Source organism: Oenanthe melanoleuca, chromosome 5 (assembly GCF_029582105.1).
Source record: "Oenanthe melanoleuca isolate GR-GAL-2019-014 chromosome 5, OMel1.0, whole genome shotgun sequence".
NCBI lineage: Eukaryota > Metazoa > Chordata > Aves > Passeriformes > Muscicapidae > Oenanthe > Oenanthe melanoleuca.
This window is the reverse complement of record NC_079339.1, coordinates 16669522-16782218: the sequence shown is the minus strand read 5'-3', so window position 1 is coordinate 16782218 and position 112697 is coordinate 16669522. Positions and strand designations below refer to the sequence as shown.

At 39.5% G+C, this 112697-nt stretch overlaps 1 protein-coding gene and 1 long non-coding RNA gene across 2 annotated transcripts; one reads left to right on the top strand and one right to left on the bottom strand.

The window, feature by feature from the left end:
• The first annotated feature begins 2518 nt into the window (after window positions 1–2518).
• On the top strand, window positions 2519–45564 carry LOC130254300 (mucin-5B). The gene is made up of 47 exons (XM_056493685.1): window positions 2519–2711; window positions 4297–4552; window positions 5960–6074; window positions 7395–7482; window positions 8372–8505; window positions 8915–9140; window positions 9930–10055; window positions 10784–10901; window positions 12099–12237; window positions 12827–12928; window positions 13135–13204; window positions 13447–13584; window positions 14134–14298; window positions 15134–15228; window positions 16731–16857; window positions 19855–20107; window positions 21095–21147; window positions 21535–21635; window positions 21923–22074; window positions 23789–23927; window positions 24615–24725; window positions 25127–25306; window positions 25701–25937; window positions 26789–26945; window positions 27155–27283; window positions 27730–27814; window positions 28017–28054; window positions 29108–29263; window positions 30403–30495; window positions 31125–31366; window positions 31857–32034; window positions 32323–32573; window positions 32992–33175; window positions 33688–33880; window positions 34506–34684; window positions 36401–36470; window positions 36624–36745; window positions 37110–37141; window positions 37586–37763; window positions 38350–38454; window positions 39109–39149; window positions 39713–39835; window positions 40646–40741; window positions 41981–42109; window positions 42980–43019; window positions 43693–43816; window positions 44365–45564. The coding sequence occupies exons 1-47, from the start codon at window positions 2630–2632 to the stop codon at window positions 44537–44539; spliced, it is 6327 nt and encodes a 2108-aa protein (XP_056349660.1). The 5' UTR covers window positions 2519–2629; the 3' UTR covers window positions 44540–45564.
• Window positions 45565–63143: 17579 nt separating this feature from the next.
• Window positions 63144–105260, bottom strand: LOC130254301 (uncharacterized). The gene is made up of 7 exons (XR_008840670.1): window positions 104960–105260; window positions 101163–101218; window positions 96274–96340; window positions 94409–94544; window positions 75437–75552; window positions 68426–68487; window positions 63144–64532 (listed from the first exon to the last, which is right to left on the bottom strand). It is a non-coding gene; the product is annotated as an uncharacterized LOC130254301 (long non-coding RNA).
• Between the last annotated feature and the right edge of the window lie 7437 nt (window positions 105261–112697).

Below are 112697 nucleotides of genomic sequence, written 5' to 3'. Positions count from 1 at the left end.
TGACAAAGGAATGGCACAAATGACAGAGCAGGCAAGGAGAGGTAAGAAAATGGCTAGGTACTGAGCAAGAGGACTGGGTTTCCCATTTCTCTGAGTAGGGTTTTGCTCTTGCTTTACTCAGGGGAGGATCCCAGATGACTGCTACTACTGTCTCTGCTGAGTAGAGCATAAGTGGATGGTGGTTCAATGAATAATTTGTTTTATTCTGTCTTTTCCTTGAAAAGTTTTAACATGTGCTGTTCATGTTCTTCCAGGCCCCTAAGTGCTAAGTGGGGCTTACAGGGGGAAATCATGCCTTAGCTCATTCCTCCTGCCCATCCTCTCATTACCTTGAATCAACCGACATATAGAACACAAAGGGCTGGAAGTTGCCAACGTCAACCTCACTATGTCTTTGTTATTAAAGGACTACTCCAATCTGAAGGGTATCTTTGGCAAGTAGTTACTACATGGTTCCTGCTGCTTTGTGCAGTTCAGTAGGAATAAAGGTTTTTTTTTTTCCAGAGTCAGGAGTCATACCCCTAGAGTCTGATTCTTCCTTCTATTCTCATACCAAAATGAATGAAATATGGACTTTATCATGAAACATGGACTTTATCTCAGCAGAGTTCTGCTGAGATTTGGATTTTGACACTAGCATTAATTTTGGAAAATTCATATATTTCAGCTATCTGCCTTTACCCTCAACTAAGCTCTCTTAGTCTGTATCTGTGGTCTACTGACCTATATGCTTTTCCTCCTGAGCTTCACAGCCCTTGCCCACAACTGCCATTAGCCCTGTTCTGTGGCCTGAACAAAAGCTCAGTATGAAAATTACCAGGAGAATCTATTGAATTTGAGTGTTGATATTTCACTGTATTCAATTTCAGATCATCTTCATATCTCCAATATCATATTCTCATGGTTAATATATTCTTCTAAATAAGATATTCTCCTAGCTTACTTTGTACCTATTTGGACAGAGATCAGGAGGGAAGATGTTTTGTGATTAAAGTGAAATGCAGCAGCAGTCCATGACTTGCATCACCAGTGCCTTAAAGTCTGTTGGTTCTGTATTCCAGCCAAAATGGCAGGGCTTCAAGAGCTGCCTCCAGTAGTGCCCTGCATCAAGTGTGGCTGACAATGGAATTAATGGGGCAGGGACGGTGGCAAAGGGGTAACACGCACTCTTGTTTCACGTCCTGCACAATGCTCACGCACGCTGCTGCAGAGTTTTCTTTAGAGCAAGGGCAGCAGCAAATCTTCATCTGGCAGCTGCTGTCACTGCAATTGTGCAAAGCACCTTGTGCCTGTGTAGGGCAGCAGAAGGTGGGAGCAGTGGGCCAGCTTTGGGACACTCCACCTTGGCAATAGCACAAAGCCTGGTAAAGCAGTGAGCAAGATCCTCACTTCCCAAGGCCCAGATTGCTGCCCACAACCAGATAAAAGGCATTCTTGTTTGTATTCCCCAATGGGTGCATGGGCATGCTTGATCTGAGGCCTTGCAAGAAGGGGCAAAACTATGTCCACCTTAAACTGTATTTGTGCCCACTTAACTACTGGCAATCACTTTGGCTTTACTGTTGTCTCAAAGGGGATGGAGCAGCTGAAAGCATGGGAATGTCTGTTATCCATGTTTGATTTTCTGGGACTAGGTGAGAGGCTTCCTGTCTTGTCAGGAGCAGTTCCCCCATGGCACAGATGAGGAAAAGAAATGCAAGGTCAGTTTGTCTCAATAAAGCAAGGATTCTAAAATTACTGATAGCAAAATATCTGACAGGATGTACTACAAGGGGCTGTAGAGCTCATAACTGAGCTCATTGGATTTTTTATGCGTATGTGGTAGGTATTAAAGTACTTTGAGAGCACCAAGGGACCCTTTTGTAGCAGCATAATTTAGGTGGTGAAGGAATGAACTGTGTTCTACATTATGATAGGACTTGGGCACTGCTCTTTTATGATGTTTGGAGAATCCGCCACCTCTGTGTGCATAAAAAATAAATGAAAACCCTTTTGTGCAGTTGAGGTGAGAATTTTTGACCTTTTGGTTTTGTTTGTGGTCTATTGAAGTAGTAAGTCTGGCCTTTTTTGGTAAGATATTTTGGATACACTTTTTAAAGAACAATGCCCTCCTGCCAAAATATTTTGTTCTAAATAAACCATACATTATGCCTGACCTGATAATACTTTTTGCTCTGTTTATAAATAGTCATTAAAGCTGGTAGAGGCAACACATTTTCTTGTTCTGGGGGACTCCACTGATGTGCCAGACAGAGAAAAACTCTGAAAGAGGTCAGTGATTGCTTGAAATTAATCAAATGTTATAAAAAATTAAAACTATTGCTGCCAAAGAAATAACAACTGTAGCAGGAGGGTGAGGGGACCTATTTTCAAAAGAGGAAATTAGAAAGAGACAGCTCTCTGTTCACATAAAGCAAGAAAGAACTGGGTACCTCTTCTGTCCGAAAGAGAGGAGGTTTCTGGGTGCTAATAATGAATGACTGAAAGAAAATTTAATGAAGCTCCACCTTTCAGGGACCCTGCCATCAGTTTTGTTCTCATGCCAAACTCCTGGACTATAAAAATCTGCCTATAAGCCAAGAAAAAACACTTCCCTGAAAGGATTTTCAAGTTACGACTTCATGTCAAGATGGAAATAAAAAACGGAAGATCAGTTTGGATCTTCTGCCTAATTTGGAGTTTTTGCAAGGGCAAAGAACCAGTTCAGATAGGTAAGAAAAGAATCTAATTCTTGCATTACTTGCTGTCATATGGCTCTCCATAGGTGAGAAATAGAGTTGACAAATGAAAATGTGTAGCATATTCATGTAAGAGCTGTAGATACACCAGATAGTATTAAACATTCTACATTTTTATCCTCATTGTCAACCATTTAAGTATTTACTTCTTTCTTTTTATTACTAGGTAGTGTATCAACTGTTTTATGTCCTAAGTGACTAATCTTAAAGAGGAGACCCTCTGAATGCCATTTGCACCAAAAAACAAAGCAAAAAAATGGTGATACCCTTTTCAAGATATTTCACAATATTCTTCATAGAGGAAGTACTTGCCATATCACCAGCTAGGCTTGATTGACCAGTATGAAATGCTGCATTAGCAGGAATCACGTTTTTTGTGGTCTGCTGCACTGCTACCTCCTGGTTTGGTTTTTAATGTCTTACCCTTTTCCCAACTGCTTAATATACAGTTGATATACCAGTTATTACCACCTTAGTAATTCCAGTAATTTCACTTCCAGGATAGCCAAACTTTCTCACTTGCCCTTGCTACTGTATAAAAAAGTGGTAAATTGTCTTATTCCACTTCAGTGCTGCAACCACCTATGACAGTAGCAGTACCCTTAAAAGCTGTTTATGCAAGAACTTACTGGGCACTTGAGTTTGGGCTGCACATTTACAACATAAGGATCTGAATTTCTGAGTTCTTCCCTTCTGATTCTTAGGCAGGAATATTTAATAATATTTTAGAGTTAACTGAGTAAATGAGTAATTGTTTTTGATTTGATCTGTGGTGGATGTTGCTATTCCTAAATGTCCTACCTGAATCAACACAGAGAAATTTGCCCATTTCATTTGCCATTCTTTCAGAAGAAATGTTGAGAGTATTTTGTAGCAAGCATAAATAATTTAATTCAAGGTGATTCATGTTTTCTTTGTGAAGTTTACTGGTGTGAAAACTGCTTTCTGAAGTAATGTCTTATATACACTTAGAGTATGTATCTATACCTTTGACTGAGGTACAACTCAGAGGTCCAAAACCTGAGTTGAGAAGGAAAACTAAATATCTCTTATCCAACAGCTGAAGCTGGTAGCAGCCTCAACCACTGAGATCAGCAGCTGCCATTTTGCTGTAAATCCATGCCTCCTGGAAAACACTCAGTACAAAGTCTTGCCTGAGTTAAATGAGATTTAGACATTCAGAATGAAATTCTCCTCACTTCACTTTAAGTATCTACAGTGTAAATATTCTACAGCATATAGACAGCGTTTCTAGACAATGGAGAGATACATGTGGTTTTCAGTATCTTCTTGCTAGGCACATATATATGATGAGAAAGCTGAACCTCTTCTGCATCTCACTGTTAACTTCAAAGGAGACTGGGCTAATCTGCTCACGTTGCAGGTATCTCTGTACTTCAAAAGTCATGGACTTCAAAAGTTCAGTGAGATGAAACTGTTTCCCAAGGGCTTCTTTTTGCCTTTGAAAATCTGCCCCTTTAATGTTTTTCAGCAAAAAAAGGGCAAGAACCTCATATGGGGTGAATTTCTAAGTTCCCCTACTATGATTTTTCTTTAGTCCAGGTCTCTGCTGTCAGTAGGAGTGAATGTGCCACCTGGGGCAATTTCCACTTCCATACATTTGACCATGTAAAGTTTACTTTCCCTGGAACCTGCACTTATGTCTTCGCTTCGCACTGCAATGACAGCTACCAGGACTTCAACATTCAGATCAGGCGCAGTGTCAAGAACAGCTTCCTGATCTACTTCACTGCCACCATTGATGGAGTGGTCCTGGAGGTGAAGGAGACAGGAATCACTGTGAACGGGAAGAAGTGAGTAAAGCCCAAGCTGTTGTTTGGTGCTGCATTTTTATGGCTGTGTGTTAGGTGGTCTGACTGGAAAGCAGTGGTTGAGTATGAGATGTCCACAGCTTTTTGAACAGGGTATTGCAAAGAGACCCCCCAGTAGTGCTGAGAAAGGAAGAAGCATTTAAACTAAACCATACATCCCAGGGAACAACACCAACAAGTTAAGTAGAGAGCAGTGTATATATTATAAAAGCAGGTGTTTTAAGGTTTCCTTAATGTTGTTTTGATTTGAGAGGGAGGGATGGAGGAAAGTACATAAACTCTAACACTTTATTAATAAAAAGTTTAGATTTGTGGAAGCCCTGTGGTTTTTCTATTTGCTCAAAACATCATTTCTGTGGTACTAACCCTACTGTTTAATGCTGCTGTTCAGGAATAGATGGTTCTTTTAGGAATAATTTTCTGTTTCCAGGTAGATTAGTCTAGAAAATTGCACTGCTTTGCAGATCACAACTTGCCCAGGGATCTTCTTATAAGAAAAGATAGAATTTTTAGAAGTCAAAATCGATACCTTTATTTCCAATTCAACAACGAGCCACAAAGGAAACTGCAAAGAGATGGGTAAAAATATTCCATAAGTAAAAATCATATGCAACAATAGCTGAAAATCTGGCACAATGTTAAGGGCAGTCCTCATGAGAAGTGCAGAGTTCTCCTCCTAACATATAATTATGAAGGGCCTAGGCAACCTTTGACTCTGGGAAATCCCCTCACAGTCTTGTTGGAGAGAAAATTGCAAGCATATGGGCTGTCCTGACAGCCTTTTAGAAACAACCAAATACAGAATAGCACCATTCTGTTGTAATTATAGCACCAAAGCCCATATGTGTCTCCTAAACCAAAAGGGCAAGAAATCTCCTATTTTCTAGCCATTTTCTAAATTTCTAAGTTTTTAGGCTGTTGCAAAATGAATGTTAATTGTCTTTGTAAGATGGAAAAGTAATGTAGGTCTGAGTTACATCAGTACATGAGTAACAGAACAGAGTTGTGTGTGTGAATCCCAAATATCAAGGAAGTACTGGAAGGATGATAATAACCTGTAGTGTACTCATGTTGAGGGTCATTTTCCCAATATTATCATCTTGTTTTTATAAACTTTTGGGTTATATCCTTGGGTTTGGCTGCTTTCTGTCAGTTGAGTGGCTGATGTAGTATTGACAAGAGACCAAAATGCATTGAGTTGTGGATTAAGACTGGTAAAAGGACAGAGTAGACAATGTAATGCATTGTGTGGACAAAGACTAACCTTGCAAAGAGCGTTCCCATGTCATATTTACTTCCTTTTAACTCTGATTTTCTTTCCTATATGTCTGTGAGGATTTCATTAGTCTTTTTTTCACTGCAATCTGTTTTGCTCCCTCAAATTTCCAGGATCGCCATGCCTTTCAGCTTGAAGAGCATCCTGATTGAGGACACCTGTACATACTTCCAAGTCACTTCCAAGCTGGGCCTGACACTCAAGTGGAACTGGGCTGACACTCTCCTAGTATGAACAGTCAGTTAGTTGTTTTCCTCCTGGTGAACCTCATCAGTGATGAAAAGCAGGGCTGGGTGCAGGCACTGCGTTGATGTATGAAATCATGGGAGGGAGGTGTCACTGTATCCATAAGCTGATAGAGAAATACCAAGCTAGGTAATAGTTTCACAGTGCAGGAGCAGGGAGGCACAACCCTGTGGCATTTCCAGCTAATTTTATATAACAAAATGGTTAACCCTGGATATAACACATCTGTAGTTAGCTCGTGGCTCCATTGGGAACTGGCAGCCCTCCTCCTCTGCCTTGCTACTCTGGCTCAAGCACATCTTGTGTGGGGAAACTAATCTGTGTGACCCCTTCAGACCTGGGCCCCTTTCACTCCAAAGCCATGCTATGAGGGAATTCTCCTCTACACATCTACCCTGCAATGTCCTCTTCTGCAAGAGCGCATTTACATTTTTGTGTATGAACACTTGTCCTTCACAATCAGGACTGAGATTAACTAAATGGAACTAAATGACTTATGTGTCATGTTTTGCCATTCAGCAAGATAGGAAGAGAGTAAAATGTGAATAGAGAGAAACAACAACAGGAAGTAATCAACTGATATTGAAATTCTGATTTATTGAAGTATTTACTTTCTCCCTTCCCGTGTACTAATTAATACCTAAAGTGTTAAAGGCAGTACCTCTACATTACTGTAGAGTGGATGCAATAGTAGGAAAAGCACTGCCATTTTTTGGTGTACCTGAGTGGCACCACTACTGTTTCCCAAGCATGAAGGACTGAAAAGGTACAATGGTTTTATCCAGCAAGGCAGTAGTGTGCTAACCTAGCTGTTTATTTCCACTGAGCATGGGCAAAATCAGTAATGCTGGGCAGACTCACACCTAGAACTGCTATAAAATTTTTCATCATCCTATGGACTAGAAAACACATTATATATGGCTAAAAGTTAGCCAGAGGCTGCTTCTTTACAGCATCCAGCATTAGAGCACAGTTATCTGATGTGCCCAGAGAGGAGCTGTGGTACCCTGCAAGATACACCAAATGTTTGTATACCAGTGTCTCTATACTGGGAGACACTGGATTAATCCAGTATTCAACATGCATCAGTTACCTCTTCAGTGGGTAGCAATGACAATTGCTGGAGGATTCTCTTCCCATTTGAATTCAATCTGTCTGCAGATAAGTTTTATGAGGAAAGGAGATTACTACAAACTGGGAATGAGCATTTCTGCCACTGCAGTTTTCTGTTGTGAATAACTTTGCAACAAGTGCTGGTGATACAGGGAAAAGCCTTTAAACTCTGGGTTTCCTCTTTTGTAGCTGGACCTGGAAGAAACATATAAAGAGAAAATATGTGGTCTGTGTGGGAACTATGATGGCAATGGGAAGAATGATTTGATTTTGGATGGTAGGTTGTAAATACAGCATATTCTACCCTGAACAGACTTCCTCATACATGACATGAAACTTGGTATTTGTTTCCTCTGAGCAGGCTTTCAGATTTCCTAGCAGGCACATGAAATTTCCATAGACAGGAGATGTATTTTAAGAGGTTCTGAGATGATTTGGGATTTTCTGTTTTTTTCATATTTATAATGATGACTTGAGAGAGTCTCCAGCCTCTTTGACCAAAATTAATTGCTTGGTTATCATTCAGCGTCACTGACAATAACATACTTTAAGGAAATGCACGAGTGCATTTTCTGTTCTTCTATTTTAATCACTCTATGCATGATTATTTTTGCCTCTGTAATGAAATAAAAGCATCAGAGAAAACACAACATATCTTTGAAGAAGTGGTGCCATCCACTGACACCTTCAAATATTGCAAATAGCTGAGCCTATAATCTTGAAGCAGGTTGTATGGATGGAAAGAAACTTCATCCTGGGATATCAGCTGCAGGACTGAATCCAAAGTTATAACAACATTCCTTTATGTAATACCTGCATGACTGTTACACATGCCAAACAGAAAACTCTGTAAGATCAAACACATCCAAAACAGAGAAGTCTTTGGAATTTATCAGAAGTAACAGAAAGTTCAAGAGTCTCACATCATTTTAAATGCCTGAGCTGACAGCAGGCCTTGATACAAGTGTGCCAGATTCCTGACTGTTGCCCAACAGAAGGTTCTATCAGGCTGTCATCCTCTATAAAATATGGATGCTGGTTAAATTTGGGCATCTCATGAAGTGCATCCTGCCTTTGAGCCCAAAGAGTAAGTGCATTTTTATAGCCCATTAATTGACCTAAAGTATTGCAAGCAGTTACTGAAATGCATCTGGGGATTTTTGCAGGGTATAAAATGCATCCGAGGCAGTTTGGGAACTTCCACAAAGTAGAGGATCCATCACAAAAGTGTGCTGATGTGAGCCCAGATGACCACACTGGAAGACATCCCAGGAGGAAAGACAATAGATGCAGTACATATGTAAGTGTGTGGGACCAAGAAGAACAAACCATCCCAACCTAGAGTGTTGAAGAGACTGTTGAAACAAATCCTAATTACAGAGCAAGCACTCTTCTGAAAACCTGAATTTTTCAGAGCTCTACACATAAATTTGAGCAAAATTATGTTCTTACAGCTGAAAGAATGACCTATTATGTTGTTAAAGAAATAGATATTGGGAAAATGCCCAATTGAATGACAGCTTCCATTCCAAGGCAAAGGACCTTGTGGCAGAAAATCAGACTGGATAATCTCCTGAGATCCCTTCCAACTTGAATTATTCTGTGACCCTGGAATTGTGTCATCCAAACTTAGTGTATATATTCAAAAATCTAAAAGGTGCTTTTTTGCTTTTCTTACCTTTTTTTTTTTTTTTTTTTTTTTTTAATAGAAAAAAGGATGCAAGAAGCTTATGTCCCGTTTTGGAAACTGCCCCAGAGTGGTTGCCTTTGATGACTACATAGAGACCTGTGCTGAGGATATGTGCTACTGTGCAGTTAATTCTTCTCACTCTGATTTGGTTTCCAGCTGCATATGCAGCACTTTAAACCAGTATTCTCGAGACTGTGTCCTGAGGAAGGGAGACCCTGGGGAATGGAGGACCAAAGAACTCTGCTGTAAGTAGCTACTGCTCTGGAGATTTATTTCAGGTTACACATTTACACAAGTATTCTGATCCCAGCAGAGCAAAGCTAGGAGCTCTGGTAACTACCTTGAATCAGTCTACAAAAACATTGTTAATGGAAAAGCTTCTACAAATTTAACTTGATTTTGCTCCTTAAATTAGAACTATACCTTGATATTGCCCACCTCTTTCTTACAACTAGGTTTTCTCAATTTTTTTAAAAATTTTCCTAGGCATAGTTAACTCATAAAGAGCCTTATTTCAACATGGTGACAACTAGACAGAAGAAGTTACTGAGAAGAGCAATATGTTTGTACTTATCTTACCCTGTGTTTTCATACTCAGTAGTCCAGTTACTGAGTAAGAAATCTCTTTAAATCCAGGGGAAAGGCTACAGGTAGTTCATCCAAACTGCTGGTGGGGATTGGGATAGCAAATTAATGTCAGAAAAACTGATGCTTCAGGCAAAAATAAACTGTTATGACTTCCTAAATGAATCTGGTGTTCTTTGCTTGTATTGTGACTTCAGCCAACCTTGAGATAGTAATGTAATGTGAGATAGCTCATGTTTCCCAGCAGCACAGTTTTTGTCCAAAAGATAAAGTAAAAGTGGCCATAAAACATTCCTTTAAGAGGTTAAACAAACACAACATATCTGGATAGGAGGTCTTGCAAAAAAATATGGAGCAAAGGAGGAAGAAGGGGTTGGGTAGTGACACAACAATTTGAGAGATCTTATAAATACATCATTAACATAGTCCATTTTGGTTTGGTCTTGCAGATCAGGAATGCCCAAACAACATGGAATACATGGAATGTGGAAATTCCTGTGCTGACACATGTGCAGATCCAGAAAGGAGCAAGATTTGTAAAGCCCCATGTACGGATGGCTGTTTCTGTCCTCCTGGTAAGGCAGCTCACCTCTGCCAATGGTCACACACATCAAGGGACAAAAAGGGAGGTTGTTCCCTCTCTTTAGCATTTCAGACAACAAATAAACTGGCTCTTCTAGCATCATTTACCAGCTTTCTTATTGGAAGAAAGACTAAAGACTTGACATCCTGACACTGGAGAGGGGAGGCAAAGACTTCTAAGGACTAGACAGGGGAAAAATGGAGCAGATATGGAAAGAGAAGAGGTGCTCTCTAGACAGTAAGAATGCAGGTGAACATGTCTCGTGAGATGCCTCCCTGCTATGACACTAAATCTTGCTTTGGCTTAAGTGACACAAAACATAAATACAAATTAGATACATTTCCATTTGTGTGCATGTGTAAATTTGCACATGAAATAGTCTAAGATGAGGCTCTGATTTCTGTTAGATTCACTATTAGATAATGATGGAAACTGGCTCACAGCCTTGCAATCTGGCACTTGATAATCCTGCTCACTGTGAAAAATTTCATAACAGGAAATGTTCTTTGAGTTTGGCATTGCTTTCATTTGAGTTCTAGTAAGAAATATTTCCCATCCATTAACATCTGAAAGGGCCTGGTGTGGTGTTTTCCTTTAAAAGTATCCCATTCATTTTAAGAAATGCTGAATACTCCAGAGTTTTTTCCATACTCTAATCTTCCTTGATGGTGTTTCCCAGACTCACCAAAGGAGTATTAACTAGCCATTGTGTCTGAACAGGAACTATCCTTGATGACCTCAGCAGCAAGAAGTGCATCCCCAGAGACAGCTGCCCCTGTATGTTTCAAGGCAAAGTCTACTCATCTGGAGGAACTTACTCCACTCCCTGCCAGAATTGGTACTGTTGTCATCTTGATTGCACTAACAAAGCAGAAGTATTTATTTCATAACATTGACCAGTTGCATTCTGTACTTCCCCTGTTTTGTTGTTGTTGTTGGTGGTGGGTTTTTTGTCTTTTTTTTTTTTTTTTTTTTAATCTTTTCCTGTCATTTGTCTTAACAATTCAAAATCTTGTTTTCAGTTTCAACAGTGTGGGAAAACTTAGGGGTATTCCTCAACCACACATAATTATTCACCCTCACTTGAAACTGCTTGTGAAAACTGAGCTCAAGATTTCAGAATGGAGAAAAATGAGACTCTTTACTGTTTAGACAGAGTCTTTGGCCACTAGTCAGGTGAGAAGTGAGATGAGAAGTCATACCATGTTAATAAGTGGTACTTCCAACAACATCTGGCTCCCCACAAGGAGGTTTAAAGGCCAGATCTCAGAAGTCCTGAGAACGATTTGATTTAGAAAAAAAACTGGCAGCTTGAACCCATCTCCATTCTGCACTCATGAAAGGTGATAAGATCTGGGCTCCTGACACAACATCATTTTTTGACCATTGGTTAAAGGTTTACTATAGGGAGGAATGAAATGTGTTATGGTGCATGGCCGAGCATTCTGCAAGCCCCTTTGGAATTAATATATCCTGCATTTTGAGAAAATGCTCCTCAAATCCCAGAAATTCTGAGTAATTGAATTTAATGGGCTTTGGAGGGGGGTTCCCATCTTGCCACATCCTATTTACTCCTCTCAGAGCCCAAGCCTATGTGGCTGGACTGTTTTCTTCTTGTGTGCACAGGTGTGGGAATTGCTCATTAGCTCAGGTCCTCCACAATTAGCTTCTGAAACATCCCATCAGTGACTTGCTGAATAGTTGCAAGATCCTGCTTGAAGAGGTTCTTTCTTTCTTTAAAAAGTCAAGTAAACAATTTAGGCCCAGAAAAGCATTTCTTCCTTTCCCATCTCACTGTGACTCTGAGAGAGCCAGCCCAAAGCCCAGTGCAGTTAACTCCCACACTGAGAGGAATTCAACCCTCACACTTTAAGGGCTTAATATAAAGTCTTCCACCCACAGGGTTTTAATAAGAAACCAAGATAATGAGCTGAAAATATAAAGAGGCCACATCTGTGCAGATTCAAATGCTGTATCACCTTTGCTCACTTGAAGGTGTGTTTATTCTGATGGCTGCTTTTTGGGTTTTGCACAGCACTTGCAAAGGAGGCCACTGGAGCTGTATCTCTCTGCCCTGCTCTGGAAGTTGCCACATAGATGGAGGATTCCATATAACAACATTCGATAATAAGAGGTTCAATTTTCATGGCAACTGTCATTATGTCTTAGCTAAGGTATGAGCAATTTCTCTTTTCACTCCTAAATCTCCTGACTAGCACAAGGCATTAAACTGTACTGGAGCTTTATATGACTTAATTTAATTAAATGGCACCAATCCAGCAAAGCACTTCAACACATGCTCAGGCTTAAACCCCATAAATTCTTGAATTTGCAATGGATTGCAAGTCAATTGCTGATGCTTAACTTCAAAGTTTTGCAGCTTCAACATACTTGTACTATTTTTAAAATTAAATAAATTTCTTAATGGATGTATTAGTGTTGATTCAAGCATTTCTTTTGAAGTTCATGTGTGACTGTCAGAAAGAAGTGGATGAGCCAAAATTTCTGCAAAAAGTTTTAATTATCTATGAATGTTTGCAAATGAGATCCATACAGGCTGATAGCAAGGAAAAGGAGTGCAAAGGAAAGTTACTGAAATTATTGATTTTGGCAGTAAAATAAACAGTTTTCAGTTAGATATCAAATACCCCAATTCTTTCATTACTCCTTCTTAGCCTTTCAGTGACACCTTTTTCTCTTCAAGCTCCCAGCCTGTACTATGCTAAAAATGTCTGCACACACATTTTTCTCATGTCTTTTCAGAACACTGATGACACAGTTGTGGTGATTGGGGAGATCATTCAGTGTGGGACTTCAAGGACTATGACTTGCCTAAAGAATGTATTAGTCACACTAGGAAGAACTGTGAGTGACTGTCTATTTTTAGTGATACAAAGGAGGTCACTTCTATTTTCCTTACATTCTTGTGTGGTGTCTGGACACTGAGTTACCGGGGGTATGAGGTTTTGAAGACACTATTCCTCAATGCTTAATGAAGCTTGTCAGTTTGCTCTTGTCTGTCTCAGATCATATGCATTCACTACTGTGGGCTTTTTTTCTTCTCCCTGCAGACTATAAAAATATGTTCCTGTGGAAATATCTACATGAACAATTTCATTGTGAAACTGCCTGTAAGAAAAGGTAAATCCCCTTCTTCACACCTTCCACAGAATACCCTACGTCTATTTGCAGAGGGATTCCTGCTCCTTTCTCTGAGAAGAAGATGATCCTACTCAATGTTAGGTGGATACTAGGTCTGGGATTCTCTGGGAATTCCTGTGTTACCGCATGCACTGGCAAATGGAAAAAATCCTGTTTACTCAGCTTTGTAAAGATTTGCAAGTGCATACAACTTTTTTTTTCTTCTTCTCTTTATTGTTTAGATGGCATCACCATCTTCAGACAATCTACATTTTTTATCAAAATCTTGAGCTCAGCTGGAGTGCAGATCCGAGTGCAAATGAAACCTGTAATGCAGCTCTCCATTACAGTCGATCATTCTTTTCAGAATCGCACATCTGGTAGGACCCATAAGGCTAAACCCTTCAATGTGCTGAAGAAAATCTCTGTGGTGTTTAGTGTGTGCAAATCTTTTAGACTCCATCTGTATAAATAGGCCTTCATCAGAGACTTGTGAAGTGCAGACCGTGTTCTTGGTTTTGCCACCAGTCTCCTGTTTACACCATTGAAGATTTTTGTGCTTCTGTTTCCTGTCTGTGCAATGGGATTACACCCTGTCTCTCTGACCTGTTTTGTTTTTCTTTGGCCATTTCCTTTATTTATAAATCTTTGGGGAAGATATTCTCTGTCTGCCAGTGTTTACTGAAGCACATTTAAGCAGTTCCAATCCCTGTGCTATCATTAAGGGCTACTGTAATGCAGAAAAATAATAAATACCCTATAAACATCTGATTTATGAGAATATCAGGAAGTCTCTGAAGGAAAATGGGTTTCTCTCAGGCAAGGTCCATTACAGAGCTAAGAGTGTTCATCTAGAAGCCATCCCTTTTTTCATTCATCTAGTGATTTCTTCTTTTCTTTTGCCTTTTTTCTTTTGCCTCCCACACAAGGTCTTTGTGGCAACTTCAATAACATCCAGACTGATGACTTCAGAACAGCCACTGGAGCTGTGGAAGATTCAGCTTCTGCTTTTGGTAACTCATGGAAAACTAGAGCCAGCTGTTTTGATGTTGAGGACAGCTTTGAAGATCCTTGTTCAAACAGTGTGGATAAAGGTACCAGGCTTTTCATCCCTGGCTTATCAGTGTGAAATAATTTTCACATGATGGATAATCAAAAAAGCTTTAGAAATCTCATAAACATCAAAACCCTCCACCTTTGAGGCTATTACTAGAGGAAAAAAATACTATGTTTTGAAGGTCTTTAAGAGGATAGTTTTGTTGTCAGAATGAAAAAGTGGAGAAAGAGCCAACACATTAACTGATGACTTGAAAAGCACACACAGCATCAATGACAGCAATTTAGATTTAAGGAAGAGCACAGCTAGTTGCCAGTATTTGGGCAAGTTCTTCATCCAGTCTAGGTTGTTACAGCTGTGCTGAAATCCAGAGGAGGAAGTTATCAACAGTGCTGAGTTAAGCAAGCATTGCACTGTACTAGGTGTCCTGTCTGATTTTTCACTCTGACTAGATTTGGATATATTATTTGGACTGACCTCTTCTAGGTACTGCCACATGTAATTAAAGCTGCAGCTACTGATTATGACATGCTTGGTATTATTGCTTGACTATGAGGAATTACCTGGCTGTAAAGAATTAAGAAAATTTGATGAAAAATAATGAAAATGGTGAGGTTCTGTATATGTTCTGCAAATCCAGCTGCAGTAATGAAGTAGACAATACTTGGAAGGTGAAAGCTTTCTTTTAGGAAGGTGGCTGGTCATCCATCCATCCAACTATGCTTATCCCTTTGATAAGTTAATGACCTGTATTTCTATCCAACATTATCCAAACACTTCAGGACATTCTAGTTGATACCTGATAAGAGTATTGATTCAGACAGTAATGTGGTTTAAGTGACTATGGACAATGATATTTTTTCCCACTTCAGAAAAATTCGCCCAGCACTGGTGTGCTCTTCTGTCCAATACAAGCAGTGTGTTTGCTGCCTGCCATTCTGTTGTAGACCCTTCTGTGTACATCAAGGTAAGGCACTGCTCCAAATGGGTGGTTTAATCTAGCCCAGAAACTGATCCCACATGAAGGTGGTCCAGCCTAGGGGAATGAAATATGTTACAGTAGTGACTGGTCACAAAGAAGTTCACTGATGCTGATTAGAAAAATTATAAAATAAGAGTTTGTGCAAGATGGGCCTTTTTGGCTACAGCCCCATAAATAATTGATTGGCATCACTGGCTTATGTTGCATGACCCAAAAGCAAAATGAAAAAAATCAGTTCAAGATTTCAAAGTTTCAAAGAGTGAAAACTGTTCACTCTTTGACTAGCAGAATAAGTATTTCTGAATGGAATTGAATTTAGAGTTTTATCAGCCCCATGGATTCCCTCTAACTTGGTTCAAAATTTACATCTAGGGAGTGGATGTGTATTTACATTGTTTATGTCTCATTTATTACCATTGAATCTTGTTAGTCTCCTTGTGTTTTGAATGCATGAAACAGCCTATATGTTCTCTTGTGTAAACCTCTTTTAATAGTGCTGAGAAAGCTGTCTGAGCTAGAGAGTTGCCACATTCATGTGGATGGTAAAGAAGTTCCTGCAAAAACACAAAAAGTTTGTGCAGGGTGTGTGTGTGTGATACAACTTACTGAGAAAATACCTGAGCCTGAAATTTTGCCTAGAATATAATATGTCTTCAGGTACCTTTACAAATACGGCTTATGTATTACCTCTCCCAGAAGAAAATGTATTTACTTCAGAATTCATGTAAACTATAAATAAAATAGAATTTTGCAATTTTCACTTAAGGAGAAATAATAACCAGTTTCTTATAGATATGTCTGTTACTCCCGCTGATCTCATCAGATTTTAAATCAGGATTCGTGAAAGCCTTTTCCACAACATCAGTAATGTCAGGATAAGTCACTGTCTATCCAGTATGACCCTACTGCTCTAGAGTGACTAGCTGTATCTGTGTTCTTTTGTACAGCCCACACAGTCAAAAGAACTCAGGCTTTAAATTCCAGCTATTCTTACATAACTAGTTCTTAAAATGTCATTACATATGACTGACTCTATAAACCATCTTCTGTCATGCACCTGTCATGTCATTGGGTGCATCTCATCTGCTTACTAGATAGGTACACAGAGTGCCAGTGATCACTGTGTAATATTTTCAGATGATATATTTTGACAGGTCCTAGATTGTACATCCTCATGGGAGGCTGGTATAGACATTTCTTAGTGTTTTAATGAACTATAGGTGCCTCTATCTTTTTTATTATTCATCTGTTAATGAGTGCTAGACATAATGTAATTGCAGTTTCTGTAACTGATTTGCTAATTTCTCAGGTTTTCATTAGCATACATTTTCTCTTAGAGGTATTAATATTAATATTCTCTTAGAGATATTAATATTGGTAATAATACTTTTTTTAAGAGATATTGGTTGACTGCTTTTTGAATCACCACATGTTTTGCTGTTTCTGCTATGAGCTAGACATAGTAATATCCATGTCCTTTTCTTTAGAAATGCATGTATGACACCTGTAATGCTGAGAAGAGTGAAGTTGCACTGTGCAGCGTGCTCTCTACTTACTCCAGAGACTGTGCTTCAGTGGGCGTGTCCCTGCAGGGCTGGAGGCAGGGTGTCTGTGGTATGTGAGCTGAAATTCCTCGGGCAGGGATGTGGAGGAACAGCTTCAGAGCAGCCTTATTTGTGGCAGTCAGCGTCTTCTGTCTTTAGTCATCAAGTTAGAGAGCCTTTGAAAAACAGAATAAGCATTTGTTCTATAAAATTCAGTTTGTGACTGCTTCATGCTCTTACAATGCATGTTCCTTGTGTAAAATCTTGGATGAATTCAGTACTCAGAGAAGCAAAATAGTACAAGGCATATTATTCAAATCAAAACAGGAGTTTGGGTTAGTTTTAGTTTAGGTTTAGTTAGCAATTATTTTACTCTTGAACACATGAGCTTCTCCCATATTTTAATTCCAGTACCTTTCTTGCATTGCATTCAGTCCTCTTGTCCCAGATAATACAAATCACATCACTCTTATTTACCAGATTTTTCCATGTGACAGTAAAATAATACATAATAAATATAAAAATATAAATTAAAATAATAAATACAGTAAAAATAAATTATATTGGTGATATCTGAGAATGTGAAAATCTTTAAAGGCATTTTCAGCTCAGGATTACCTAAAAAAAGAACAAAAGTTTCTTGGACATACACATTGTCACCAAATCCTGAGTACAGAGTCCACATATGTATGTATTTTCCTTTGGCACTGTCAGAATTTATTATAAGATGGTGTAAGATCTGAGAATAAAACTCACAATCTTGGATTCTGAATTTTGCTTCAACATTCCCAGGTTGTCATTGATGGTCAGATAGTTCAAATGAGATTTGCCTCTGTTGACATGAAAATAGATGTATGAGTTTCTTGACTAATTGCACATCTGAACAGATAACATAACAATGATTTTGTTTTTGGAGCTTGATGCAGCTATGGTCTATTTAATTGCCTGACTAAGGGGCCAGCTGGGCTTCTTAATAGAGGCAAACAGTGTAACTGGTGTGATGCATTATCAGAGGCATTTAAGACTGAGTTAAGGACAATTTCACAAACCTGTGCTGAAATAATTCAAAGGAACACAGTGTAGTCCACAGCAAATCGTCCTAGAATCCTGCAGAGTTATGCACTAGACACCGACAATGTTTATTGAAAGCTTTGTTCCCAACATAGAATTACTGACATTTTTTATGGCAAATCAAGACTGGTTTGCAGGATGGGTTTGGCTGAAATCTGTGTTCTTAAGGCACAGTAGGTAATATTGACTCAAACAGTGCAGTAACCTTGAGGAAAAAAATGCTAATGGTTTAATCAGAACAATCATTTTAGGCCTTATTTAAGAAGAAATAATCTTTTGGGAACATGGCTGTGATAAGAGTAAGGTTGTTCATGACTCACTATTCGTGAGTGAAAGACTAAATGTGCCACAGCCTTCACTCTGTGTTCTGTCCCATTGGGGGGGTGAAAAACTGTCCCAGCTCCTGAAGCTCCATCCACTCTGCCAAACTGCAGGCAGCATCCAAGGCAGGTTGTATCCCAAGCAGATGTCTGCACTGCAGTCAGCAGAGTGTGTGAAACAAATAAATCCTGCTAGCTGAACCCTGTGCATGCCTGTTACACATTCTTTAGCAGAAGCATGAGCCATTTCTGCTGTTGCTGGTTGCCCAGCAGATCACTGGGGTGAGCAGTCTTGGCACTGCTTTTCTGGTGCTCCCTGTGCAAGCTGGATTGAAGGTATCTGGGTATGCTCATGTTCTCTGCACTCATGCCTCCAGATATGATTTGTCATCTTAGATGTGTGTCACTCCTGTGTCCATGAGCACATAATCAAATAACCTTTCTCTTACCAGTCTCACTTTATCAAAAGTCATCTTATTCCTTCATTAAAATTTAAAGGGAGAAAGGAAACACTTTATTTTATTATATTAATAGCTAATGATTGAGACAGATATAAATTAATATTCAACATCTTTATTAATATCTTTTTAATTTGGCCTATTTTGACTTACAAATACCACTTGCTGTATCTTCAAAGAATAAAAAGTAGGAGAATATGGCTTGCCTGACTTACATACGGGATTTTGCGTTTGCTTCAGCTAAGGACCAGAAAACCAACTGGTTTATGGTAGAGGTGCTGGTTTTGAATGTGTGCACAAGCCTAGCACACTAACTAATCTAAAAAAGTGTAACAGTCATGGACTGGAAAAACATACAGAGCTTTCTTTAAGCTTGGAACCTATTGTTGATAAGTTCTTAGCATTGCTGCAAAGCTGATTAGCACAGGTGCCCATGAACAACACCCCTGTTCCTTCAAGTGCATCTGTGTATCTGAAAAACTGCTGCAGGGTTAAATCTGCAGAATTAGAAAGAGGCCTGAGATGGCTATATCTTCAGTTCTCACTGAATTTCAAAGAAATCTGGATGCCAGACTTGCTTGAAAAATGCAGCCTTAATGTGGGTGATGTTTCCTGACAAAATTTAATGTCATCCTTATGAATCAGTACTGCAGATTTTATGGCAGAGCTGTGATAGTGGTATATACTGTCAGCCTGTGAAAATTCACCAGCTTTTTACTGTCTTACAGGGTTAGTTGAGCTCTTTAGATTCTGGCATTTCCCTGTTTGGTTTACCCAGAGATCTTAGAAACTATTGTTTCTCATTTCCCCAGAGGATGACAACAAGAGTTTTCCTCAAGACATCTGTGAGAACTGAAATGCCCTTTTCTTGGTAGCATCAATCGATTGGCAGAGTTCCTTGTCACTGCCATTTAATGTCAAAATTTGTCTCTTACAAAATATGGTCATTTCTTAAGTTCAAAGTTTCAAAGAAATAATTAGTAAAGGCCAGAAAAGAAAATTTTAACGAGTCAGAAGTTATTGGTTTCAGTTCTTGGCATAAGATAGAAATGTAAATTGTGGAAATTACAAAAATATTCTTCCAGAACCCAGGGAGTCAAGATCAGGTAGTTTGATAAAAGCACATTTATGGCTACCAGAGTTCAGAAAGGCATGCTAAAGTCATGAGGTTTGATTGCACAAAGAAGGCCATACATCCCTTTTATTTCTCTTGCAAAGATCCCTCTGAGGAGTGTCCTGAGACTATGGTTTATGACTATAGTGTGAAGTACTGCAACCAGTCGTGCCGCTCGCTGGACGAGCCCGACCCGCTGTGCAAGGTCCGGATCGCGCCCATGGAGGGCTGTGCTTGCCCCGAGGGCACCTACCTTAACGATGAGGAGGAATGTGTGCCTCCAGACGACTGCCCCTGCTACTACAAAGGCAAGATTGTTCAGCCTGGCAACTCCTTCCAGGAGGATAAACTCATGTGGTGAGTTGCTGGGATGATGCTCTGTGCCTGGGGACATCAGGGCTCATCCGCTCCAATCCGTGAATGGCATCATTTTACAGTTAGGAAAAATGGCAAATTTTTCCTAGATTGGTTCTTCCCCTGGCAGGAAGTGCAGCCACAGCAAATGTTAAGATCCCATATTCCTGCTAGCAAACAAGAACCTGAAAACATGTTAAATAGAAGAATATTTGTAATCTACCTCTTGCAGAGTTCATTGTGTAAAAAATATCCACAAACAGTGGGAGCAGGTTTTCTAGAAGACAGAAGGCTTGGAGGAGTTTCAGGCTTTGAAATGAAAGAGCAAAGTGAAAACCACCACACCATCCTGCAGACTATTTAAAAAATAAAAATTGTCCATGAATAAACCCACCCAATTCTCAGTTTTAAAACTGATTTTTTAAAAAAGAGAGAGAGAGAAAATGGGGGGGGGGGGGCATGGGGGGAGGATACTAAAAATAGTGTAATGCATTTGCATCTGCCTTAAGAAACTATTGTCATTATTTTCATTTTCAACTACCTTAGGGCAGCAATGGAAACATCTACCAGGCTAAGGCTTTTTTCTTATCTTTAGATGTTTATATGTTCTCTCTCTAGCTGTCTTCCTACTGAGGATTCTATACTATTTTGTAATCACATATTCATTTAGTAATTTAAGAGATCTCATATTTAAGAAAGTATTAGTCTTGTCTCATGGAGAGGAAAATGGATGCTTAGGAAAAACTTGATTTAGGGAAAACACACAATGAACCAGTGGCAGATGAAGGAAGAGTATTTTAAGAGCTGGGTCTTTTAATCTTCGTTCTGGGGATGGTAATTCATGTCTGTGAAACTGATAGCTGTAACAAATATTCATTTTGATAGGAATTTGTTATTCATGTGACAAGTGAAGCTTTGCAGTGCCTTTCTCCCTAGTGAGGGAGAAAAGTGCAAAGAGCTGATGTGTTTTGTTTTATGGAATCTCTTTAGCAAATGCATTCAAGGAAGATTAGACTGCATTGGAGAAACTGTCTTAGTAAAAGGTGAGATTTTGTTAAATAATGGCATTATGGTGTCAGCCAATATTTATAATGTTTTTCTGTGTTATCTCTCACTTTCTGTAACATTTTAGCATTCTGCACATTTTTCCATTCTCCCTGAAATGTGTTAGGTATTGATAACATTTGTCTGTGTAAAATGTCACTAGACTTGCTAGACTTTTTAGACGATGAGGATATTTCCCAAAGCTTACAAGTTATCTGCCTTCTTCTCCCTTCACTGTTATTGGGCAGAAGCAAAACTATTAGAAACTTTAAATGATAGACACCTGCTGCCCTCTGAAATCTTCTGGCTGTTTTTTTTTGCAATTGCTGACAGCATCTTATTGCTCTCTCTAAATTATCTTCCTGACATGTTTTCTCCTACTGCAGATTGCCCAGCTCCTATGTATTACTTCAACTGCAGCTCTGCAGGTCCTGGAGCAACTGGATCAGAGTGTCAGAAAAGCTGCAAGACACAGGACATGCACTGTGTAAGGAATTCACCCCCCAGCAGGGGCACAGCACAGCATGTAGGATTGTCCTTATCAAGCACTGATGGGAACAGGCTATGCTGGGCACACACTGTTTCACTGATAACACAGCAGCTGAAGCTAACAATGCACCTGTGATGTTTGTAGCATGATTTCCCCTATCTTACAATTAAGCTGTTGTTTTTTAAATCCAGAGCTTTGGCATCCAGAGCTAGCACACCTCTGCTGGTTCTCTGTTCTTTCTGTACACTAACAAATTGTCTTCTCTTGCATCTTCTAATGTGCAGTATGTCACAGAATGTGTTTCTGGCTGCATGTGTCCCGATGGACTGGTACTGGATGGCAGTGGAGGATGTATTCCCAAAGATCAATGTCCATGTGTTCACGGAGGACACTTCTATAAACCCGGGGAAACCATCAAGGTGGACTGCAACACATGGTACGTTATCCCAGAGAGTCTTGTTTTATAACAAAGTTTGTTAGGATTGTCAGTCCATAGTGCACCCACGGGGCAGGCTGTGCTTTCAAGCCTTCCTCTCCATCATGAGAGCCATTGAGCTGCTAGTAAAAATAAAAGAGGAAGTATTTCTCTGCATCATGCTGCATGAACCTGCGCTTGGGGAGAACAAGCACCAGTATCTTCTGTCAAATGATTTTCATCCTTTTCTGTTTCCCTAAAAGCTTCAGAAACACCAGCCTTACCCTGGTTGGTGTGTGGTTGCTCATTCAATAAGGGGGAATTGAGTCTGTGTGTGTTGGGCACAGCTGAACCCTGGATAATGACTGAATTTAGTCAAAGAGGAATTGCAATGGTCCTCCCTTGAGACTTGCAGTGCTTTCAGATGCACAGTTCTCCAGATAAATTAATACTCAAGTTGCTCAAATTTTTAGTGCCATAGACTCCACTGTTATTACTGATTATGGTGGGTAAAATGCTTTTAATCCTTATCCATTATTTAACAAAGATGAGACTGTATAGTTCTGCCAAGTGCATGCACAGAAAATAAGAGCTAGAAACACTTTGATCTAATCACCATTGGTACAGGCAGTTAAGTGTCGCTTGTGAAGTCAAAACCTGACAAACTGTTAAGAAGTTTTATTGCAATGAGGGCTTAGTTTTCTTATGAGAAGAGGACACACATGGGAAAGAAAAGGCAGGCTCTGTGTCAGGGCTATAAAACTAAATTTTCTGTCCTCCTGAACTAGAAGTGAGGTTTGTCAAGGTATGGTGGGTTGACTTTGGCTGGACATTAGGTGGCCACCTAGCTGCTCTACCACTACCCTCCTCAGCTAGACAGGATTGGGGAGAAAACAAGATGGAAAAAACTCATGGGTCAAAATAAAGATGGTTTAATAAAGCAAAAGCAAAAGCTGTATGCAGAAGAAAAGGAAAACAAAATATTTATCCCCTACTTCCCATCAGCAGGTGATGTCCAACCCACTTTCCAAGAAGTAGGGCCTCAGAAAGCAAACATCATAACATACATCACTCTGTTCCCACCCCATTCTCCTGTTCTCTTGGCTTTTATTGCTGAGCAGACATCACATGGTTTGGAATATCCATTTGGCCAGTTCAGGACAGCTGTCTCTGTCCCCTCCCAAAACCTCATCCATGCCCCAGCCTACTGGTGAGGGGGAGAATGCTGAGGAGACAGCACTGATGCTGTGGGAGTGCTGCTCAGCAGTAGCCAAAACACTGGGGTGTTACCACACCTTTGTAGCTGCCAATGCAAAGCACAGCACCATGAAGGCTGCTGAGAGGAAAAAATTCTCTCCATCTCAGCCAGACCCAAGGAAAGGCAGAGATAATATTTGTTCACACCACTGTAACAGAACTGCAACATGATCCCTCACAGATTAAAATTCAGAAATGGTTGAAATATTCAGTTCTTCACCTTGAATTTGTCTCCTAAACCCCCACCGTCTGCTGCCAAGACTCAATTATTTAAAATATACTTGAAGGAAATAATAGTATAAATGTGTCAGGGTAGTAACTGTGAACTTTCTGATTTATATGGCATTTCATGGCATGATCTTAGAACAGTTGAGAGGGCACTGCAAACAACAAACCTTTTAATTATTCTACCCGTTTTGGGTTAAGGAGAGCCCATGTTTCATGCAAATGTTGATATTCTTTGCATTTTCCCTCCCAGCACCTGCAACAAAAGGCAGTGGAACTGCACAGACAATCCCTGCAAGGGAACCTGCACTGTATATGGAAATGGGCATTACATGAGCTTTGATGGGGAGAAGTTTGATTTCCTTGGAGACTGTGACTATATCCTAGCTCAGGTATCAAATTATTTTCAATTTCCTATCCATATGCTTTTCAAGCCCACACTGTAGGCTTCAGTCTGGGTAATTAAAAGGCATTCCCATGCAAAATAGCCAAACTGATGAGCAGAACCTACTCCTGTCCTCTTGCACCTAGAACTGGTAGAGTGAAGCAAATTGACTCTCAGAAGTGACACAAGAGGGCACTGCGTGATCCCAAATTATTCACTCCTTGGTTGGACTGCCCTTTCCTGACAGCATTCTCGCATTTTCAAGGGAAAGGAATTGTGTGAAAAGTGTTTCCACCAGCCATCCAAGACTGGCATTAGTTTTGTTGTGACAGAAGTATGCAGAGGTTAATGTGTGAGCCTCATGTATAATAACTGCATGTAATGGGACAGCACTCAGTGAGACATTTTGTCATCCCCAAATTTTAGTTGGTTTTGCTAATTTTAAGAAAATATGTTTTTACCTTTTTTGGCTGCTGCTATGACAAGCTCATTTTCCCCATTAGTTTCTCTTTTTTAAAATCCTGGTCAAGTATGAACCTGCCACCAGGTCATCTTCCACTAGATTCTTCTAAAATTCCTAGAATTTTAGTGAAAAAATAAGTCAGATCAGAGTGTCATTCATTTAGAGCTCCTGAAAATGCTTATGACTGGTTTAGTTGCCAAGATCTAAGAGAATGTTATCTGTTTTTCTAAGGATTTTTGCCCTAATAACGTGGATGCTGGCACCTTCCGGATTGTGATTCAGAACAACGCCTGTGGGAAGTCACGCTCCATCTGCTCCCTAAAGATCACATTGATTTTTGAGGTTTGTCTAGAGCTAGTTATAACCAAGGAGATGCAGTCTACTTACTGTACTTACTGTACCATTCTCTTATATTCCATCTCAGTTGCTGCTACTTATGGAAGTCAAACAGCCAGCAAGCTAAGGCAGAGACGTTGGAAAAGGCTTAGGTATTTGATGTTAACAGGGATTGAACACTTCTGTGGATGAGGGGAAAGATGCAAGGAATCAACAACACTCTATGGATGTGTTTTATGTGTGTGTTTGCATTTGTGACAGTAGGCTCTGTGCATCCATGACTGTGGGTCACCTATCTACCAAGACAGAGTGTGAGGATGACAAAGAACAAGAGGCAGAGTGCTAGTGTTGTTGCACTAGGTTTTCTATTTGATTTCCTTCCATGCAATGTGTCTGTTCCTTTGTAGAGCAGTGAAATAAGGCTCTTGGAGGGAAGAATTCAGGAGATAGCCACTGATCCAGGAGCTGAGAAAAATTACAAAGTGGACCTCAGAGGAGGTTATATTGTAATTGAAACTAATCAAGGGATGAACTTCATGTGGGACCAAAAGACTACTGTTGTTGTTCACGTGGCCCCATCTTTCCAGGTAAGTAGGGGGTGGATTGGGAATTATGATTTCAAACTCAGAGTTATGCAACCAGAACTGGAGCCCCAGTTTGAAAAGCAGGGCTTGGAAAAAAAGGCTTGGAAAAAGTTTGGTTTAGTGGACAAGAAGCAGCAGCAAGCAGATCATATCTTGTGTTTTACTGCACAGTTCAGTCAGTATAAAACACTCCAGAATATTTGGGGCTAGAAGTATTGGTAACACATTAGGAGCATTTCTGTCACTTGAAGTCCAACTTTTTCTAAGACATTTTTTGCTGTCTGTTTAGAAACTTGTACCTATTTTGCCTTTACAAGTTCTATAGTTTATTTTTGTCAAAGAGTGGGCTGCACTCAAAATAACCAAAGCATTTACTGTGCCTACACAAATTACACAGGGAAAAGTCTGTGGCCTTTGTGGGGACTTTGATGGCCGCTCAAGGAACGACTTCACAACCAGAGGGCAGTCCATGGAGATGAGCATCCAGGAGTTTGGAAACAGCTGGAAAATAACAAGCACCTGCTCAAATACAAACATGACAGACCTGTGTGCAGATCAGCCTTTCAAGTCTGCCCTGGGACAGAAGCACTGCAGCATCATTAAAAGTAACATCTTTGAAGCCTGTCACAGCAAGGTAATCCTGTCCTCCCATCCTTGATAGTTTCACACTAGATATTTGTTGCTGTTTTGCAGCACATTTGCAGCATAATTTTAGTATTGAAGCTACTACAGTAGTACAAGGCTGCCTCTCTCAAAACCTCACTTCATAGCTATGCCAGTTAAATCCTGTTGTACAGTATTGAGGAAACAGCAGTGCCTGTTTTGAACAACTGAAGATAGAGAGGATAATAGTTGGCCACCAGAAGTAGAAAGTTAGGTATCTGTAAAATGTAGAGATAAGTTAGTCTAGGACTGTTTGTATGGTGATCCTTGGGAAGTTCATTCAAGTTTATTTGAGTCACAAATTGAATTAATTTAAACAGCAACAAGGCTACTCTTCTTAATTAGAATGTCTATACAAAGCTTCAGTGCAGTTTATTAAACAGTTTTAAAAACAGACTTGGTTTAATTTCCTTGGTTAGTTTATGTTGGCAATGGTTAAAAAACAAGAGACTTGAAGTTTAGTGGAAATGGGGTTTCCTTTTATATTCACTTAATCACTGTCTCTCAGTTGAAGAGTGCACACACTGTGTAGTTGTGCTAAGCCAAAACAAAGTAGTTCAGTCCTGCAGAAATCACACTGGGAAGGCATTTTAAGTTGTATGTGGCAGCATTACACATATGAGAATAGGAAGATTTACAGTCCAATTCTACCAGGCAGGTGAAAATAGAAAACTACCTGTTGTAAAATATCACAGCTCCTTCATGACAATCCCAGTCTGCCACAAACCATCAGTGCATGACAGAAATTCAGAGCCCTTTCCCTCATTAAAACCCAGTGCAGCAGATACAGCTGTGGTGACAGCTCTGTCGGTGTTTTGGCAGGTGAACCCAATTCCATACTATGAATCTTGTGTGTCTGACTTCTGTGGCTGTGACAGTGTGGGAGACTGTGAGTGCTTTTGTACCTCAGTTGCTGCTTACTCGAGGAGCTGCAGCAGGGCTGGTGTGTGTATTAACTGGAGAACCCCTGCCATTTGCCGTAAGTACTGCACTGAAATGCACCCAGAAAGCAGTGCCCCCTGTGCTCAGGCACACAGGGCATGCAGAACACTTACATTGCTCTGCATGTGTGACTGAACAAGCTCTTTTTATCATTATTAAAATCTTATTAAAATCTTTTAAACAAGATTTAAAAATAGTCCCTGCCCAGTGTCTGAGACATAAATGTTTTTTATTCATTTGTTCCAGCTGTGTTCTGTGATTATTACAATCCACCTGACAAACATGAGTGGTTCTATAAACCATGTGGAGCCCCTTGTCTAAGGACCTGCAGGAACCCACAAGGGAAATGTGGGAACTTGCTGTACAGTTTAGAAGGTAATTCTTCTTTGACTTTAATGCTGCTTATGGGAGTTGCAGCTACTAGTCTGGACTAGTTTTAAATGTCTAAAGCATCAAGGTGACTGAAAGGTTGTTCCAGCTGTCCCAGAAGCTCACTGACCATGCCTTGCTGATTCCTTGCCTTGCTGTGATGGTGCCATTCATAGCATCATTTGCCTCCTGCCTTTAAATATATGGAGAGATAAAACACCAATATAAATTAGCAAAGAATAATTATCTTTTATGTTTTTTTACTATGTTGACAAACATAATAAATTAAAACTTTGGAGAGAGAGAGAAAAAGAGGACTTGGAGAAATAATTGGTAGTAAAAAGAATATTCAAACTAGAATCACATTCATTTGGGGATCATATCTGTATTTTTATCTGTGTTTTCCTGTGTCTGTGTAACTCAGACTAAGAATACTTTGTTTAAATTTCCAGGCTGCTACCCAGAGTGTAGTCCTGACAAGCCATATTTTGATGAGGAGAGCAGAGAGTGTGTTTCCCTCCCCAACTGCACTTCATGGTAGGTCAATTGATGGTGAGAAAGGTAAAATAGGACTGGAAAGGACAAATTAGGAGATGTTTTGTTAATGTTTATAGGCAGTGGCAATTACTATTAAATCCAGGCATAGTTTTTTTGTAAAAGTAGGTGCATTTGCAAACACTGTTATTCCATATACTAATTCATTTCAATAAAATGATTCTTTTTTACTCTTTCTCTTCAGCGATCCCAAAGAGAAACTATGTGCTGAAGACTCCAAAGGTAACTTTTCACCAGCCTCACTATGCATTGAGTGATGGCAGTACTGAACAACCCAGCATCACATGTTACTGCAGACATACTGGTAATGGGAGGCCAGACAGGTAGTTTAATATGTGGGTGCACAGCAGCACAGATATACTTTGATAAGCAGAATGCAGCCTTTGACCTCAAGAACTGTGTAAAGGATAATCATGGGGAGGAAGGAGACATGTGTGATATGTAGGATTCATCTTACCCAGGTTAATACCACTTTTCCACTTCTGCACTTCCTTGGTAGTCAGTGAAGACAGATAGGTAGCAGGCCATTAATGGTACCTCTTTTAAAAAGAACTTCTAGAACAAGGCAAATCTTGTAGAAGTGCTGTTTCCTGACCATTCATTTAATAAAATAAACTAAGACTGCTAGATTATTAGATACATGTTTGTGTGCATAAAGGACACATTTGGTTAAGGTGCAGTATCAGTTCATTTCCATACCTGGGCAAAATCATCCCAAAACACAGGGTGACCCAGTAGTTAATGCATTTGCAGTTTAGCTGATTTTGTTACAATAATATATACACTTCCTTTGGTTCTTACATGTACAGTCTCCAAAATCTGGAGAGTTTCTCATATATTTAAATGAAATTGTGTACCACTACATGCACCTCATTTGTGGATGGAAATGCTGTGCAACACCTCCTGAGCCAGTGCTTTTTTCACTCAGAAAGGCAGTAATCCCAGTCACACTCCCTGCCCAGAGGGAGTTCTCCTGTGCTCCATGCTGTAGGCCAGTACCAGTTCTCATGCTTTTACCAGCCAGTATTTCCTCTATGCAAGCTGACTCCAAGAAACAACAGCAGAACACCAGAAAAATCCAACACACTTTAAATAAATGAGACAGACTCACAGTGCAGCTTCTCAAATAGAAACTGAAAAAGTTTCTTAGCCAAGTAATTAATGTGTGATGTTGTGAGCTCCAGAAGGGTAAATGTAGAGTTTGGTTTGCTTTTCACTTGTATTTATACTGCAAGTGTCCTCTGTTGCCATGGCATTTTCTCTTTTGTGCCTCAGTTTGCCTGTGCTGCTACAATGGGAAGACCTACACCTTAAATGAAACTGTGTACAGCCACATGTATGGGACTGAGTGTGGTGAAGCTGTCTGTGGCCCTGATGGACAGATCATTAAAACCCTTACCCCCTGCAGAACTCCATCTACACCAGCACAAGGTACCAGACTGATTCCATGCAAATCCATAATTGTAATAAGATTTATTCATCCTGGAAAAAGCCTCCTACAGCATGTCTAGGATAAGAGCAGAATTTAAGACTTTTGAACTTTCAAAACTGAGGGATCACAGCTTGTGGGTCTTAGGGTGAGGACCAAAAGTGCAATTTTATAGATTCTTACTGACCTTACTGTCAGTGAGGTTAAGAGAGAATAGAAAGATTCAGCAATTTTTCACACAACCTTTACAATAAGCTTGAGCATATCACAGTTGACACTCTGGTGTTGTTAGTCTCAATATTTCATACTTCTAAATCTTTTTTTCTCCTTATCACTCATAACACACTCTGGTTTTTATTGTACTGTTTTCTGCATTGGAATAAGTGAATCTCAGACCAGTCATTGGAATATGAAAATAAAGCTTCCTGGCAGTTAAATCCTGTTCAAAAGACATTTTCCAGTGTGAATGGAATGTGAAAAATCAGAAAATAGGAAGGAGAATGAGATAAAAGTGGGGAATTTGCCACAAGATTTTTACAAATAAAAATAAGTGGCTAATATATATATTTCTCTATTCATGTGAGTGGAAGAGCTAAATACTTGATGATGAGCCTGTGTGTTTGGTATTTACTGTAAATGTTAACAAGTGGAATAAGTACAGTGAAGTAATACCTAGTAAAGGAAGGATTATTGAAAGCAGACTGTAGGTGGCATAGTGAAATGTTTGCATGATCTGTCTCTATTTAAACCAACAGTTTCTTTGAAACAAAACATTAAAAATCCAAATGGAGTGCCACTGGAAATCACCTCTCCAAAGTCAGGTGAAGTACAGCAGGACTAGAAACATTAAATTGAAATGAATAAATGACAGAAAAAGGGGCATTTATTGTATTCCAAATAGGAAAAAGAAACTAGGGGTGTGTGTGTGTGCAGTATTACAGCACTTTACTGTGTAATAGAGAGAGTGTTTATAAATACAGAGGATGGTTTCAGTGTGGATGTGTACAGAATGTAGTGGGGGTAAAAAAAAGGTTGTTTTTTTCTTTTTTTTGTTGTGGTTGTAGAGAATGTAAGAGATATCGTAGGGCTTGAAAGTAGAGTAGTAGAGAATTAAAATACTAATTGTTCTGATTTCCTGCAGAACTACATATGCAATATATAACATCTGTACCTCCCTCATCAAAGGTTGCAACTCCCTGCTTCTGCAATGACAATGGACAGTTGATACAAACAGGTGAGAAGCCATGCAATTTTTTTTTATGCACCATTGACATGGAAAGATGTTCTGATTCATAAAAGTGCTTCAGCAGGTGCTCATTCTGCCTGTCACAGTTAGACAGTACCAGAAGTTGTTACATCTTTGAACAGTAGCTAACACCTTCATAACTAAAACTGCCCATGCCCAAAAACTTTGTTTTGGTTTGAATACCCTTGGTGTAAGAAATAGCAATTGCTGATGTCAGCAGAGCTCTGAATCCCAAACTAATGAACGTGAGCTTGTAACTCACAGTAATATTCCAAATATTCTTCATTTCTTAGTAGCTCCTGCTTCACTTACCACCTGGTGTTTGTGAAGAGCAGATGCTCTCGTTGATGTACTCAGTATTGTCTCTTCTCGTACTCAGTTTCAATTCCTGCCAATGTACCTAAGAGCAGAATTTCAGATTAGACCTTGTGGCCCTCCCTCAGTCTTTGCCATTTGGATGAATTGCTGTCCAGTTCAGCCACTGCATCCCAGGAGCTGCAGACAGACAGTCCCCTGAGCATGGCTATTGGGTACAGATGGGTAAATGCAGGGCTGAGAATGCAACTGCTCTGTTATCAGGCCTCAGGATAACTAACACTTGGGTTTTGCCCTTGCAGGAGAAAATGTTTCTCTGCCAGTGAATGTATCAGGTCGTTGTGCTTACTCTGTCTGCAATAAATCCTGTCAGATTGAATTAGTCTGGGCAGAGTGTAAAACTGGTCATGCTGAGACCCTCAAGGTCTGTGATCCACATTCTGAAACCTGTCCATCAACACCTGCTCCTGGTGTAACAAACCAAGTTCCTGCTCCCACAAGGACTTCTGTGAGCGATTGTCTTGCACTCATTCCTCCCAGAAAGGTGAGAGACTTTGAAGATGATGTGTTTCATCATTCCACCATTCATGCATTGCCTGCAGCCAAGATTTAGTGTTCTCCTCTGGTGCTGGTATCCAGCACTACAGCTGGACTGAATAAGATGATTTAGAAGTATGCCAGAAACCCCCCCTGAAAGAATAAGTTAAAGATTCTTCTGTTCACCTGAAACACCTAAATGATTGTATGTGAGTACATCTACCTAAGCTGAACAAAGACTAGGAAGCCACATCTGGCAGTGTCCTACCATTAGAAGTGGTCAGGGCCCTAACATATGTATGTAAAAGAGTAGATATCCAGGCTCTCTTGATTCCTATATAGCTTGTATTGCCTGCTTTCCAGAGCCAGAGTAGACTTCAAATTTTGCTATGCTAGACAATTAACTGAATGGAATGTAGTTGTTCTGCGTGATTTTTAAGATTTTGTGACATTACTTTGTTATCTGCCTCTTCTCTTCTTTTTCAATTAATCAACAGTTTAATGAAACATGGAATTTTGGAAACTGCCATACTGCCACTTGTCTGGGAGAAGGAAACAATGTCAAATTGTCTGTCATGGCTTGCCCACCTCAGCAAATGAAACTCTGTGTCAATGGTTTCCCATTCACAAAACACTCCGATGAAACAGGTTGCTGTGAAGTCTCTGAGTGTCAGTGTAAGTGGCAGGAGAATTCCTGAAATTTATCCTATGTTCAGCTGAGCCTCAAAAAATAAAAGTCTATCTGATCAACATCTATATTATGTTCATATCAATTCAGTAGTATGGAAGAGAAATCCCATCTGAAATCTTGGCTGTTGAAAGCAGATGTCCTTGCTAGAGTAATTTCTTTTTATCAAACTGGATATTTTGTCTCTGACTGGAAGTGAGTTAAAAGGTTAAAACTAACTTGTATGTACAGGTAGCTTAGAAGTCAAACTTGAAGCCTGTCATTCTGTCTTTCAGGTATTTGCAGTGGATGGGGAAATGAGCATTATGTGACTTTTGATGGAGCATATTACCATTTTAAAGAAAACTGTACCTACGTCCTTGTGAAGTCAATTCATCCTGATTCTTACAACTTCTGGATTCACATAGACAACTACTACTGTGCTGCCACGGGTGGAGCAATTTGTTCAATGTCCCTTATCATTTTTTACTCCAAATCTGTTGTTATTCTGACACAAGCAGTGGAACATGGAAAAGAAACAAACTTGGTATTGTGTTTAAATGAATTCTCAAAATTATTTTGCTGTAGTTGTATTACTGTACTGCCAAATGTCCTGTCATTACAAAAGATTAAGCTTGTAAAATATGGAATGGGTAAGAAATGCAATTACTTTGCTTCTTCTCTCTCTTTTTTGCTTTGTGTCAATAGAATCTGTATATTCTAAAAACTCAGGGAAATGATCACATAACTGAATTTTTTTTGCATACTGTTATGAGTATTCAAATATAAATTGCAACATATTAAAAAGGAATATTAGACAAGTGCTTAAATAACTGCCTTTGACAGACATAATTTGGTGTATCTATGGTTTGAATTTGTGCTGCTCTGCTTTCCAGTTGCACTAATCATGTACCTTACTCAATGAAAGAGTGACTATAAAAACCTTTTGTTTCTTTTCTTTTCAGATTTTGTTTGATGATAAGAAAGTTGTTCCAGACATTTTAAAGAATGGTATCAGGATAACCAGTTCTGGCCTTTACACCATAGTTGAAATACCTGAATTAGAGGTTTACATCTCTTATAGTCGACTTGCATTTTACATAAAACTCCCTTTTGGCAAGTTTTATAACAATACCAAGGGACTCTGTGGTGAGTATCCTCATCAGCTGACAAAAAATTAATGCTCTGAATTTTCCTCCTTCTATCTCTCATTCCCTTGTAATATCTCTAAATGCTTGCAACTTCACTATTTCTCACAAATGTTCATAAGTTTTTTTAATGGAAAGACACTGTCAGGGAATGTAGTTTTAAGTAATATCCTTTCATTCTGTTTGCAGTCTGTTGGGGGATGGAGATAGAATTTTTCTAGGCCTTTCCTTTTCATCATACCCACTTCATATAGGAATGTAGGAAATGTGGAGTCCTGTGCCATCTCAGTTACTCTGGCCACCAGGAGAAATGTATCAACTCTGGTTTTCATCATTAGCTGGCAAACTGTTTCTTTGAGCCTTCTCTTCCTAGAAACAGTTTGTCTGAATTTATCCAGGACCCCACTTGTAGCTCCCTTTACACAAGGAGGAGAACTTCCCCAAAGATTTTCTCTAAAAGCAGCTTCACCAGCATCAACTGTCCTTGAACTGTCATTTTTATATTGCTACCAGGTACCTGCACCAACCAGAAGTCTGATGATGCTATGAAGAGGAATGGTGAGATTGTCAAGTCTTTCAAAGAGATGGCATTAGATTGGAAAGTCCCATATCCGACCAACAGATACTGTAATCCTGGTGTCTCACAGCTATGGAAGACTGGGTACCATCAGCATTGTGTGCCTTCTAATCTGTGTAAAATCATCTGGTAAGACAACTCCCAAAAGTATCAGAAAAATAAGCCCACAGGGTAATTTTGTTCTTCACTAAATGGCTTGGGTGAACTGATTCTAGGATATGAAAATCTTGCATACCTTGTGAAACTGAGCAGTGAACTGATGTGTGTGTTCTTGAGCTTGGCAGACATTTTTCAGCTGCATCAGCAAAATCAGTCCTCTCTTAATAGTGTCTGCTGCTTGGCACTCCCTCTGCCTGTCAGTTTTGGAGAGGCCAAGTGGGAACTAGCTATAATTCAGTATCTGAAAGCTCTGAATTATATGAAACACAGAATAGAGTAATCAAGTATATATGTCTGTTTTAAAAATAATTTCGTTGTTTAAAGCAGGATTTTCAAACATGCTAGAATAAAAACATCAGTATACAGACACATAGCTATGAGTTGTGAAGGAGCCTTTGCAGGTAACAATCCAACATAATATTGTTTTCTTTCAAAGCATTGTAAAGAATGGCAGGTAAGCTGTGGGGTTGTATTGCCTATGAGAACAATTTGTAGTTGTACCTTGAGACTTTGCCTGGGGCAGGAGGGATGGTTTGGCTCTGAGTTGAATTCTTCCTTGGAAGTAGCCCGAGGTCTTTCTGCTTGCTTTGTGAAGGACTCTGACGGAGTGCCACAGCGTGGTTCCCCCCCAGCCCTATTACGAGGCGTGTGTGGCCAGCGGATGCTCGGAGGAGCACCCCAGCACCGAGTGCCAGAGCATGCAGACCTACGCGGCACTGTGCGGGCTCCACGGGGTCTGCGTGGACTGGAGAAGGCTGGCAAACGGGCAGTGCGGTGAGCCTGGAATAGCAGTGCTGTGAGCCCGGCAATGGCAGTGCTGTGAGCCCGGGAATGGCAGTGCTGTGAGCCCGGCAATGGCAGTGCTGTGAGCATGGCAATGGCAGTGCTGTGAGCCCGGCAATGGCAGTGCTGTGAGCCCGGGAATGGCAGTGCTGTGAGCCCGGGAATGGCAGTGCTGTGAGCCTGGAAATGGCAGTGCTGTGAGCCAGGCAATGGCAGTGCTGTGAGCATGGCAATGGCAGTGCTGTGAGCCTGGCAATGGCAGTGCTGTGAGCCCGGGAATGGCAGTGCTGTGAGCCCGGGAATGGCAGTGCTGTGAGCATGGCAATGGCAGTGCTGTGAGCCTGGGAATGGCAGTGCTGTGAGCCTGGGAATGGCAGTGCTGTGAGCCCGGGAATGGCAGTGCTGTGAGCCTGGCAATGGCAGTGCTGTGAGCATGGCAATGGCAGTGCTGTGAGCATGGGAATGGCAGTGCTGTGAGCCCGGGAATGGCAGTGCTGTGAGCCCGGGAATGGCAGTGCTGTGAGCATGGGAAAGGCAGTGCTGTGAGCCCGGGAATGGCAGTGCTGTGAGCCTGGGAATGGCAGTGCTGTGAGCATGGCAATGGCAGTGCTGTGAGCATGGCAATAGCAGTGCTGTGAGCCCGGAATTGGCAGTGCTGTGAGCCTGGCAATGGCAGTGCTGTGAGCCCGGGAATGGTAGTGCTGTGAGCCCGGGAATGGCAGTGCTGTGAGCCCGGGAATAGCAGTGCTGTGAGCCTGGAATGGCAGTGCTGTGAGCCCGGCAATGGCAGTGCTGTGAGCATGGGAATGGCAGTGCTGTGAGCCTGGGAATGGCAGTGCTGTGAGCATGGCAATGGCAGTGCTGTGAGCCTGGGAATGGCAGTGTTGTGAGCATGGGAATGGCAGTGCTGTGAGCCCGGGAATGGCAGTGCTGTGAGCCCGGCAATGGCAGTGCTGTGAGCCTGGGAATGGCAGTGCTGTGAGCCTGGGAATGGCAGTGCTGTGAGCCTGGGAATGGCAGTGCTGTGAGCCCGGGAATGGCAGTGCTGTGAGCCTGGAAATGGCAGTGCTGTGAGCATGGCAATGGCAGTGCTGTGAGCCCGGCAATGGCAGTGCTGTGAGCCCGGCAATGGCAGTGCTGTGAGCCTGGGAATGGCAGTGCTGTGAGCCCGGGAATGGCAGTGCTGTGAGTCTGGGAATGGCAGTGCTGTGAGCCCGGGAATAGCAGTGCTGTGAGCCTGGCAATGGGCAGCGATTAAGCCTGGAAAACATCCCCTAGGGTGAAGCAAGTCTGATCTGCTCTGTCCTCCTCTGCTTCTCTGGACCTGAGAAAAAGCAGGAACAATCCAAAGAGGTTGTTCCAGTCGAGACCTGGTGGAAAACAAGGGAGAACCAGGCCCACAGTGTCTCCTGCGTGGCTCGGAGGAGTTCTGTGTGTTCCCCGCAGTTTGGGCACTAGATGGCAACATACCGCTTCCCTCTGCGTGCTCTGCCCTGCTCGGGCCGCCGCATGGATCCGGGGAGCGCTGCTGGTCCTGTCGCTCGCACCCTGCTGGCCCCACCGGCCCCTCCGGCTGGAGCTGCAGGGCTCCCCTCGCCGGGCTGTGCCCACCCGGGAGGTTTCTGCGGTAGCCTGGCGCTTTGTCCCTTCGAGGGAGGGTACACACGGGTCTGGGCAGTTTAACTTGTGTGTTGTAATGCTCCACAGAGGCCAGCTGTCCTCAGGATCAGGTGTACAAGCCATGCGGGGAAGCAATAAGAAACACTTGCTTCAGCAGGTGGGTCATTTCCTATAAGGCGTTTTTCAAGTCCATAATGTGAATATTGCCAGGGAAGTTTGAAGTTCACATTCCCTTGGGGTTTAGGTGTCTTGATTGCCCTGGGCTATGTTTTTCCTCTTGTTCATTCTCATTTATATTCTGACTGTGCAGAGGAATCGTTATGGACACCCTTCCCTCCCAAAACAGCACATCAGTGTTTGTTGAAGGATGCTACTGTCCTGATGGAAAAATTCTGCTAAATGATCGTGATGGCATTTGTGTGTCTGTTTGTGGTAAGAAATGGTACAAATGATGCTATGGGAAGTGGGGGAAGAGCCTGACTAGAAGTGTGCATTAAGGGGTTGTTGTGGGTACAGAGGAAATGGAGGAGACCTTGTTACTGACCCTTCCTGGTGAGGCTGGAAGCATTCCAGATTGGAAATTTCTGCCTGCTCTTATGCAGAAGGTACAACTTTCAAAAGAACAAAAACAGCATGTTTAAGATGTTTTTGTGTTTACAACCTGTGACTTCGCACTCTGAATTTTTCTTTGTGGGTGTTTTTAGATTTCAATACCTTCTTTCTGTTCCTGTTTTTCTTCTTCTGTTGTTTTCCCTGATTGAGTTACCTTTAAAGTAACATCTAATTCATTTTATAGGTTGCACTGCACAAGATGGGTCAGTGAAAAAGGTAAGAGAAAGGAAAATATGGTTTTTAGTTTATCTGTGTTCTGTGACCTTCTGCAAAAATGACTGCATAAGTTGTTTCTTTTAATTCTAAGCTTAAAACGCAGTGAACTGCAATGACAATGGGGAGAAAATAAGAAGGTTTTATTAAGTCCAGAACTTGTTTAATCACTTGAGGTACAGAAACAGAAAGAGCAGTTTGTGGGAATCAGTTTCCCGGTAGAACTATCAGGCTTTCCTCCTGGAAACACATAAGCCTGCAAAGGAAAGTGGCAAATAATGGCATTTTTTCATACTGTTCCCTTCCTCTCCCGCTGGGATTTGAACTGCAATTTTCCTACACAATAAATTAGCTCAACTCAGTCCTGCACTGGCTTGCAGCAGGCATTCATTGATATAATGCTTCCAGGTTCTGCTCTCTGAACTGCTATCCCTCTTGTTTTTACAGCCTAGAGAGGCTTGGGAACATGACTGTCAATACTGTACTTGTGATGAAGCGACCCTGAACGTCTCTTGCTTCCCCCGCCCTTGTGCTAAATCTCCACCTATCAACTGCACAAAGGAAGGCTTTGTACGCAAAATAAAACCACGTCTGGAAGACCCCTGCTGCACAGAGACAGTCTGTGGTGAGCAGATCCTTCACATGTCATAATATGGCATCATTTGCCTTCATCAGTAATCCTAAAGTGAGATGTGGTGCCCCACAGGTAGCAGATTCAAATAAGCACACTGGAGTGGTCATTACTTCCATCTACATGCCAGGAGCTCTTGATAGCAGAAAAGAACTGCTCTGGTCCAGCTTGTACTCTTAATTGACCTGGCAGATATTTACACTGGAAAATCCCCTGTGGAGCAGGTGCTCCACAGGATCCTTTGGCTCCTGTCCTTCTGAGAGGAGAAGGTGATCCTTCCACAGAGATTTACCCTGTAAGGGAGGATGTGTTCATCTTCCAGGCTTCCCTAAGGCTTCCTGTGGAGGTTCCTGATACATGTTTGCCCTCAGCTTTGCATTTGCATCCTCCTAGTCCCAAATGCCCACCACAGCAGAGGAGTAGCCTGCTCCTAAACCTGGCCATTCCCAGTATCTATACAAGACACAGGACAGAGGATCCTGGCAATGGTAATAGGATGGTTTTTCCCAAGTAACACTGTCTGAAGTAACACTGCTGGATGGGATGCTTTGGTTTACTTTGTCTCTGCTGTCTGTTGCAGAATGTGATATAAAAACCTGCATTATCAACAAAACAGGATGTGACTTAGGTTTCCAGCCAGTGGTTGCTATATCTGAGGATGGTTGTTGCCCTATCTTCTCCTGTAGTAAGTACTGCATTTCCTTAAGGTGTTGTATTTATTCCTTGAAGTATTTGATTTTTCTAAATGAGTTAACATCATGGGGCAGAAGCCTGTTCCCTTCCCTCTCAGCTTTTACAATTGGGTGCTTTTTGGTTTTGTTTTTTTGTTGTTGTTGATTTTTTGTTTGTTTGTTTGTTTTGAGTTAGAATAATTGGTTCAGGCTTTCTGTAGCCAGTATTCAGGGAGTGTAAGCTATTGTCTATGTACTGAATGGTGGTTAAACTGAACATATCCAGAACCTCTGCTGCCAAACAGTATTTCCAGATTCACACACATAAACCCATTAGCTTTGTTAACTGCATGGTGGTTAACAATAAAAAAAAAAGGTCAAGTAATTTCAAGCATGGGTAAAAAACCCACAAGGCAAATAGATTTTACCTTATGGAAAATACCAGGGTATAGAATTATCCTCACTTGATGCATACATCTAAGCAGATGATACATGTGGGCTTCTGAATACTAACTAGCATCATGTACTTGTTGCTTTTTTTTCCACCTCTTGTATGAGCTATTAAGTTGAGCTCTACTCTGTGACTTCTCTAAATCACTCACAATTCAGAGATGAGTACAGTAACTGCAGCATTCCTAGCACAACCTTTTCATTTATGTTTCTTACAGTACCAAAAGGTGTATGTGTTTCTGAAGGAGTTGAATTTAAGGTAGGTCTTCTTCCAGACATTTCTTCCTATGAGTTAATGTTGCTTGAGTCAGAATTATCTGAAGGTCTTGTTTTCAACACTCATACAAAAAGCAGGATTAGGATGGCCTGTAATTCTTCCCTGCCAGTAGTCTCCTCCCAGCCCCAAGCAATCTGTAATTCTGGAATAAGTTACTGAATAGGTAATGCTAGAGACCAGCAACTTGCTTCCTATAAGAGGTCTTGCTTATGCTTTAGAGTCAATGGGTCAGAACTGTGATTGAATACAAATTTTAAATCTTGTTGAATGTTGCAAGATTATTGCTTGGTCAAACTGACCAAAAATAGATGCTTGGAATTTATGAGAACTCATTTAACATCATTGATACACTTGGGAGTGTCAGCCTTGTGTTCGTTTTGTGATACCAATGGTGAGGTTTTAGAGATCTGGATGCATATTAATTTCAGGAAATTCTTCCAAAAATAAACCTCTTAAGCAGTAGTTTCTTTGATAGGCCAGGGGTATGTTTATTCCAGAACCCTCTCAATTCTTGTCATGGTTTTCTCTCTCCCCTGTATTTCCAGCCAGGGGCAATGGTGCCTAAAAGCTCTTGTGAGAACTGTGTGTGCATGGATGAGCAGGATCCTGTGACACAGACCAACCGCATCCAGTGCCTTCCAGTGCAATGCCAAACCACCTGTCAGCAGGTCAGCACCTCCTTGACCACAAGGGCTGTTGAGTTGAAACAAGGACAGTGTAACTGCAGTATCCATGCAACACAGCAGGACAGACTCTTCTATTCATTTTGTAAAGTCATTTTTAGAGTGCTGGTTATTTTTGCTCCAGCAAATTTAAGAGGTCACTGTTGGAAAGGTGCCCTGGGGGGAAATGATTGCAAACCTGTTAAAGTCTGACTGCTGAAAGATGTTTATGTCATTCTGTTGATGTTGTCCATTGTCATCTCATAAATGAAGATGGTAAGGAAACTGCACAGCGGTTTGTATGTTTCCAGACACTTTCACTTTTGGGCAGGGAATAGTTACTTCTCAGTACTTGTGAGAATCAGCACTCAAGTTTGTCAATCTGTTACTGACTATAAGCAGGGTGGTTGCTTTTCTATTCATGCCCAGATAAGGACAGATGCACTGCCAATGTTAAAAATGGACATAACCTTTCATTACACTTTTTCCTGAAGCCAGCCACACCCACAGCCACTAGAAGACCAATGAATACCTAAAACACAGGGGAGAAAATCTTCATGTCTCTGACGGCAATAGTTCTTGTAGATAATGATATCAGACCAAGCAGTTGTGGCAGATTTTGCAAGTAATCATGTGCTAAATTACCAGCTTTGATTGTCAGGCTTAATGTGGTTCCAACAGGTTTCAAAAGACAACAAAATTGAAACCAGAAGGTTGGCTCGTTTCCTCTGCCATTTTCAGAATAGCTTTGATCCAAAGATGCTTCAGCAACAAGACATGGGTTAACGTGGATAAATGGAAACTTTGTTCCCGCAGGGTTTTCGCTATGTGGAAGAGAAGGGTCAGTGCTGCAGCCAGTGCCAGCAAGTGGCATGTGTGGCAGATTTTCCATTTGGCAATGTGACCATAGAGGTAAGCACTCCCTTGCTCTGCACAATAAGGCTGAATCATCAAAGCATTTCAAGGCTGGGAGGATCTCAAGGAGATGTAAAAATGTCTGTGTTTCCAAGTGAATGTATATGTTTATACAGCTGTTCCCTGCTGTGTGCATCTCACAAGCGCTACCATGTTGACAATTATATTCTCTGGCAGGAATGGAAATCATGTTACCTCCACTTCTCTTGACATGAAATAGCAAGAAAGAATTTGGAAGGGATGGTGTAATGCTGCTCTTGCAGAGATACATGTGCTGGCTTCACATCACACTGTTCCCATCTGAAGCAATTTCATTATCTTGCCCTGAAGATATGGGGATACAGTGTGAGCAAGCTGATAGAGCTGTGCTGCCACTGCTTCTGAATTTGCTGAGGCAGAAACCAAGTGACGCAGCTGCTGTAATGTTCTGTGACTTGGTAACATACACAGCTAATACATCATGTCTTGCGAATGTAGCATTGTGTAGGCATGAGGTGAACCTTTAAAGGATTGATGGTCTTGGAGGTCTTTTCCACTCCTAATGATACTATAATTCCCTGATTCTAGCTCTTTGGTTTTATTACAGCCTGTTGCTCCTGTGTATGGTTAATGATGCTGTTTCAACCAGTGGCTTGTCTTACATGCTATTGCTTCTTTGACAGCTCTTGTGTTCTGCATCTTTTCTATTTCATTCTTTTATTCCTTGATAATTTATCTTACCAGCTAGATTCTTCTGTTCCAATATAGAGCTTTTATCTCTGCGTGAGGAGGCTTTGCAGTTATCCATTAACCTCTATTGTAAAGACTTTTTTTCTCTTTCACTCCTTTTAATTTTCTTCCATCTATTAAAAAAGAAAACTGTTGAAATATTTTGAAAGAGTTATTGCTCTTTTGTGTATATTTTAGCCCACAAACATTAACACATTTGCCTTCTGGCACTTCTGTTAATACCTTTATACACATTCTAGCATTCTTTCCCTGTGGGAGGCCACAGAAATGATTTTGCATAGACTGGTAGTGGGTGAGCTTGGTCCATAATTTATAGATATGAGTTGCAGACATCTCAGCCCTTTCAGAGTGATATGAACAACCCAGTCTCTGCCAGTTCATTGACTTTATTACTGTTTCAGTTTTCTAATTTTATTGCTATACTCCATTGACTTGTTTTGTGGGGGGTTTTTTTGTTTGTTTTGTTTTAATTTAATTTTATTTTTTATTTTTTCCTATTTTTATCAGGTTGGAAAGAGTTATAAAGATCCATATGACAACTGTACTCAGTACACGTGCACTGAATCAGCAGGCCAGTTTTCCTTGATTAGTACAATTAAGATCTGCCTACCATTTGAAGAAGCAAACTGTGTGCCAGTAAGTGTTTTACAGCCTGAAAAAGACTTCTGTAATGAGCCCTGATGCTGGCCTGGGAGTTATATCTGCTGTTTTGAATGAGTATTTCTTGATCTTTCTCGTATGATCATCCTTGTTGGAAGGAAATGTGCTTTTCCAGCCCTGTGTCCCATGGAAATTAAGCAAAAATATTTGCAAACAGCCCACACAATTTACATTGTTGTGGGATAAGCACTGGAACTTGAAAGAGAAGGGTATTGGAGCAATAGCAAGGAGGGATTTTTCATCACTTGAGAAACATCACTGTTGTAAAATGCAATTGAACACCATGGATCCTGAGGGACTGATGGATAAAGTGTCTTCTGATATGAGGTGTACCATTAAGTGAGGAAGAGGAACATGAATAAGCAAGGGGTAACATTTATACACAGACTTTCAGCTATTGGTGGTTTCATTTCCATAACCTTCAGAAGCATTTTGGGACTTCACAGCAGATCAAAGCAGGGACTAGGACAGCCAGGTACTTGAATTAGCTGTGGGGTAGGCTCTGCCAGGCTGTTCAATTCCAGAGACAGCTGTCATTCTCTGGGGCTGGGGTTTTTATGCTGGCTCCAATAGGACCTAAATAAGACCAGGCATGTATTACAGGGCAACTTACCAGGCTTGTGAGAGGATATATAGTTCTAAGAAAATTCACTCCTTTCCTTGGTGGATGATTTATTTTGGTTTGGGTTTTTTGAGCAGCTTTGTATGTAATTGGTACACAAATAGGTCTGATGAGGAATTTATGTGGCTTAGAGATGAGGGACTGTAACTGAATTCTCATCATTACTACTGTCTGCTTAGCACTACATGCATCTGAACTGACTGTTCTGGTTACTTTCAATACAGGGGACAGTTGAGGTGTCTTCAGATGGCTGTTGTAAGACATGTGAGTGCATTAAATCACTGACTCTCTATTCTAATACTGTTTGGTCCTTCCCTGCTGGTAGCCCTGTTTCTGCATGCACTGAAAGCCTGCACATTTCACAAACTGAAAGACAGTTTTACAGCAGCAGAACTGTTCTGTACCTCACAGCCAAAATTAAAAATCTGCCTCGTTCTTCCAATGGGAACACTAAAATTTTTTATCTGCTTTTCTCTGTTTTTAAATAACTGAAATACTGTTAGCTTAAACTATATTCTTGATAAGAAAACTTGTAAAAAATATTCTCTGTGTTCTTGCATCTGCAGATTGCATGGAAACAAAGTTTTGGGTTTTTTTTCCTGTAGTATCCACTCAGAAATCCTGGGTTGCTATAGAGTCACAAATGTAATTTATAGGAATTTTAGAAAAACCTAAACCCTTCATGTCTCCTTTAGGTCTTGATTCAACAGTATCTTTACATGCTAAAGCTAGTCCACAAGTGGAAAAGTGCATTGACCAGCGGGGAGTCATTTTGCTGAATTAATGCCTCTTTGCATTCTCATTTGTGGTTATGGTTGTACATTTGAACTGTGAAAAATTTTACTAGGATGAACTGTCCTTGGTTTACTAGTAGATACCTTTCAAAACATTTGTTCCCCATTCTGAAGAAGCTTAACAGAAGTGTTCTTTTGCCCAGGTATTGACCTACCACACAAATGCAAGCGCAGTGTGAAGGAGCAATACATTGTCCATGGCAACTGCAAGTCAGCTGCTCCTGTCCCAGTGCCCTTTTGTGAAGGGATGTGCAGTACCTACTCTGTGTAAGTAGGAAGTCTTCCCCTGTCCTCCTCTGTGGCTTGTCTTCCTGGGTTCTTATCACCAGTGGGCTGCAGCTGTTTGTCCCCTTCCTGCTGTTTGAAGGGATCCTGTTGGGAAACGGTGTGCAGAAGAGCAGTCAGTAGCAATGGCTTCAATTTGATAGAGTGCCTTATCTTAGTCAGGAAAACAGATCCTTTGGGAAAGATGTCAGCAAAATTTATTAAATGTACATGTCCTTGTATGGTTTTTGAACAGTTCTAGGAGGTTTTCCTGCCTTTTGTTATCTGCATGAATTGCTCCTTTCTGTCTTGCTAAAATGGGTTTAATCCAAAATCCACTGAAGTTACTGGTATTTTTCTTACTGGTGTCAAAGAATCTGATCCTGCATGGCCAATAGCATCCTGAGGAAAGGAATGAATAATTATGAATAAGCAGAAAAATAGATAGGAAATTTTGCTCCTTAGTAGTATGTGCATTTGGAGCAGCAAATACAGATGAGTTTGGGAAGATCACAGGCAGCAGACTGATATGAAAAATCTCATTTCCATAGGTATTCTTTTGAGGCCAGTGAAATGGAACACAAATGCACTTGCTGCCATGAAAAAAGAAGTCACAAAGTGAAGGTGGATCTGGTTTGCTCGAACCACAAAACAGTCCAGTTCACATATGTGTACGTAGATGAATGTGGATGTGTGGAAACAAAATGCCCAAAGAGGAGAACATGAGTATAAACCAAAGGAAACATTGCATCTCCTATTTAATCTTTCCCTAGCAAGTGAGTAGTTTAGAGAACAGCTGTGAGTAACCTTCAAATGACCATACTAGCGCTTTTTCTTTCTGGTATTATATGCAGTTATGGAAATTAGCTAAGATTTTATTCTAAATGTTTGTAGAATAAACTGCATTTCAAAGAGGACTTGTTCTGCTGTTTCAGTGATGCTAATGGGGCAAAGTGGCTGATGTCTTTAATCCCACACTGATGTATAAACCAAGGTTATTACAAGACACTCTAGAGACAACTGATGCCTTTCAAAAGTCCTGCCTGAAGAAAGTGCACATTTTTAAAACATAACCACGTGTATCACTTCATTTCCCTTGAAGGGAATCAACAATCACTTCCAGAACTGTAGTTCAGGCAGAGGAAGAACTTGGCTCAGGGCCACATTTCTGTTCTTCTTCCCAGTGGTCCCAAATCTACTTTGGCTGTGACTCTGTGTCACTGGAGGAAGTCAAGGTGGTTTTTTTCCTTCTTCACAGTGAGCACTATATCAGGAATGTAAAAACATAGATCTTATATATACACTACAAAATTAATGTATTTGCACCTTTATTGGGAGTCCTTATCTCATTGCTAACATCAAGCTCTGATCTGTGTGTTAGTTCAGTCTCACTACTGGTTACATGACCATGATTTGTGTTACAAATTGACTCCCAGCTAGCATGCTCAGTGGTACTGGTGACAGTATTTCATGTGGACAGGGATCAAAATGATCCAGCAATACTTTGAGAGTACACAAGGAAGGCAGATGGTTCTGTTGTTTGTGCAATTTGTGACCTGAAAGAGAACTGAAGACTGTGACTTTCTTAGTGTCCTACAGCCTGCTGTGGAGGCTTTTTGAGAATTATTTTGCAGGGAATGCTTTTGAACTGACCAAGTAGATATGATATACATTATGCTTTAGCTTTCCATTTTTAAAGTGTTGCAGCCCTTGAGCCCCAAGGAATCTTTATTTTGCTTCTTTTTCATAATAAATCTTTCCAGCAGATGTCGCATTTCTTTGATGTGTACTGTTTCATCATGATGTTACTGATCTTAAAATTATGGGGATCCTTTATATTGTTTGATCATAAGTTATAGGAACCTCCAAATAATTCAGTTAACTGTCTGTGCAATGCAGTATCCTTGGAAGGCACAGCTGCTTGACTGAGGCTCATGTACAAATTTCACATTAAGCCAGAAAACTGTCTTTATTGATACAAATCAAGCTCACAAATGCTTTTGCAATGCAAGGAACAGCACAGAAAAAAAGGACATTCCTTTCTTTCCTCCTTGCCTTTCCCTGAGGGGGAAGAGGTCATTCTTGAGTGTTTTTGTCATCAGAATAGTAAGCAGACTCTGTAAGTAGTTATATAGACACTCATGCAAATCAACCAGCCAACCAGCCCTGCAAATCAATAATTGTCAGCAAAATGACTTAGCAGGAACAGGATCAGAAATCTTTCATATCTCTGCATTATCTTGAGGTGAGAGAAGGGAATAAACCACAATCTATTCACTCCAGCTGTCTTTAGATTTCTATTCTCTTGTCTGTCTCGGTGATGATGAGGTTTTATACAGAAGCTGAAAATGGCATTGACTTAAAAGCATGCTTTCTTGCTCATTTTTGGCATGCATTTTGCTTTTCAAGCAAGTGAAATGCTCAAACCAAAGGCATATTTCCATTTCCAGGATGCTTTTGATCATGTGAAATCTCACATGATCCCTCTTCATTCCCAGTAACACCTGGCACTCCATTTACTCACTCAATCCAGCATCTAACTGGTCTCTGTGATACTACTTAGAGCCCTGATGGCCAGGTTTTAAAGAGAGCTCTTTGGTTGTCTGTTTGGAGGTGCAGAGTCTTACTTAGCTGCCAGCAAGGTAAAGCCTTTCTAGTAGAATTTCAGCTTCTTCAGCTAAAAGAGTCAGTAAATATTACAAAATCACAGTATATGCTGAGTTGGAAGGGACCCACAAGGATCATGGAATCCAGCTCCTGGCCCTGCACAGGACACCCCAGGAATCACCCTGTGCCTGAGAGCATTGTACAAACACTCCTTGTGCTCTGTGAGGCTTGGTGCTGTGACCCTTCCCTGGGGAGCCTGTTCCAGTGCCCAGGCACCCTTTGGGTGAAGAACATTTTTCTAATATCCAACCCAAACCTCCTCTGATGCAAATTCAGACTGTTCCCCTGGTTTCTGTCACTGGTCAGAGAAGAATTCAGTGCCTATGCTTCCTCTTCCCCTCACAAGGAAGTTATAACTGCAATGAGGTCTCCACTCAGTCTCCTCCAGGCTGAACAGACCAAGTGCCCTCAGCCCCTACTAATACAGCTTCTCCTCAAGGCCCTTCACTGTCTTTGTTGCCCTCATTTGGATCCTCTCTAATAGTTTAATATCTTATATTGTGGTGACTGAAAGCATACACAGTACTCAAGTCAATGGATCAAACACCTTTCAACCCACCACAAAACCAAAATCAGCCAGGAGGCTGTTTAATCAAGATACTGGCAAGCTGGACTGCAGCAAAAGTCTGTGTGTCCTTCTTTAGGCTGTTGCCACAAGCTCCCCACCAGAATGGGCAAAGTTAAACACAGGTGACCTTGCCTGAAAGAGCTTTATTTGACCATGATCCTGCTGCTGTTGCTGTGTGGCTGCTTCTCACGTGTGCAGGGTCAAGCCTTCATCTGCAGCCCAAGGCCATCTCTTCCAGTTCCTGACTGGTCTCTGCAAGTCAAACATTTCCCTGGCGTAACTCAAGAAAAATCAGTGGCATGACTCCAAGTACTGTTTATTCCTTTTGTGTGAATTCTTTACACCAGCATAAACTTCAATTGGGTAACCCCAGGAGAACCAGTGCTCAGCTGAGCCAGCTGGGCCAGGGCTCAGCTGGTTTCAGCCTGTAGCCATTCTTTCCTTATCAACGAGGATGGTACTCCCAACTCCCTGAACAGTTCTGAGCCAGCACACCAGGAAGTACTGTCACATATTGCTAAAATAAATATTTGCCAGAGATACTGCCTCATGTCAGGTGAACAATTCCTAAGACAGTTTATAATTTTACTGGTGTGCTCTGAATCTGGGTTGCTGTTGTAAGATGAGCTCTGACTTGCCTATTGGTTTGAGGCTTGGAAAGGTCAGTTCACAATACCACTTTGATATAATTTAGCTAAATTTTTGGTTTTTTTTTGCTTTTGCTACCAGTTATTGGCATTTGCAAGGAGGAGAAGAAAATTCAGGTTGTACTCTGAATTTTTATTTGGGGAAAGGTGCTATTCTTTGACCTGGTTCTCTACTGAGCGATCCCCTGGCTGTGGAATCCGACCTGTAGTGTTATCTATGGTGTGCTTTATCGATATGAATCTGTTCTGATATCTAGAATCTCGAGCTGAGAACAAAGACTATGAGCTGTAAATGCCCTCTGATACAGAAGGGATTGTTTAAAAGAATGCTGCACCTACTTTGTTTCAGTGTACCAGCTTAACAATTGGAAAGTTGCAAGGTAAACATGAAAAAATTTGTCTAAATACCACTCAGGAAAGTTATCTGATTAGTAATGAACCAGAAGAGGGAAGAATCTGGCAAATTCGATGGATCATCGTAGGATCAGAGGGAGAATAAAGATTGAGTGGTCTGAGAGCTGTGCCTGATGCTTCTACAGATTCGTGTGTTCAAAGACATGTTCTTGGCCTTGTTTATATTTCCCTCCTGATCTAAGATAAGGACAAAGGTAGGCCTTTGTTTCTTCTATGAGATTGTTTCTTTTACATGATTGTAACATTTAAGTTCATAGAGCCTTCCTGCAGTGATTGCTGCTTACCTGGCATCCCAAACATCCTTTAGGAGAAAGAACTGTGACAATTTTCCAGAGACACGAAGACAAAGGTATCAGTTGTGAAAATCTTTCTTGCTTTTACACTTCAAAGGATCTGGTTATTCAGTATCTTTAGGGCAACAATGGGGTCTCAGTTTACCTGTACAAGGCCATTCTCGCAGCCATTTAATGCTTCGACAATGGAAATGGCTCTCTCAGGAGAGCAGCCTCGCTGGAGACCTGCCTGGGTAATTGCTTCTGTCAGGGGTAGGTCGCAGTTGGATCCTGATGCCACACAACATTGTAAATTTTTGAGCGCTTTACTTCTCTCTAAAAAAGGTGAAGGCCCAGTTTCCATCAGCAGTCTGTAAAGCAGTTTAATTGATACTCCCTGGCTCAAATGCAATCTGTCCAGTGGCTTCCTGTAACTGTGGATTCGAACTTCTGGTCACAGATATCCCTGTTTCACTCCAACTTGGTTTCTCCAAATGCCTGCTTTTAAACTATCCTCCTTGTTGGAAAGCAAATTATTTAACTACAGATTCTCCAGAGCATCCAGTCCAGAAACCAAGAAAGACTGAATAGGTAGGAAGTGGTTCAACACATTTACATAAAAAAGTCTGTATAAATGAGGACTTGAAGCACTGTACTCTTTCTGTTTAGTTACTGAAAATTGCTATGCATCTTACCTCAGCCCAGCCCTCCTCTGGAAATGTTCCTACCTCTCCTTCTTTTGATTTCCTAGTCTGAAGTAAGTACAGTCCTACCTCATCTAAATCCTCTAAGCAATGTAAGAATTTGATCCCGAATGCCAATGTTATATACTTGTGACTGCAAGCACCAGATATTTGCCAACTCCATATCCTACACTGAACATCTCAACCAGCAGAACTTTCAGTGAAAAACTCTTTCACCCTGAATTTTACTAAGATTAATGCTGAGAACAGTTTCATAGCTTATTATAGCTTCTTTGTAAAGAGCTTAATTTCACTTGCTTTTAACATTTATAGTAATTTTCTGAATTTTCCCTTTACTCTTTTTTTGGCATTTTAAATGTAGTCCTTAGAAATGACTGAATGAGTCATATTTTAACCTATATTATTGTCCTTTAGCATGACTCCAAAAAATCAAAGGGAGTTTGAAATTGGGCTTAATTAGCAGTGAATTTAGTGCCATCCCTATGTATTATATTTATCAGTTATATTCAGTTTCAAGGTATGAAGGTCTCTTATGAAGTGCAGAAACCCTTTCGTCTTCCATCTCTGAAATAATTTGTTTCATGTCACCACCTCTCCCTACAATGCTATTCAAAGAGAATCCTGAGGCAAGTCAATTGCCACTCCTTTAGAGCATCTTGACTTCACTTCTTTACATATCTTGACATTATTCTATATTGACTGATCTATTTCCTGTAATGCCATAAAAACCTGGCTTAAAACCAGAGTTTAATCTGACCTGCAGTGAGCATTATTCTATAAACAAAAGGCTACTAACGTGCACTGTAGCCATACCAGCTGCCACTTTATGGCCTGGAATTAGCCCTTCCCCAAGGGCTATTTCTCCCAAGAACCAGTGCACAAACCTTAACATCCCCAAGCACCCCAATTTAGTTATAGCATTCCTGCTTGAAATTTCTGTTTGCTCTTGATGTTTTCTGGTTTTTCAGACTTCAGGTTAGGCATGGAATAGATTTCCTGGGTATGTGATATATGCTATAAATCCATCTTCCTTCACTGTTGCTCCAGGAAAATTTTTAGGAACTGCTATACTTCATCACACTATTCCTAAATTAGTAATTTGGAAAATCCTTTGAAGAATTTTTACAGTCTGCAATACTGGTCTGTTTGGGGAAGTTCTTGTCTGGAGTCTGTTTACTGAGAACCAGAATAGCTCCTGTAGCTCCTGTGGATGTTTGTTCTTCTCCATCACCAAATAAATTGGACTGGACACCTCCTAGAGATGCTGTGCCTTTCCAGGAGCAAGTAATTGATGGGGTGACATTTTTCTGTCCTATGTTGTGCTGTTCACAGTAAATCATAATAATGACCCTTATAGCCATTATAGAAGGAAAACCAGTTTCAAACACATTCTCATCCTACATCTACACTTTCTTAATGGAATAAATATTCAATACAAAGGTTTCTGCCAGAAGGAGAAGCTGTGCCTGTTAATTCACCTTTCCCTCAAGCTCAATGACTTGAAAAACATCTGAAAAATAAACTCCAATCAAGGTGAAAAAAGTAAACAAAGGTTTCCCAGCAGTCTCATATTTTGCATTCAGAGCAATGTTCACAGTATGCTTGACTTTCCTGACATGTTTTTGTTAATAACTAATGAATTAAACTGCTTGCTTTTGATGTTGATTTTTCACTGCAGAACATGACTCAATGAAAGGAGCTTCTTTGCACCCTGGGCATTCTGTGGGATGGCATAGCACTTCTGATAGCAAAATTGTCTGTTCTATAAAAATGGGTTGTTATTTTACCTGATGGACAGTTCTACAATATTGTGTAATATCATCAATTGTGTTGATACTCTGAGATTCCATAATACAGTTCCATTTCAATGTTTCTTTATCACTTTGAATTCCCTAGTTTCTAATAGCTTTGGGCCTGACTCTCTTCTCCTATTTTTCTAAATATGTGATAGCTGAATATTTTTTTTTCTAATCACAGCTTTCTATTGCAGCTTTAAAACTGAACTACATTTTTTTTGTTTTTATTTCCCTCATAAGGTGGGCTGCCTTGCCTGAGAAAGATTCTTCTAACAAAATAATAAATAACAAAGTTTTCATTATCATCAAAAAAGATTAATTACTCTGTACTGGCTATTTGAACAAAATAGTCTGTTAATAATGCATGCAAGGGATTATTGGTAATTAAGAACTGTTTCTCCTTGTTCCTGCAGTCAAAACAAGGGAGCAAACATTGAAACATGTAATCTTTGTTGCTAATGAATTCTGTCTGGACTGGCAGATCCTGCTTCATCTGCACAGTTTTCTTTGAAAGAAAACTAAATTAGTTATGTATCCAGTCTGCCATACAGCTTCAGCCCTGAGATGGGTCAGCACTGTCCTTTAGGGTGGAATATAAGCTTACACCGGCAGAATCTAAAAGTGAGACAAGGCTTTGCTTTCTCTGAAAATCCCAACCTGTCATCTGATACAAGAAGACATTGCAAGTGGTGTTATGATGTGACAGAAACTTGGTGTGACAGGATCCCTGGGGAGCCAGTTCACTGAAGTGGAATGTTTTTAAAGTAAAAAGGGCTCTCCCTTACAAACAAACAAACAAACAAACAAAAAGGAAAAAAAAAAACAAACCAAAAAACAAAGAAAAAAGCCCCAACAAACAAACAAACAAAAAACCACCCAAAAAAACCTTCCACCAGAAATCTTCCAGCTGGATTTACTGGAGAGCATAATAATAATCTGCAGTGGGATAACCTTTAGAGGGAGTGCAGAGCTCTGAGGTGAATATGATTTTAAAAGGTTTGATTAAATAGGTCTCCTGTCAGCTCTGTTCATGAAGAGTAGGAGCTTACCCCAGTCCAGCCCCGGCCAGCAGCTCTGATTTGCCAGCTCTCTTCAGGGTGCCTGGGAAGCCTCTTCTGTCCCTCACCTCTGAAATCTGGCTTTGGGTCTGCCCTCAGCTGCAGGGAGCCCCTGCTCCTTCTCTCCCAGTTCACACTCCTGCTGCAGGCTCAGCTCCTATATTTCATACCCTCTCTGTATGCATTTGCCCTCCCAAACCTTCCCCCGGATAAATCTGTGCAATACTCTGAAGAAAGGAGCCATCTCTCCTTACTCCACAGGGATTACTTCAGGCTGAAACAAGTATTGGACAATTCCTGGTATCTCTGCAATCTGTGTGGTTAATTAATGGTGAGTTATCCTTGCAGAGAAGGACTGGAGGATACTGGGGGATGTAAACTTGGAAATGAGCTGGCAATGTGCCCTTGCAGACCAGACAGGCATCTGCATCCTGGGCTGCATCAGAAGAGGTGTGACCAGCAGGCTGAGGGAGGTGATTCTCCCAAATACTCCATCCCCTCTGGAGAGAGCCCACCTGGAGTGCTGCATCCTGCTCTAGAAACCCCAGCACAAGAAAGACTGTTATTTCCAGAAGGCTGGAGCACCTCTCCTGAACAGAGAGGCTGACAGGTGGGTTTGTTCAGGAGAAGAGAAGGCTCCAGGGAGACCTCACGGCAACCTTTCAATATATAAAGAAGGCTGATTAAAAAGGTATAGAAAGATTTTTTTACCAGGGACTGTAGAGACCTGACAAGGGACAACAGTTTTAAACTGAAAGAGATTTGGTTTAAATTGTAGATAAAAAGATTTAATTTTTTAATAGCAGTGGTGAGACACAGAAACAAGTTATGTGAGGAAGTTGTGGATGACCCATCACTGGCAGTGTTCAAAGCCAGGTGAGACAGCACTTTGAGTAACCTAGTGTAGTGAAAGATGCTCTTACAGGGGTATTGGACTAGATGATCTTTGAACACCTTCCAACACCAACCATTCTATGAATTTATGATTCTATGTTGTTCTACTCTCCAGAGAGACACTGTTTATCAGAACATGCAACAGCAGTTACTTTCACCAAACTGAAAATCTGTAATAGTTTGTTTGGGGTTTTTTTGTTTGTTTTTTTTTTTTTTTTTAAATGAATGCAAAGACAGTGAAAAGCATGCCAGTGTTCTGCACCTCTTTTCAGCAGAGAAAGCTACTCCAGTACCTCCTACTACTACCAAAAACCCTCATTGCTCGTTCTCTGGGCTTGTGGCTCTAACCTGCCAGGGCACATGGACTGACTTTCTAGTTGTTTAACTTGCAGGTGGTCTCAACCTTTTTGCTGTACCCCTGGCTTTTGTGCCAAAAAATATTAACAAAGTAACCACAGTAATTTTTGTTGTTAAAAATTTTTGTGCATAATTACATCACTAGAAAATAAACCCTTTCTCAAGTCTGTCTTTCCCCTTCAGTGATGTTGTTACTACAGGGCTCACTACAAACACTGAGCACTTTTACCATAAATCCTGGTTTTCTTTGAGCATAAGTTTACACTACTGTGTCAGAAAATAACCTTGGTCTGAAATTTTCGTAGTATTTTTAGATATGACAAATTGGCAAGGTGAAAAAACTCATAAAGTGATTTTTAAAAGCTCTTAAACTTAGATTGCTATGCTGCTAAATTCAAAATATTTTTTGGGTCAGGCTTTTGGAGAATACCAGGACTATGGCAGGCATTCCAGAAATGAAACTTTATGAAGTGCCAGTTAATTCATTCTGGTAGGTCTTAATCTTTCCTTTACAGTATCTAAAGATCAGAATTAAAACAATGAAGCTATCAACAGAACAAATTAAAAGTAAAAAGTCTATGTTACACCTAAAAGCACTGAGATGTTTTCTCATATTTTGATAGAGTATTAGCCTAAACTGCATCCACAAAGATTACATTTTAAGAAAAAAAGCACCACAGTTTGATCATATGCCACTCCTAGATTAACATTTTCTTGATTTACTGGAAATTATTTTTGGATTTAAGGGAAACATAGGAAAAAATTATTTTTAAGCCAGTTCTGAAGATAACATAATGGTCTTCCATTTCATTAAATATCAGAATATTTAGCCTTATGAGAATTTTGTTAATAATTGTTGTGGGTATACTTACTATTCTTAAATCATCTTTTATTACTGTAGATAGAATTTATGATTTCCTAAATGTATTTTGATAACCACTTCCCCCTTTCTGCTTGCACCAGTCTATTGTCCTCACATTGCTGTGGTATTCTGTCAATACATGTACATCATCAGTTATTTAGCATAATAACTTCACATCAGTTTTAGCATAACATATACATATAGTGAGAAAGTATCACTCATCAAGCATTGCTGATTGTGTTACCCTTTAACTCTGTTTGAAACAACCCTGTGTTGTTGTTGCAGATCTTACTACTTTTACTTAGGCCAATATAAGGCAGAACTCTAGTGAGACAATAAAGAAGTGGTGGGAAGAGGGAGTTATTCTTTTGTTTACAGTAAAGCTTTAGATTTGTGAGTACAACATCCGTTTGATTGTGTATCAATCCTGTTATTTCATGTGTTTTCTATTACAGTGCTCCTAATTCCTGCTTATAACCATAGTCCTTCTATTATGTGCCTGTAGAAATGAATGTTTGTAGAGAACCAAAAGATCTGATGCTGACAGTTTTCTCAGAAGAAAGGTAAAGAGTCCATTTGCATATTTTTATGCACATATCATCTGTATCCAGAAAGTCAATACAAGAAGGGTGGAACAATCAACAGATTTTATAGAGATATTTGCTTTGTAATTCTTAATCTGAAATAAGGCTTATTTTTTAAGCCATCAAATGTGTAAGGCCCTGAAACAATTTTTCTTAGGAAATGGCAAAGGTGAAAAACCTGTTTGGTTTAAGGTAGAGATCATTAATTTATGAGGGATCACCTGATATGATTCTTTCTATATACCAGAAGGGAATATGGTGATCTCAGAACTCTCTTCCACTTGGAGAGTCATAAATTTCATGCGTAGACCAGATGCATGAGTTCTAGTGGCATGAGTCAAGAGGCCACCTTGATACTTTCAGTGCACATTGAAGTCCATATTTGCTGTTTGAACAACATGTTCCTGACCGTTGGTGTATTTCTGTCCAGAGAGCCAAATTAAACTTCGTCCTCTTGCTTTCAGTACATGATTTGACATAAATCATGACTGCAGAGGCATGTCCAGGACTTTTGCCAGACTGAGCACTTAACATAGTTTATGTCCTGAACTAGTGTTCCTTACTCAGCTCCCACACTGGATTTTTAGCACTAGCCTTATAATCTCTCTTGTAATTGCAGTAATGTACAGTAATATCCCCTTATCAAATCTGTGACTCTTTCTTCACCATGAATGTGGCAATCTCAAAGCCTGAAGTTAAATCAAGTAATCTGGCTTTTTTTGCTGTGCCTGGCAGGGATTTGTGGAGGCTTGTAAGACTGTCTCTGTTTCATGAATCACATTTGAAATTCACTGTCACAAATTCAGACTCTCTTTGGTGTTCATACTGCACAAAAGCTGACTGCACCTCCTCTATTCTAGCTCAGTCACATTTTCTTCTTAGGATTACATACCCTGTGGGACCAAGTGTCAGTCCTGTGGTATTCTGCCATGTTTTGTGAGGTCCTAAAGGAAAAAATTAGGGAAGCAAACTGCTGTGTGTCACTAGTGGTGATATTGCACTGAACAATGTTTGCTTTCCAAAACCCATTTTCAATAGAGGTAATAAATCATTTAATTGCTTTCCACAAGTCTGCTGCAGCACAGCCAACCTCCTGCTTAACTGGCCAGACAGACTTCAGCAAACACTCTGCACAGGAGAGGTGAAAAGGGGCCCTAACATAATGGCAGAAGAAAATTTGTTTCTGTGTTGGCAAAAGCAACTATTTCTCCCTAAATCACATGCCAGTACAATGCAATCACCCCGAAATACAGCATATTGTGCTGCTCTTAGGTTGTAGCATGGGAGTCTGAGCCCTCATTGTTCTTTCCCATATGCCAGTAAGCAGTAGTGTTTACTGTACAATTTCTGTGGGTTCAGCTTTTGTGCCTAGTTAATTACAAGGAAGCAGCTAGAATTCAAAGTCCCTGCATTTCTGAAAACAGGACAAAACACTACTGGACAAAACTTACGTGTTCTGTGACTGAGCAAGTGCTTTTGAACAGCTTGAAAGGACTAGAATCTTCATTCTTTCTATACATATCCAGCCCTGAGTCTTTTTCATCACATACCATTGAGTTCCACAACAAAGATGAACAGATGTATGAGTTTGGTAAATTTGCAGTGTCAGTGTAAGTGACAGGAGCTACCTGGGGAGCAGCAAATGATCTACAGGGGGTCTGGAGAAGTCTTGCAGCCTGCTGCTCAGAAGTGGGAGATCACAGGGGCCAGCACTGCAAAAAGGTAGGGAGGTCAAAGGCTTCCAGTGTGTTCACTGGAGATGATAGCAAAGCAGTAATGAGGCAAACCCAGCTCTATGAGACAAGGACTGTTTTCCTGCAAAAATGACCCAAAATTAAAGAAGCAACTTAGCTGCAAAAACAATCGACCCACCTGCTCCTTCTTAAATTGTAACTCAGGCTCACAAACCAGAAATGCTCCTGTGCAGCACACTTTCTAAGGAAATAGGCTGAAACTAGCTGCAGTCATGTTTTTTCCTCCTGATTCCGTGGTTTTTCAGAAGAATTTAGCTTCTTTTGATAACTTACCAACTCTGCAGGGACAAGAGTTACAGCAGCCACCGCAGGGTTTAGCTCTGAGCATATCAAATGTATTGCACATCACCCAATGTCCTCAGTGGTTTGAGTACATGATAATTTTCCAACTATTTTATGCCTTGGTTCTTCGTTTATTTTTTTTGACTGAGCTTATGAGCAAATGTTGGCCTGTTAAAAAAGAAATGCTTCTGATGTAAATTAGCATGGGAGCAATTCTCTCATTTCTACTTTTGACTTAAATTAAATGTAAATCCTAGAAAATTCAGTTGTGAAACCACACCTCCCATTCTGCTTTCTCCATTTATACTGGTTGATTAGTGAACTTGCAGAAAGCTTATCTCCTTATGGAAGTGAATTTGGATTAAGGGTGTGTGTATTAATTTAAACTGTGCTGCTTCTCATTGATTGGCTTCTTAGGCTATTGTTCTTATCTGGGAAGTGAGAGGTCTGTATACAAAACCAATTCTGAATAAGACACTCTTTACAGCTTTATTTTCCCATCTGCCTTCATCTCCAAAGTACTGGGTCAGCCAGGATGTAAGTCCTGGAATGAGATGTTCAAAAGAGGCAGGAAGGGTTGGAAGACTAGGGCTGTGCCATTGGCCCTACAGAGCATCAATCACAAACCCACATCCTTTTTGATAACCCACAAGAGCTGATAATGGTTGAAACTATGTTTGCTGCTGTTAGGTCTCTATAGGTTGTGAGTAATTTGCAGTCTTGGACAACATTTAAAATTCTGCCTCATTTGTAGCCAATACAGTATTTATGATATTTTTCATAGAGCTCGAAGTGCTACCACCCTGGTATCCTGCATCTATTCCAGCATTCACACTTCCAGTTTGCTTACCTATGCTAGCCCTGTAGTTCCATCTCCTGTAGCCAAACCATTTTGCTGCTTCTTGTTCTAAACTGGCAAATAAATGCCATGCTGTTAGCCTGTTGACTCACAGGGCAGGGCATTCTTACAGCTTGCACTGTTATTACACCTGTCTTGTAAAGAAAGCTTGTTATATCACACATGCACAAAACATTTTAGCTGTCACCATCTTTCCCTCATTCTTTTAACTATGCAAACATTTACCTAAGGAATGGTCATTTTCCATTCTTGGCCAACATGAGGTTTGAGGTTGGTTTTGTTTGTTTTATTTTTACTGGAAAAACAGTTTCCAGACTTCGGGGTTTTTTTAGAAATGCAGTTTGACTTCTTCCTCTGACATTTTTTTCAGCATGGGTGGTTGACATTCTTCCTCTTTTTTCCATTTTCTGTTTTTTATATATAATTAAAGGGACCAGTAGGTACAACTAGCAAATTAATTCTTAGGTCAGAAAAAAAAATACACCAATAAGAATAGAAATTGATTAAGTCTTGACACTAGGCCTGTGAGCAGTGCCAGTATTGACTACTTGTACTATCTACATTGGCTAAATACAATAATAATAGTAATAATAAACCCAAAGATTCTAAGTGAGAAAAAGATTAATAATTTCTCAGCATTCTCAGGGTTGTATTGATTATGTTTTCTTATTCCTGTCACTCAGAAAAACTGAGGCAGTGAAGGCAGTGAAGGGACACACTCTATTTACCATGACTTTAGGCCATACATGGTGGAAGGCATTTCACTGTCCAGTGTCCAAGAAATTCCTCCAAAGCACCTGTGTTTGATGTTTCAGCAGAGGGGAGTCATTTATATGAAGTTTGTATTGAGATGAGCCTGACAAGGCTGACTAGTTTATTGAATCAAGAATTAAAAGGACTTTTATTAATTCATCTACATGAAGATGTAAGGAATTATTTTTAAATTGAGATAACTGGCCTAAGTTTCCAGGATATATAGTCTAATAATATTTGGCAGCAGTGTCTGCTTTTAAGAGTGTTTTTCTCAACGTTTCTTACCTTACATATGTTTCTTGACAAAAGTCAGCATGCACTTCCCTGCTTCGCTCAGGACTGGGCAATGAGGCCTTACTTCATATCTCTGCACACCCAGACTGTCAGCAGTAACAGCTAAATAGAACCACTGAAATACCAATTTTGTTCAGTTAGGAGTCTCCTTTTCACCACTGATTTTTTACTTGTTATCTTGAAAATATAGGGACATCAAAATTAACCAGACTGCCTGCAGCAGTGAAAATAAATGTAGAGTTCCCCTTGGAAGGTTGTCCAATGCTTAAGATTTCTCACATATTCATTGTGGTGGAAACATCCAGAGGAATAAGTAGAGCCATACTTAACAATAAAAAGGCCCTGAAAATGCAAAAGATTGGTAGGAAAGTTAATGCCCTTATGTTTTAAAGCATGATTTACAGGCAGAGCTGTGATGTTGGATGTATTTTCAGTTAAGATAGTGTACACACAGTACAATCCTTTTATTCCATATGAGCATTAGGATTCTTGGTTAAGAAAGGCTCTATTATAAATGGAACATATGATTATAATTATTAATATGTTAACAATTGTAAGAATTATTGCAAAGGAAGTGAGCAATTTGTTCAAACAATATCATTTTATCATCTGTTCCTATCTATGCACAATATAAATGGGATTGAATCCAGTCCACAATGTCAAAGTCCAACTGAATTTCATTTACAGTGCATTAAGCAGGAAAGAAAGATAATTTGGGAAGTGTGGGATGTTTGCACTTTGCTTTCTTTGGCAAGACTCATTCCTGCATAATACATTCCTGACTCTCCCATTTTTGCAGTCAACATATGTGGGTCTTTTTCAGTGCCAGAAGATCAGTGTGCTTTTTACAAAACAAGGTTACATAATGCTCTTAACACATGTGTGCCAAGGGGAAACCCCCTTTATTCCATGTCCTACAGCCTTTTAAAGCAAGTGTTGGCATTTTTTCCATTCTACTGCATGTGGTTAATTTTTTTAACTTGCTGCAAGTAGGGAAAAAAAAAAGGCAGTCCAGTGTTTGCAATGAGCACACCTATCAGAGAACTAGGTAGTGCCCAGCCTGATGCATTTGGGCCCTACACTGAGCCCATTTACCTCTAAACTTCCCAGGTAGATGGAGATATTATTGCTAGCTTTATCCTTTGTCCCTCAATTCACATGTTCTTGGCACATCGTCTCTCCCAGAAGGAGTGAAAGAGCTCCACCACTGCTTTTTCATCACCACCCCCGACATCACCATCTGCTCTCCATGATCTCCAGCCCAATGGGTGCTCTGGATTTACAGCTATCCCAGTCAGTTTTTGCTAAGACTTGTCAACACATTTCCTCTTTAAATAGCACAAAAATCTACATGGTGGGAAGAAAGGGAAAAGAGTGCACCCTGAATGATTTTGCAAAAGCCTGATCTCCTTTCCCTGACCAGTTGGGAGCACTCTGAGAATGATTCCTGCATCTCAGCTGCCTTGTTTGCATGAGACTGGAGTGTTTAATGGAGAGGAAAGGAAAAAAAGGAAGTGGCAGCTGCAAACTGTTGAATGTTTTCTGAGGACCTTCTTCCAGGCCATTGATTAATTTCTGGCAGCTCCAGGCACAAGCAATACAAGCACTATCTGGAGTGCTGACCTTCTGAGAGTCCTGTAGGCCATCTCTATCCCTCATCAAATTACATTTAGCTACCAGCTTCACAAGATGCATGGAGACTAATCTCCTACCTTTTATTATATTTGGTACTTTTTAAGTCCCCCAGCCCAGGTGCCAGTGGATAGAAATTGCCATGAATAGCTGCAGCTAAGGCATGGACCTGCTGGCTGTACACTGGCTCACATCTTGTGTGACTTGTGGCCACTGGGAAACTTCAGGAATTTCTCCTGTCTAAACAGGTGTTTTCTTCCTTAGAGAGGTGTGATCAGGCAATGTGAGGAGGCCGGAGTAGGAAGAGTGGAGAGGCAGGGACATGGTACTCCAGTTTGAGAGGGCACGTGTGTGGTGGGATGCCATGGGCCCTGTGTGACTGGACAGGTCTGGCCAATCCTTCTGGGGTGTCATCAAAGTCCAGCTTCCTGGGGAACTAAAGGCTGTGCCTCTTCACTGCAGCAAGTACAGGATCTTAACTGCAGCTGATCTTTTAATCATTGACCCAGTGCTATCCAAATAAATTTTATTTGATCTTGATTGAGCCTTCTGAATTGACAGAATTTAATTGCTCTTGCTCCTCTTGCTCTCTTCAGACATTCAGTTTTATAAGACCTCTCACACATATCTGGGAATTTTTGTTCTGCTTTTGGAAAAATCTAGTGCTCCAAACTCTAGTCATTTTCATTCAGGAAAAGGAAAGTAAGTGAAAATTAGTTATCATTAAGTTTTAGTAATTAGAACAGTTGCTAACTGATAGTTCTTTATGCTGGACTCTTTTCAGATGAGACTTGTAGCTGCCCCTCCTTTCCTGCTTTGTGCAAGCAGCAGGAGGTAAGAGGAGGAGGTAGAGAGAGATTTAAATCTGAACAAAAACCCTCATGTTGCATTTACAGAGGAATTTCTCAGTTTCTTAAAGGATCACAGCAAGCAGTTCTATGACTTCAAAACACAGAATACCAGGAAGTTGAGTATATTTTGCTGTTACCATATCAGAACTATTGAGTGTTTGATGGACCATGTCTGACCTAATAATTAAAAAACTTCTTTGTCAATGTATTGCGTTTACAGATCCGAAAGCCAATTAAATTTCACAAAAAAACCCCAACATTTTTCCTTTAAAAAGGTAATTACTGAGCTTCTAGCCCATCCCCTCTTGAGGTTTGTTCGAGTCATGGAGGGTTGGTCTTAAACAAATATCCCAATGAATTTTTTACGTCAAAGTCATGTTCACTCCATTGTGTCTAATGCCAAAGGTATTGAGGAAATTCCATCAACAAAATAATTTTCCAGTCTCCCTGCATTCATTGCCAAGAACAGCATCAGCACAGCTGATAAACAGAGCTGCCACTTTCTGTAACATTCTTTTTAAGGAAAACCAGAGCAAAACCAGCAGTGTCAGTAGAATATAAATGGAGAAAACAAAAAGCTTAAAACATCACTTTTGTAGTTCTCTGTTGAATGAGACTTTATGTGACTTTTACTTTAGGCCTAAATTGAAACAGATGCTAAAATTTGCTTCTTGAATTAAGACCCTGCCGTGGTTGGGATCTGCTCATCTTTGGTGTAATAACGGCCATGCAAAGATGTTCAGTGTAAGTGAAAGGCTTGTCAGGGTTCAATGCCCCTCCTAACTAACTGTATGCATGGTTGTTACCCTTACATGGTGTAAAACACTTTCCTTCCCCCCTCCCCCAGATTACAGTTCTCTCTCTAGTGGCTATTCCTGTTTTTATTTTGATCACTTCCATCTTTGCAAAAAGAATAAGGATGCTAGAATGAGATAGATATTGTTTTTTCATCTGTCTGGATTCATCTCTTCTTCTAGAGGTTGAGTTCTTCTCACAGACAGTTCTGCATAGCAGCTAACATTGTACTGGCTAACTGGATAACTGTCAGAAGAAGGATTTAAGAGGACAATACAGTGAATAACCACTTTTAGTGATTCACTATTAAGACTGCTTTTTCTATGTGTAACTCTAAGTGCTTTGGTTACCTTTCCTAACACTCACCCCCGTCAGCTTTGGTCAGTCACCACCTACTGTCCTCCAGAGTTTGCAGAGCAGGAGGATCCAGTCTTACACGTATCCATCCATCCAACACATGTCTCTCTTCTCATTGCTACAGCTCCAGTATCAGGTGTTAAACACCACAACTCCACTCACAAGTGTTAAGCCATCCCTGGATGGTATGTCAGGAGGCATACTAAGTAACCTGGAAAGTTTCAGTTTACTTGGAATTGTTTGGAGTAAATTGTTATGAATTTTTTTCTAAAAGTGTGACCAGGTTCTACCAATCCCAACTGCCTGTAGCAGGAAAGGTTTTGACTTTCTTTTCTGTGTACGATCCATTAATCCAGAAAACAATGCCTCAATTCTTAACATTTCTCCCTCCTCTCAAGTTGCCTGTTGCCATTTACTCTTCATTAACTCTTCCAGCTCTACAAATGCTGTAATCCTGGGGCTATAACATTTCTGCCGTGTGCATGGGCTGTGAGCCCATGTGTTGTTCCTGCAATTGCATCACAAGCACATGATATAGGAAAGAATGAGTAGAGGAATGAAGATAAGCAGTGGGAGAGGCGATTCAAAAGGAGTTTGGGTTCTGCAATGCAAAGCCACATCCTCCTATTTTCTCTTTTAGACAAGTTGTGAAACAGGGAAATGTCCCATATGGAAAATCAGAATGCAGAGTTTGAGAGAACTTGAGAGAACAGACTCTGGCCTTAGGCATAAGGAACAGTTTGTGAGCACATAGGGCTTCTGTTTATCTAGTAACTGAAGATGGTGTGCAGTGAAAGCTATTCTAATTATTCTCCCTTTGAACTTCATGAGTTTTAAATCTTCTCCTTCACTTTCCTCGAGATAAATCCCAGAAAAAACAATATCTAAACACTGTTTTAAATTCATTTATTGAGAAAATACAACCTGCTGCTTGGTCTACCTTGTGTAATCATAGGTTGACGTAATACCAACATTGGTCACAAATCCTGTGGAGCCAGATGTACATTAACAGGTAGATTCTTGCTCCATTTGCTCCTATTTTTACATGAGGTGGGTGCCTAAGAGGAAAAGTTGGGGCACAGGTTTGCTTGGTGTAGCATTATACTGTATGATGGAGAGGCAGGAGGTCATCAAATTAGATTTTAGTTCTTAGGATCCTCTTTAAATTCCAGTCTGCATAGATGAGTTCACACTCTGAATGCCACAAATGTAATTTTGGGTTTCTACCCAAAATATATCTAATATATATAATATATCTAATTATATCAAAATATACCCAAATTATATCTAATTTCATCTGTTTAAGAGCTTTAGTGAGTTAAGGTCCTTAGTTGCCCACCAAGTCAACACCCCACCAAGGCAGTTCAATGAGTTAGAGACACAAATCTCTTTGCATCATTCTTCACTGACTCAGGTCCTGAATCAAATAGTTCACTTAAGTAACCACATCAAAATGAATGTATTTAGGGCCCTCATATTTTATTGACAGGTAATCTCTTGGCATCCATTAAAACTAGAATTTGCTGTGAACACTCATTTAAAAATACTTATTTGGGCTCCAGGCTTTGAGCACTGTTTCCCTGCTTTCCTACCTGAAACACATCAAAAATCTCTTGATGGTCTGAATATGGAGAGAGATCCCATCAGGAATATACCCCAGATTTGACCAGTCTTTATCCTGCAATTTATTATCCAGATACTTTGCAAGTCCTTCATTGGAGAACCTGAATGCTTTGTAAACCATTTTTGTCCACAAAACTCACAGTCTAACATGCAATTTCATTCTATCATACACAACAAATCCTGTGACTGGTCTGCTTCAAGATTACAGATTCTCAGGGATCATTGGAACAACAGCCTCAAACTGGTAGTAACTTCATGATCAAGGAAACTTTCATAAGCTTGGGGAAACAGAGTTCAGTTGTGCTACCAAATGTCAAGTTAAATATTACTTTGACTTTTAAGGGCAGTGACTGGTTCCAACTCTTAGCCCTGCAAAGCTGCCTGGTGCTAGCATCACCCTTGTCGTGTGTGCTCTTGTGATGAGTGGGGTTTCATGGAAAATGGATTAAACCAGCAGATGTGAGCTTCCAGGAGGGACCATATTTCAGTATCTGGGGGTGGTTTTCAGCATCCTGAGTGAAGCAGTCCATTCAAAACAGATCTCAAGGGCAGAGAAGCCAAGGGGAACGTTGTCACTGACTGCAACTACATTAGGATCACATCTGTCATCTTCACTGCCTCTGGTGATTTTGTGTATCAGCTGACTCCAGAATGATGTTGTAGTTACAGGTGATACAGGGTGCCAGGAAGGATGCCCTATAGGAAATCAAGGGACCTTCTTCAGCAGAACTGCAAGAATAACTCAGCAACAGAAAGCCACACATTACTCAGTACGATAAAGGCCAAATTCCTCCATGTCTGCACTAAATATCCATAACTGGAGAACAGTGGAAGTACTTGTAAACACATAGAAACTTTCTCTAGCATGACTAAAATGAATTATAATGAATCTTTATTTTTGCAAAATGTCAGGGGTTATCACCAGTTCATCCAGCCTCCTTGTATCCCATGAAGAACTTTGAATTGTCAATTTCCTTCCCAACTCTCTCTCCATCCCATCCATCACCTTAAGCTTATACTTCTTAAGTTACTTTCTTGGTGTTGCCAGGACATTAAGTATCTTCATACTGTATTTCATGCTACTGTATAAAATGTCCCTTAATGAAGGTTAATCCTATTTTAAAATATGATCTACCCACTAAATTCAGCTACTGAATTTTTATCCTACATTTTTTATTATCCTCTACCTGTTTCCCAGCCTTTCACAAAGCCTTTAAGTATTATGAGATCCAGGAAAATGAAACCATTCTTTATGAATCAGATTTTCCTGTCAACTTTGGGAAATAATAGTATAGGGGACTACTAAATTGTTGGACTTCTAAAAAGGCATTAGAACCCACCATCTTTACATGTTAGGATTTTGTTGATTTTTTTTCAGCCAGTGTTTCAGAGGAGCACTTTTTTCCTTGACTTTGTTTCTTAAATTAAAACATCCTGATTAGGAAGAACTTAAGGAAATGCTTGAACAGTTTGGTACATTCCCCAAATTATTATGCAAAATTAAATGTACACTGGTAAATATAAATCACTTTATTTTGGGGGGAGATTAAGTCATAGATAAATAAAAAGGGAATAGTCAGATAATATTTCCATAGTAATGAACAATGGTTGTATGTTTGCATAGCTGTACTCAGACAAAAAGATTTCCCTTGTTGAGACACTGCCACCTATGCTAGACAAATTTGCTCAAGTCTGTGCTAAACTGTCTGCTTTGACTGACTGGATGAAGCAGATCCAGAGTGATTAGAGTTGAGTAAGAATAGGGACAATGGTCAACTGTTATATCAAAATCCATCAGACACGTGTTCCAGAAAAACAGGAGTGAAAGAAACGTGATCTATTGTAGCTTGAGGATCTTGCATTTTCCCTGAGGGAACCCTTCCCCAAAGCCTAAGTAGTTAAAATGGACAACATTTTGTTTGCTTCACAGTGGCTACTTACGTGACAGGCCTCAGGATAAAGCACCATAAATCATATTTTTATTTTGTCAGGATGCTTCAAAATCTGATATAAACAGGCTCTTGACAAAAATGTTACACCACTGGAATAGCCAGGAGTCATTGATTTTATGTTTACAGGTTCTCTTCCCCAGATTCAAAACAGTCCAGTTTACAGCCAAATAAGAGTTGTCAGGGAAGCAATTTCAAACTTTGAAAGCCACTTATATCAATGGCTTAACAGGGACAGATGAGCTAGCTAAGGAGAACTGAGACGCTCATTTCTCACTATAATAATGCCCATTTAATTTCAATTATTTTTCCAAATATTTGTATAAAACCATTAACCTAAAGGTTAAGGTGCCTCTTACTTCAAATCAGTCTTAATTTGTGCTGAAGCTGTCACAGCACCACTGTGGAGCAGAACTAGCAAATCCACAAAGACAGGGAAGGTAAAACTGCAAAACCCTGATTATAAAACAGCTGAAAACTGTACTCAAAGTATCTCTCTTTATCTAACAAGCAGGATCCTATTTTCTATTGACGTTCATGGAAGGAAGCAGTACAAAATAAAAGGGACCCTAAGATCTGCTGTAATAGCTGTTACCCTAAGGCAATGTGAAGTGAATGTGTTATGAATGGGCTGAAAGAATGGGTGAAATAAATGTGTGAATGGGTCTAATGAATGGGTTAAAATGAATGGGTTAAAAGTTCAAGTCCTACAGAAGTTAGGGAGGGCATACAATTGAACAAAATCTGAAAAGGTTAAATTTCAGGATGATATTGTAATTAGGGAGGGCATACAACTGAACAAAATCTGAAAAGTTTAAATTTCAGGATGATATTGTAATTTTCAGATTTAATTCAAAGACATGGAAGGGATGTTGATTTGGCTGAAGGGCAGTGTAGTTTGCCTGAGGGGTAAGGCCACTCTGACTCTGTGTGTATGTGTGTGTGTGCGCGTGCACTGTGCACTGGGGGAAAGCAAAACAAACAAAATCTAAGCAATAAATTGATTTTAAAGATCTGGCAAAAAAATATGATGACCTTGGCCATGTACAAAAAACAGCACATTTAGGAAATTACCAAATGCCTGTGCATTCCCACTGGGGCTCTCACAAACATGGTAACTGCTCAAGAAGGTTTTCTTTGTGTTTCCAACATGAAGATACAGCAAGCAGCAAATAGCAAATTTATATGAAACCAATAAAAAAGTTTCAGAATCTATCTCAAACATGGCAAGATTACAAGAGAAAAAAGATAAAGCATTTACAGCAAGTTACGTGCCTCAGTGGTGCCTTATCAGGTTATGTGAATACCAAAGATCACACAAGTGGCAGTTAAGAGAGTAATAAAGTCTGTACAATATTAGGCTTTAGCAATATTGACACTTCCAGGGAGGCAGAAGGTAGGCTGTGTTAAATAAATCTTAATAAATCCCATTAAAGTAAGCACTGTTTGCTTGCCATAAAATCAAATCACTAACACAGCTGTCCATGCAGAGTATTATCCACATGGTTTCAGATAAAGAAGACTTGTATCTTCATTCTTCAGTTTTTCTTGAGAAATGGACAGAGCCTCTCTTCAGCAATTTATCTTTTGTCAACACCTTCCTAACCATGAAAATTTATAAGCAACACAGCTGACAAGTTTTGCTGCTGGGACTCCAACAGAAAAACTAAACCAGATATCCAACATCCAGGTAGATTTTAAATGAGTCCTTTGATATGGCAAAAGGGCAAAAAGTATTCTATTCTTCAGTTTTCAGTTTATGTGTTATAGTATTGCAGTTTCAATTTATTTAAATGCCCTGAAATGCAGGTATACAAACATACATATACCTCATTCTTAGTATTAAATATAGTTCTTATATTTTATAATTTTCCTGTAACATAAAACATAACCAAACATTAATACACGTTAGAGATACTCAAAGTGGCACTAACTTGCATTAATTACCATGGCATTGTTTACATTAATTATAACAATCAGAAATGCTTCAGCAAGGTAAAATACCAGCTTAGAGCCACAAAATATGTGGACATCATCTTTGAACGCATCATCCAAAAAGTGCAAATGTTTTAATTTAATATTTGTATTGAGCCTTGATTCGTTTAAATCTCCCTAACATGCATACAGTTGAATGGAGAGAGTTTGTATGGGTTAACCTGCAGGCCTATCCTACACACACTGGAGAGACCTAGACTTGGTAGCTATGGGGATCATATGGATTTCCATGGAAACCAGAGGGTAAGTCAGAGAGGATCTATATAAAACACTGAATGTTTTCCTGCAGTGTCTCATCAGAGATCTAGCTCTCCAGCTGCTCGCTGCAACAAGACAAGGAAGAGCTCAAGTTATAAAATAAATCAGAATTGGGTCTCAGTCACTTTGAAATGGAAGCTTTTAGTTTCATTTGCTTATTGCACTGACAGGTCCATGAACAAAATAGACAAAAACTACCCAGAGTCAAAAGTCAGAAATAAGCACTCATGGCTATGGTGTAGGTTAAGACAGAAACAAAAAACCAAACAACATCATAAACTCACCCCAAAAAAATCCCCAAGTGCTTTCAATGCCATTCATGTGAAGACACCCAGCAAAACTCCTGACTTTTGGTCATTGTCCATAAAGAAAAAAAGATTTATTTACCTCACACAGGTTTTTTTCTCACTGCACATGAAATGACAAATGTCTTGTCTTGCTGCTCCTGTCTGGACAAAAATTACAAAAAATGAAGGGGAGTGACAATTTAGACAGTGATTTTGAGTATCTTCTAACATTATAAATGTACATAATTCCTTCTCACACTAAAACATCATCTTCATAGTTTTTCTGTATATTAGAGATTGAGACAGTTCCTTGTGCAAAATCTCTGTTTGTATGAAAAGAAAACCGAATTTGTGCATAAATGCTCTTGTATGCATCCATAAGTGTATATAAATATAGATAGCTTAATGTTTTTTCACAATAGTCTTTGACTTATCTGCTCTGCTCAATCATTCTTTTTTTCCTATAAAATACATGTATTTTAACACATAACTTCTTTTTTCTTGAGTCTTTCTTACTCAAAAGGAGTAAGGACTATGAACTAGTTAATTAAAATAAATTGAAAGAGAATAACTTATATAGCCAGAGATACAGAGGGTGATATGACATTTCTTTGTATACAAAGAGAAGATTTTTGTTGGAATTGGGGTGATATGGGTGTGATTCAGCAATGTTGATGTATACAGAAAAGCCTGCATCCCATTCTTTTCTGTATCCTTTGCTCTGTTCCTCATTATACGACATCTTTAAAGAGATAGGCTCTGTCTAGGCTGGGTTTTTTATGTTTTCTTGATTTATGACCTTCAAGTGAGTTTCCTCTAGGAAAGCGTATTTCAGGTTTGTGCCTTTAGTGGGATATACATTCACAAGGTAAGGTAAATGTTTTCAGGAGATAAAATACAGTAGAGAACACTGACTTTTGGAATTTTTGCCATCTCCCTTATGCAGCAGTAGTGACAAGCAAACGTCTGCTCCAGCATTTCCACGAGGTCTTCTGCCTACTTAGCACACTTTATTTTATTGACAGGTCCAGTCTGACTTTAGAACCTGCTATCACTGCATTGAATGGAAAGTTGGGATTTTCGTGTGATCTTTCAACATCAGCTATGTTTCTTTTAAGACAGGCACCAGAGGACTCTGAGGCTCGTCATGAAATAGTGATGCCAAGCCTAACTTTAAGCACATAGTCTCTGACATGAGGAAATTTTATGCAAGTGGAACCTATTCCCTGGTTTCTAGACAGATTTCCGATAGGTTCACTGTGCTCTGATTTGTCATTTTTAAATGCATAGTAGCTTTATCTGTAGCAAACTGGCTAGTCCCTACAAATCATTTTCTACATGTTCTTGGAAAGGTATCAAATCCAGAAAGAAGGTTAATTAACCTTTGTGGTCACGCTGATAAAGCACAAAACTTATTTGCAGCAGTTACACTGGCTAAATACAGATGGTTAATCTTGATGAGGACATCAGCCGTCAAAATGTCCTTTAAGCTTTTACTTCCCTCTATATATCATTTTGGCTGTGATATTTCCCCTGCTATGAAATTTTAGATAGATGGAAATTCATGAGAGGTTTCTGAGGCATGCAGTTTGAATCTGCATATTTCTGCCAAAGGAATGAGGAATTATCTGATGTGCTGCTCTGGGCTCATTGTGTTGTTGGAATGATGATGTTACTGGCATACATGTACATGTGAATTCTTTTAGGAATCCTTTTGGATGAAAGGTACTACCCAAATGTAAATTTTAACTTTTAGCAATAACACGTATAACTTTGGATTAGGAATTACATGAGGAGATGTTGAATAGGCTGGCTAATTCTCTTTGAAATACAGGGCATAAGGTAACACTGTGCAGGCCTGGTTTGAGTCTAGGACAATAGGAATTCAGAGAGGCCAGGAGTTAAAAGCAAGGAATGCTGGAAAACACAGGCAAGGTCTGTAAGTGTCCCTGCCTGCTCCCTTCCGTTTTTTAGGGGGATGGGAGGAAAGGACATCATGAAAGAAACTATTTGCTGTCTTCTTTCAAAGCCTATCGCATTCCCAAGGAGTCTTTCAACTACCTTAATCAGTTTTGTTTATGGTTTTAAATTTTTCATGTACCTCCACAGCTTTCTTGGTAACCTGGCTTCCAGCAGGGCACATATCCATCAACTCCAGGAGCTGCTGCTCAACGTTCACTCATTTTGCACTGCTGACAGCAGGATACTGCTTCCTCTGCCACATGTTTGAAAAGATCTGATTTTTTCTAGAGTTGCATCTTTTTCCTATATTCTTTAAGGATGCATACGCTGATTTATGAACACAAGACTCCAAACAATCTGTGTGCCAAAACTGTTCAGTCCCACTTTGGAAGTACATTAGAATGTGACTTCAATGTCCAGACTTTTTGCAATTGTCAGAGAATAAAGATCACTTAGAAGATGTTCAGAGCTGGTTTGTTTTGCTTTTTACCAGCTGCCCTCCCACCTTTGTATCTGGTCCTGTATCCTGTATCCTGTATCTATCCTGTATCTATCCTGTATCCTGCATTGAAACACACATCCATGCATTTTTTAAGTCAGCACAAAAGATTTGTGCCATAGGCCAGGAGATGCCAAAGGAGCCTCTCCTTGACATCTCATATCCATTCCTGTGGGGAACATCTCGGCAGACACTTGGTTCTCCTCCAGACATCTCTCCACTCCATATAGAATGTGAGAGATAGTATGCTGAGAGGCCAGGGGCTAGGAACATGAAATTGTGCACTGGCTTTCTGTGTTAATTTGTGCACGTGTGCTGACTCCAGCCACACAGACACTGGCTGGAGAGTCAGCAGCCAATGGGTCACTCTGGGACCCAGAGATGGCCAGATCTGCCACCAGGGTCAGGCTGCTCTGCTGTGAGGGGTCAAGTAAAAAACCTCAGGGTTGAGATGAAAGGCAGATAGGGGCCCAAGGCCAACATTAAGGACAGTGTAACTTCAACTACAGCTGCAGCTTTACTGACATAGCAGAACTATGCAAAACTGTAAGGGCACACGTACACAGATTCTTCACTGAATGCTTTCAGTGGGTCACCCCAGTATTTGCAGTGATTTAGCTTCAGGCAAAGCAGCAAGGTGCTTTCTTCCTCCAGAAAAGTTTTCCATGTAATAACCTGTGCTGTTGACAGAGACAGGAAAAAAATTGCTAGTTTTTCACTTCCCTTAATCTTGCTAATTTGGATGTTAGACAGCTAGGGTAAAAATTAGCCAGAAAGCAAATGAAAACTACTGAAATAAAAGTATCTGCAGACTAACCTGCATGGTTCTCTGCATTTTCAGCACAGACACTTCCCAGTAATAACACTATCTCACATTCATTCAAGGCCTTTCATGAGCTGTGACTTCACAAGCTGTTTTAAGAATCCAGTGTGGAGAGGTGATTTCCATTTATAGGCAAGGCAGAGCACCAAGAAACACTGCAGAACAGAGGATAACTGATGCACCCTATTTAGCTGAAAATCTAAAGCAAGATTTCTAGCCATGAAAATTCCTCCAAGCTGTAATCAGACCACTACAGAATTACTGGATCTTCTCCTTTACTGAATTTACCTCCGATGGTCAATTTTTATCCATACAATTATTCTTTCAGAAAAAAAGCCATCTTCTAGTTTTATGTATGATGGATGGGAAACTTTGCTGGGATTAAAGGTGAATAAGTCACCTACTGAATTGTTTGTGCCACACATCAAGGGTCTCTGAAAGGTGCCATTCACATGCAAAATGGCCAAGATTGTGCTACAAGTCTGTATGTAGTGAAAGGAAGTACAGGAAGCACAGATGTTGTACTGCATACAGGCATTAGAAACTAAAGAAGGAAAACATCAGAAATCTTTGCTAAATTCAAGTCTTGTTCTCAAGTCTCTCTACCTGCAGAATCCCTTCAAAAACCTTGTGGCTTTACAGTTATCATAGTGGCTCAAGTTTAAAACACAGTGATTTTATTGACATTTTTATGAAGATGGCCACCATGACTAAGATTTTGCTCTATTTTCCATTGGAAAAAATGAGAAAGTATGTGATTTTGTACACACATTGCTGTCTTTTCAGTGGGCGTGAGCCAGTGGTCATTTCTGTCCTACTTGTCAGATTTTTGATACTTTAGAAGTCAAAATGCCTCGTATTTTTAGCTCCTGCTTTACAAAAAAAAAACCAACCAGCTACGTGGCAAATTAGTCTAAGAGTTTGCAGTAATGTTCCAAATTTTTAAAGTACCACTGACATAGTAAAAGTATACCTAGGAATGTAGTGATAATCTTGAAGATAACAGGTATTACCCCACTATATTAAGTAATTAAACCTTAGAGACCCCGGAAGAAAAAAGACCAATATAGTCAAAACTACCTTCTAAAGACCTTTTCCTAATCTCTGTTACTGGCATTCATTTCGACCCACACACACTGCCATATAATCTCTATGAATATTTACTGAGGCCTTGCTGCTGGTTCACTATTTTTACCTAGACAACAAGATTCATGGAAACATTGACAAATCATAATCTAATCACAGATGAGATACTGTAAACGAGCTTTACGTGACTGCACTGGAGTGGCTCAACAGGTTTTGATACGTGTCTGGTACACCTTTGAGTGCTTTATGGGGACATCCCATTCGATTTACATCCACAAGGGCAATCCTTTATTGGTTTGAGAACTTCTTACAACAACCAGTTCCTACTTCAGCCCAGCAAATTGCTCTTATAATTGTTCTATCTATCTATCTATCTATCTATCTATCTATCTATCTATCTATCTATCTATTTGTGTCAATTTGGAAGATCCTTTATTGTTGGGGGTTTTGTTTGTTTGCTTTTATTTCTCAGATAAATTAACTGGATGCAACCTCGTCTGCAACCATGCTGATCTGTTTTCACAATGAATTTTCAGCTGCCTGCTTGTGTTTGGCCCAAGGCTGATACATTTGCATATGCCAGTTCCTCAGACCTTTAGTTCCTTGAATGGCGCCTTCAAAACCAGTTACCGTGCGATGATTTCAATGAACAGTTTGTACCTGGCTCATTTCTTGGCCACACAGCTCCTTATTGATCAGTGCCTTTAACATGTTTCCAAGCCAGAAGGAGCCAAGAGCTGTTCTGTCTACATTTACATACTGACTGACCTGCTAGCTGTGCATCAGGAAGATGGAAAGGGTTTCAAACACAAGGGGTTTTTTTAAAGTTAATGAATGCTGCAGTATTATCTGTGTTAGAGGAGTTTCTCTTTCATGTCAGCTAATTTTAATCAATGTTTCTCAAATCCTAAATGAAATCCAGGAGTCTGAAACATACTTAGAGAAGGAGGAAGGAAACACTGAGAAAGCTTGAGTCTACCTATTGTGAAAATAATATTTTACTGTATATGATTAATCATCAAAAAAGAATTAGAAATAATCAGAAAAAATTAAGTAATTCCATATAAATTATCTGTTTCAGCTCAGTCTAATTTCTTGGATTACATGCAAACAGAACAAAAGTCTAATGTATAGTATAATCTTTGTAAAATCTTTGAGAGGATCTGCACTCTGTACAGAACCTCTTTTCCATGAGGACTGAGACTACAACTTCTATGACAAAGTTCATCCACCTTTCCTTTCTGTACGATGCTATGAATCATTGTGTGAATAATTCCCTGAGAGAACCTGTTTCTCACCAGGCATTGCAAAAGAAAGCACAGGCATCTGATACAAACACTGCAGATATCAAACGGGGCATAAAATACAGTCCACTTCTTTCTCTTTGTCTAATTAATTACATTCTAGAAACATTAGCCATATCCATAAACTGTGAGCATTATTGCAGATCTTTTGGGAGGGGCTCCTTTACGTCATACCCTTTTCATTCAATATTGTTAACGTAAAAATACGCAACAAAATGTAGCGAGCTTTGTTATGGTTACTAGAGATAAAGATCTGCACATTCACCCCCTGCCTTCTTTTAAGACACTTTTGACCTCAAGGTTTTGTTCCTCCATGCATGGGTACAGTGTCTCTTGGTACTAGGGAGTTGAGGGGGTAAACACTGTGCCAAAGGGAAAACAGTCTCTCTGCATGACTGCCTTTAAATGTCATGCATGGCCAGAGAAGCAAGGCAGAAGCTTTATTTCCCATTTGCACTTCAAGCTCAATGGGTCACCAGAATATGAATATGCTCACCTGGTTTCTAACAGCATAGAGTAATTTGTAAAGCTCCATGTTAAATCACTCCAGTATGAAGAATTTTTCACAAATATCCAGAAGTCTAAAATGCATATATGGCTTCATCACACAGAATCTGAAATGCAGACTACACTGATGGTGTAGGGATTCAGGATGAATCCGCTGATGGTGGTGAGTTCAGGATTTTCTTGGATTATGTGAAATATGTTCACCCCATATAAAGTAAATAGTAAAGATACAATGTAGATAAAAATCCAGTGTCCAGCTCAAGGGTTGTACAGTGAGGAGTAAAGATAGACAGATGGTGACTGCCCAAGTGAACTTTACTGCAGTATCTACATAGGTGGAAATTCATTATTCATAAGTATGTAAAATAATTTGCCCTTTTTATAAATAATCAGTTAATCTGCCTTGTGGGCCTGTTCATATGGAGAAATACCCATCACTTTTGTTAAGAAAACTAGTGGGCCATATTCTCCTGTGGCATGGTTTGTCTTTCCTGCATTAGTACAGTCCACAGTGTGATCATGATTACAGCATGATAGATGTCTACATTCTATTGTAAGTGGCTTCCATTATATAAACACCTTTATAAACACCATGAACACACCACATGTACAACACTCACATTGTAACCATGCTACATTTTTGGTTCAGGTAGAAGCATGTGACTTCTATGTATAGACAAAGCAAACATGAAGCAAAGCCAACCAATCAAACCCACGTAAAATACATACATGTAAAATTCAGTTAAATAAGCAATATTATGAGGAAAAAAACCAACATGTTGCACAAGCTGTGGAACAAGAAGACCTGGCTTCTCTGCTAAATAGCAAGGGTTGAGCTTATAGATCAATATTAGCCTTCCTTTTAATAGCAACAGTTTTTCATTTACTTCATGGGGTTTGCAAGAATCTAGGGCCTCTGGGATCACATACCTGCCAGATTCCACAAAAATCATCCATCAGCTACAGGTGTTGTCTGGGAGCAGCAGGTGAATAGGTGGACAGACCTATGGTATATCACTGGATGACCTTAACTGCATCAGAAAAACCTGAAGCAATAAGGAAAAAAAAAGAATTTATTCAATGCAGTAGACATTTGGAAGCAGTGAGGTTTTATACTCACTTAAACGTACATTAGTTTAGTATTCTGTTTTTCTGTTCCTCCTTCTGTTCCCAAGTCCAGTACATAAGTGAGATGGAGCCCTACAACCTGGGATAGGGAAAGACATTTGAGGTAGAGAAGCTAAAATGCTCGAAGGGCAGCTGAATTTCCAGGAAGGCCCTCTGGCTCTCAGCAATGTCTGTTTTCCAGCAGGTTGTGCAGCAAGGCAGGGGTGGCAGCTGCTGAGCAGTGAGGTATGGTGCTGTTTTCCCAGCAAGCCCAAGGCTCTCACACAGAGCAGCAGGGAAGCAAGATAGCAGTGAAAGATATTGCTTTGCCTGTGAAAGATGCAACCCCAAGTTTTCCTCCCACACCAGCTCTTTGTACACTCCTGGGCAGTGAATTGACCTATACTAAGAGTCCTTTTACCTGGAAAATCACCCAGTGAGCTTCTCCATCCCTGTAGGATCAATTGCCTTGTAGTACAAAGGAATGGTGAAAAACCCTTCCTGGAGAAAGAGGAAATGAGACTCCTCAGCAAAGGATGCCTGCAGCCAGCTTTGTGCCATGTGCTTTGTAAACCTGGTGGGTGCATCTGTTCCCAGCTCTCCCTGTTTCCAGATAGTACCTTGACTCACAGTGACAATGATTAACTGCTATATCTTTTCTGTAATATGACATCTCCCTCCCAACATCCACTTCAGCCTCATGTGATACAGGAGCAAACACAGCCCACCAATGAAACACACTCTTTTCATCCCTTCTTCAGCAAATACCTTTCATCCCTCATCTGTTTCAGAGATGTAGAAGGCAAAGCACATTCCATGTGGGAGTTGCAGGCTGATGCCACTTTGTGTTCTGCCATCTGGGACTGTTCCAATTGAAAATCAATTAGAAGTATTTAGGTTGTTTAAATTAAATCTACAACTTTACCCTGCCAATGATTCATAACTCCAGAGTACAGAAGTAATATTATTTTAAAAGTCTGTTATCATTCCCTTGATTTGGGATTTTGTCTTAGAAGAATTGTAGCAGGTCTCAAGAATGAAGCTGTGCAGAGGTGCTGAACCTATTGCCTAAGGACATGTATTGCTGAGATGTTAGGTTACAACTAATAGAAAGGGAGGGATAAATTTTTCTGGTCAATACATAACATAGCCTTTCTAGTAAGATTTAAAAGATCTTGTGCAATTGCCAAGTGGCTTTTTTTTTTTTTTTTTTTTTTTTTTTTTCTACGTCTGTGTGAGCATTTTGAACATTACAAGTGATCACTTTTCTGACATTAAGAATGCATCTCACTGGGAACTGGTGGTCGCTGCTGACAAAGAAACAGAAATTTTCCCTGAACTTCCATCCAGTGACAAACTTTCCAGAAAGGAAATAAATGACCACATGGACAGCATGGCTCTATTTCATAGGTCAACCAAGTCCAAAAATTATATCAAAAAGGAGGACTGCAGGGGAAGGATCAGCATATAGACTGATTGAGTATGACAGTAGCAGATCTATATTTTCTTTCAAGTAGGTAGTCTGTGTAATAACTTTGAATAATATGGTTCACAGCTTTGCTCCTTTCTGTCTGTTTTTCAACAAATATAACTAAACAGCTATCACCAGAACTCAAATACTTCAACTTGGTACATACTATATATACACCTAGTTACAGATTTAAGACCTCCAGGTACTGAAAGCATGTAATCCCATCAGTCCAGTAACTGCAATGTAACTGTTAATGCTTATGAAGAAAAAAAGAAAAATTCCTTATCAAACTGATTTTAAAAAAAATTGGAAATGCAAAGAAAACTTTAGTTCTCAAGCTAGCTCATAATATTTAAAAAGTAGCCTATTCTCATGCAATGCATGTGATGTTATTAACAGGTCAGCAAAAGAACAATTTTAATACCAGTATCATGTTTCAATACAATCACAATACTTATTACAGTATAATAGCAGCTATATTAAGCAGTTATAATACTCTAGAATATTTCAGTAGTAACATCATATCACAACCCTTTTTCCTCTCATATTCAAAGTTTTTTTGCATAAGAGAAGCAAGAACAGCAGGTATTAGAAAGGAAGAATTATTTGATTAGTTGTTTTGTCGGGATTTGTATTGGTTCTGTATCTTATTGGTTAACATAATTACACCACTTATAGTACTAATATCACTAGAAACATAATGTCAAATATTAACTTTGTGAGTCTCTTGAAAAATACTGCTGGACTTAAAAGGATATTTGATCCCAAAATATCTTTGCTGTGCAATTTATAAAGATTTCAATCTTACCACATGAATACAGCAAGATTAATTTCTTGTATTATTTCTTGAAAGGTAGCCATGTGACTGTTCTGATATTAAGGTAAACCACAATATACTTATTTTATTCTCACGTTCAAGGCTCACACCTTCTTTTGTCTGTTCAAGCAATTGTGCAGCTTTTAGCAAGGCCTCCCAAACACTTACTGGTTTCTGTTTGCACAGCTCTATGGTCATTAGAGTTAGAAGCTTAATACAGTGAATAAATACCTCTCCATGACTAGCTGACTGCCTTCCAAATTCATGCACTGATGTACTAGAGCCTGACACAGTTCTTATTTTGGATGTGCCCGTCTTCAACACTCCATCAGAATTTATTCTTCTCAGAACTCTGTTAGGATCTCCAGTGAGGACACCAAAAGGAGCCTTATTGAGCTCATGTCATACCAAAAACTGATTTAGCCCTGATTTGGAGGGATGTGTGAGTGCACAGTAAGTAGAGAGAAACGCAGAGCAACCACATTGTGGAAGGCTCTTTGTACCTAACTTTGGAGGTCTGAAGTTTGAGCACAGAAGACTTCATAAATTACTCACTTCCTCTGTCCAACACATCCCAAGAGAGGGGTATCATTTTCTAGAGCTGCCTATCTTCCTCTCTGAACTAATGGAGATCTGCATGAAACCATAAGGTCGCAGAGCTGTCTTCAGAAGGCTCAGCTTAAGTGAGACTTCCTAAACGAGACAGCATGTCCCCTTAGAGATATTGTCTTATGTTTAAAATAAAACAGATACTTTCATTAATCAGCTGCTGCAGCATGGGCTATTTTAGATGCATTTGGCACAGGTTTTGTGGTATGTCTGCCCTGTGCTGCTGCTGCAGTGACAGAAGGGTAGACATGCCTGCAGGGAAATGGATGTGGGTTTATCTAGTGATTCATGCAAGGCGTTGAGAGCCCTGATGTCTCCACAATTAATGTGCTGATTGTAGGCTGGGTACCAATGGGCGTGCACTGTTGAGTCCTACTTCAATGTACTGCTTGTTTTCTCATTTATAATGTTCTTTCTAAGTAATAAGAACAACTGAAAATAAAGCTGCGGACAAACTAGGCACTACATAATGAAAATCATCATGTTCAAGGCTCCTTCTGAAATTCTCAGATCTTGCATTAAAAAAAAGCCTCTGGTTTCTGCACATCAGTAATATTTTCTTATATAAGTGATATAGCTAAAAAGGCAGCATAAAAATCTTAAAGCCATTGTTTCCCTTCCTTGGGCTATGTAGAAAGAATTAGAAACTATGCCTGTTTATCTGGCGTTTATCTCAAACATGTGTGAACTACCAAAAGTAAAAAGAAGCTATTTGTAGAGAACAAATATCTTTCCTTATCTACTTTTTTTTTCAGGCCACTGAATCTTAACTGGCAAACAGAAATGGTTTTGTGGCTCAGTGACTTATCAGTCTTCATCAGAAACATTTATTTACAAGCTGTTTCTCAAAGTTGACTGTATTATACAGTAAATTCAAGTGTTTTATAAGCTAAGAGTCAGCACTTCAGCAAACTGATAAAACATCATTTACATGAACAGTAGCACATCTATGCTTTTGACCCAACATGTTTACTTATAGATGACGTATTTGTCCCAGTTTAGAGGTTTAGTTCACTACAGTACAGAATTATTTCTGAGATTGACAAAGCTAGCTCAGTCTCTGGATAAAATATCAGGGATCCCCTTGGCTCATTAGAGGTCTATACAGAGCATGCTGCACCACCATCCCTCCTCACTCCTCATCCTGACCTTCCCCAAAATTACCAACTCCTGCTGCAAGAAGGTTACCCCTGAGTCTCTACTGCTCCTTTGGATTTTCTTCAAATCCATGTATTTTCCTTTCTTTGGAAAGTCACTGAAACTCCTTTCCATAGGTCTGCTGTGTGCCAGCTGTATCCACACTATGGTGAGATACTCCCTTTTTGCTATTTCCTGTTTTGCTCTTTCTGCCCATCTAGATATAGTCCAGTAGTACTTTGACATGCTTTCCAGTTTGTCTGCACAGCCTTGTGAGCACATTTGATGGCAGAGGTAGATGGCAGTTACTCCCCTATTTGTCTCAGTGTTACAGACTTTCTCTTTAGTCAAGACAACTTCTAAGACAGAAATAATATTACTACATCCTGTACATCTCTTCCTCCTATGGCCATGGTTAAAACTTACCTTAATAGTCACACAAACACAAAATTAGAACCAGGAAAGAATTAGTACTTTTCTGTTACATAGTTTCTCCATCAGCAGCAAACCCTGACAAAACTTCTCAGTGGGCAGTTAAACTTTGACATGGAGCATATCTCCATGAAACATTTAGAGTTAGGGAGTTAATGGACCCTATCCTCTATTAGCTAAAGAGCATGGTAAGCCTAGTGAAAACGAGTGTGGCTGATAACAACTGGAGATATATCCCATTCAGGTGCTTCCTTTAAGACATGCCCATTTTGTCTACCTTTTAGACAGGAATGAGGTAGCAAGGCCATATTGGGCTTGGGAGGACCTCAAGGATTCCTATCTACCAAATAACTATTTCACTATGGCAAAAAAATAGTCAGAGGCCAAGTGGGTAAAGGCTATAGAATTGCATCCAGATAGGCATGCTGGATATCAAATCCTGTTTTATTTATCTTTCTTTCTTTTTGCTTCTCTCATGTAATTTTGCAGTTTCCAATTATTGAACTTATTTTCTGCTTTGTAACTTCCATGTGTTGCTCACTTAAATGAATTTCCAGATAAATAAAAGGTGGAAAAGATTAATATTAATAAGGTTATTACTATTTAATAAGTGAGTCACAGTTACCTAAAATACTGAAGCAAGGAAGCATCAGCTATGTGTAAGTCAGTAAGGCAAATACAATCTTGGGCTTCACTACATTAAGAAGATAAATAGCCTTAGTCACCTCCTACCAGAAACTCATTTACTCAAAGTAAAACTCATTTCACTATTAGCTTTCCTAATTTTTTGATAAGTAGACAGTCCTCTTTTTGAAAAACCAGACTAACTCTTTTGCTTACCTTCCTCAATCCTGTTTTTTTAGAAAATAAACCTTTCTCACAAAGGCTATAGCCTATAAAAATCCAAAGCAGGGAAAATGGGAGGAAACATGGTCAGTTTTAAGAACCTGAGTGTCTAGAGACTCATTCTTTGAAACTGTAAACTTCAGAATTTTGAAGCTGCTCTGGGAAGAGAAATATACAATCTGTGTACTACAGGTTTTGTTTTTTTCTTTCTATTCAAATCAGTTTTGTAACAGTTGTCTTAATTTTATGAATTTGCCCACTGTTCCCCAGCATGCTTTGCTCCTTGCCTACTCTCCTAAAACAGGAAGACCAACAACCCTTGGCCATTCCTACCATTTGCCCTTTCCCACCTCGGAACAACACAGGCTGTCAGACTGTATGCTCCACTACTGTGCTAATGACAAGGGAGCTCTCCTTCTAAAAGAAAATCAGGACACCAGATCTGGAAATATCTCCTGGAACACTAATAAGTTCACTGGAGACTGAGAAGAGAACTGAAGGAGATAGAGCTGAACATCACCCATGTTGAAGTTGTGGAGTTGAAATAGTCCCTGAGGTAAATGAAAGCAAATAAATTGTATTATTTCCCCTTTTGTTGTGAATGAAACACAACTACAGGCTTCCTTCTTTGCTTCTGAAGGTGAAGGTGTCCTTTACAAATGCACAGTTTTGCAGAACCAGGAAGAGACTCTTGAATCCCCATGTCAGTAAAACTAAAACTGCTGGTAGGGCAACCCAACACCTCCTCCCTGCCACCCCCAGGAGCACTGGACAAAGACCAAAACTCACGTGGTATAATACAACGTGTCACATTACTTGACAAATCCACCAGAAGAACTGAGTCTTGCATAGCACTTTGATAAATCATTCATGAACAGATTTTCTTTCACCTTTGCATGTGGATTAAGGAGAGGGGAGTAAAAGGGAAAATATAGGTGTCATACCAGGAACAACATGACTGAAAAGTGAATTGCATGAAAATCTAAAATTCCCCGTCCCACTTTCCCAGTTTCTCTAGGGAAATATGTGCATTTGAGAAGGTGTGTCTGTTTGCTGCCCTTTCCACCTGATATGCAGACAGAAATGCTTGCATCCTGCCCACTCTCCATCAAAAATTTGACTGAGGAAATAGACCCTCTTTGCCTACAGGCATCCAAGCCTAAACTCCAGACACAGAGTAATATAATTTCCTGTACACTACGAGGAAGAGAGAGAAGTCCCTTTTTCCTGTAAACGTTGGTCAATGTGACTTGACAGGGGGCTGTTTCTTGTACAAGGCAAAAGACTGACCGGAGATCACCTATGGGATTGGGCTGTGAGCATGTGACAAAGACAAAATACTGTCTGGACAGCTGTGGACAGCTCCAGCAAGGAGGGCTGATGCACTGTGTTGAGCAGTTTTTGCTTGAATGAATGTCATGGTGGCTATGTTCATGGATTTACCTGAGAAAAAGCTGCCTGGGAGATCAGCAGGGGCTGCAAGAACCTCTATGCTGTTTCCCCTCTGCCACAAGCATCAAGACTTGACCAAATAAAGACCAAATGTCTGTGCAAAGGTTCCAACCTCGTGACTCAAAGAGAGAACTGAAGAAGAACTTACTGAATACTGAAGAAACAACTTTGAAATTAAGCATAAACAACAGTTAGCCAAAAAAAGATAAAAGCATGAAGTTCAGACTGAATTTACAAAGGAGGAACAGCAGTTCAACAAAGTGCCAGGAACAAAGTCCTGAAAGTTGGAAGGTGAGCAAAGCTCCCCAAGTCAGACAAGCAAAAACATTATCCTGGTGTGCACAGCTGGCAAAACAGAGAAAAAGAGGCACTTCAGACAACCAGGATGCTCTCAGGCTCAGAGGTAACAAAGAATGGGGAAGAAAGACCAGTAGAGCTGAAAATGCCTTCATGACTCACAGCAATTGGAAAGTACATGGTTACATAAAAGGGGGAGAGGAAATGGCCCCAAGTTGCGCCAGGGGATGTTTAGATTAGATATTAGGAAAAGTTTCCTCACGGCAAGGGTCACCAAGCGTAGGAACAGGCTGCCCAGGGAAGTGGTGGAGTCACCATCTCTGGAAGTGTTCAAAAAACTTGTGAATATGGCACTCAAGGACATAGTTGAGTGGAGAACATGGTGGGTTGACAGTTGAACTTGATGATGTTAGAGGTTTTTTCCAACCTGAATAGGTCTGTTTCTCTAAAAAAAATACCTCTAATTTTACAGCTAAAAGGGGAGTAATTCATCCCTCTCAGACCAGTAATGTGCTATGAGGGATGACCAAAGTGGAGTCATTCAGTTGCAGAGCAAAAAAATTTTTGAACAGTAGTTCCAGCCATTGGACCTAATAAAAACTCATTTCCCAGAGGGTTCTGTCTTCTTGTGCCACTGAAACTTTAACTGAATTACACGAAATGGAATTCTAATTGAATTATGCTAATGTTATTCCTTCAAGCTAAGAGATTATGAATGTGCCAGCTTCCAGTCAGTTTATTTATCTTATTGGACATCACAGAGCCCACCTGTCAGTTCAGATGTTTTAGAATGTATGGGGCAATGAAGCCTTGTTTCCAACATATAAACATTTTGATGTTCATCTCTCATGCTGATTCCCTATGCAGTAACGGGTAAATTAATATTGAAGCTTTTTTGGAAGTGGAAGGACTTTAACAGGAGTATCCTAATAAAGTTTCTTTCTTTTATCTGGCCAACTAATTTCTCTAGCTTTACAGAAACTTACATAAACTTGAGACATCCACTCATCTGCCAGATTTGATTGAAATTGGCCAAAGATCCAGAAAGGGATCTGGGGGACAGACAGACATTTACAGAACACATTATTATTATTATTATTATTATTATTATTATTATTATTATTATTATTATTATATAACACATATAGTATAAATAAGTGGTATGGTAATAATTAAAGGTTGGATCTTTTCTACTAAATCCCAGAGGTAAAGGTTGGAGTGTTTTGACTGAATTATTTATGACAGGAATATTTCTTCCCTGGACACATTCACAAGGCTTTGGCAAGTGCCCTTAGCAAAGAGTATATCTGTGTGTACTCACTGCTGCTTCTGGAAAACACTGTTTCTGCAGGCAGGGGTTGGCTTGTGTTCAGCAAGGCCAGAAAGCACAATCAATTTTTGAATGTACACAGGGTCAAACTTTTGCACAGCTGGCATATTACTTCAGAGAGAGGCGAAAGCATTTGTAGAAGAAAAAAACTGCAGGATAAGAATAGAGTGTGCATAACTTCGTAGTGATCTCCACAGCTTTTGGACTCCAACCCTCTAGTTTTGATTAGGATTTTCCTACTGCTTAATTCTAGAGCAAATAAAATGGTCTCTATTCTCTATGATTTGCTGCTTTCCCTATAAATGTACATTGACTCTCACTGCTTGCTAACAAGGTCCTATGCCAATTCTTCCCTGATATTTACTTCTTGCAAATAGGAAGTCTTTATATCTGAAATAATCCTAGTTCAGTTTACACTGGAATGTCTCTGGGGTCAGTTTATCACACACAGCTGATAACAAGTGAAAGGTATGCCCTGGATGGCTCATCTAACTTAATGTGCTTACCACCCCCTCCGGACATTTTGCCCAGGATAAATCAGATAGCACATCTTCTACCAGTCATGGCTCAAGACTGCATTTCAATGCACTATTAAGCAGCTTGTGATTCATGCAAAGCCATGATATACCTGAAGGATTTCCCACCACTACCAGACTACAAGTTTATCAGTGTAACCATGTTAAATTGGGGAAGTTTTCCTCTTTACAGTACTTGCCAGTACATTACCCCATGCCTTTCCTTGTACATATATGTGAATATAATTACATGATATGGTATGATGTGATATGATAAGTATAATCTCCAAGGTGCCTGGTTCTAACTGCATGAGATTGTCTCCTTGCCATATGTCCTTGCATCCTGGTACAATTCTGGGCAGGGCACATCATTATGGCATTTGTCCCCCAGGTCCTATGCATAGACTGGTGTGTAAATAGTTAATGATTTATTTTCTTGCTGTCTTTTATGTTCCAGAAAGTTCCTAAACTGCTAATTGCCAGGCATGGCTGAGATATCCCAGAGGAATAAAATATTATAGAATCATAGAATGGGTTTGATTGGAAGGGACCCTAAAAGTCATCTAGTCACAGCCATGGGCAGAGATACCACTCACTAGACCAGGTTGCTCAAAGTCCCATCCAACTTGGTCTTCTTGAACACTTCCAGGGGTGGGGCAACCCAATACCTCTAGGCAACCTGTTGCTGTACTTCACCACCCTCTGAGTAAAGAATTTCCCCCTAATATCTAACCTAAAGCTACCTTCCTTTAATTTAAAACCATTGTCCCTTGTCCTCATGCTATCTGCTTCTACAAGAAGTCCTCCTCCAGCTTTCTTGTAGGCCCCATTTAAGTACTGGAAGGTGCTCTAAGCTCTTCCCAGAGCCTTCTCTTCTCCAGGCTGAGCAGCCCCATCTCTTCCAGCCTGTCTGCCTAGGAGAGGTGTTCCAATCCTATGATCAACTTAGTGGCTCTGCTCTGGACTCATTCCAACAGGTCCATGTCTTTCTTGAGCTGAGGTCCTTAAACCTGGACACAACACTCCACATGGGGTCTCATGAGGGCAGAATAGAGGGGGGGAATCACCTAGACCTAAAGGAGTTGTGAAAGGCTGCTGCCAGAGGAAACTGGATCTCAGCTCTTGAAGTAAAACTGTAGTCATCCTAATGGCAAAAGTCAGCTGAGTAACACTTGAGGAACAGGTTTTAAACTGATGGGCTTCAATTTGTAAGAAAACTCCAAACCGCCAAAACAAACAAATGAAAAAAGAATAGCACAGTGCTTTCTGGTTTGTCTGCATGCTAGACAGGGTGGAGGCAGACTTATCCTGAGCTCCAGTGCTCCACCAAGGGTTCCCAGCACTGCCTAGAGCTCCTGCTGCCCCCAGAAAACATTGCTGATTACCAAGGAGCAAGACCTCACTGCTATCTACACCAGAGCTATCAGACGTTTTTCTTGTTCAAACTGAAACAGAAGAAAGGGACACATCTCCTTCCTACCCAGCACTTTGTTAATGGCCTGTTAGTGAAAGATTAGAATCCAAAGGGGAGCAACAAAAGGAGAACCAAACCATGAAGTAAACTACATGGCATTCTTCCATAGGTGTTTCCACCCTTGGAAAAGGAAACATAAGCCCTAACAGTATGTCTCACAATATGTATCAAATTTTCCTTTACTTTGTGATAGTGATGTGTGACAACAGTTACACAGAGGGAAGGAAGGGTTTGGCCATGTTGTGGTAATACTGAGTGTATGTATTTTATGATCTACAGTTACACGATTATGTAGACAAGGAAAGCTTCGCCTCCAGCTCTGGATTTGGGGATTTTTCTCAAATTTTATATAAGTAACTGATCTTGCTGGTCAGAGAACTTATAAACCAGCATGTACATCCACGATCTTTAAACTGAAGTCTCTACATTGCTTCTTTTTTTTTCTTTGTTTGGCTTCAAAAAATGGCAAAAAACATGAAAGCCCTAAGGACACTCAAATGAGAAATGAACTCCCTGACACTAAGTCTTAAGAGAACGGATCCTTACAAGCAGATGGGCCCCACCTTGCAGCAAATTGGACAAATAAAGAGTAATTTATCTTCAGGTGCAGTAAGCATCATACAAGTTTGCCAAAGGCTGGATAATTCCATAAAGCTGCTCAGCAAGAAGCCAGAATTGATTAGAAATGAAAGGTCTCACACCACCACCCTGAGTACTCAGCTCTTAATCAGGTTATCAGGCAGTAGGGCTTTTCTTAATTGATATAGTCTTTTATCGAAGGAGGGTGTTATCTCATTGGTGAGGTCATAAAAAGTGAGTCACACAGAGTCAATAGGGTATCTAGCACAAAGGCAGTGGTATGCATTATAGAGGCTAAACACACTGCAGGTACTGTGGGTGCTGTGTACTCACAGGCAACTACTAAGTGTTGTGTCTCCCTTCAACCTTCAGTAAAAGCTGTTGCAACCTCATTTTAAGCTGTGCCTAATGTTCAGAATAATTCTGCTTATCATGTTTTGATATTGTTGCCTTGGCAATGCTGAGGGACATTTTGAACCCAGGGCCTTATTTCTCATTTTCTATTGCCCCAGCTGAGATTTTAATTTAGCTAAATGGAATGCATTCTCTGAGCACTGAGCTCTGTGTGGTTGAACTAGCAATGAACTCAAATTAAGAAAAGAAAAATGAACACTTTTAATTGAGTGTTTTACATTTTTACCAAATTTTTACCCTAAGAATAGCTGCCAGTCAGAACCGGATTTCTTATCTTGGAGATCTCTGTAATGATTCCAGGATTCATACATGAATTCTTGTGTGACTTTTGGCAGGCCTTTGGCTTTGATTTTCTTCTGCTCATAGGTACCTAACTCTTCAGTGCTGTACTTTTGCATGAAAACCAGTGCCTTCTTAGCTTGCTTGTTTTTTCTTCTTTTCATATAAATTTAGAGAAAATTACTCCATAAACAAACCCAAGGAATTTGGCTATCTCTTAGGAGACCCTTAGCAAAGTTCATTTCTGGAAAATCATTCCAGACTAGTGCCATCATCCTGTTGCTAACGCCTTAAGCCCCAGAAAACAATGCACTGTGTTAAAAGAGGTGATAATGAGATCAGCAAGGAAAAGATTTTGTTTCTGAAATTATTTTTTAAAACAAACCAAAAACTTTTAAGCTGATCAAAGCATCTTGTGCACATATTAGAAATATTTTGTTTCAAGTCACTAATAATGCTTTTAAACATAGAATTACTCAAACGTAGAAGGCAGAAAGAAAGGGCTTTGTTTTCAATAGAATATCCAAAGATGGAAGGGACCCATAGGGATCACCAAGTCCAGCTTATCAGTTGGACTTAATGTATTGGTGATGGTAATTAAGCATTCATCCTTCAGGCTCGAATTTCAGCCTGGAGGGCAGAAGTGCCCAGTTTGTTGTTAAGGTGTGCTGGGTTTCACTGTACACAGAGCACACAGAGACAGCTTCACTGTCCCATTACAAACCATCAGTAGTTGGTTTGCCAGGCACACTGAGACTGTGGCTTCTCCCACCTTTCTTCTCTCTTAGTTACTTAACACAATACTCTGGTCAGCTGCATTAAGTGCAGTGTTTCATCCTATGCCAGAAATGGTATTAAGCATTATGTCCAATGGAGAAATTACTTCATTCTGAAAGCAACAAAAGAGCTGGAAAATGCTCCCAAGCAGTATTGCAAAAAGAACGACCAGAAGAACAGGAGGCATCATCTCGCACAGGAAATTAATAAATCTTAAAGATTAAACAAATTATTCCCATTAAAATTTTGCAAGAAAAAAGTCCTTGCAGTGTACCCTTCAAAATGGTTTGAAGCATTAGCTTCAAATAAGGTAAAAAACTGCTAGATACCATCTCATACTCTGCTAAAGCCTAACAGGTGCCACAGATCTGTACTTGTATTATCAGAGAACCTTAATAGTTTTAGGGGAATGAGAAACCCTAGGCAAAGATCTTCCTGCCACTGGGTTTGAATACCTTAAGGTAATACTGAACAAATTTCTACCTTCCTAGATAGAAGAAAATTCCACCTTACTGCCATCAGACCCATTCTGTCCAGGCTGTCTTCAAGAGATCAGGTAGTAGAGCACTACTCTAATGAGCATTGACATTATTGATTAAAAAGATTGTGTGCAATAAAAAAAAAAGGTTTATTCAGCTAAGAGGCTGGATGTTTAATCTGCATGTTGCTTCTTAGATTTGAAAGCTCCACTGTCCTTACAAAGGCACTTAAGCAAAGCTGGAAATTAATTCTGTGTTTCATGACATATCTATATGCACAGGAGCTCATTGTTCCAGAGTAACTGTGCCATACTAAGACCAGTGCAGTAATAAATTTCAAAGATTAGTTTACTTAGATGGCATATATGTGCTAATAAATACAGAGTATGTTTTCCAAATGGGAACTGGATAATCTCTGGTTGCAAGGGTTTATCTGTGTAAGGAAGGGCAGATAATGAATAGCTTAGACAATTAATATTGAAATGTAAAGTCTTATTTCTACCAACACTGAGGCAACCTCAAGCTTTAGTTCCACTGACTTCATCTCACCATCTCCTATCTGCTATGGAGTACTGTTCAACCTGTGCTGTAGTGCACTGGATTCCTATTAGACAACTTCCATCAAACCACAACTTTGCCTTCCAGAAAGGCAGCTCTTTACAGTAATGTAGAATGACTTAATTTCAAGATTTCCAAGGAGGTGAATGCAGCCTGGTTACTCAAGCTGTATGCAGAAGATCACACTGGAAAGGTACTCGACCCACAGATTGTTATGATAGCATCTTTATGCCAGCAGGGGAGCAATAGGTGTGGTTTTGGAGAATTTTAGGTAAATTCTGAGCTCACTGCCTGACCAGAAGCCTGTGTTAATAACCCTTGCAGTAGTAAAGCCATTGCTGAAGGCCTCAGAAGTGTTGTGGCTGGCTCAGTTGCACTGCTGTAGCCATCACCAGGTTCTAGGCTTGCTGCCTTCTCCCAGCTGGCCTGCTCTGCAGCAGCAGTGAATAGTCACAAAAGTGAGCTGCAGAGTTCAGAGTAGGCACCTGGGGAAGGGGATCATATTCCCCCTGAAGTTAAGGGGAATTTAATGGAAATCAAGCAAGGAATCAAGCTCCTCCTGGGAAATATTTACAGCATCAAACTTGGCATCCTGCTATTCTCCCCTAGGGATACAGCTACAAGAACACAGGCAATGCAAGTATCTGGCATTGTCTGTGGAGGCAGAGGTAGAAGGACACAAATTTTCTGTTCATGACACTCAAGTATCCTGGGATATTTAAAGGGGCACAAGTCTTTTTCTTTTGCACTGTGTTCAGGCAACTAAATCCTACATCTGGGGTCTAAAGAATGGTGTCCAAAATAAGGCTGAGCCTGGGAGTCCCCTGGTACTTCCAGAGGCAAGAAGATAACGAAGTGTTAAGGAACATCAGTTCAGTGAGATCATGAGCTCATGACAAAAAGTCATTCATGTCTCATGAGTGAGACATCTGTTCTGTTCATGAAACAGTGAATTCCCATGGGCTTTGAAATCCCCTTTGACATGGGCAGGCACATAAATGGCTCACAATTGCTGAGCTTTTATTCTCATCACAAGTACAAGCCCATTCCTTTTACAGTCTGGAAAACTTTTTCTGTAGCTTCTGACAGAACTGCAATAGTATTCATGGTCTTTTTATATTTATCCCATGAAAATATAAATAAATTGCTCCTACATTAACAAAGGTTGTAAAATGAAATTATAAGTATTCATGAAAAGCAATCTAACAAGCAATACCTTTTCCCTTCTCTTATACCAATAAAATAATAAAAGCCAGTGTTCCAGTCTTTGATAAGTGGCAAATGGAAAAATCAATTAACAACCCATTATGTAATTGTTTTCGAATAATCGGTGGAAAAGGGCTTAGAAACTTCTTATAACAAAATTAAGGTAACTGAAATTTTTCCATATTTGGTAGAAAACTGTATCACATCTGTTTTCAAACAAGAACTACTCCCTTTTATTTTTTAAACTTCAGGGGTGCTGCCTAAGAGATTAATGTTTTGAGTTTTCATTCACAAACCTCTGCAATACTGGCTGCTGTGGAGATCAGATCCCAGCTATGGGACATCTCCAGCCTACCCACAGGTTGTGGCAGCCCTTGTTTGGGATGTGGGGTCATGCAGGTGATGTGAATCGATTCACCACTATCATGCCTGCCTTTATCAGGGCTGTGCAGCTCTCCCCTTGTTTGTACAGAAAGCATTAGGTGGTGTGGCTATCACTTACTTCCTGCACAGCTGCTCCTTGTGTCTTCAAGGGAATGGAGCCAAATAGGAACAACCTTGAATGCTGACCATGCCAACAGGATGCAAGTGGCCCACCTCCATGGACATTGTTTTTTTTGTTCTTTCCAGAGAACTGATGTATGGTCCATGCTACCATGGAGGAATGTTGGTTTGCCACTGGCCACAGGCACAGACAAGCTGACCAGCTGACCCCATGGACTCGGAGTGCTGACACCAGCCATGCAGAATGGAATCTTGTGATCTCCCAAAACATATCCACCTCCCTGTGAACCTGGAGTGATGGGAGCCTTCTGTTGGTGGGTATGTCCATGTGAACAACAATAGAACCCCTAAAAGTACCATGAGAGAGAAGCTTTTGCTGCTTAGGACTAAATAAGAATGAGATCCTATTACTGACTTCACCAAGTCAATACTTGAACAAGCTGAGTCAGTTCTTCAGAGATATTGCTTTATACAGCTGGTTAAAATATATATATATATATATATATCTAATGGAAAACTCAAGAAAACTTTCATCTTCTGTGACCACAGTTCCTGTAACACATTTTATACGTTGTCAGAAATACCAACCTTTAGAACCTAAACTGGAAGCTTGATAAGGGGCACAAGGAAAACATCTGGAAAATGCTAACAGTTCTGTTCAGTGTGTGGTGAGTTCATCACATTCTCTCTCATGTGAACATGTGAAGGATACCAGGTAGATTGTACCCACTCCCATGATTTCCCCAAGTATGATGTGTTTGAGTGCAGACTATCACTGCTGATACTCCCCTACTTGCTATCAAGAATAGGCTGAATGGGCACACAAAAAGTATCCTGAGGTGCATTCCTCATTCACCATAGTACCTGCTTGGTCAGACTAGGCTGCAAGAGACACAGGGTGGGTAGTAAAATCATGTAAGTAGCAATGGGAAGTAAAGGGAGGGTTTGAAGGAGGAGGAAATGAAGGCTATTTGTTTATTTGAACATGTAGCCAGGGACATCAAACAAATATAATAACTGACCCAGAGGTTTGTTGATTTGGGACATCGCCAAGAGCTGGATTTCAGCACCAGTAGAGGAAAAAGTCAGATTGTCTGACCCAATAAGTTTGAATGGGTTCCTATTTCTCTGGTTATTAACTGGCATCTGAGAGCTGCTAAATCAGTAAATTGTTATCATTTCTGAATCTGAACTCAACAAGCTTGACTTGCTCATCCAGTCACTGTTGCACATGCTTTGACATCAACTTTATCAAGGAGGAGGACTTGAACCAGGAACTCCTATAAACAATTTTTCTTTGAAATCAGATTAGCAAGTCAGAAAATGCCAAGTGATAAGAGAAGACTTTCCTTCACAAGACTTCCTTTAGCAATCCTGAGTCAATGGCATTGGGAGGATATTAGCCTTCATATCCACCCTGCACAGGGTAGAAAAATTGATTCACTGTCATCATAAATGTTATAATTTTACCTTTGCTTCAGCAAGCCATGGAATATAATTAGAGATGTATTCAAACCACACATACTTTCCCTATTTTTAAAAGGAAAAGGTATTACGCACCTGGAAGAAAAGTTTGCCCAAAATCTGGATTTTAAAAAAAGAGAAAATAAAAATCAAGGGGAGAAAATCAACCTGCAGTGTCTTTGCTTGCTGGTTTTAGTATTATGGTCCTTTGCAGACCAAAAGTGAGCCTTCCAAGCGAGTAGATGGAAGGCTTCTCCTTTTGGTGGGGTGAAGAGATAGACGTGGAGAGATGTTTCTTTTTTGGAGCTGACTGGTCACTAGAAAGATCTTTTTAGCAAATTTATCCTGGCGTAATATTCCTGACTAGTTCTTCCAGTAGCAACTCTTGTACAGACTGGAGTAAACCAAGAAGGCCCTTGCTTTGAGGTGTGCACAGCTGCACGTTGGCATCACACCTACAAAATACACTCTTTGGAGAGTCAGATACACTAAAGCCTGCGGTTCCTCATCGAGCAGGCACGCAAGATGAGGGAGGAGTACTTGGTGAACATGTAGGAGGGCAGTTTCTTTTCTAAAAATAACAAAACAGTTTCCCTTTCTTTTCTTCTGTTGAACCATAATGATATGGACTATCTCAGACTCAACACCTTTTTAGGAGATAGAACTCTAGAATGAAAAGTCAGATTGAAAGCAGGATGATATTACAAGCAATTTAGGAACCTTCAAGTATCCAAACTTCTACCAGCAGAAGAGCAACCTATTAAACCTAAGAGTTTTTATACTTACATCTGTTTTTAAGGTTATTGCCCAAAAGATTTACATTACAAATATCTTCAGATCATTGCTATTACAAAAATATTACTGCAACATTTTAAAACTTCTCTTTATAGCAAAAATGCACTGATAATAATTCCACAATGTAGTATATCTCTACTATAGGCATCACATCATATCTAGCATCTAAAACTGGATGGGTTATTCTCCAAAAAGCAGTTTTCTGGTGGATATTTGTATGTATGCTGGCTTACACTGATCTAACAAAACCTCTCACACCCACCCTGTAGCATCCTAGCCAAAATGGAATCCAAGGAGGCAAAAAATCTCAGAGTGTGAAATGCACTCATTGGGTGTCATAAATCCAGCAGTGAGTTTGATGATCCTCCTCTACTGAGAGTGGAGAGAAGCACTCCCAGAACACTATTCAGCCCGCTTGGAATCTGACTGGAACATGCAGCATAGTTCCACCTGATCTTACACCATTCTGCAGCAAACACCATTAAAAAGCAACATTTAGAAGTAGCTTCTGACACCTGATCCAAGAAGATCAGTGTCATTGCTTTGTCTTGATCAATTTTAATGCAAAAAAGAAAATACATTGTACTGCAGGAGAAATGGAGCCAAGCTCTATACATCCAGTGTTTTCAGGCACAGGCTGTAGTTAGGGCTCTGATCTGTCACCACTGTGGTGGGTCATTACCCACAGGTATGAAGTTGCTTCTGTCAATATTTGTTCAAGCCTGCAAATAAATGGATTACCTGAGTGTATATGTCTCTGCAAAGATTTACATGTTAGATTTGTCCTTATCAGATCACAGAGGGTGTAACACAAATTTGACCACAATCATTTCAAAGAGCTAAGCTCCTTTCTCACCCAGGCATTTTACCACAGGTTTCAGAGTAATATCAACACCAGGACAGAGACAAGATCAAAGGACATAAAATAAATGCAGAGCAAGCAAGAATTCTGCTACTCTCACTTTTTGTTAGATTTAGTATGCAATAACACAATTAAAGGATTTCTCATCTGAAAAAAAAATTAAAGATAAAAATGGCTTTGTGAGCTAATGCAAATGCACTTTCAAAAAACACAGTTTCAAAGGAAATGAAAAGAAAAAACCTCAGGAGAAATTACGTTTTTTCCCCATTCTCATTTTCATAAAAGGTCAGGGAGGATAATATACTGAAGATATTAATATGACACTTCTTGCATATCTTTCCTACATATCTGGTGGAAAGGTGGTTTTTCACTCACTGTATGAATTTTCTTGCAGCAGTGGTTCCTACTTTAAAGTGAATAAAGGGGAAAGTGTCACAGAGGTGAACAAATGAGTGCAGATTTTTCTATCATACCCAGAAAATTATCTATAGCACCTACCTTATTAAGCTGTCATGGAAGCCAAGGCTGTGCTGAATCATTACATCAGGATGTTCCAGTCCCTGAGAGAGTTTAGGCTCCTTTGAGGTTCATGGTTCAATGTTCAGCTCAGCCAAAGAATTATGAAGTTTCCTGACTTCCTGAAAGGAAGTATTTGTATTCATATCCTAGTGCAGGAATCGTATGTTCCACTGATGGGGAGGGAAATTCTTGTTAGACTTGGCTGAGAATATTCATTCTTTTGAACCTATAAAATGGACTTTCAGAGATGCTCTCAAACTAAAGTTTCCTTGAGAAAACGTGTTCATACTCGAAAGTAAAGCCAAGGAATTTGACTCTTACAAGGCACATGAAATGGTCAGCAGGTTGAGAATTTTAGTTCCAAGTGGGTGATAGAGTCCATTTTTAATGTTACACAGTGCTACTACAGTCAGAGATACCAGCAATGGGCATTCATAGCACTGGCATTTACTTGCCCTAAATTATAATAGCATTGAATATTAAAAAAACAAAAACCCCAAACCTTGAAAAGCTATGTACCTCAAAATTAATCAGGCCTAAGAGCTGGAGGAATGAGGAATTTTGAAAGTCTGTAAAAGAAAAAGAATCATAACTGTAACTTTCCTCTTCAACCTGAACATTATTTTATATATTTGCTTTCAGTATTTCTTCCCTTCCTGTTTGCATAAAAATATTATCTTTCACAAACCACCTCCATTAGGCTTATTCCCAAAGGAATTTATTCCAAATCAGACTATATTACTGCTCTTTTTAGCCTTTTTCCTTCCTCAGTGTACATTTTGCCTCAAAAATTATGAATTTCTCTTTCTAATTTATTTCAAACCAGGCAATTTTCTGCTTGGTATCTTCTCAGCTAATGCCAGATAATTTTTCCCTCCTCCTTATGTCCCCCTTTTTAAGAGTTTCTTGTTTGATTTGTTCTGATATACACATACCTTTCTCAAGCCCTTTATTGTAACATTTATGGGTTTCATATACGTGTATGCTACTTTTAAAATATTGTTTCTGTATCCTCTTAAAAGGGAAGTACTACTCTTTAATTTTCCACACACTGCTAGTATTTTTATTGCCCAGATAGAGAATATGAGCTCACACATTATGTGTCAGAGGGAAGAGTAAATGAGTTTGCTTTTTTTAAAATTATATTTTAAAAATGGTTTACCAGTTTTTGAGAGATAGTTGACACTTTTTTCCTTTATATCTCAACCCATTATAATTATCTGGCTTCATATTTCTTCTGGTTTTGGCTGCAATTCTAGCATGCAAATGGTCAAACAATCAATTTATCCCCCAAAATCAGTTGAAACAACCATATCTGTGAGGCAGCAAAACTTCTATCTTTTTAGAGATATTTTAGCATATTAACAAAACCAATTGTTCAGTGAAAGGCTTACATGCTTCAAGATATTTTTTCTGCTTTTTCCCTTCCCATTACTGGTGATGCAGCTTTCCCTCCTCATTGGATGCACACATAAATTCCAGTTTTCCCAGATGGGGAGCTGTTATGGGTGAGCTCCACAACCTCCAGGACAGCAGGAACCTGTCACTGGATGCTGTGTCAGGTAATAGGCTGACATGTTTCTTCTGCTTCTCTGCATGGCAAACACAGAAGTACAACACAGCCCTGCATTTTTGGGAAGGTAAAACGGGTTTATCCAATAGCTTTGGGCTTTGGATCTGAATTTTGGGTTCTGAATTCTCATAGCTGCTGGCTATGAGACTCTAACTCTGAGAAGTGCAACTATGAAAGCACAGGGACTTTGGACATAGTTAAACTGGAGAGTGTTACATCTGGTATCATTAGATATTAAGGTCTAGCACCTTTTTGTTCCTGGAAGCATTACCTGGGGGTTGCTGCAGATTCCAAAGAGGTAAACCATCTAAACTTCTTCCCAGAGATCCGTCAGCCATCTGAATAGACACAGCACGAATAGCAAAATAAAGACCCATGTTGACATGGAGCAGGGTTCCTTATGTAATCCTAGAACTGATACCATATTTCAGAAAGCCACCAAGCAGAACAAGGATCCCATACACTCAAAGGTGACTTCTGACTGGATCTCTGTATACAGGAGGAGATGAGTTATTTCTTTATGAGCCAATCTCATAATTAGTCTTTACCATCAAAAGGTATTATTAGAGCTGACTGGCCACTGCTGAATATCTCCTTTCCCACACCAATATAAAACCAGCTATTTCCCAGCCATTTTCATTGCTACCATGTTCTGCTCTTTCTTCTTGTTCCTTCCTACCGAGTCATATATTCCTTCCTGGTGATCTGTGTGGCACTGTCAAATCTGCTCTAAAGAGCATTGTTGAAAAAAATGTAAATGGGTTATTATCAAGACCATTCTCTGCTCTGAACACTGCTTTCTGTTGCCATGACTGCTGAAATAGCGATATATGGTGTCTGTCAGTGTAAATAGTGACTGAAAGCTTCTGCCATCAGCACCACCACACAGTGGATGCATCTTGAAGGAGGTCCTCATGGACCTCCTCATGCCCCAAAGAGCTGTTTCTACAAAGAGCTGGTACGTCTCGTGTAGCTCGGGTCTGTCGTAAGAGAGATAAAAGGAGAAACATTAGCTGTGGGTGACTGACTGAACACAAATAACTAGAGGGTACAGGGGTTTAAGATGCAGCTCATTTCCCTCCTTGACCTAGTCCCAGGCTTAACTGCAACATCTTGAAGGTAAGTGTTCAGAAGGGACAGACATTTTTCCTGCAGGGTATTTCCATCTTGCACACGGTTTCATGAAGTTCTCCTTTTATGATTGCCTTGTGCAATGCTGTGAGCCCAGCAGAACGGGCTGTGGCAGGCTGTTTTGGCATTTCAGTCTTGCACTTGGTCCTCTCAGTCCGTGGAATGCCTCCAAGAGAACAGGTGTGTAGTGGCTGAACAGATCAGCTGATTTCACACACATATCCACGTTCCTTGACCTGGATGGATATCTGCAGTAATTTTTTGCTAATATTTACTCAAAGAGTTGCATTCTGTGTATGTTGTGCTGTATCCTGCTTCCATGTTTTCTACTTTTTTCCAAAGCATTATTACTTGTGCCTGTTTTGCTGCCTGTTTTTTTTTTCTTTTGTTGCAGACCACTGTGGAAATATTTTGCTCCATAATTACACACCTAGTAGAGCAGAGATTTTGTCTGAGACCAAGATATTTGTACTTATAAATATATATAAGGACAGTAGTTCAGCTTCTCTTTATATGTTCATAACTTCATACCACCATCCATAGTCACCTTTTCAAGACTGGCTTTAGATCATGTAACACCTTCATATTTCTTAGGTCATTGTTCCTGTAATGAGCCATCTTCCCCAAATTCCCAACATTTCATTTTTGCTAGACATAAGGTATGAGCCATGTATTGTAAAACAAAAGACCTTTGCCTGCCACAAATGTGGAACAGGCAAAGCCCTGTTTGTAATCAGAGGTAAGAGAAAAGAATGTGATGCAGATCCAAATTTTTTCAGGCTTTTGGGAGATGTAAATTATGGTTTCAGTGTTAATGTTCAGCTGTACATCAGGTGGAGGGCAGAGAATCCCAGATTAACATCTCTTTTCCAGGGAACACCAGTGGCTGCGTGGTCCTCTCTTACAGGTCATCATGAACCTAACTCATCATTAAATCAAGAGAGCTACATTGAAGTAAGTAGAAGAGAGCTGGCTCACAGTACCCAATATTTACCTCTACTAATTTCTGGTAATAGAATAGAAATTTTCCAGTTAGGTGTATCCAAACAATGGCTTCCTATTAGACATTTGATTCAAATATTTATTTAAATTTATGTCAAAATTTCACAGGTTTAGGGAGAATTTGAACAGAAACAGAAGACTGTAGGACTGTCAAGGGTGTTCAAATACTAGAATCTTATTCTCATTAGCTTAAATTAAATTAGTATGGATAGATAACAATGAATAAATACCCAGCTGGAATTCTTGCTTTGACTTAAGTATTTAGAGAGTTTAGCTATGAGACAGAAGTGTAGCACAAGCTCTGTTCTGAAACCTCATTTAAGGGACCAAAGTGATCCCATTTGAGAACATAGTTTACAAGAAATATGGATCTTTTACAGCTGGATATTCACATACAGTGAATGTGGGATAAAAGTTTCCTATCCCACCTAGAACATTATATTTGGCTTAGAAATTGTCCATACACTGATATAATGAGCATTCCTCTCTACCGAACAGGCTGAATGCAAATCTAATGCTATGTGCTTATATATCAAAGTCAGTGGGTTTATGCTCATTTATTAAAAATCAAGCTGGCTAATAATTACTCCACCAGGTCTAACTCACAAGTTTAACTGAACTTTACATCAGATCCTAGTTTGACTCACTGTTTTTTTTTTTCCTTTTAGAGAGACTTTTCCAGTCTTCCTAAAGGACTCATGCGTGTTATAAATATCTTTATATTATTTTTAATTCTTACATTATTACATAATGTAAAAACAAAACTAGCAAAACAATTTCCTCTAAGTCACTCTCTATAAAAATTCAGTAATGGCTTCAGAGGCAGCAGCTTTGCAAAGGTTATTGTCTGTTGCCTGGATGGCTGAAGAGCTACTGCAGTGGTCAGATATCTCTAGAAGTCTGGTTATCAAAAGATATAAATGAGATCAGCAAACAGGAAACAATTTCACAGGGGAGTCAGAGGGTCCAACCTGGCAGAAAAAGCCAGTATTAGCTGGTCCAGGACACTGCCTTCTTTACTTCATCTAGATAATCAAACAGCAGATGAAATCAGAAATCAAGAGTTCTGAAAAAAACTACTTTCATCCCATCATTCATATGAAAAATCACATTTCTATGCAATACTTTTATATGCTTTCATCTGAAAACAGAATTTGTCTAAGGTTTACATATTCACTTTGTCTTATTTGAGACCCAGATGGGTTTTTTTTCTCTTTCAGAAACAGATCTGCAGGGCCAATGTACCTTGTGGCAGTTTTTCTAGTTGCCTCATGGTTTGGGTGCTTAGACGTCTCTTTCCAATCCTTTGCAATAAGTCCTACACAAAGTAAGAGACAGAGGTGAAACACTTAATACTCCAGCATCCCTGTCCTTAACTGAGTTGAGATGTGTAGCACTTTCAGGAAATTCACCTTTTGACTTGAAATCTCCGCTGCTCCTCCTCCTCTTTCATTTTGAATGAATCCTGTTTTCCTCTTGAATAGCATTAAACCTGACTATACTACATAATCCCAAAATGGCATCACAGTGTGAAAACCACCACTTTGAATAATTTCCCCAATGTAACAATCATGTTAGAAATGTAGCATAATTTTTTTTTTCTACAGCAGGGTAGGTGTTAGTTTCTAAACTTAGCAGAAGCCACTTCCCAGCTGGCACCATGAACAAATATGGAAAAACAAACAAGTAGGTTGGACTCGATGATCTCAGGACTTTTCCAATCTAATTGATTCTATGGTTCTATGAAATAAAAGTAGACAAACATTCTCTAACTTCCAAAGATGGCAAGTACAAACAAGTGATCTAGAAGCTGTTTGTTGAAACAAGTAATTGTCAGAATAAGTACCTCTAACCACAACCATCAGTCATTAAGTTCACGCAAATGCAGAATTTCATCTTTAACTTATATTTGCTTGTATTTACTTGTGTCATAATAGATAATTATGATTAATAATGAGAAGGGTCAAAATCATCCTCCTTTATTTTCTGACACACGTAACTCAAAAAATGGTCCTTTCCTTCTCTGTGCACCAAAGGAATCTTTCATCCAAACTTCCTCAGCATCCTCACTCCATTCTTACATTAGCTTTACTCCTTGAATGCCTACTTCACTACCTGCCAGTACAAAAAAGGAACTAAAGGGAGTCTCTGCCATTCCTCAGCTACAGAGTCTTGTTGCCCTCCTGTAGCTCTACTAGGACACATACTCAGGAGTCATCAGCCATTCCCTGCCTAACAAGTGGGAAATGGGACTTGGGAACAAGTCTTGCTTGATTTGGACTGAATTTCACTGGGACAGCATCTGAGCATTTCTGAGATGTGAAAATGCATGATCTTGCCAACAGGATGTTGCACATTGCAGGTATCCATGGTCTCAAACAGCCAAGCAATCACAAGCCATAAGATACTTGCACAGAAGTCTCATATAATTAATTACAGGGACTATAGGGTCAATATATTTCGTTAGTTCAATTGAAGGTTCTACTACAGATAATGACAGAATATACTTCAGGATCCGGGTTTTAACCTGGCCAGAGTGTTTTTGTTCAAAATAGAGTTAAATTTCCTGGCTGAAATGTGTTGATCTTAGAGAACGTAATTATGGAAAGAACCTGTCACATGCACATTGGCAAAGCAGATTTCTGAGGACTCTGCCTATTTCTTGCTGTTGCTGCACCATAGCTCTCGATAAGAACATGCCCTTTCAGGTGTGTTGCTCACTGTTTAGTCAGCCAAGAGGGAAACTCTTGGTATTCAGGGTTGTTTCCAAGGACCTGTGACACGTACAGTAATATTTGTCTCTTCCATTTTGGAAAAGGTGCTGTCTGACACCCACAGAAGCCCTGTGTAAACTGGCACGCTCCTCATATGTGCAGGCTCAGCTCAGTAAATTTAAACTCCTTAGTACACAACACCACCCATCAGGAATAAATAACTCTTCCATCCACATTAGATGAACCAGGACACCTCTCTGGGTGAAAGTGCAATTTTGTTTATTGCAGTCATTGCAGAAACAAATGGATTTACCTTTGTTGGTCTTCATATGAGACATTTTGGTTGAACAAGAATTCCAGATCTGGGACCTGTGGAGTTATAGGTGGTATGGTTACTATAAAGAGAAATCTTTGAATTAATCTCAGATAAAATTAAGTGAGAGTTCTCTACTTTATTCTTACTGAACATGAGAAATTTTCTTTCAGACACGTATCTGCAGAGCACAGCTTAGTATTAAGCATGCACTTCTGGGTGGAAACCAACTACAAAACTGTTTTCTTTGCTGTAGTTCTTGTTCTCTTAGATAATGGTTGAATGAGCTAGTCTTTGTTCTCGATGATGCTTGACTTGAAGTTTTTAATTTAGTGTTTTGGCACTAAACAGAACAATCTTTTGGCAATCTCTGTAACTGTGTACTTGCTCAATATTTTGTGTAAAAAAGACATAATAAAATCTGCTATTCACTCCAATAGAAAATACTGAAATATTCAAATAACACAGATTTTGCACTAATACCCAATAGAATGGGAAATTGCTAAGACAGGAATTATATGAATTAATAGTTTATTAAATTAATATAGCAAGCTATTATTATAAATTGTACTGATATGGCAAATCATTCTAGCTCTTTGTATGAACATATAAATTGGTATGTGTTCTGGACATGAAGCCATTTAATGTTTCATTCATGATTTTGAAAACACCTCTTCTTGAGTATATCAACCTTGGATAGACAACAAGTATTCAGAAATTGCAGAGGGATATAGATGCCAGAAGCCAGCCAGGCAAGTGCATGCCGTTTGCTATAATATCCAGTTGGCACATCTGTAAAACAGCATCCTTTTACTTCCTGTTTCACATGAGGTAGGCTTGCAAGTCTTATGCTTTCAGAGCATTGCTGTACATCCTTATGTATGTCAGCTGCCAGGAATTTTTACTGCAGTTTCATTGTGACTAAAGAGATTTTCAAATCAGACTTCAATTTGTAACTACCAGTGGTTCTTATGTAGGAAAAAAATTATGGCTACTGTCAAATAATGCAGTCAAGGATATGCTAGTCAGACTCCAGATACTGAGGATGTGAGGACCAATTTGCAATAATCAGGATAGCTGCAAAACTCTCTAAGTAGATTATTCACTGTAGAGGGTAAACCTTCTGTTTAGGTTCAGTAATCTTGCAGATGATGGTAGTGACACATGAAAGAAGCAGTCTGTCCGTAACATCTCCTGCTCAGCACAGCCCCTCTCACTTCCATTTCTAGATGTTACTCTTTAAGCTCACCTTAACCAGAGTTGCAATGCCTTCAAGAAACAGTGAGCTCTAAGCAAATCTGGTTTGGGATTGTGGCCAGAGTTTAAGATGCAGCATTGTACAGCATACGACCTACAATTACCATTCCTTCCACTTTTCCTCCTTAATCTCCCAACATTCCCATGAGAGAGGAACAAGAAGATTCTCTGCACAGCCAGCAGGACACAGTGTGGTGGCACTTCCATCATGAATAGTTTTATTCATTGTAGTTATTGGAATGAAGAGAAGTAGTAATGCAAGGGACATATGTCTAGAGCTGTTTCTCCAATACCCTGTATCACATCGTTTCTTCTGTGCTTTGAATAAGCACATGTCAAGAAGGCTGCCAACAAAAGCATTGTTTCTGACTTTCAGTGTTTCAACAAATACTGTTTTCACACTATGAAATGTGCTCTGAGTTTTAAATGCCTTGTTTTCAGGGAATAGCAAAGACAGGAGTGGTTGAACATGTGCACAGACTGTGGGCACTTAAAATCCTCACCAGTGCCATAGCCCTGGCCTCCACCCTTTCTTAGCACTTAACCTGACATTGTTATTAAATACTGAGCTTTGTTATACACTGCCCTAGACAGTGGCTAGGCTTGTTGTGTATTTAAGATTTTGATAGGATTTGTCCTGGCTAATCTTACATGTTGTAACTGCACAGTGCAAAACAGTCGTTGCTCTTTATACAGGGAAAGTGTCCTTAGACCCATTTATTTACTTATTCATGTATAGTTCTGGCTCTGACCTGCTTTTTCAGGCATTTCTACCCTATCCCGTTGTTCACCAATGTGGGAACCAGCACAAACCATCATCCCTTCAATTTCTATGATTTTTAAACTTCTAAGCTAGGACCCTAAGACATACCCATCTTTACTTAAAACACACACATACCAAAAAATAAAAAAAACCCAAACAACAAAAAACCCAAAAACATAAGGAAAAAAAAAAAAAGAAACAAAAATTTTAAAAAACAAACTAAATCCCAAGCCTGCTTTTCTCAGTTTTGAAGTTAAAACAATGCAAATTCTAAACTGAAGGAATTTTCCCCTAGCTTCTGTAAAAGTAGATTGCCAAAGTACATTGCTTATCAAGGTGAATCATCTCCCAGGACCACTGAATTTAGTGGATTGCACAACACAGAGATAATCATTACTTCCATAAGAGTTGAGAGTATGCTGAGAAAAGCCTTTGCTTTGAGAAGAGCATAGTAAGTTTTGTGATTATCTGCAAAGGAATCCTTCAGTGGCAAAAGTTTAATTGAATATTGAGATTTTATAGGTCAGATGCAGTGGAACCTCTTTTTATTACTTCAGAATCTAGGACATTATAATGTTACATGAGAGAAATGAAAAAATAGAAAAAATTTATTATGAACTCTTAGTGATACTTACAAATACAGCCTGGAGCCACTAGAAGGAAAAGTGATTTCACATTATTGATTACAGCATTGCAGGTTGTATTTTCTCAGCCATCCTAATGAATATAAATGTAATTAATTAATATGACCCATGAGAAGCTGGTTCACATTAGGGTCCAGCTTGATGGAGCTTCAAGCCATAATGTGCACAAACTGCTCAGTACTTGCTAAGTGTTATACAAATCATAAAAGAGAAAACCATTTAAACCTTTCAATATGCAGCAGTTACAGCAAAGTTGAAGTACACCAGAGAGCCTAGAGAACAGGCTGAAATTACTTTTGTACAGCTCTGATGTGGTCAAAACAAGTGACTCTTGTATAGCTCCAATGTGGCTACAAAAAACCCAAACAATTCCTAACACAGTGAAAGGCTTCTCTCACTTTTTTCACCTGCAGTCAATATTCTTTCTTGATCTGATCCACCTTCACTGGTGTGAGATAAAACTGAACTGATTTCCTAGGAACTGAAACTCCATATGAAAAAAAAGCTATCAAACTGATTTTAACCAAATTTTGACATAAATCTTTCAGCACACTGACTTAGTGTTCAGCTAGGAAATGTTTCAGCTGCTGATGTATGCAATGCAGGCTTTCCCCCCTTGATTCTTTCCTTAGAAAAGGAAGACAGTCATTTAACAATGTTGAGTATGTAACAACGAATACAGCTTTTCAACAGATGCAGGCAATTTTCTGTCATCAGGGATCTCTGAGCCAAGAAGGGATATTTGCCTAAATGATATGCCCTAAATGTAAATTGACAAGTTACATGAAAAGAAAAGTACAGGATAAAATGTGTATGAGATATAAAGGAGTCTGATTCAACAAAAGTGATCACCTGATGGTTTTAAGACTTTGAGTCAAGAAATGCAGTATTTGGAATACCACTGACAAGGCATGGGACTCACAGGTTTCCTTATGTGCAGCCCAAGTTATGCTGAACTGCTTTGAAATTCACCGGCATGAGAGACATGGGTTTCCTGGAACCTTGAATTCAATCCAAAACCTGTAAGGAAAGAAAGCGCTCCCCACCTGTTTGCAAGAATGATTCAGAGAGAACAAATGAGCATACAAAGGAGTTCCAAAACTGCAGGATCCACACCATAAAAGCAAACTTACTTTTCCTGTTTCTCTTTTTGTTGGACAGAAACACAAAATGGAGATGAACAGCCTTCTGGATCGTGTTTGTTTCAGAAATCTTAAGAGCCCACTACCTGCTATGAAACATATGTCAAACTTTTCTATTTCTTTCTTAGATTGTAGACAGTAATTTATTTATTTATTCTTGTGTAGACAGAAAAAAAGTCTCCTTATTTCATAGCAATATTTTCTCTATCAAAAAGTTATTGCTTTGATAAGGCTAATAATTGAAAACAGCCCTTTGTGTCAATATTAATCTGAGATAAATTTCAGTAAGAAACTCTACTTCACCTTCTGTTTCCAAAAGAGTCAGCTTTTTACAGAAATATTTTTTGCATCCATTTCCATGATCATGTAATTAATTCAACAATGGACAAGCTTTCTTCAAATCTCTTCAACGTCCACTGTATAGAGATTTTAAGCTTCTCAGTTCAGACCTGCATTTGATGCATTCATTTCTGCCCATTTTAATTGATCTAGTACAGTGTTTTCTATCTACAATGTCCAAAATTCTTTCCAGAAATTTTAACAACGTTCCTAAATTATTAAGAGCAATATAAACAAGAGATAACTGTGCTTTATTGTGTTGTATGAAAGGAATCATAGCTCTTCTACTCCGCATTTGTATAAAGGCATCAGCTCATAAGCATGTACTAGAACTAACTACACACAGAATGTCACATCTAGTGTGACTGTAGACAGTGTCCTGACTTTCCTAATCAGCAGCTCATGAAAATCAGCTTCAGATCTGAAATCTACATCTCATTGTCTCTATTCAATTTATTACTAATAGTTCAGACTCTACCTTCATTTCATCAGAAATATTGTTAGCACTCAAAGAAGGCAAAGAGTTAGAAGATGTACACTCAAAATTAGACACCATCTGCAACAATCACTATCAGCTTACAACAGCAATCTCCAGCTGAAGACTGACAGTCAAACTGCCATAGATAAGACTTGCTTGATGATGGCAACAGAAAAAAGCAGAATAATCTTCTCTTCATCCCTAAATCTGCAAGTCATTTCAGGTCATGGTAAGAAAGTTCAGTCCATACAATTCCTATTTTCAAAACATGAACACGCAACACCAGTTTTCAGCCACTTGCAGCAACCAACCAAAGCAGATAAGAATTTTCATGGTTTTCAGATCAATAAAGCTGAAAATTGACTATAAAAAGGTCAACAGACAATTCATCCACTGACATGTTGAATGTTCAATACAGTACAAGTCTAGCTGCTCAAGTTTGACAGCATTCTTGTTTTATATCATACTTCAGCACTGCAAAATGATAAGGAGTCTGACAGCTCAGCTTAGCAAACCATGCAAGCCCAATTAGTCACCCCCATGATGCATATTTAGAGGAAATATCTAAAACCCACAGTCTGTGATAACTTACAACACAGAGCCCATGAGAATTTGTCATGAGTAGCTCTCCTGTGCCTACTCAGACTCAGGGAGGAAGGACTCCTTACGTGAGCAGGGAGTGCAGGCTATCAGAAGTCGCAATGTGCCATCTTTGTGCGTACACAGGATTGCACAATCCTGAGTCTGTGATTGGATCCTGCTGCTCTCCACTGGACTGTGTGCACATCAGGCACCTGCTGCAGGGAGCTGAACCCGGATTCGAGGTTCACTGAGATCACACTGAGCAGGATCATTGTCCACAGTCCTCACTGTCTGGAGAATCTGGCCACTGCAGAGTGAAAATGGCACACAGATGTCACCATGTCAAAATGGATTCAAATTCTCCTTTATTTTGAATACTTCCAATGCTGCGCATATTTATTTAAACTGGAATTTTCACACTTGATGATTTTTTTTCTTCTACATTCTGTGATGGACACTTCAGCATCTCATCTGCAGAACTGTAGGACCTTCACAGTTCTGTCTGAAGATGACATACTAAACATGCAGCTACCAAAATAAAGTTCCATATTTTAAAAATGATTCCTAGGGGTGTTAGCCCATTTGCCCCTAAAATTACTATGCCTTATTTAGAAAAATGCAAAAAAAAAAAAAAAAGATAATATATCCCAAGTACTTGAAAACGTATCTTCAAAAGCGATACACTACTATTGATGAACATCTCAGGTTCTCCAGTGATGGGCACCACAGAAGAGTAACTGAGTAAATTGCTGACTGTGTTCAGTTAGGATTGAGTAACACACAGTAACAAAGTGTTAGAACACACAAGTAAAAATAATTGAACAAGGAAAGATATTCATTATCTAAGCTCAGTCTAAGAAAAACAAGAACCCTCTAAGAAGCATAACATTTCACCCATGTGATTTAAAACTGTCTCATGGAACTGCACTGATGGTCTTAACATCAATACCTCCTAGTGTTTTGACACTGAAAACTTAATAATACTTTATAAAAATAAAGATAAGCTCTCCTTAAAATTTGCTAAAATATAAAAAAAAAATAGATAAAAACTATGAACACAATAAATAACTACAAAAATGAGCATCAGGCTTGTTTCCAAAGTGATTATGATTCTTTTCCCTGCTACTGCAATAAGGTCTTAAAGAAATTATAGCAGTGCTTCAATGTTTATAAACCTTTGCAAAATTAAATTAAATTTGTGGCAAATTTGTACCTGCCTGCATTTTGTTCAACATCTTCCATTACTTTAAGTCTTCATGCTGTACCATTATCCAAGCCTGTGAACTGAAATGCCGAATATAGAAAAGGACTTTTAAAAGTAACTTCAAGGAGGATGACATAACAGAAGCTTAAATTATTAATATGAATGGCAATATTTGCACTGAAGTACTAAAGAGGTTTCTGCTAATTTTATACCACTTCTATAAATTTAGTTAATTTCTCTGAGTCTTGAATAATACATGGAGCAAAGGATTTTGTTTATTTTTCCATGTTTGTCCTTGCTTGTATGCATTCAATTATATCCTCCATGCATTATTTTTTGGAATAAGGAAGTCTGCTACTGATTTAAGATAAGGGAGTATACTCAAGGATCCACTAATAATTGAACTTCTGACTAAACTTGCTAGAGGTAATAGTATATACACATATCTATCTCCACTTATACACAGTCAGTAATTAATATTATTACAAAAAACAAACAAACAAAGTGTCATTCAGCAGAATTGTGTCTACCACAGTACATTAATGCAGATTTTTTTGAGCTTGTGCATCACCAACAGATTCCTTTGAGGGCTTATAGATACTGCTCAGCATAGCCCTCCACTTCACCCACTTTTTGACCAGTTGTGCCATTTATTTCCCTAAGCCTGCAAGCACCAGTTGTTTCTAAAGACTGAATTTTGATTTGGCTCACCAAGGCACTGCATAACAGACCCCAGCTTTCAGCTGGCTTTACAGAGTGCTGCAAAGGCCCTATGGCATTTCATAACTCTAGGTAGAGCTCTGACCCCAAATGCAATGGTGCAGTGTCAGTGCCTCAGAAAAAAGCAAATTCTCCATCATGCAACTTCATATCAATGCAGTGACACTATTTCCTATTATGAATTTACCTTGGCAGCTGCTAACAGAGGGATCTCTGCACCATGCACCACTGCACAATGTAAATATGCCCTCCAGTATGTGTGTGTACATCCATTTTTTAGCCTATAATACCAATTGCAAATATTGGCATGCACAGTTGTGGTGTCTGTGTTTACAAACTGTAAAGAGGCTTAAGTGTTTATCCCCTTTATACACAGAGATATCCTGGACGTGTTCAGACAACATGGAAACCCAACTCTGGCCTCATGTTCATACTCCTCATGGTACAGGGTGCACATTATTTTTCCTTTACCAACTCTGCACAGGTTTTTTACTGACTTTCCATAGGGGGAATGTCTTAATAGAGTACTTTTAGTTGTTCTCTGATGGATTTGCTTCCCAGAGGATAAATGTTCAATAAAATGAGAGATATTCTACTCCATATCTTTTACTTCCTAGTCATATAGGTGTTAATGAGCCTCTTATGTTGCTGCTAGTTAGTCTCCAGTGCCTGATTTAAAATGTTATGCTTTGCTTGGGTTCTGCTAAATGACACTTCAAACTTTGAAATGAACAGACCAGAAACAGATCCTAAGTTACCTATTACTTGTTTTGCAGTAAAAACGTAGAAATTGCAATGGAGGTTAAAGCATCATGTATTGCTCCTCTACAATGCACACTACAAGACAGAAGAACTACTCATGTTAATGAAATGGGTTAAATCTCAGTTATAATGTGATTTGATTTTCAATTAATGAGTTTTATCTAAGCATAAAGAAATGGATCAATGGCTCTGTGTTTGACTAAGATCTGGTAAAGAACATAATAGGAGTTGTATCCCTATTTTAGTCTTTAACTATAGCTTTACTTTAGATAGACTGTATTGCATCATACTATGAAATACTTATTTCAGCTTTTTGAAATGTAGTTCATCTTCACATAAGTAAGAGGACACCTGCAATATAAATGAAAAACTTTTAAGCTGAAATTGGTCAGTTACTTCACTTTTTCACAGAAGCTTTCAGACAAAAATTGTGCATTTGATTTTGCACAAAATTTAGGGACAATCAGAGTGGTACTTCAGCTGAATTCCATGCCAAATGCCCCAGCATCACTTTGGAGCTTAAAAAGGCTTCAGAAGTGGCCAAATGACCAGCCAGAGAAAAGTCCAGCAGGAAGCTCTTTGATAATTTGCATTTTAGCACTCACACACAGAGGAAGTGCTGTAATTCCTGTCAACTACACTTGTTTTCCTCCTTCCCTTGAAATGAATACTCCCTACTCCAGTACGGCACCAGGTGGACTAGACAACCTTGTGCATGTCTGCATGAGTTCATCACTCTGTCTTTTTTAACTATAAATGGAGACACTGATTTCAGTCATTATTGAATGCAAAAGTTAACCAAGTTTGCTACCATATTTTATTTGCATTCTACAGTGGGTATCTATGAAGATAAGATATGATGGTCTCATTTTATTTTATGAAGAAGGAGATTCAGAAATATTGAGTAAGATGTGTAAACAACACCACCATGTAGCATTTGATCATGCATGGTTAAAAAGAATGGATCTGAAAATGCTAACAACTCTTTTACTGAAATATTTCATTCAATTTAATATTGCAGATGCAGAGAGTAGGAATATGATCCTGTGAAAAAGGAAGAGAAACTATAGAAAGAAATGTCGGGGTTTTCCGCTCAAATGCAATTGCAAAATCATCTATCTTTTCTGTAAAAATAGTTTAGGTACATCAATAAATTCTTCAAACATATTCATATTTCCATTTATACAGTCCATTGTATAGATTTGATCATAAGGAGGTTATAAAAATCCAACATATTACTCCCACTAATTTTTAAAATATACTCTCCTGTGTCACTTGTGTATGTCTACTGAGTGAATGGATGTGCAATACAATTTGAAGAGAAATTATTTCTTTGAATAATTAATAATGCTACTAAATCAATTTAGCATAAATATTTGAGATCATATTTGTAAATATCATACATTTTAACACAATTTATAATCATTTCTGAGAAGATATAGCACAAGATACGAAATTTAATATGGCAAGAGTGATATGTCATAGTCTATGAATTAACCACTTAGTAGGGCCAGGATAGTTAATTCATGACATATACGAGATTTTAAAATTTCAGTCAAAAATACAGATATCATTTCTGCAGTGATCCCGTTCTGTAGTGATCTTCTTCTCATTACAGAGAATCACTTCTGATCACTTCAATTAAAGGGGTTAAACTGAACTGTAAAGCAGTTTCACCCTAATTTGTGAAGACCAGACTGGGATGTCTCAGAGATCACAGTGCTTCCCTGAACATGCAGGAAATGTATATGAAACCACAGCATAGCAACAGTTGATATGAATTGATTTTTAGTGGTAAGTAATACAATGATTCATAAAGTATATTTTTCTTTTCGCAAGCATAATCTCTTAATAAGCTTATGTGTGTTACCCACGAGTTTACCATACTATTTTATCATTACTTTAATTACGTACCATTTAAATCCATTAATTTTTTAAATTTTTTCTAGACCTTCATCTTGGAACTTTGATAATACCATTAGAGACAATGATACTTCCTTAAATATTCACTGCATGTATTTCCGTAGATACAAGTATCTTGTAGACATCTTCTTTTCCTTGTTGAATAATGCTAAGGTAAATTCTACAGAGCTACATCAATGAAGTTGCTAAAGGTATAACTCATGACTGAAATGGAAAAATTCTTTCTGTCAAAACTCCCAGTTCAATTTTGCTATGTCACCTTTATTTAAATAGTTGTGCTCTTAAAATGTTCAGGACAATCAGCATATTTTCTAGCTTTTGTTTGCTTTTTATCTAAAAATCGTGCCTTTTATTTTCCTCTTAGTGTTGAAGTTACTTCTTCAAATCTAAGAGAGAGTAGATTTTTATTAGATATTAGGAAGAAATTCCTTTCTGTGAGGTGAGACACTGGAACAGGCTGCCCAGAGAAGTTGTGGATGCTCCATTCCCTGGAAGTGTCCAAGACTATGTTTGACAGGGATCTAAACAAGCTGGGATAGTGGAAGGAGTCCCTGTCCATGGCAGGGGGTTGGAACTGGATGATCTTTAAAGTCCATTCCAGCACAAACCATTCTAGGATTCCATGATTCCATTATAATTTTTCATAAAACATAATAGAAAATCATATTTGAGAGAATTTCAAATGGACATTTAGTCTATTCCCCTGCTCCAGAGCACTATCAACAGCACTTAGACCATTCTCATGGAGGTGTTTCACTAACTCAGTAATGGAAATTGGACAGTATTCCTAGGCAACCTAAAGGAGTATTTCACTACCTTTTCAATGCTCTTCTAATGTCCCTCCTAATGGCTAAACTTCATTCCAATTTGAACATAGTTATGACTCCAAAGAATATGGAGACAATCCCAGTAACTTCTTCCTTGCAGGAACTGTTTGAACCCATGTGGGATTATGGGATCTGCTGTCTTAGTGAAAGACTCAGTTTCTCTACACCCCAGGTTAAAACACTATAAAAGGTTAATTTCTACACCCCAGGGTAGAACACTTTAAAAGGTTAATTTGTACACTCCAGGGTAAAACACTTTAAAAGGCTAATTTCCCAAAGTAATATAGCTGTAAATAACTGTTCTAACATACTCAAAAAGCATTCTTCACTCTCTCACTGCTCCTAAGGTAAGGGATATTCCAAAGAATATTTTGCATATCTGTCCTTTAATGTCTCTAGGGTTAGAAAACACATAGATTTTTTTTTAATCATAGGTAGAATCCAAATAATTTTAAGGGAAACAGCTGAAATAACCCTAAAATTGCCCGTGTGAGAAAAGGAGTACTTCAACATCAATGACTTGCCAACATAAAAGGATTCTCATTGTGTACACCTGTGCTATGCCTGGCCAGCAAAATAGCTGCTGACCTTAAACAGCATTTGATTTCTTCATTTTCACAAGCCAAGTAGCTACATAAGCAGGTGCAAACTCATTAAAAGAAATTTGTATCAGGTGAAACTTCTTCGGGGCTTTTTTGAGCGGCTAATTATCATCACTTGCCCCTGAGGAAGGGGGAAAAAAAAAAAAAAAAAAAAAAAAAAAAGTGAAATAATTCACTCAAACTTCCTGCTCAAAAGTCACCCAGAAGTCTCTTAAATTTTGTTTGTCCCACAATAAACAAAAATTTGGAAAGACTAAGCCTAAGTAAAAATTCTTCTTCCTCACTTCTTGAC

What these genes read in the sequence shown, in the direction of transcription:
- LOC130254300 (XM_056493685.1), top strand. Translation starts at nt 2,630, where the DNA reads ATGGAAATAAAAAACGGAAGATCAGTTTGGATCTTCTGCCTAATTTGG. An exon ending in CTTGCTGTACAGTTTAGAAG is followed by an intron (nt 27,284 to 27,729) that starts GTAATTCTTCTT and finishes TTAAATTTCCAG; the next exon opens with GCTGCTACCCAGAGTGTAGT. An exon ending in AGAAACACTTGCTTCAGCAG is followed by an intron (nt 36,471 to 36,623) that starts GTGGGTCATTTC and finishes CTGACTGTGCAG; the next exon opens with AGGAATCGTTATGGACACCC.